General features: G+C 32.6%; 13 protein-coding genes across 22 annotated transcripts; 6 read left to right on the top strand and 7 right to left on the bottom strand.

Annotated features, from left to right (window-relative positions):
• The first annotated feature begins 5,963 nt into the window (after positions 1–5,963).
• Positions 5,964–8,149, top strand: LOC7472629 (1-aminocyclopropane-1-carboxylate synthase 9). The gene is made up of 4 exons (XM_024595132.2): positions 5,964–6,241; positions 6,527–6,658; positions 6,803–6,963; positions 7,074–8,149. Exons 1-4 carry the CDS (start codon positions 6,101–6,103, stop codon positions 8,014–8,016), a joined length of 1,377 nt encoding a protein of 458 aa, XP_024450900.1. The 5' UTR covers positions 5,964–6,100; the 3' UTR covers positions 8,017–8,149.
• A 2,001-nt stretch (positions 8,150–10,150) lies between these two features.
• On the top strand, positions 10,151–18,192 carry LOC7467243 (CSC1-like protein RXW8). Of its 2 annotated transcripts, none has more exons than XM_024595766.2 (12): positions 10,151–10,549; positions 10,818–11,121; positions 11,256–11,402; positions 11,898–11,961; positions 12,086–12,295; positions 13,506–13,679; positions 14,318–14,616; positions 15,320–15,596; positions 15,947–16,225; positions 17,178–17,411; positions 17,493–17,661; positions 17,743–18,192. In XM_024595766.2, exons 2-12 carry the CDS (start codon positions 10,838–10,840, stop codon positions 17,814–17,816), a joined length of 2,211 nt encoding a protein of 736 aa, XP_024451534.1. In that variant the 5' UTR covers positions 10,151–10,549; positions 10,818–10,837; the 3' UTR covers positions 17,817–18,192. The 2 variants fall into 2 exon arrangements, with proteins under 2 accessions (XP_024451534.1, XP_002302379.1); XM_002302343.4 differs by having other exon boundaries at positions 10,151–10,553.
• Positions 18,193–27,130: 8,938 nt separating this feature from the next.
• LOC7467242 (transcription factor RAX3) lies at positions 27,131–29,081 on the bottom strand. Of its 2 annotated transcripts, none has more exons than XM_024594995.2 (3): positions 28,587–29,081; positions 28,249–28,402; positions 27,131–28,061 (listed from the first exon to the last, which is right to left on the bottom strand). In XM_024594995.2, the coding sequence occupies exons 1-3, from the start codon at positions 28,720–28,722 to the stop codon at positions 27,290–27,292; spliced, it is 1,062 nt and encodes a 353-aa protein (XP_024450763.2). In that variant the 5' UTR covers positions 28,723–29,081; the 3' UTR covers positions 27,131–27,289. The 2 variants fall into 2 exon arrangements, with proteins under 2 accessions (XP_024450763.2, XP_002301137.3); XM_002301101.4 differs by having other exon boundaries at positions 28,249–28,378; positions 28,587–29,068.
• Positions 29,082–41,441: 12,360 nt separating this feature from the next.
• LOC7467241 (branched-chain-amino-acid aminotransferase 2, chloroplastic) lies at positions 41,442–45,646 on the bottom strand. 2 transcript variants are annotated; one of them, XM_002301100.4, is made up of 10 exons: positions 45,424–45,646; positions 44,915–44,988; positions 44,606–44,777; positions 44,246–44,422; positions 43,364–43,495; positions 43,182–43,280; positions 42,917–43,033; positions 42,721–42,816; positions 41,824–41,936; positions 41,442–41,669 (listed from the first exon to the last, which is right to left on the bottom strand). In XM_002301100.4, the coding sequence occupies exons 1-10, from the start codon at positions 45,493–45,495 to the stop codon at positions 41,555–41,557; spliced, it is 1,167 nt and encodes a 388-aa protein (XP_002301136.3). In that variant the 5' UTR covers positions 45,496–45,646; the 3' UTR covers positions 41,442–41,554. The 2 variants fall into 2 exon arrangements, with proteins under 2 accessions (XP_002301136.3, XP_024450432.1); XM_024594664.2 differs by having other exon boundaries at positions 44,606–44,817; positions 45,424–45,467.
• Positions 45,647–58,246: 12,600 nt separating this feature from the next.
• LOC7467240 (homeobox-leucine zipper protein HAT22) lies at positions 58,247–59,877 on the top strand. The gene is made up of 3 exons (XM_002302342.4): positions 58,247–59,003; positions 59,130–59,209; positions 59,342–59,877. Exons 1-3 carry the CDS (start codon positions 58,557–58,559, stop codon positions 59,622–59,624), a joined length of 810 nt encoding a protein of 269 aa, XP_002302378.1. The 5' UTR covers positions 58,247–58,556; the 3' UTR covers positions 59,625–59,877.
• An 8,366-nt stretch (positions 59,878–68,243) lies between these two features.
• On the bottom strand, positions 68,244–74,416 carry LOC7467239 (homeobox protein knotted-1-like 2). Its single transcript, XM_002301098.3, has 5 exons — positions 73,549–74,416; positions 73,308–73,430; positions 72,988–73,123; positions 69,061–69,314; positions 68,244–68,903 (listed from the first exon to the last, which is right to left on the bottom strand). Exons 1-5 carry the CDS (start codon positions 73,936–73,938, stop codon positions 68,700–68,702), a joined length of 1,107 nt encoding a protein of 368 aa, XP_002301134.1. The 5' UTR covers positions 73,939–74,416; the 3' UTR covers positions 68,244–68,699.
• Positions 74,417–94,201: 19,785 nt separating this feature from the next.
• On the bottom strand, positions 94,202–99,760 carry LOC7472627 (endo-1,4-beta-xylanase 1-like). Of its 2 annotated transcripts, none has more exons than XM_002301097.4 (8): positions 99,310–99,760; positions 99,153–99,209; positions 98,071–98,435; positions 97,825–97,984; positions 97,268–97,617; positions 96,848–97,025; positions 96,116–96,652; positions 94,202–95,545 (listed from the first exon to the last, which is right to left on the bottom strand). In XM_002301097.4, exons 2-8 carry the CDS (start codon positions 99,192–99,194, stop codon positions 94,430–94,432), a joined length of 2,748 nt encoding a protein of 915 aa, XP_002301133.3. In that variant the 5' UTR covers positions 99,195–99,209; positions 99,310–99,760; the 3' UTR covers positions 94,202–94,429. The 2 variants fall into 2 exon arrangements, with proteins under 2 accessions (XP_002301133.3, XP_024450739.1); XM_024594971.2 differs by having other exon boundaries at positions 99,353–99,760.
• A 151-nt stretch (positions 99,761–99,911) lies between these two features.
• On the bottom strand, positions 99,912–103,820 carry LOC18096263 (endo-1,4-beta-xylanase 1). The gene is made up of 5 exons (XM_024594972.2): positions 103,415–103,820; positions 102,762–103,114; positions 102,275–102,452; positions 101,576–102,112; positions 99,912–101,441 (listed from the first exon to the last, which is right to left on the bottom strand). Exons 1-5 carry the CDS (start codon positions 103,499–103,501, stop codon positions 100,326–100,328), a joined length of 2,271 nt encoding a protein of 756 aa, XP_024450740.1. The 5' UTR covers positions 103,502–103,820; the 3' UTR covers positions 99,912–100,325.
• A 6,334-nt stretch (positions 103,821–110,154) lies between these two features.
• LOC7472626 (putative lipase ROG1) lies at positions 110,155–115,189 on the top strand. 3 transcript variants are annotated; one of them, XR_008058610.1, is made up of 12 exons: positions 110,155–110,526; positions 110,729–110,796; positions 110,882–110,952; positions 111,075–111,350; positions 111,945–112,105; positions 112,206–112,261; positions 112,436–112,488; positions 112,572–112,698; positions 113,164–113,261; positions 113,447–113,521; positions 114,028–114,202; positions 114,651–115,189. XR_008058610.1 is itself a non-coding variant. In XM_024595918.2 (11 exons), exons 1-10 carry the CDS (start codon positions 110,213–110,215, stop codon positions 113,516–113,518), a joined length of 1,296 nt encoding a protein of 431 aa, XP_024451686.1. In that variant the 5' UTR covers positions 110,155–110,212; the 3' UTR covers positions 113,519–113,521; positions 114,028–114,373. The 3 variants fall into 3 exon arrangements, 2 of the variants coding, with proteins under 2 accessions (XP_024451686.1, XP_024451687.1); XM_024595918.2 differs by lacking the exon at positions 114,651–115,189 and having other exon boundaries at positions 114,028–114,373; XM_024595919.2 differs by lacking the exons at positions 114,028–114,202; positions 114,651–115,189 and having other exon boundaries at positions 110,156–110,526; positions 113,447–113,856.
• LOC7472625 (EPIDERMAL PATTERNING FACTOR-like protein 2) lies at positions 114,064–116,555 on the top strand. Of its 3 annotated transcripts, XM_024595920.2 has the most exons (5): positions 114,499–114,534; positions 114,651–114,755; positions 115,579–115,741; positions 115,868–115,905; positions 116,011–116,555. In XM_024595920.2, the coding sequence occupies exons 2-5, from the start codon at positions 114,696–114,698 to the stop codon at positions 116,266–116,268; spliced, it is 519 nt and encodes a 172-aa protein (XP_024451688.1). In that variant the 5' UTR covers positions 114,499–114,534; positions 114,651–114,695; the 3' UTR covers positions 116,269–116,555. The 3 variants fall into 3 exon arrangements, with proteins under 3 accessions (XP_024451690.1, XP_024451688.1, XP_024451691.1); XM_024595922.2 differs by lacking the exons at positions 114,499–114,534; positions 114,651–114,755 and adding an exon at positions 114,064–114,202; XM_024595923.2 differs by lacking the exons at positions 114,499–114,534; positions 114,651–114,755 and adding an exon at positions 115,339–115,496.
• Positions 116,556–123,641: 7,086 nt separating this feature from the next.
• On the top strand, positions 123,642–126,099 carry LOC7467238 (uncharacterized). 2 transcript variants are annotated; one of them, XM_024594731.2, is made up of 2 exons: positions 123,642–124,015; positions 124,790–126,099. In XM_024594731.2, exon 2 carries the CDS (start codon positions 124,850–124,852, stop codon positions 125,699–125,701), a length of 852 nt encoding a protein of 283 aa, XP_024450499.1. In that variant the 5' UTR covers positions 123,642–124,015; positions 124,790–124,849; the 3' UTR covers positions 125,702–126,099. The 2 variants fall into 2 exon arrangements, with proteins under 2 accessions (XP_024450499.1, XP_024450500.1); XM_024594732.2 differs by lacking the exon at positions 123,642–124,015 and adding an exon at positions 124,128–124,627.
• Positions 126,100–127,121: 1,022 nt separating this feature from the next.
• LOC7467237 (ergosterol biosynthetic protein 28) lies at positions 127,122–130,041 on the bottom strand. The gene is made up of 3 exons (XM_002301096.3): positions 129,826–130,041; positions 128,306–128,512; positions 127,122–127,469 (listed from the first exon to the last, which is right to left on the bottom strand). The coding sequence occupies exons 1-3, from the start codon at positions 129,938–129,940 to the stop codon at positions 127,402–127,404; spliced, it is 390 nt and encodes a 129-aa protein (XP_002301132.1). The 5' UTR covers positions 129,941–130,041; the 3' UTR covers positions 127,122–127,401.
• Positions 130,042–137,000: 6,959 nt separating this feature from the next.
• LOC7472624 (uncharacterized) lies at positions 137,001–139,356 on the bottom strand. Its single transcript, XM_002301095.4, has 2 exons — positions 138,321–139,356; positions 137,001–138,016 (listed from the first exon to the last, which is right to left on the bottom strand). The coding sequence occupies exons 1-2, from the start codon at positions 138,950–138,952 to the stop codon at positions 137,311–137,313; spliced, it is 1,338 nt and encodes a 445-aa protein (XP_002301131.1). The 5' UTR covers positions 138,953–139,356; the 3' UTR covers positions 137,001–137,310.
• Positions 139,357–142,759: the final 3,403 nt, after the last annotated feature.

The following is a 142,759-nucleotide window of genomic DNA, read 5'->3' as shown; positions in this document are numbered from 1 at the left end:
AAATCCACAAAAAGATTGATCAGTTTGTCTAGTAAATCAAAAACCAAATGATTTTATTTGTTTAAGATCCGTCAGGTTGATATGTGAACTTGCTTCCATGATGAACATTGTAAACAATATCTAGATGAGTAAATCCAAGGTAATGTAAAGCTCTAACAATGTTTTTATAGAGCCAAGGGCCTCAAATCAGAACCTTTGATTTTGGAAAGATGACAAGTGTTGGACATGGTTTCACTTTATCAAGGTATACCTTACGTAAAAAATATGCAATAAACTTTCTTTGAGTGATAAATAAATCATGGCCATTATGAAGAGTTTCTACACTAAGAGAAAAAAAAAAGGTCCTAAATCCTTCATTAGAAAAACTATATTAATAACTTTGATGTCTAAGCTAATAACAATTATATTTTCCACATAAACAAGGATGAATATATAGATCGTGTCTTGGTGAAAATTATAGAGAGATGTGTAAGCTTTAGAGCCCTTAAAACCAAGTTGGTGTAATTGATCTATAAGTCTAGAAAACAAAACCCTTTGGGCTTGTTAAAGATCCAAGAGGCTTATTTTCAATTTGCACACATGTTATGAATAATAAGAATGAATAAATCCATGTGGTTATTGCATATAAACATTTTCTTGAAAGGAACTATGAAGAAATATGTTTTGAATATCTAATTAATGGGGTGGCCAATAATTTAAGAATGCAAGAGAAATAACTAGGTGAATTATGCTCGGTTTAACCATCGAATTGAATGTCTCTATATAATCAATATCCTTTTATTGATGGAAGCCTTTTGCAACAAACCAATTCTTATAACATTCAATGCTCTTATCTTCATGCTTTTTTAACCCGATAGACCCATATGTTTCCAACAAACTTGTGATCTTGTTGTGGTGGAATTAAGTCCCAAGTATCATCTGAATAAGGGCATTGAACTCAATATGCATTGTATCATTCCCATAAGAATATTTAGAAGCTTTCGTGAAACAGCTAGGTTCAGTAAAAATAGGATTCACCTTAGTAAGAAGTACCCATGAAAAGTATATTTAACATGCCCAACATGCGGTGTCTTTGGCTTGAGGCTGTCAGTCTGAAACCTAGTGGTCATGTGCTGGAAAGGAGTTGTTATGTCAAGTAATCTAGGGACAACTATCAGCAATCACTAAATTTCGAGTAGCATGCAAGTCTAGAGTACTTGCATTATCTTATATTGTTGTGTTGCTGTTGAGTTAATTGGTAACTAATCAAATACAAGTGGTATAGGAAAAGATTGACATATTTCATTACTTGCAGAAAAGGTTAGTGAATGTGTATATAGAAGACTCAAGGCTAAGGCTAAGGAGTTTGTTTTAGACCGGGAAGAATATGAGGAAGATGTAGATGTTTTATATGAAAAGAAAGATTCATTAAAGATGTGTCGAGATACATATATTTTTTCTATAGATAAGTCAAGATATTTGTAACCCTGATGTGAGAGACTATAACCAATAAAAAAACAAGTTTTTAAGCTAAAATCTATTTTATGATGATTATATGGTTGTAGTTTAGGCCAATAAGCACAACAAAAAACATGCATGAAATCATAATTTTTTTTTTTTTGTTGGCCTTTTCAAATGGGGATTGATTGTTTAAATTTTTCAGGCAATCAATTAATTATATAGGTTGCTATTTGAAAGACATCTTTTCGATACTAGTATGTAAGATTTGAGTGAGCTAATAAGACAAGATCTATTTCAACAATTTAATGATGATGTCTTTTAATTAAACCTATTTGTTCATGAGTATAAGGGAATGCAACTCGATGTTTAATGCCATAAGATTTGAAATAATTATTAAGACATTAAAATTCACCATTCCAATCAGTTTGAATAATTTTAATTTTGGTATTAAAGTGCTTCTCAACATATATTTGAAATTAAAGAAAAATATTTTCAACTTATGATTTTTTTTAAGTGGAAAAAGTCAAATAAATCTTATGCAAACATCTAGAAAACACACATAATATCTTGAATTATAACTAGAAATAACATAACTGGGTCCCCATTCATCTAAAAAAATAAGCTCTAAAGGCTTGGTGGCATGATGAATAGATTTAAAAATAGGTAAATTGTGGCCCTTGTTCATTGACAATCAGGACAAACATGGTTCCTTATATTAAATTCAATAGGAATTTTATCTGAATTCAACTCTTGATGAGTAATGTGAGAGGATACATGTCCCAATCTACAATGCCAATTGAAAACAGAGATACAAACACCAATAAAAGCAAAAGAAGTAAGTTGCTGAAATGGCTGTAAAAAGCAATACAACCTATCTTTGTTATAACCTCAATATAGAACATTCCCCAAGTAATTATTAATAAAAAAGTATCATGAACTCAAAATAAACATTATTATCTCAACTAAATTTTTTAACAGAAATGAGATTTTTTATGATTTGTGGCATTACAAGTATGTTGTCAAGATCAAAATATTTTAAAGGTGTAGGTAAAGAAACAATATCGATATTAGTTATATACAAATATGAACCATCATCAACTTGAATTTGATTAGTGTCATCATACTCTTCACCGTAAATATTGAGATTATTAATGTTGTTTGTTAGATAAATTATTGCTCCAGAGTCAACATGCCACTCTTGGTTAGTTGACTATTGATTTTGGTACATGGAAAGGTTGGTTTGTGCATTACTGCGAGGAGGTGGTAGCAGAAAATAAGGGTAAAATGCTTATAATATGTATAAACAGTATGTCTAGTTTTTTTTTCATATAATTGACACTAAGTATCAAAGTTACAAGGTGAAAGGTTACCTCTACCAAAACTAGAAAATAGGCTTCAAAAGCCATGCTCCATGCCATGAGTATTTTCGAAGTTCCCACGACCATGATTTTTAGAGAAAGGTGGCTATCGTACACCAATATTAATCGACACATAAGAGATGGGAACAAACTAGGAATGATGATGGATTTAGGCCTCACAAGTAAGTAATATATAATAGACTTCCTCTAATATAAGTGAGTCATCACATGCGAAAATCATGGTTACAAGGGAATCATATTTAGGCTTTAAACCAACAAGAAGATAGGTGATGATATCATTATAATTTAAGGTTTGTCCAATAATAGCAAGATTGTCTACCAGATGTTTGATGTGCATGAAGTATTCACCAGTTGTCTAGTTGGTTTTGTGGGTTATAGAAAGCTGAGACCATACTTGAATTACTTGAGTGTTTGATTGAGAAGAAAAAACAATAATAAGAGCTAGTAGTACCTCATGAGAAGTGGTGTAGTGGACAATATATACAAGAACCTCATAAGTGAGAGACATTTAAGCAACTAAGAGTCAAATTTTCCTGAGTCTCCCAAGTGTTAAACAAGAGATTAAAAGACTTTATACAATTGTCATTAATGATTTTCTTTTATGGTTGTTTGAGAGTATCATCTAGATAACCAAAAACCTTTTGGCCTTTCAAATATAGAATCATAGTAGCCTTCCAGATAGAATAGTTGGCAACTTGGGACAATTAAGTTAGTAATTTTGAGAGATGAGGTGGGATTGAAAATAAAGAGTTGGTTGAGTTGAACATCAGAAGTGGAATAGTTATTTTTCATGTACTAATATGAATACAACAATTCCTATATATAGTACAATAAAAATCATTATCTACTGTAGATTTTAATGTATTCATTTGATTGGTGATAACTTGCAATATTGACTTGAGATATAGTTATCCCAGGATTTTCAGTTACTACATAATCTTTGGTTACAAATGCTCTAATAAAGATTTATATATAAATATTTTATAATCTCATTAATGTAATAATGTGTAAAGATTATAAATATTAGAGAAGACTTGCTGACCATTTAGATGCTTTCTCGATTATTAAGCTACATGTTCTTTCTTCTTTTCCTTTCAATAAGGAGAAATTATAACTAGAAATATAATTTCAAGTGGAGACAGGTAATAGCCTGGCAAATCAATAGAATACGAGTGTCTATTATTTTGATCCCTAAGATTATAATAAGATTATATTAAAAATATTAAATATTTTATAATTGTAATTTGATTTGTTACTATAAACTTTTAATGCTTCACTGTATAAGGAGTGTGAAGAGCTATATATAACCATTTCATAATCTCATTATTGTAATCTTATGTGAAGATCTTATATATCGAAAGAGAATTTTTGACCGATTAATATCAAATTGATCATTATGCTACATGTTTTTCATTTCGTCCTTCCAATAAAGAGAAACTAAAACTTGGAATTTAATTTTGAATAGAGACAAGCAGTAGCCTCACAAATTAAATAGAATATGAACGTCTAATATTCTGATCGCCGAGAAAGATTTATTATTTTGAAAGTTTGCTTAAGAAATAAAAGGTAAAAAGAAAGAAAGTAAATAAACTGGAGTTTATAAAAAGTTTGTAAATAAAATGATAAAGGAAAAAACAATTATAAATTGCATAAAAAAGTACTATATTTGAGATTGATCATCTTTTCCAATAACTAGATTGTTTATTTATATTGACATGTTTGGGAGTTTGACTCCTAACTCCTAGATCATTAGTATTATTTGAACCTAGTTGGTTCCACTATTTATGGTTGATTTCAACCTTACTTCTTCTATTTGGATAATGAACAATTAATCTTCTTACATAACATAGTGAGCTTAAACTCATGTGATTAAATGTTTTTTTTTTCTAATTGATCATTACTCCTAAATCCCTTAACCAATTAGTACTTTTTAAACTTGGTTGATTCCATTGTTCATGATCGAATTCTACCTCGCTTCTCTTGTTTTGGATAATGAACAATTAGCTAGTATTTTAATTACATAATTGACAAATAAATATTTATTTTTTATATAAGTAAAATTAATAGTATTAAATATTTTATGTTTGCAATTTGATAATCGTTTAATAGTTTAATAACATCCTTTATATTATATTCTCCAATAAGTTGGTTCACATGATAGATAAAAATAAAAAAATAATGAAAATCAATCAACAAACTAAACTAATCTTGACTATATAATTTGAAGATGCTCTTAAAAGTATAATAAAAAAAGAATTTAATTTATATTTATGTAGAAGATAGTTTGAAAATATCTTGAATATTAAAAAATAAAAGTTGGTGTCAATTGTTAAGAAAAAAAGAAGCAAAAATGTGGGTGCCTAAAGAGAGCTCCCTAGGTAAATTGCATATGCATTAGGGAAGCTAATTATGCAACGACTATAGGGATTACAACTCCAAAAACTGCTATAGAAATGTGGCAGTAATCAATTTTGCCCTTGATGTAAAAGAAGAAAACCGGAAGAACTTCTTTGAGATTGCTACCACTAATTTTTTATATTATTTGTGCGAATTAGAAAAATCAAATATGTGATTTTCATGCTTGCACTTAACAAACAAATTCCAACGACCAAAAGGAACATAACTTTGTCCAATATGAAACTTTAAGTCAATGGCTCAGAGTATTCTCTGCATGCATTTATAATACTGATTTACTATGCCTTTTTTCCAATCAGAAATCATTGCAGTGCTGTTTTTCTCAAGTAAGATTATTACCATGTTCATATATACTTCATACCATCGGCCACAAGAGTGTCCATACATTCTAAAGTCCAGCCTAGCTGCCAATTTAATTTACTGCAGACGATAGACGACCTCAAGAAGCCAAAAGCTAGCTAATCAAATACTAAAATCTGCGACAATATACGTCAACTATCATGACATTTATCAACAGAAAGTACTTAGAGTTGTTATCTTAAAATGACATTATTTAATTAGTTGAAGATTGAAGTTAATTAATAAGGAAATTATTTTCAGAGAGCTTCAACAGCGACAAGTCCCTGTCACTCTTTCGAAGAATCAGCACCATCAATTTACCAAATACGCGTTGTCGGGCTCTTGTTTGTGCCGATCCCTCACTTCTATATAAATGCTATACCAAACCCTTTCTTCCCTACAAAGCCTCTCATATAAATTTAGTTCTCTCTCTCTCTCTCTCAATTTCTGATCTCACCTATAACTCCCTTTTCACTTGATAAACCTTTAGGCTACACACAAGCTAGAGTGGCAGTATATCTGTGAAAATGTTGTCTGCGAAAGCTAGTCATGACTCCCATGGACAAGACTCTTCCTACTTTCTAGGGTGGCAAGAGTATGAGAAGAATCCATATCACGATGTGCATAATCCATCTGGGATTATTCAGATGGGACTTGCAGAGAATCAGGTAAAAAGGACAGGTTCCAGGGAAATTAAGTATTATGTTTATATATACTTAAAGAAACTTTACATGAGCCATATTTTTCGTGTATACAACATAAGTGCACTTTCCACCAATAAAAAAAAAACATTAGTGAAAAAGAACTATAGCTAATGTTTATGGCATATCCAAGTTTCTTTTTCTCTCCTTGATGCGAAATGGGTGTCCATGTCTTCTTGTATCTCAATTTTAATTACCGCTTAAAGTAAAAAAGAACCTCTATAATTTTTCAGTGAACTTTATTTTTTGCAGCTTTCTTTTGACCTTATTGAATCTTGGATAGCAAGAAATCCGGATGCGGTTGGGTTGAAGAAGAATGGTGCATCGATATTCAAAGAATTGGCTCTCTTTCAAGACTACCATGGCTTGCCTGCTTTCAAGAATGTAAATTTCGATTACTGCACTTTTTCTTTCTTTCTTTTTCCTTGTATATGTAGATCAACATGGGTTCATAAATCATATGCCAGGATATATATAAATATATGCACATACCTCTGATCTTGTCCCGAACTCATTCGTTTTATTTAGGCAATAGTGAAGTTTATGGCTGAAATAAGAGGAAACAAAGTAAAATTTGATCCCAACAAGCTTGTGCTCACAGCTGGTTCAACTTCTGCTAACGAGACTCTAATGTTTTGCCTTGCTGAGCGAGGCGATGCATTCCTTGTCCCTACGCCATACTATCCAGGGTAATAATTAAATTAGAAGTGAAAAAAACACGAACTATATATACATTTCTTTCTTTTTTTATAACATGATCATGATCATGTTCTGTTCTTATTGATTTTATATAAGGCAGATTTGATAGAGATCTTCGATGGCGGACTGAAGTTGAAATCGTTCCAATACATTGCTCAAGTTCAAACGACTTTCAGATTACCATGCCTGCATTAGAAAAATCTTATCAAGAAGCCCAGAGACTTGACTTGAAAGTTAAGGGGGTATTGATCACGAATCCTTCAAACCCCTTAGGGACAACAATGACCCGCGATGAGCTTAACCACCTCATTAGTTTTTGCACGGCCAAAAATATTCATATAGTAAGTGATGAAATTTATTCAGGCACAGTTTTTGACTGTCCTAAGTTTATAAGCATCACAGAGGCCTTGATGGACCGACACCTGGAAAATACAGATATATGGAGCCGCATTCACGTTGTTTACAGTCTCTCAAAGGATCTGGGCCTACCAGGTTTTCGAGTTGGCATGATTTACTCCAACAATGAAACATTAGTTTCTGCCGCGACCAAAATGTCAAGTTTTGGTTTGATTTCTTCCCAAACTCAGTATCTACTCTCGGGCATGCTTTCTGAAAGCAAATTCACTAACAACTACATGGAGAAAAATAGCAAGAGACTAAGAAAGAGGAAAGAAATGCTTGTTTCTGGCCTTCAATCCGCAGGAATCAAGTGTTTGAAAAGCAATGCCGGCTTGTTCTGCTGGGTGGACATGAGACATCTCTTAAGCTCTCAGACCTTTGAAGCGGAAAAGGAGCTTTGGAAGAAGATTTTATTTGACGTTGGGTTAAACATCCCTCCTGGGTCATCTTGCCATTGCTCGGAGCCTGGCTGGTTCAGAATTTGCTTTGCAAACCTCTCTGAAGGGACTCTCAAAGTTGCAATGAAACGTATCAAGAACTTCGTAGACAACAACTACCAGGAAATGGTCTGTGATCAAAGATCAATCATCTATAAGTGGCTCTCCAAAATATTATCATACAATCATGAAGCTGACCGTTATTAAGTTCACTGATGTGAAAACATAATTTTTCTATATTAATAGCTAGCAAGGATATGAACGAGCAGACATTTTAACGTGTTAAAGTTGATTACTTACAAAATCCGTTAATAAAACCAAGGTAATTACTTCTAGTGTATGGATGGATTGCTTGGTGTTGTTTAGTCCAATATCGCCATCCCTTGCCATGGTCCAATATATCTTGTGGAAAAACATTATCACTCATACATGCATCTTGTTTGTGATATAGAACATTAAATTTTTCTTTCTTACCCGAAAAGAAGAAGAAGAAGACAGGGAGGACTTAAATTTGGCTGGGTGAGGGGTTGTTGTTTAATTATATGTCTATTGTACCAAAAACAAAAGGTTGGGAGTGGTTGAATTGCACGTTTAATTCCTTGCTATATATATGTTATCAAATAATTTATTTTCTAGCTCTCTTAATAAGCAAACGTTGTTTAACAGTACCGACCAAAATCTTCTATACAAAATCAAATAAACCATGTCTTAAAAATTCATTAATATATATACATCTTTATATTGGGATATTTTATCCATCTATCCTTAAGTAGAATTTTTCCAAATGCTTTTTGAATAGTTTTTCACTCTCGTCTTTGATTTTTTTTATATTCCCTTCTCTCATTTTTGGATGAAAATACCCATGTAACTACCACAACAAAAATAATTTTCCAAACCTAAACAAATAAAAATTAATTTTTAATGATTTAAAAGAAACTTGAAAATGCTACAAGAAGCCCAGAGAAACATTAAAAAACCTGTTAAACTTGAACAAATAAATTGAAAAAAAAAATAAAACTAACTTGTAAATCTAAAAATATGAAAAAAAAACCATGTATATAAAGTTTCATGAATAAAAATATATTTATCGCAACAAAATAAATTCTACAAAGCATGAGTGTGATCATAACCCAATTTTAGGTTTCTCCCAAAATTAACTTTTTTTTTAAAATAAAAAAAATAAAAGTAATAATAACAAAAAGATTGATAACCTGGCAAGAGCAGACTGAGAAGAGTTTCAAATGTATGGAGAAACCAAGTTGAAATTTTAGACAAATTTGGGATTCTAATTGTATCCAAGATTGAAAGATAATGCAAATTCAAGGTTAAATCAAATAATTATCGGATAAATTTACATAATAATAAAGTTTAAAGATTTAATTATGCTTTTAATAAGCCAATTTGATTTAACCATGAGCCCAATTAAAGGTTTAATTAAATTTTAGAATTAATTTGGGTCAAATTAAAGAATTAATTAAGTACTGCAAAGACTTAATTAGGTTTTTAATGGGTCAAATTAATTTTATTAGGGATTTAATTGGTAAAAAAATTAAGTTTAGAAGCTTCATTCGGGCTTAATTGAGAAGATTGAAATTTTATAGGATAAAATTTAATTTTTTTCATACTTAATGAGGTTAAATCAAGATCGAAATTGCAAGAAAATCAATGTTTGAGGATCAATTAAGGTCCAAATTGAAATTCAAGACCAATAATCTTTTTCCCCAAAAGAGCGTGGATTTAGAGACCTAATTGAGTGAAGTCAGGGATGAAATTGAAGAAATTAAAAGTTTGATGGTCAATTAGGGATGAAATCGAAAATATTCAAGACTAAGGATCAAATTGAAAAAGACGCTAAACTTGTAGGGTCATTTTAAAATTTGATAGGGATGAAATTGAATTAATTATTAAAATATTGATCGCTGTATTTAAAATATTCATAAAATAATAGTATTTATATGAATTGATCGACCAGTTATATAACTGTATTTAATCGATTGATAGTTATCGCGTTTTAAAAGCACGACATATTTAAATATTGTAATTTTAAAGCGCGATAATTATTTTATTGTGTTTAAAAATAATAATATTTAATAAATATTATATTTTAAAAATATGACAAGATAAAAATATGTTATTTTTTTTTTTTTGAAATAATGTTATTTTACTAAAATTTAAAAAAAAATCCAAAGTACGAAGGGCCATGAAGCATTCGTTAATCGCGTAAGAATCGCGTGCAGCGTATTTAGAGGCACTTCAGAAACAATGACAGTTTGCTTCAAAAAAAGAAAAAAGACAAAGGCTGTTTGGTCGGTTACATATTATCACAATTTCTCTGTCAGCCACATGGCAGTTCCGTTGCTCTCTCCCGAAACTTTTGTTAAATGGAGAACGTGCCATTCCCTCCCCTCCCACATGCGTGTAGTAACTGACTTCACCCAAATTCCTTGTTATTTAATCAAAAACAAATTTAAGAGCTAAGACAGCTTCATTTTATCATGATTTTCGAATTTCAATTTCTTTCTCTGCAATTATTAATTTCTTTCTTATTCATGTGTGAGTTTATGTGAAGTGAAAGCGAAGAAAAAAAAACAAAAACAAAAAGCGAGACAAATGGCATCATCATCATCATCATTTAAGCCTTTGACAACACAAACAATCATCACATTATCGTTCTTGATTTCCCTTTTGATACGTCGTTTGGGAGCAATTTCATCCGCGTCTCCTTGATAATTCTAATAAGGCAGGTAGTGTTTCTGTTATCATTTTTCCCCTTACGTTCATGTTCCTGATTTTCAATTTTACATATTTCAATTTGATTAGCAATCATTTACTTTGTGTTTTCTTTTGCTAGTTTAAAATGATAATGTGGGTGGGGTGATTTTTGGTTAAAGTAGGCAATGTTATTGAAACACCAACGGATTTAAGAGAAAATCTGCTTTGGATTTCGTTGAAGATTCTTTGAATTCCCTTGCTCCTGAAAATATTATTGATGATTTTAATTTTGGCAGATAAAAACAGTGGAGATTAGATGGACATTGGTGCCCTTTTAACTTCGGCCGCTATCAATACAGGTTTATCTGTGTTGCTTTTTTCACTGTATTCAATATTGAGAAAACAACCAAGCAACACGATTGTGTATTTCGGGCGGAGGCTTGCTTCTTTAAACAACAGAAATAGCAGAAATCATTTCTCCTTCGAAAGGTTTGTGCCCTCTCCCAGTTGGATCGTCAAGGCATGGGAAACAACAGAAAATGAAATCTTGGCCATTGGTGGCCTTGATGCTGTGGTTTTCCAGAGGATACTTGTTTTCAGGTGAGGTCATATTCGAAATGGATGCTTCTGCTTCTGCTTTTCTTTTTCCTTCTATTATTATTTTGGCTTCTTAATTATTTTACTTTTGTGCATTTGTGCAACTACTTACGTTATTTCTTTGGAGTTGTATACAGTATCAGAGTCTTTTCTATTGCAGCTGTTACGTGTCTGTTCCTGGTGCTTCCAGTGAATTATTATGGGCAGGAGATGAAACACAAGCATATCCATGCCGAGTCCCTCAATGTATTTACAATTGCAAATGTGAAAGAAGGCTCCAGATGGTATTACTCGTGAGCTTTATTTTGTTAATGTCTCATTATAGTGAAAACTATAAAGTGGTTCGGTTTATACTAATGTGAAGCCATCTCTGTGTTGGTTCATACCGAGAAATTTGACTAGCTCTGATCTAGTTTTGATTTATGGCTTGCCCTGAAGGTCTACCTAACCACTCCTTTTCATTTGATTTTGAACTCTAGAACAATTATATGGAGATTCTCATTTGCTCTTGTCTTTATTTGCTCTCTTTGTATATTTATTGCTTTCCTTTTCCTTTTTTTGATTTGCAAAGCGAGCGACCGCGAAGTTCCCTTTTAATATTTAGTGAGAAAGTTTAAATCGTTTTTCCTATAAAATCTCAATTTGATGTTATCTTGCTGACTGTTGCTTCTCCTCGGTGGGATTTGTTATGCCTGTCTAACTAATTGACTTGACTGTTTTTTAAAACCACAAATTGCGATGGCTAATTCATTTCTCTATTTTGATTTATTCCATGTCAGGCTTTGGGCACACTGTCTCGCATTATATATCATATCCTGCTCAGCTTGTGTTCTTCTTTACTTTGTAAGGAAATGAATGATACATATTCTTTCCATTTCTCTCTTAATTGATTGCATATGCATCTATTTGTGACCTAGTTGTGTGTACCAATGTGTTAAGATTATTAACAACACCCCCTTCTCTCCAGGAATACAAAAGCATCACCAAGATGAGGCTAGCACACATAACAACATCTCCTCCAAATCCAAGTCATTTTACCATTCTTGTCCGTTCAATTCCATATTCAGTGGGAGAATCATACAGTAATTCTGTGAAGAAATTCTTTACAAATTATTATGCATCGAGCTACTTGTCTCATCAAATTGTGTATCGATGTGGTTTAGTTCAAAAATTGATGGTGCGTATATGATTCAAATGATCTCGTATGTTTACATAATTAGTTAAAGTTCAGTGTTTTGCTTTACCTGCATGCTTTATCAAATAGTTTACCTTTTCTAATGTATCAAGCATTTCTTTTTTCTTCTTGGAATTTGTGTTTCTATTATGTGCAATATTCTCTAAAATTTGCACATGGTGGTTGATGGCTTAGGATGGTTATTCACTTTTTCAAAAGTATTTATCCTATTATTCACAACTGTAATGCCACATCCTCGTGATACTTCATTGTTTTCCATACCTCTCAGAATGGTTAAGCACCCTAACTATGGTTGTGAGGATCCAACTAGACTTGTGCTTTAAAAAGGAAGAAAATTGTGTCATCTTATGTTCAACCAGCTAATTTGTGGATGTTTGTCTTGGCAAAAAATGATGGAAAAAACCTCCTTCCACAATTTGTGGCCAGCCTGCCCTTTTCAGCCATGTAGGCCTTAATTCTGCAAGCTGTAAGGCAAATCTTTTGTTGCTACTTTATAGATAATGTTCTTGTCATTGTTGTCATTGTTTCCATAGTCTTCTCTAAATGTCATTAACATAAATTGTCAGAGATGTTGGCTTTGTGCACACTGCACAGTAATACCTTCTTTACTAATGATGTCTCGCATTTACTCAATTGTTTCCAAGTTCATGAATGCATTGTGTAACGCTGCCATGCCTCAACTTCAATGATCTTTTCCTTAATAGCTATTCTCTTTTATAAAACCCAGTTTTTTTCTGTGTCTGATCAAGTTTGCCTCCATTTGTTGCTTTGTATTGTTGAGGCGTTTTTCTCTTGTATAAAATAGATGCTAGAATTAGTGTATATATATATATATATATATATCTCTTCTCTTAATCATAATGGTGTTTCATGGAGTTGGGTCGAGAATTACCAACCCAAAAATTATTTAGAAACAAATTAAAGTTCAATCTTACTATAGTAATATACTTAAATTAGACATCCTGATTTTAGTGGTGATATGTTGTCTGCTATATTATTTTATACAAACTAGATGGTTTTTAATTTTGGCCACGTCTTCAGATTTTCAGTGTGCTAATTGATATCAACACAATTTTGTGCTCGGCATTTGAGTGTCCCTTTTGTTCCTCTTGTATGAATAGCCTCATGCTATTTTGGTATGTTATAGTATTTCCGTTTATGTTTTTAATTTTTGGCTATGCTTTTGTTGCAGGTTGATGCAGAAAAGATATGCATGAGGATTAAGGCTGCTCCCAAGGGCCAATCAAGTTTAAAGCCATGTTGTCTGTGTGGAGGAAGTACTTCGTTTAAGGTCCTCACTGATGAACCAGAAAGTGTCAAGGACAGTTTCAGTTATTCTAATTTGAATCTTGCCACCAGAGATAATGTAAACATCTTGCACAAGCTGATTCTAGTAATACTGAACTCCAATATTTATGCATCGACACTTATTTTATGTCTGATTTTTGTCCCATGTTCCTTAGCTTGTGGTGTTGCATCCATCTCATTCTCAGCATGGAGTAGTTTTTCTGAAGTATTTGTTTGTGCACCCTTCACTAGCATTCCCGGGTGGCTCCTATTAGGAGTTTACAGATACTGAGTAATTGCTCAAATATGTGGTTTTTCTGCCCACCCTCATGTTTCTGTCTCTGCTTCGTACAACAGTTTTCAGAATGCCTACCGTAACTACTTGATATATTCTATTCATTGCACCTCAGCCCATAGATTAAGGTGTAATAGGGGTCACAAACCATATAAGCAATTTCATATGTTTTTTAGGAAACTATGTCACTCATTGTGAATGCATAAGCTGTGTTCCTTCTGCAACTCGAGTTGAGTAATTTTCTATTTTTAAGTATTGGAGGAACAGATGTTGTTGTTGATATTATTATTATTATTTAGTTGTTAGTCATAACTTTTTAACATTTATGTGTGTGTGGGGTTAGAAAACCAATAGTATTTGCCAGCAACTTTGGCGAAAATGGCTGCTTGTTAGCTAATTCTTTTTACCTGGCTGCAATACAGGAGCGTTCTGCTGCTTTTGTTATTTTCAAGACCCGCTATGCTGCTGTGGTTGCCACACAGATGCTTCAATCACCAAATCCCATGTCATGGGTGACAGAATTGGCCCCAGAACCACATGATGTTTTATGGTCAAATCTCTGTATACCATTTAGACAGCTTTGGCTCCGGAAGATAGCAACTCTTCTGGCATCTATAGTCTTCATGGTTCTGTTTCTTGCTCCAGTGACCTTTGTACAAGGCTTGACTCAACTAGAGAAGCTGTCACAAACATTTCCTTTTCTGAGAGGGTTTCTAAAACAGTAAGTACTCTATTGTTTCAATGATTGAGCTGGTGGTTTGTTTCTATTTTTAATCCTGTTACTATCTCCTCCTAGCATGTTTCATGTATTGGATTTTTTCCGGGTTAACATGGTTTTATGTGACCATAGTCGTGTTTAGCAATGCTTTTGATATGTGAAATTCAGTTGATTCTGCTCTTCTTTCCAACTAAAAGAATAAGACAATGAGTTTCTAACTGTCGTATGTTCAGTAATATATGCGTGTTGGGAATCTCGGTGCATATAAATTACGTGAATCTTACAACTAAGCACTGATAATTGAGCTACAGACCATTGTTTTCTTGTGCATAATTAGTTTCTGATAGCAGCTTTTATTGATCCATCAATTGTGCTCATTCTACATTTTCCTGCACATAGGTAACATAGCAAGAGTATTGTATTTAATTTTCCTGGTCTAGCTTACTTCACTAAGGTCCATGCATGCATAAAGGAAAAGGCCTCATCTTATGTTGTCTGGCCTAACTGTCATCAGCATGGCTCAGATAATATGATTATATTATATCTAGTTAATAGCTTAATTTTAACTATTCATTTGTAGCACTTCAAGTTTTTTGAGTTCTTTTGAACACATGATTGAGGACTGAGAAGGAGATAAAAGTATAGGACATTGCAGACTCTAAAATATGAAAGTTTGCTTGCAATCTTACCCTGTGCTGTTGTGCAGGGACCTTATAAACCATGTGCTGACTGGTTACCTGCCAAGCGTTATCTTAATATTGTTTCTGTATACTGTTCCACCGACAATGATGCTGTTTTCATCAGTGGAGGGGCCTGTTTCTCATAGTGGAAGGAAAAGGAGTGCATGCTTGAAAATCTTGTATTTCACAATTTGGAATGTTTTCTTTGTTAATCATGTATCAGGAGGTTTTCTCTTTGCGTTCAATATGTTATCTAGTGTAGGAGACATTCCTGTAGAACTTGCCAAAGCAATACCAAATCAGGTGAGTTTTCTGTAATTCTGGAAATGTTACACTCATACATTCCTTCCCCCAACATAGAAAATTTATTTACATTTGCACGCATTGGCTATGTGTTTTTGTTAGTTCTGATGCATTCAGTTTTGCATATAACTATTGCTTCTAGGAGTTCTAATCTTCCGCACAAGTTATGGGAGTGTAAATCTTGTATGTTGCATTACAGATGCAATCAGGGCTTTATTATATTACCATTTTCTCCCTCTTATTATTATTATTATTATTATTATTATTATTATATTGGATTCTCATAAATGAAAAGCTTTTAAGGTCTCATCAAATTAGTTGATTATAATTTGGTTTCTGAATACATGCAGGCTAGCTTCTTTGTGACTTATGTTTTAACATCAGGTTGGGCAAGTCTGTCATGTGAAGTGATGCAACCTTTTTCTCTCCTCTGCAATTTCCTTAAAAAACACCTTCTTAGAAACCATGAAGACTCATCTGATGGTCTTGTGTCCTTTCCATACCATACTGAAGTTCCAAGAGTCTTGCTGTTTGGTCTCATTGGCTTCACCTATTCGGTTATGGCACCTTTAATATTGCCCTTCTTGCTGATTTACTTTTTACTGGCATATCTGGTATATCGAAATCAGGTGACAACCTCTCCAATCTTTGTTTTCTGTCCTTGTTTACATTGTTCATATAAATTGGCTAGATTTTAATTTTACATGGTGTTCTTCTGTGCAGGGAAGCTGTTGTATTTCTATGTACCATTTTGATATTTTGATAGTGGTTTTGCCTGTGTTCAATACATTTATCCCTTTAACACATCTGTTTTCAATCACTTGATTCCAGTACCCTTTATGCCAGCATGAAATTTAATTGAGCATTAGTATTTTTACTGGTAGCTGGTTCAGTGATTTTTTGCATCTTCTGAATATTGTGAACCAAGTGGGAAACGAAGCTCTTTATAAATTTCTATGTGAACATCTGAGCTGTCACCTGAATTTTGAATTTGAAGTATTTTTGTTGCATCACCTGTTTCTGATTTCCAAAATCTGGCAGTTTGAGTGTGTACCTTACCTATCACTGGATGTTCTTCATCGTTCTCATTTCATCAAGAGTTAACCTTTAGTTCTAGTATTTAAGACAATGTTCTGGCTATTGAGGAAATAGTATGAAAATTTGCCAAGTAACTGCGCCAAAAAATGGACCCCTTGTTGTTCAAAATGTGGAGTTGAAAACAAAAAAAAATAAAATTCCCATCACTCTGTGTTTCTTCTTGTTTATAGAATATTCCTAAAACTTATCTAGAGTTGCATGTGTAAGTGGATGTTGTTTCTCTGTATGGATATATATTTGCTTTTCACCCATTTCTTTTGGGTCGGGAGGAAAGGAGAGGGAGCTACACTTAGGAATTAGGAATGTTATTTGATGAAACTATATTGTTAACATGGTAAATAGGAGGTGCAAAAACTGGATGCAGGAGAGAAAGCTGGACCTTAAATAGTTGTTCTTTTTGTTATTCTTTGATCGCTTATTCCATCAATGTTAGTCTCCATTTAAAGGTGTCTTTTATATCAGTTCTCAGTTTTCATCTTGCAGATTGTCAATGTATACATAACAAAGTATGAAGGCGGTGGACAGTTGTGGCCTATTGTTCACAACACCACAATCTTTTCATTGGTGCTGACACAAATGATATCTCTTGGTGTTTTTGGAATTAAAAAATCTCCAGTCGCATCGGGTTTCACCATTCCATTGATAATTTGCACACTTCTATTTAATGAGTATTGCAGGCAGCGATTTTTCCCAATTTTTAAGAAGAATGTTGCACAGGTGATCATGAGGAACTGGTTTGCTTTTGAATCTCTCTCTTCCTGTCTGTCCAAAGTTAATAAATTATTTTGTCCTGTTCAGGTTCTTTTAGAGATGGATAGACGAGATGAGCAGTCTGGGCGGATGGAAGAGATCCATCAACAGTTGCATTCAGCCTACTGTCAGTTACCGCTAACTTCCCATGAATTCTGTGAATCTGTACACAAGCTCTGTCAGGACAACATCCGAGGCCGAGAGGGCACCAAGTCAGGTTTGTTTCACCAAAACCTTGAAAGACTAACTCTTTCTGGAATCAAAGTGTAATTTGTCAGCTTTTACTCTTCCTTTTCAGGAAAAGAACCAAGTGAAGTAAGTGAACCCTGTGCTGTCTGCAATTTTGGAAAAGAAGGTTCTATTGGGGAGTGATCTAGCTTATCCCCTGTACATATAAACGCCATCTACACACTGATGGTACTTTCCAGTGCAAAGGTATTTTGAAGAGAAGTTTTGGCCATAGTAGGTGTCATTAAGAATCTGTACAGAAGATTTACAGGACTTTTGGCTGGAAAATTTAGTGCTCTATACTCTAGAGGTATAGCATTGAGGCGTTCCATAAGATCTTACTTTGCTCTCTTTTTTCCCTCTTGTGCACATAAGAAAGATGATGTACGATGTGATCTCATAGTATAAACAACAGAAATCTTACATGGCTGTAGCTGTTGAATCCTGTCATGTGTAACATGGAATTGACCGGCGATGTTTGGTGTGTGAGAATTTGAAACAACACTTCCCTTCATGTTCAGTAACGGTTTGAAAGCAAGATAAACAACAACAATAACATATTGAAAGCAACATCAGAAGATCTGTAAATGACAATCTCTCCCCATGTCATTTTAGGGGCTCCCCTATTTTCCTTTGGTCTTAAGCAGTAACACAATATTTTCTTTTGTAATAACGGGCAACATGCTGAGGATGGAACAAGGAAGGCTGCACATTGTAAAGCAATGCCACATGTAGAACAAGCTAACCATTTGCATGCGTAGCTCCGAGGAATGAATCAAATATTGGGTTTTGGTCATTAGTTAGAATTTTCATGGGTGCATCATGACGGGTGACTTTCTCATGCTTTCCTACAACATCAAGTCTCCTTGAGAAGCATGGCGGACAACCCGTTAGGGCTACGGCGTGGCTTGGCTTGGTGAGGGTGAGTTGGTGTTGGTGAGGTCATTGGAACTTAATCAGAATGATCATCTTTTCATAATCATGACCATCTCCTCGCACCCAATATGCTCTCTCTCTCTCTCACACACACACACCTTTTGCTCTCACATAGTATTTCTTTACTCTCACATAATATTTCTTTTCTACATTTACTAATTTAAACATTAAAGATGTAAATCTTCGACCCAAAATTTGTAAACTAGTGTAATCCTCAACCAAAAAATAATAATAAACTAAGAGGAAAAATGATTATGATTAGGGGTGAAAGCCATTACTAATTTAGCTTAAAAATATCGAACAAAACAAAATCAATAATCGGTGAGTGAAAAATACATTATTCTCTTTTCTTCAGTTTTTTATGTCTCTCTCAAAACATTTATGGAAAGAGTGATTTCAAATAATCCAACTAAGAGAACAAACTTAATTAGAAACTTTAAAGAGGTTGGGAACTTGTGATTTTAAAGAGAGAAATATTAAAATTAGGAAGAGAAGAAGGATATTCTTGAAGATTTTTGTCAAGAACTCATTAAATTAAGTTAACTACCAAAGGTAAGGAACTTACCTTCAATTTATTTCACTTCTTTAATTGTTTCGGGGGAGGTGAAGAAAATCTCCATATCTTAAATTCCAGGGTTTGTGCAAATTGGTAAAGAAATGGAAAATTATCAATTCCTTGATTGTGTTTGGTATGGAAAATGTTGTATTAGGAAGTAATTGGAAAAAAGTGAAATCTATTTTAAGAAATTAATCTCCATATGTGGTTGGCTATGTGTGTGATTTTGGAGTTATTGAGAAATTGATAAAATTATATGATAATTGATGTTGTAATGATTTTAGGATTGTTTGAGTTTGGTTTTGGATGTTTTAATGTGGTTCATTAAAAGTATACTTATGGTAATGATGAAAGTTAGGAAGTTGATTTAAACTTGTTGTTTTAATGTTAATTGGATTGATTCTATTGTTGTTGGGTTATAAGAATGCATAATAATGGTTTGATTTGGATCAATTATATTAAAAAATGAAAATGATCGTTGACTTAAAGGATATCAAAAGCATGATAAGTAATCTTCTCTCTTATTATTCACCACCCAAGATTGTGTACTAGAGCATATACACTGTGCTTTTATGTTTTTAATTCTATTTCTTACAATGGATAATGTATTATTTTGAAGATTATGCAATGAACTTCTTATTATTTCTGATTTTCATTGCCTCTTCATTAATTTTTTTTAATTGATGACAAAGTGGGCGAGAGATATGAAGTGTTGCATGTGTGCATTTCATTGCAAAATATAGAGATATGTGCTTCAAAATATATGCGTACATTTAGGGGAGAATCTTGATACATATGTTATTACATTGCTTAGATTGTGCAAAATTGTTAAAGTTTCATATATATTGAATTGTAAAAGATAGTCGGAGACACATTTTCATATTTAAGTTATCTATTTATTGTCATTGGACAAAAGAAAGGAGATTGTTGACATTTGGTGTCACACATTCATGTTTTTTATATGTGTTTTGATGATAAAAATAAAATAAAAAATGGAGAGATTGTTGATAATTGGTGTCATAAATTCATGTTTTTATATATATTTTTATAATAGCAATAAAATGAAAAATGGATTACTGACATACTTGGTTAAAAATAAGCTTTAAACAGGTTTTCTACGAAGACCATATTAACAAGCATGATGAATTTTGTGAAGAAATCAATCAAGAAGTCCATGAAGGAAGCAAAGTGAAGACTTAGATTAAGTATCCATTTTAGTGCTCATGTAAATCTTTACATCTTACTTGATAACACAATTAAAATGAACTCAAACACTTCACTCTACATATATTAAATGATTCGTAAATAATCTCAAATAATCTAAGGTAGTCGATTCTAAGAATTCACCATGGTTAATTTGTTAAAACTAGAGTTCTACATGAACTAGTGGAACGTTTGACTTTACCAAATGAATCGGTCAACAGCTTGTTCATCAGTGATGAACGCCTGAGAATTTTGTAGGAACTGATCAACCTGATCAGTATGAACTGGTTGGCTGTTTGAGCTGTCAGTGGGATTATAACAGCTATAAATAACTAGTTTTTTTAGAAACACACACACATTTTATTCAAGGAAGAGAAATTAGATTGGCACAACAGCCAACAAAGCTGGTCACTAGGGCACCACTCAAACGATCATCATTTCATTTTCTTTTTTTAAGATTCTACCCAATATATATATATATATATATATATATTCAAACTATTAGGTAAATTAGTTCCAATTTCATCACTCTATGAAAAATATAAAGAAAATTTCCTCTTGAATTTTCAACGACTATGCTTTCATAACTACTGTAACATTGCCTCTATTACACCATAAACAATTGTTTAACATAACTAAACCCTAAATTTAGTAACAAAACTATAATTACAAAGATCACTAATAACAAGTTCAGAACCATTAATTAATTTTTCTTTAATGGTTATGTCATACATGTACGATATCGTGACGATCATCCTTCCAGATCGGGATTATCAGGAATAATTGGGTGAAAAGACAAGAAATTATTGTTCTTTTATCATTAAAAGATGAAGAATGAGAGTCGTTACTTAGTATTTCAGTCACTAATAACCCTAACTGGTCTTAGAGTCTGGGTAAAGGGATTAATTGCGTAAAAGAAAGATATTAACACTTCTAGTACGCCTTACCTGAGGTAGATTGCATTATTTATTTATCTGAGTTAAATTAAGATAATGTTGTTTTTCCTAACCGTTGGTCTATTCAGGGTTTAAAAAAAGTCATTTTCAATAAAAAGGTTCTTATCTTACAAGTTAAAACCTCATCATTCTAATGCAAAAACATTAAAAAAAAATAACTATTTTTTTTTAATATCGGGAACACATCTTATGTATAAGTTCATAATATCATATATTAAAATAAATATTTTTTGGTGTTTATGAAATATAGACTAAGTTTTAACGGATAATCATAAACTAGTTATGATATCCTTTGACTGATTCTTGTATTTTTATATCTAAATTGATCTTTATTCTTTTGATTTCTATTTGTTTTGTATTTTTTTTCTTTGTATGATTAATTGGTTTTATCAATTTAATCCCTCATCATTTGGTTTCATTTAATTTTTATAATAAATTTGATTCTTATTCTTTTAATTGCTCTTTGTTTCTTTTTTATCCTTTTCCTAATTAAATTTTATTTTTAATTTCATCCCTTAACATTTGATTTCACTTTATTTTTAAGTCAAATTTGGTCCTCATTATTTTTATTACTATTTTTTTTATTTTAAATTCTTTTTTTATTGTTTTTTTCCCTGCTAATTTCATCCCTCAATATTTTTTGTTGAGAATTTTACTTTGTTATATTTTAGGGTTTGCCTTTTATGGCATTGGTATTTTTTTAGGTTCTTTTTAGATTTGGTTTTTCTCTGATCTTATTCTTCAACATTTGATTTATTGGTAATTTGTCTTTGAGCTTCTTGTTTTTTTTTTGCTTTTCTGTCTATGGTTATCTCAATCTTATGTCTATGGTTGTGAGGTTAACGGGTTAACCCGAGCTGACTCAATTTTTTTTTCATTGGCATTTTTTTTAATTAATTTTTTTTTCTAGTTCCGCCATTCAATGTTGGATTGTTTGATAATTGAGTTTGATTATTTTATTCAATTTTCTTTCAACGAAGTTACTCCTGGTATCACAATTAGGTTGCAGATTTGGCGTGCTAGCTCAGATGGGCTCGGATTGCCTTTTTTTTTAATCTTTTTTTCATTGTCAATTTTTTTATCAGTTTATCAATTGTCATTATATTTTGTTTATATGAACTTATTAAACTCAATTAAGTCAATGACTCAAATCTCTTTTATTCCTTTAAGAACACTTGAATGGCCTTAGCATTTTTTTTACAGTAGAAAAAATTTAGGCTGACCTGCGTCATAGCATGAGCCACCTATTTAGCATGTATACATATATAATTTATCAGAATATAAAATTGAGAGAACCCATAATTCTAGGAACTATAATCATCTCCTTTTAACAATATCATAGTGAAGTACAAATGAGGATGCCATATTTTTCATCAGAATTTAGGCATGTTTGTGAGTGTTTTTGTTGTTTGTTGCTTTTTAAAAGTATTTTTGGCTTGAAAAATTTCAAATTGATGTTTTTTTTTGTATTTTTTTGATGTGTTGATGTTAAAAATTAATAAAAAATCTGAAATTTTTTATTTTTATTTATTTTCAAGCAAAAAGCTATTTATAAAAAAAAAAACCATCCACCACCATTAATCCCAAACACACATTAATAATTAGCGTCCTTAATTATACCTCACGCTAAGATGCTTTTTAAACAATCACTTCCCTAATAAGAACAAGATGGTGAGGTCTGAAAGTCGGACAAATGAAAGAGAATTTATCATGTTAGTGAGTGTCACTTTCATTGTATAAACAAACATTAATTCAAAATAATGTGTCATAGGGAGGGGTTAGCATTTTATATAAAATGAAAAGGGGGTGACAGAAGTCGTCGGCTGGCTGTTGTCATGGTTTGTCTGCTGCTTGGCCATGGGCCTTAATCACGGACATTTTGGTGCTTATTATCGTCATCGAGTTGCCAACAGAATGTGCTGCAAATGCAATTCCTCTCATTTTTAAATCTTGGTTTTTTGTTTAGAGCCTTTTCTGTTATGTTTCCTTCCGAAGAGGGATATTCCTTTTAGCTTTATTGCAATAAATTAGTTTTTTTATATATATAAAGCTTAATTTTTACTAGTTTAAATTAATTAATATCCAAGTTTATTAATTCTGTAACAAAGTTGGGTTTACTTTATCCCGTCCCTCCTTTCCATGCTAGATCTGTATATGTTTGTTTTTGTCCAATTCAAGTTGCACTGTATATTCTTTAAATGTCTGCAATCTAGAAGATTATTGTAAAAATACCACGAATGATTGTGTTTGGGTTTGTCCACGAGTTTTAGGCCCAAATGTTATTTATTTAAAGGGTCATTCCTATTAATATATTATTTTTAAAATTTCATTTAATAGATTTTAAATTGAGATAATTTTTTTACCAATTTCGTTATGAATCTAAAAATTCTTTAATGTCAAATCGATTCTAAGCATGCACACGAAATTAATTAAAACTAGCTAGGGTTTTACGGATATTCTATGAGGAAATTTGTACTATAGCTCTCTTAAATCTAAACCCTGAATGAGAGCAGTTTTAGCTGAGTAGCGACACTTTCGAATGGCTTGCTTGGGTATGAATTGAAATCCTTCATTCAAATATGCACAGATAGAATGGATGACGACATATAATTTTTTATTTTTTTTTACAAATTATACAATTGGTATTTTCTCGTAAGTTGTGTATGCTAAATATCAATGGATTGATTCATGGGGCCAACATTTTGAACAGCCTTGACAAAACTAGATTGAAGCTTTTCAAAGTTTGTCAACTAATCCTAACAAATTATGACCATGGCTTACCAACCAAAGCTTTGTCAACTCGAATTAAGATATAGTTTAATTTGATCTAGAGTTTCACAACTGTGTACAACTATGGCATTTGTAGTCAGCTCACAGATGACCCCAAAAAGGTTAAGCAAATCACGGAGATTCAGTTTGATTCTGAAATATTGGGCTCCTTCGGGTTATAATCTTCTCGAAATTTGTTTCCCTTCGTGTGTTTCCTTGTAACCTGCAGGAAACCTGTAGCAAGCATGTGGCAAAAATAAGTAACCGGTAGGTCCATTGCCCAACTTTTGTTCAAAGACAGGATTATGATAAATTTGTGGATAAAATTTAACGTTAGCAGATTATGTCCTTACTTGACATCACCGAATAAAAACCTATATATGATTTGGTTTCTCGTTTGAGCAGCTGCTTATGATCAAGCACATGATTCAAACAAGAAAAACTCAATACAGCATGCATGGACGAACTTGAGTGACTTGACCCTGAGAAATTATTAAACTGGTGATCCATATAATTAAATGATCAATAGAAGATAAATAGGGATATATAGTCATTTTTGGACAAACATATATTATGCGCAGTGCGACCATATATATATATATATATGAATGGGAATATTATTTAAGTATATATAGTGTTTTCATTCAAGGTAAGTTTGGATGAAAGAAAAATCATGTCTCAAAAGGGATTTTATTGTTCATAATGATGAAAACGAAAAGCGATTAACTTATGAAGATTATTCATCATGAGCACAAGTATATATGTTGATTAGGGGTTTTGCTTGTTAAATGATTGCAGCTTGGTCGTTTGTTAGGTAACGATCGGTGTCTCATTTAATATTATAGCAATTCAAGTCATGCACTCAAAAGAATCTTATAAGAGAAACATGCATCTGTCCAAGCTTTATATATTTCTTTCAAATAATGCCATACTCCCTTATCTTCCTTATTAAATTTATAGTCACAACCATCAACAACATTGAGATCATGATGATCAGCTTTAATTATATTTGAAATTTAATTAAATTCATGTTTTTTTTTTGTTATTTTCAATAAATTTGAAGCTAGCTAGCACATGCATGCATATATCATTGAGTGTCTCCTTCTGAGAATTTAACTCACATACTATAATATTTGAATGTTGCTATTTTGTTAAATTAAAAACACAAAAACAAATATATCATCTTCCCGATTTAATAACTTAAATTGTAATCGTATAAAATTACAAGATATAATTTATATGATTTTTTATTATGAATTAATTTTGTGAGTTAACAATTTGTTTTTACCTGGAATTCAAAATAATCTAAATAATAAAACATGGGAATCTACCAAAGATATGCTGTAGTCACGATTATCAGGTTATTATCCAAGCATGAACGGCTAATATACAAGGTTCACAATGAGTGATGACTTGGAAGAATTATGTTCTGGAAACAAAGACTTTTCTACAATGTAATTCTGGAAAAGGAGAAGCGCTGCTGGAATAATGTTTTGTTCCTGGCCAGATTTTTATGATGCCGACTTTGTTCAACAATTGAGCATTGGTGGACATGATGAAATAATATTGACACAAATCAAATGTCATCATGGCAACTTTTTATTGATAATAATCAAGAGAATTTATTAATCACACAAGAATACCATTACGTACGCGTGTATGTCATTATGGCAATGTATATTTCTATAAACAAATTCGAAAAATATTGGAGCTTGACCTGAAGCTTGTCACTGATTGACTAATTACTGTGATAAAGTCAAGCACAAGGCCGCCCTCATTGAACGAAAAAACAAATGAAAAAAGAGGGAGAGAACCTCAAACGCTGCAATACATAGATAGATAACCCTTAACATGTTTAGCGACAGCTACACCGTCGCAACCAGAAGTCACCTTGCGTTTTTCAAAAATGCTGCTAGAACTTTTGTCTGTTGCCATATGTAGCAACGTTTATCCATTCTGATTGCCAGAATAGATCAACAACACTGAAATCCTCCATGACTGCCACTAATTATTAATGCTTAATTATGTTACAACAATTCGTTAAAACAGCTCCAAAAAATGCATTTAATGCCATTGCTGCTGAAATTAGCACTACTGAAATTCCATTAAAGGGCACTTATGTTGTAATAATATACATATAACATTTGAACTACTGATGAAATCTCACTCCAAGTATATATATATATATAAAAAGAAGCGGGTGGATGATGCATACAACCATGCATGGATTAGTATAACTACCTGACCAATTGAATATGAATTAGGAGGAGTAATTCTGCATGATATTCAATGCTTGACTATTAGCAGCAAGGATTAGCTGGTGCTTCCTAGCTAGTTCCTAGCTATTCTTCTTTAAATTAGGATTAGGATACTCGTAGGGCTGGAATAAATTAAGCCTAAAAAGGAAATTTTGAAAGATTCATTTACAGTGACGGTGACTCTTAACTTACCTTGAAGTTGGAAAAACAACTCTTTATCTATAAAATTAATTAATCAACAAAAAATGGCTAGTTAATATCTGCTAGATTAATTATGCATGTATTTAAAATCATATATAGGCGCACAAAGAACATTTTCCTAATCCATGTAGAGGCTTCCATCTCTATGAGGATTGGTGCGTTCAAATTCCGGATATACAAATTTGTGCTTTCAAACATTAATGGAGGCCTATGTTCATGTAATGCAAAAAATTCGAACATCCTAATTATTTAGAGCTTGATTAACGAATTGTGTTACAAGAAATAGTTTAAGAAATTGGATCAAAATAATCACAATATTAAGGAGACTCATTTCAATGGCAAAAGTTATTTGGTTTAAATGGACCTGATCATGTTAATTAACCCTAAAAATGCCTATAAGATGTCTAATTAGGCTCCTGCTATTGGAGATTTTTATGGAATGGAATTGCTGAAGTTCTGTGGTACATTCTATCATAAGATTATCATGCATTTAAGAACTATATGCCTTCGAAATCCTCTTAACAGCTAATATTTTTTGTCCTCGTGTTAATTGAAACATACCCCTTTAGAAGCTTTGAGTTTGATCAACAAATAGAATGCAGCATATATATATATATAAAACCTCTGTCAATATAAATCGAAGGCAAACCATGTCACAAAATAAGTTCAATAAGATAAGATCCAACACCACTTTCCTAATATTGCAACAAATCTAAGTATACCAAACATACATGTACATTATAGCGGCCCAGGGTACCTCGGCTCATCAAAGGCACATTCTTGCAGCAACCTTTGTTGTATGATCCCTTCACAATTTGATGCACCAGGAGGAAAAATCAGAGAGGTCATCTCACCGCAATCAATCATGCTTTCAGTGCCATAAGCAGTCCTAATTCTGTTATTGACCATATCATCACCTAACAGAAACTCCAGCCCGTCCAGTCTTGGCGGGTTGCTGCTAACCATTTGCTCAAGCCCCGCAGGAAAACTGCTTTGTCCTTGCAACATTTGCAAACCTGCAGCCCCATCTATGTCGTACTGTGTTTGTGCAAACTGAGCATCAGTATCATCCAAGGTCTCCTCCATCGGAGCAGAAGAGGAGACATTGATGGACTGATCATCATAGAGCTGTTGGGTATAGGATACATCAGCTGGGAATTGGGGATTCATCGCATTGTGATTCACTTGATCATCATCAGAAAATTTTCCTCCAAGCTTGATAAGTAATTTCCTGATAGAGGCATGGTCATTGAAATGCGGTTCATGGTTAGAGTATGGTATGGGAGCGAGTATGGGCAGCTCTGGCCAATAAGGGTTTTGGTTATTGTTATCAGCTGGAACCACGGGATTTCCATTTCCTCTCTTCATTTCTTGCTTTAGGCCACTACTTCTGCGAGCCTGTTGCTCTTTTCGCTGCTTGCCAAGAAGCTTCTTCTTCAGCCTTGTGTTCCAGTAGTTCTTTATATCATTATCGGTTCTTCCTGGCAATTGTGCTGCAATTATGGACCATCTGTTCATGCGCAAGCAAAGTCATTTAATTTTAGCATGCTAAACCTAGAATATTACTAGTATAATTAATCTAGCTAGTTCATGAGTTTAAACATGAAATACGAGTCCCGATTATATAGGTGGATCGATGGTTTCTTCAGAATCCTAATTAATAATTAATTAAGCGGCTATCAGTGATAGATACAAACCTGCTTCCGATACTAATGTAAAGGCTGCAAATTATGTTATCTTCTTCTTCAGAGAAGCCTCCGTGCTTAATATTCGGGCGAAGATAATTTAACCATCTAAGGCGGCAGCTCTTGCCGCATCTCTTAAGACCTGATTCAGAAACAACACCGATGTCTTGATTGCATAAGATATAATTGAACAACTTGACCCAACTTCAAATTCCTTTAAATTAAATATAGGACATGCATCAATCAAAAAGAAGTTAATCAAGAGAAGGAGATCGAAGGGAGAAAGCAAGGCAAGGCTAAAGATACAACTGAAAAAGAGCTGTGCATGCGGTTGTAAGTTGAAATATTACCAATTTTTTGAGGCAAAGCAATCCAGTTACCACCAGTGCCATGCTGCTCTATATATGACTTGAGCTTCGCATCTTCTTCAGGTGACCATGGGCCTTTCTTGACGTTGGCTTTGTCGCAGCAAGGAGCCCTCCCCATACTTCTTCTTTTGTGTTTCTTCGAGTATGATGTTAGCTAGCTTCTCTTTCTCCTTCTATTTATGTCAAAGCTAGCAATTATAGGGGAGAGAGAGAGAGAACGAAGGAGATGCATATAGGGGATAATTAAAAAGGAAATATAAAGGCTGGAAAGGGATAAACAGCTATATGATATTTAAAAGCGGGGTATGGCATAAAAGAGAGTGTCTGCTATAGAAAAGTCCAGAAATTGGAAAGGGAGTGCAGGAGGGTAGGGTTTTTCCTCTTGTCTTTCTTACTTAGTTCAGAATCAATTTTATTTAGCAAAAGGCCTTTTCATTTGTTATTTCTCATGGATCTCTGCAAGCCAATCTGGCATAATTCAGTGGGGGCATACATCAACCAAATGACACGATGTATAATGAGGTATATTTCATATTAATCACTACCATTTATTGCATTTAGCTGTATTAATTTATTTAATTTATACATAATTAGCTGCTACTGTTAGATTAAGACTACATGATGTTGAGATTTCAGAAATTAATCCACGGTTTTCACACCATCCTATATATATATATATATATATATATATATATATATATCAGAAAAATCTTTTATTTTATTTTTTGTTACAAGGGATATTAATTAAATCTACTTGAATATGTAATTGAAATACATTTGATCGAGCACCCTATTTTCTGGTGATAGATATATCTCCTTACACAAAAGCTATGAAGCTTGACTCCAGTCTTTTTTTTGTTTTGTTTTTTTTATATATATATAATAATCGTCCACAGTCATTGCATGTCAAGATTAACAAATATCAAGAACCAAACTTGCTTCAGGTTACAATGTCGAAGCTAATTTATATCGTAGGTCAATTCGTTGGACTGACGGGGAGATTTCAAAGCTCTATGGTTTCCACAAGGAAAAAAGGCAAGGACGCCACCAAATATTGAAATTCTGTAGAAATGAGAGCGATTCTTCTGTGCTGGTAGGTGCGATCAAATGACAAAAGAAAAGTAGAACACGATGGAACCTAAGGATATGATTTCTGTTATGGTTTGTCCTTTGAAACGGGCATGTCCATAATCATTAAACATGGAATGCTTCCCGGACGGCCGTCACCCACCAGTCCATATTAATGATCAAATGACCACGGCAGCACTGACCTGAGCAAATATTGTATGGGATTTTTTTTATTATTATTATTATTTGGAATTTACATACTCTCATCGTGTCTCTTAATTAATTCATGTTGCGTGTTTGATTATGTTGTTAAATTGAAATTAAATTGGCACGATTTTAGGATATATTAAAAATATTAACTTCTTACTATTCTTTTCTCTCATTTATTAATTTTGCCATTGAATTCAGCGTTAACTTGAGACAATCTGATTTCTTATCATTTATTTTATATCATTGGATTCAAGATTAACTTGAGACAATTTAATTTCTTAATGTAATTGTGATTTTTGCAAGCAAATACATAGGAAAAAGATTTCTTTCTTGTTTAATATATTTTTATAAATGACATTTTTTTCATTTCATCTATATAATGTAAGCAAACACCAATCCAACGAAAATAAAAGATAAATACAGTACCATAATTCATAATAATAACCAATTTTGCACTAATAATCATATATATAGCTCAATAATACTCTTATAAAGTGAAAAACATGAAGTCTCAAGCTGAGTACCACGATAGAATCTGTGTGCCCTTTCTGAAATAAACTTGTCTCTAGGCACTCTGAATTACAGAGGACTGTTATTTCCCAATCACAGATTGCATTGTATTCCAAAACTAATTACTACTCCAGTATTAATTAATCGTCCTTTGGGGGCCCTAATGGGCGTGGAGTTTAGGATGAAGGTGCAGCGTATTTGGTGGAGATCAAGAGAGCTAGCCCAAGTGTCACAGCTCCGCGTCGACGTTTTACACTTTTACTGTACCTCGTTGCTTACCTTCTACTTAATGCATGACAGTTATGGTTTTTTTGCACTTGTTGCGGGCTTGCAGCCAAAAACTAAAACGTCAAACCCTTTCTTATTAGATTTAATTTTATTGCTGTCTCTAATAATTGAATTTAACACCGTCCGTGCTTGGTGAAGTAGATGCAAAATTCATCCTTTATGTTTTTTCTTTTTTAAAAAAAATACGCTACTTTTATCTATTGAAATTTGAATAAAAGGTTCCAGATGAACAGTTTGGCTTCCAAATTTCACCATTAAGAGAATACACCAAGACTTAATTCGCGGCATCATATAAATAATATTGTATTATGTGTCAAGGGGTTTCATCATGAATTTTATTGTATAAAAGTTCTCTTTCAGCCTATTCCCTTCAGGTGAAATATTTTTTGCTCATTCGATGATGTTATAATGAATGATCTCACTCAATTCATAATCTGACTTGATAGCAAACACTCATGAAATGACCGATAGTTTACTGTGATTTGTGAACTCATTCCATAATGGTTAAATGAAATCTTTTAAAAGTTTAAAAAACCTAGTTGCATCTACATTTCTTTCTTCATCGATAAGTGAACATTTATCTAAATAATCATTATTTATTCTCATTGCATCTATCACAATATTCTTGGGATCTCACCTAACAGTTTAAACTTTTAGGTTAAATTGGTTTTTTAACACATCATAATACTCTTATAATGGCATCCATCACAATACTCATATAATGATTTCTATTATCATTTACAACTTTATTTATTTTGTTAGAAGAACTACATGAAGAGCCAACAATCCTTTTTAACATGGTCTCGTAAGGAACATAGATTTTTCATGTGCAAATCAACACAGGTATTTTTGCGAACCATTTTTTAAGAAGATGCATCATCACAAATGTTTGGAATCCAATTTTGACCCTTTATTTTTATATATTTAAAATCCAAAAATGTGTCATTTTGGTAAATTTGGTCAATTAATTTTAATCATTTTGTTATTTTTGTCATTTTTATTATTTTTTGTGGTTATAAATAATCATAAAAATGTAAAAACAAATACACATATTTGGGGTTAAGATTAGACCAATAATTGAGTCACAAGTTTGGAAATCTTTGACCATAATTGAGATTGAGTTGAAGAAAAGAGCTTAAATTGGTTTAATTTGGTTGAAATTAAAAAAAAATAGATTAGTTTGAAATAAATATTCAAGTTGGAAAATCAACTAGGAGTTTAATTGAAAAAACAATTAAAAGTTAAATTAAATGAAGAATTGAATAATCAAGGACAAGTATGAGAGCAATGGAGAAATCAAATGATATGTTGTAATTCGTTCAGGGATGAAATTAAAGAAATAAATAAAAGAAAAAGGTGAGAATCGACTGAAAATAAAGAAATTGAAAGTCGAAAGGATGTGACTGAATTAGTTTGGTGTACTTGAAGAAGATCTAAAAACAATGTCGTTTCACATTAAGTGAAACAATGTGTTCCACCTGGAAAAGGGAAGAACATGGATGGAGATTCGAAGGAATCAATGTCGTTTTGCTTAAGGAAATGCAGAAACTCTAGAAAATATACGGGGAACTGTTCTGCCCCTGTTTAACCCCGATTCAAGCCTCTAATTGATTCTCCCAGGTGGTAAACAACATATACTAATGATCTCTATCACGTGGTCTTTCATCTTGGGATAATAAACCATATTTTTTCCATGATCCTCTTCCTATAAATCAAGCAAAGAGGGCTATTTGCAATCCAGGTTCATCTACTCGTAAAAGGCGGGAAATCATGAAAGATTGGCGGCCATTATGGAGGAAGATTAGAGATGAAACCCTATCCCATAAAACGCCACCTTTAGACACACAATAAGAGAGGGGGGTTCAAAAAAGATTGGAAAAGAGGGAGAGAATTGTGAGAAAGTTTAGTGACAAAGAGAAGGTAGAAGTGATATTTGTTCATGGAAATAAACTGAAGGCCGAGATTTCTGAGAAAAAGAATCATAACAATTCGTGTTTAAGAAAATGCACAGTAGGCTTTCAACTTCAGGTACAAAACTAAAATTCCATTCAGAATCTGAATAAAAACCTACAGTGCAACTATCATGAATGTCTTTGGTTGTTGTCTTGGCTTCAATCTATATATGCAACTCATAACTTCTCTATGATCATTAGGAATAACAGTTTTTCCATTTTATTTTCTGATTCAATTTCTTTAAGAGAACTGTCATTCGTTGATTGAAATCCTAGGAATAAGTTTACGATATTCTCATTCCTAATTTCAAATCTGCCCAGCATTAGTCATTTTGTTTCCACTCCTTCGCATGTTTTTTTTTTTAACATATATTCTGATCATTACTCGTGTTAGTATGCCTTGTTATTTCACAATCATTGAGCCCAGGGACGGATCCAGCATGTGGGCACTTGCCCACACTGCTCAAAAAAAAAATCCCATTTTCCTCTCATTTGGTAATTGGTATCTCGTTGGATAATATGATATAGTCATGTAGAATTTTAAGATGGATAAAAATGTCAAGAGTTGATTCAATTTTTTATGATATTCTAATAATCCCTTATTTATTTTATCTAAGTAAATAAGGGATTGTTTATTTAGATTAATCTTGATTCCAAAGTTAATTTAACATGTGAATAAACATGAGATTAAAGTATTGTTTGGTTGAAAATGTGTTAACGGTTGTTTTTTATTAGGAAATATATTAAAATAATATTTTTTATTTTTAAAAAATTATTTTTGATATTAATATATTAAAAGGATTCAAAATTTAATTTTAAACAAAATAAATTTATTTTAAAAAAAAAAACATGATTTCAAACTAGTTTTAAAATGAAGTATCAATAGTTTTCGGGTAGTGACATACATATTTCCCTCTTCTTTATTTCCCTCTTTTTTATTCCTTGGTACAGTTGCATCTGTACATTCAAATCTTAATACAATCATCTTACGAGCTCTATATTCTATTTTCTCTCAAACTTTATGCTTTACTTTTTATAACAATTTACTTTCGCTGCTCTCTGTCTCTTTCTTTACAACACAACTGATTGCATTATTTAATGCTTGTTTACAGTTTCTTTTAGGTTTTAATTCTTCTTTGTTGGATTTAGATTTTCTCTGTTTGTAAAGCCTCACAATTTATTATATTTTTCTATTTGAAGCCTTTAATTTTTTTAAAAATATATATATTATCAGCCCACTCACAAAGTCAAATCCTAGTACTTCTACCTTGTCAAAAAATGTTTGTGTTGTGTACATGCACCAAGCATTCCAAAAAAGTGGACACAGAACAAGTAAATATATGCAATATGGAAAGGACAAATACAATTAATCAACGCGTGCAGTCAGTTTTACTAGGTCTCAACGAACATCAATCTCTCCAGATTTCTTAATTGTTTGTGATTTTCAAGTGGATGGACCTACATGTTTGAAAAAAAAAACATCTCTTTTGACAATCTAGATCCTCCAAGCAACTTTCTTCTCCAGCTTCTATTATCTTATCTGCTCTTTGACATGGAAAAAGCATTACCTATAATCTAAATGGTTTAGTGTTTTTACTGTGCATTCCTTTATTATTTATCTTTATATATTTTACTGTGGACGGACTCTGAAAAATTTTATATTTTTTCAGTTTAGTCCTCCAACTTTGTTTTTGGAAGATTTAGTTGTAATTAAAGAGCAATTGATTTTAAATTCTTATGAAATGGTGAGATCAGAAGAGGAGAGACCGAAATGAAAAACATAGCAAACATGAGTGGCGTGCTATAAGTTATGAAAAAGATGCATTTTGATTCTCCAACTTAACCAATCACGCAAATTATACAAGTTCGGTCCCTCAATATTTTTCTAATTTTATTTTGGTATAAAAGTATATTTTTGTTATTTTTTGGTCCCTGGTTGAGAGAAGAGAGAGAGAGATCGTCAGATTCTGATGATAGAGAGAGAAACATGTTATTGATATCGATTTAGACCACCGAAATGGATGATATTTGTGTCAAATTGCTTCATTTGATGAGGGGAGTTCATATTAGGTGTTTTTGTTCCTTAAACGTTTGCGAAAAAACAGATCTAGGCTCGGGTTGAGTTTGGTTTTTGGGGCGGTTTTTTGAGGTCATGGATAGGTTTATCATGGTTTCTAATTAGGTGTTTTGGGTACAAAACTGGTTTTTTGGTCAAAAAAACCTTGAACCTAACTTTTCGACCACCACAGTGGCTAGAATTTGGGCAAAACAAACAACATGTCATCTAAATTTTAAAAAAAATGAGGCGGACGACATGTCATCCACTCCAGGTGCAGTTAAAAAAAGGGGCTCAGCCACGCGGGACTGTCATGCGCGTGGACACTGATGAAATTGGCTAGGCTAGCTGGCCTGACTCTTTTTTTTTTTACTAAATTTTTTATTTCAATTAATGCTTCTTTTTTTTGTTTTTTAAAAAACTTAATGATATTTACATTAATATCTTCTTTCTCTTTTATTTTTGTTTAGAGAGCCTCTTTTAAATGATGGTAATTTTTTTGTCATGCGTTTAATTTTCAAAGAGGTTTTTCTGATTCATCTATGGTTTTTTTTTTTATCTTTTGTATAGATGAACTATATATTTGAAAATAAAAAATATTTATTTTCATATAATAATTTTAATATGTGTAGCCTTACATATATTTTTTTTCTTTTTCTTTTATTCAATCAATTTAATATGTTTATCTATTTCTACTATTGTTTGATTAAATATAAAAATGTTTTAATAAACAAAAATTAGCAAACATGATCGGGTAAATATTTTGTCTTATGAAATTAAATATCTTAATTTACATGTCTCCCGATTTTTAAAATTTTATTTTTAGGTGTCGTTAATTTTTTTTATTTATTTATTAGCGCACATAGTTCTAAGTTTATTTGATTACATGTGTGTATAAACTTTTTGATTTGTTAAATTTTTTAAATTATAAAAATGCATTGAAAAAATCTATATATACAATTATTTTATAAAAAATAAAAATATTTAACTCGTAGCGGAACTCAAGTCCCATAACTATGATATTTTAAACTTTGTGCACGCTAGGGAAATCACCAACCCCAAAAGTAAATTACCAAACACAACTGTGATCATTTTGTTTTTCTTATTAGAGACTAAGATTTGAAATGTAATTCCAATTTGCAGTTATATTCTATGGTCATGGTCCCATTTTGAGAAGAGTAGTTGACTTGTTCGTTATTTGGGCAGTACTTTTAAATGTCAATTTGAGCCAAATGATACACGAAATCTAGCTTTGACCTATGCTCACAAAATAACAAAGCAAAATATTAAAAAAAAAAAAACATATACCAAGAAAAAAGTGTAAAAATGCATATGAGTTGTTTGGATTATGATATTAGAATGAGACTTATATTCGTCTGTGTTTTTTAACTTTTTTCTTTATTCTCTTAATGTTTAGCATTACTCCTAATAAAATGAGGTGATAAAAAAAATCCAATTTTTTGTTAAATTATATATAAAATAAAATTAAAGGTCTTCTTTGTTAAATTTAATCAATTGAAATTATCATATAATTGATAATAAATTTACCTAAAGATCTATTCTTTTATTTTTTTTTATTGTCAATTTTCAGAGATTAAATATGCATTTATTTATATAATCCAATTTTTATTATATTCACATGTTGATCGCATCTAAATAATGTTTTATATGACTTTATATTTTTTTAATTGATTCAAATATAATATGCATAATTTTGTAGAAAAAAAAGTCTTTAGGTCAAACAAGTTACGAATGAAAAAAATCTGAAATTAAATATTGATCTAAGAAAATTTGTTATAATTTATTCCAAAGAATTGGGTAACATATTCATGTTTTAAGAAATTAAAAACTGCATAATAATTGAGACAAAAATATCAGATTCGAAGGAATGTGAGGGTTTGTAGATATTTGTTATATAAAGTAGGTATGTATAAATTGGAGCGATAAAATCTATTACTGCAGTAGATTCTACTATTATGATTGTTTGATCAGTGTAGTAAACCAGATAATTTAATTAATCTAGTTTACTCCAAGGATTAGAGAATGAGGGTAATTAAGGTGTAAAAAATTGACTTTTCGAATAAGGTAATTAATTACCTACCTTAATTACATTAATTTTTTTTATCCGACCTAAATTAAAATTTGCTCAATTTTACGCAATCCCGATTAGATGACCAAGTAATTCAGGTAATTGAAGAAAAAAATTACTTGTTACCAGTTTGTTTAACTAAAATATTTAAAAGAAAATATTATCAACTAGCCAAAATTAGGTACAAGTCAAGGCCCATTATAATTTCAAAAATTTATAAATCAAAAACAAAATATAATTCGGGCACCCAAATTTATTTTTAACCATTACTCAACTCTACCCAAAAAATTTCAAATGATTACCTCAATTATCTATTCTCTAATTTATTTATTTTTTATAAACCTCATGTATTTTGGATTTCTTGTATAGTACTGATCACTCTAATTTTACATGAGTTACCATTAACTAACAATATGGTAGGTTATAAATATCATCTCAATCCATTTAAAACGTATACTACGTCTTTCAATTCAGAAGGAGAGGGTGTCAATCCAAATGATCATTCACATAACACAATTTAATTATAAACACCAATAGATGTGATTGTCCGTCCATTAATAGACAGTCTAAGCAAAGCCGCCACGTCTTTTAGTGTCGGTATCATCTTCTCATGTCTAAAATGCAACGTGTTTGTGTCACGTTTCAATCACTCAATCAGTGCATAGACCAAACCGTGGTCAAGTTTGAGTTGGTCTAGACAACTAACATATAAAAACCTTGTTTGAAACACATATGGATGAACCCACAAATATAGTATCATCCGCCTATGTGTACGACAATCAACAACTATTCCAAGATTTGTTTCCTTTATTGCCAACAACAACCTAAGTAAATTTTCAAAACACTCCTCATGTGAACAAAAAAGATGTTCGAGCACCTTTTGTTTTACAACTCATGTTTTGTCATATGATATTTTATACTTGTAATGCGATTTAGTTTCATCCTATATGCTTGCAACTGTTATTGAAAGATTATTCATAATGAGGGTTGATATAGCATTAGCAATAAAAAAAAATTTCAAGTCGATGGTGGTCTTTTTAAACAAAGATTGAAACGCATGTGTATGGTTCTTTTAACTTTGTTATCTCAAATAAATCCGATATTTTATGATATTCTCTGTGCAAATATCACTTACATTTAGGTGTTTGCACACATTGTAATTGAATAAATGTAAAGTTTGGTTGTTGGACTCAGTATTCAATCAAATATGCAATGTGTCACCGTTTAACTGCATTAACCAATTTATTTTTACTAATAAATATTTGTTCAACCTCCAAATCATACCATTCTGACATACATTTATGACTAAATGCTCAATTATGAGACATAACAAAACTAGAGGTAGAAGCATCTCCAAATTTAGAAACAGAATGAATGATTTCATCATCAACAACATTTAATATCACATTAGGGTCTAACGTATCATCAGCTTCATTGTCATTAAGCTCAAGATAGTTAAATCCATGTTGATCATCATGCGTTGGTTAATTATATTATTAGTTGATTCCAACATTCCACATAAAATCTCTAATTCGACAACTTATCTAAATTAAACACAATACATAATTAATTGAAAAAATATTTCATAATTAATTTAACTTATTTTCATGTTCAACTATATTAATTCAATCCTAATTGATGGTATTCTAAACTAATTTATCATTAATTGAACAAACCCTAAAGTCATCATAAACCCTAAATCCTAAACAACTATTTCATTTCAACTAAGCCAAACAAATTCATAGCAATGTAGTATGTTGACCTTGCTTGTGGAACTAGAAAAAAATCGGGGTTTTGTTGACAGCGGTGGTGGCAAGGGCCGAAATGATAGATTTTTTTATAGAAAAACAATCAATGATGCTTAATTAAAGACTAAGATATGTTTGATTTTTTGGTGTTTTAATAGGAGAAAAAAACAGGTGTTTGGTGGGTTTTTTAGAGAGATATGAGTGGGGGTGTTGGTTTGTTGAGAGAGGGAGGAAGGGAGGGGGGCTGCTTCTAATTCTCTGTTTTTATATTTGTGTTCGCGACATGTTAAGTTGTTACGTTTTAGAAAAATAACATGTTTAAATAACATGTTAATTTCTAAGCACAATAATGTAAAATACATCATTTTACTAAAAAAAAAAACTCAAATAATATTTATTCTATCAAAAATTTTAATTTATGGTGCTAATTTTTTAAAAAAGAAATTCATGGAAAGGCAATTACTGCCTTTTTTACGAAGAAAACTAAAAGGCACACACACCCTATTTATCTAGATGTAGCCTCTTAGCAAGTCATGATCACGGAGAAAGAAAACGAGACAAAGTGCATATGCATGGTTACGTGCAATGAACAACGGTAGTTTTGACAGTAAAATTGGCTCATAGTGTGATATTACTACATGTTGCTTTTGTGGGTCAACATACTACACAGCTGTAATGGCTATCTTTTTGTCCCCAATTTCCTTGCCAATTCGGCTCTTCCATTAATTAGCTGTGCATGCACCCAGCGACCTGAAATGAATGGTCCAGACTAGGATTCGCCATGAATAAAATTGACTAAACAACTGGCTCATAAAAATGTAATTATATTAATGGTAGCCCGGCATCGGAGTCCTTCATTTTTCCTGATGGTGGGTGCATGGTTGTTTACTTGTTTGATAGAGAAACTGGATGTGGCAATTAAGCTTTAATGACCACTTGACATTGACCGAAAGTGAATCCAATGGAGACGTGCAAGACCTATCAAGCCATGTTAATTAATTAAATTTTAGCTTATTGCCGAAAGATTCGACGTTTATTTTTCATATTATTATTGAGTTTTCAAATTAATCTAAAATTAGATCAGACTGTAATAAAATTATATATGCTTTGTATATATACTAATTCATATGGATGGTTTGTTTTGAATTCGATTAAACAAAAATTGAAAATTTGGCTAAAAATACCGAAAATATAAAGCACCTTCGGTAAAAATAAAAAAAAATAATACAGATCGAGCTTCAGTAAAAAGTTGCACATTTTTGCATAGACTGCCTCATATGCCAACCCCCATAATTAATCAGCAAGACGCACAAGCACTTCAGGACTTATGCCGTCAGAATACAATTTGGTTCGCACATTAATCCATTAATAGAGGTAACTTACGATAAACAAATAATATTCATCCCAGAGCTTAGGTTAGATGGTGAAAAAAATTTTTAAAATTTTAATTTTAAATGTTATGTTCAATATCTTTAAAAAAAAATTATTTTTTTGAATACATTAAATCGATATGAGAATTGTGTTTTTATTTAAAACCGTTTGGAAAAGAAGACTAGTCTTAATTGCATGTAAATCATCAAATAAAATTAAAAAAATACAAATAAATATTGTTAATATTTGACTACAAATCTTTGGTAATTAATTCTTGCTTACAAAATAAAAGAAATTCTAAGACCGTGTGAGAGCCCGTGTGTTAAATCTCTTGGGCTTAAGAAATTCTAAGACCTCCGTAATGAGCTGGCAAATTATAATCCAATAGAATGGTTTGATAGTAGAGGCCCATAACGGGAGTAAACTCGCCACGTCCTTCTTCTAGATCGTCGAATTGAACCTTCCATTTTATTAGAGCTGGGCTATGGCATTACGGTAAAATTTTAAAACCCATAAACTAGAAAACTCTAAGCGATGGAATCTCTCTTGCTCTCTCTCTAGACACAAAAATCTTAGTTTTCATTTGCCTTGCTCTTATTTTGTCTTTCTTTTTTACATTTACTTACTTTTCTTTTTTTTATGATATTTACTTGTTTTAATAAGGTTATGTGCTTCTTTCCTAATTTATGGTAGTTTATCGTTACAACTTTACATGGTTGGCATATAACAAAAACCTAGATCATGTGAGAAAAGTCTTGTACATGTATTTTAATTTATTGCGGGTTGTAATAATGAATTGAAAATTATTTCCTTAAAAAAAAACCATACAATATTGTCTTTCAAGGGTAAAATGGTTTTCTTATTTGATCCTTTTATCATTCTAGAATTGTTTAAGGGTATATTTGTTATTTTCGCTATTTTTGGAGAAACGAAATTATTTTATTACCCTTAAAAAAAACAAGAAAAAATACATTTAGCTATGTTCTAGGGGCGTTTTTGATATTTTACATTTCTTACTATAATATAATGATTCTCTTGCCCTTGAAAATGATATTTCAATAGCTTTGCTGCAAGGCTTGTTTGTTATTTCACTTGGTGTTTTTTTGTAATAATTATTTGGATATAGGGGCAAAGCGGTATTTTCATAAATAAAAACAAAAAATATCTCAGTGGGTTATCATTTCTAGATTAGTCTCAAATTTACTTGGTTGTGGGGTTTAATATTTCTTAATAAATAAATAAAAACAAAAAACTCAAATCTTATTGCATGTTTCTTTACAGCTCTATATTTTAATCTTAGTAATTTATTAGTTTTTCTACTTGAAAAGCTAAATTATTTTTGCTCTTGAATCCAAATCACTAGTCCTTACTCCGTTTTATACGTGGAGGCCCTTGATCTTATCGCCTACAACTGTTCTAGGAATAAAGATTTTATTAACAACAATATGCATCCAGCATAAAAGCAATCGTGTGATTCATTAATCACTATATATATATATATATATATATATATATATATATATATATATATATATGCACACACAATAAAGATATGGAGTACAAGTTGAGGCTCAAGAAGAAGATTCTGTACAATCATACCAGTAATTCTTATTTCAATGCATACACGAAGGCATCTAGTGCACGTTTCTGATGAGTGATCACTGGATCTCAATAGTCCAGCCTTTCTTATCCTCGATGACTCCCGTTTTAATTCCTTCAAGAATCGAGTAAAGCTTCTGAGACACGGACTCTTCTCCGACGTTGTACTCAACTCTGCATTTGCACAGGTTTTTATATGCTAATTGAAGTAATTGATTGGTAACATTATTTAGTTGATGCCACAAAAAAAGAGAGGAATTAACAATTCTTTTTCAATTCTGACAGTAGTTATCAGAGGTATATATGCTCTGTAGAAGTAGTTGTTTACCTCCTATCCTGATATGTAATCGTGCCCACAGGGGCAACACCTACTGCAGTTCCCGTGCAAAAAACTTCATCGGCATCCATCAATTCGTCCAATGGAATTGCACGTTCCTCGACCTGGTTCAATTTCACATTGTATATTTCAGAGCGAGTCCTCAGAGCAATGGACTGAAATCTTACAATCCATGTTCCAGGCTTACAGTATGCAAGGAAAAAAAAAACAGAGAGAGAGGGGGGCAAATAACAAATTAATCTCCAGACAATTAATCATCTCTGAATAAAGTCTTCCAAATTTTCACATTTGGACCTATCCAGGTTTCTCAATTATATCCCTTCATTCATATCTCGTTAACGAATCCTGTCGAATTATATGTTTTAAGCGATAAAAAAAAAAAAGAGGCTTCACTTTGACATTTTTTTCTTGAAGCTTTGTACCAGTTTTAGATATAAGGCTATAGTTGAGAACAGTGCGTACTTTAAGAACTCAATTGATGAAAGTTACTACTTGAGGACTCGATGATATGGGATTGTAATTGGAGGATTTAATAGTCGTTTTCGCAAGATTTTATTTGATTTCTAACAAAAAGAAAGCTGAAACAGGTTTTTGCATTTTGTCAAAAATAACTTTTTTACGCGTTCAAAACGCATAGAAATCCTGTAAATATGATATATCAGATTTTTACCGAGTAATCCTCTAAACGCATAGAAGTCCAGGGTTACTTGTGTTTGAAGTTTGTAAGAGGGCAACTCCCTTTAGGAATGTTTTCTAGCTGACTAGTTTTTTGATCCGTTCGGTTTGCAGGGAGCCTTTTCCCTGTTGTTTTGTTTTTGTGTGCTGTATTGGGCTCTGCCATTTTAGTTTTCTTTGATACATGCAGCCTTCTTTCAAAAAAATAAAAACCTGATAGCCATGATCGAGAGCAATTTCAATGATGCTTCTTCGAGTGACCCCTGGAAGAATAGTCCCACTTGTAGCAGGACTAGAAATTATATTGCCCTGCATAGATTGATAAAAGATATAGTTCAGGATAAACACACCCAGATTGAAAAAAAAATAAAAATAAAAAGCCACCAATAAGGATGAATTTGAACGGTACCTTCACAAGGAAAATGTTGCAAGAAGAGACTTCTTCCAGATTTTTCTTATTGGCCGAGTCGAGGTACAAAACATCAGAAAATCCTCTGCTTTTTGCTCTGGCCATTGCTTTTAAAACCTAAAAGTAGAAAAAAGAAACCTTAATTATTTCCATAAAAATTGCAAACGTTGCCACGGTATTATAAGACTGCAAACAAATCCAAATTCAAGAGTGATCATTAGTTTTTTTTTTTTGAATTAATCATTTTAGAGAAGCATTCACTTACTGGTGCATAATTTGTGATGGATTTAACGCCTCCAGCTCCTCCTCGAGTAGCCCGATGAAACTCATCCTCAACATATAGGTTCAAGGGTTTCAAACCCTCCTATATGAAAAACAAGAAGAAGAAGAAGATTTATATAGATACGAAAGTCATCAAGGAATTTCAGCTCAGAAAGGAAACCGCACCTTGAAATAATTGCCGACAGGAGAAGCATATATGAGGAATGTGTATTCAGGTGCTGGTGCTAATCCCAGAATAGGACCACTTCCCATTAGCAAAGGCCTGATATACAAAGTCCCTTTCCCTCGAGGTGGAGTCTGTAAAATTTTGCATAGAATTACATAGAAAGATGAAAAGACTATATTTTATGAAAATATATTTTTTATTTTTTATTTTTTATTATAATGCTTTTCTAGTTTTTTTTTTAATTTGAAGGGAATATTTTTTTCTACTTCATTTTTTCTTATTCAATATTATTAGAATTTTCCGGTATTTTCTATACAAATAATTGTCATAGTCTTTTGAAAAGTGAAAATGTCAATGAATAATTAAGCATTTTGAAAATATCTAAGGCGGCCTATGTAAATATATTGTGTTTTCAGGATCAATGACGTGGAAACTCGTATAAAATATTAGAAATCTAAAAATAACCCACGCACAAAAAAATATCTTTTGATAAAAAAAAAAAATTGAACTTAAAACTAAAGTCCATGATGTGTTTTTGACTTCTTTTAATACGGGGATACTGGTACAAGTTTTTATTTTAAGGAAAATAGAATTTAGTTTTTTTTTACGAAACATGATGTTTTTTTTTTTGGAATGAGTAGTTTTCTTAGTTTGTTTTTTTCTACTTAATATCATTAGAATTTTTTATTTTTTTATATAAATAATCGTAAACTTGTAATTAAATATTTTACAAAGTCTTTTTAATCGATTTGATATGTAACAAACTTGTATCATCCTTCGTTTCCGTCACTGCCACTGTCACCATTAATATGTTGTTTTGCTTCCAGAAAACTGGTGAAATTTCATCAACAACATAGCAATAAAAGCGGAAGGACCATTACCCAGCGCTTGTTAGCGAGAGCAGTTTGTTTGACCGCGTCAATAATTTGATAAATGGAGGGGCAAGCCATGCACAATCTGTCAGCGCCCATCTTCATCCGCGTGGCATTTTGATCCAGACGAAAGAGAAGCAGGCGCCCATCTTCTGTTCTATATGCTTTTGTGCCTTCATAAAGTCCCTGAATACATTTTTTTACTCCATAAGGCATAAAGTTATTCCATAAGCCTCAAATTAATGGTGCCATGATGTGGGATTCTAAATCCAGTAGCTTTACGAAGTAGCGTACACAATCTGGAATAATTTCAATTCTTTAATTAAAAAAAAATTCAATTATTGAGAAGGGGTTAAAATTGCAGCTTGCCTGCCCGTAATTCAAGACTGCTGCTGAAGGGCTCAATTCAACATTTCCGTATGGAGCAAGCTGCCCTTGTTCAAACTTCCCATCACTGGAACATTTCATTGTGTACATGTAATCAGCTGGTGTGATGCCAAATCTGAGATTATCCCAGTCCACTTTAGCATACTCATCCTCGCTAGAATCACCACCAACGAACAGCAAAAATCCGAAAGCTTCTATTAGAGTCATAGAGTTATAACTGCCATGTCAACTTGAAAGAAAGGCATGAACATGAAGCACATAATTTGAATGCAATATCGTTGTGCTAATTACCTGTATGAATCTGGTCTGCTAACTTGTTGAAGAGCAGATGCTGCTTGTGATGTGTAGCAACTATAAGCTGCAATCTGCAAGGATCCACAAACAGGTAAAATTCTTGCTCAAAGCATCCAAATCAATAGGAAGTCAAATGAGATATCATAAGATAAACGAGAACAAATGAATGACCAAGGCATGACTCTGTTTCTTACACGCATAAGCAAACAAGAAGACAAAGTATATCCTCTGAAACCAATCAAATTGAACATGATTTAATTGTAATTAAAAAGAAGAAGAAGAAGACTAAGTACATCCTCTGAAACCAATCAAAATGAACATGATTTAATTGTAATTAAAAAGAAGAAGAAGAAGAAGATACAAATCCAACGAGGAAATTAATACAGGTTTGCAAGCCATGTAATACACAAATACTCAAGGGATCATCAGTATATTGTGATCAATTTTACAGTGGCAATTTAATAAGGCTGGTCAAATTAAAAGATAAAAGATTTAAAAAGAGAAACCTCGGATAAAGAGGAAGTGATGGGTCGTAAAGATTGAACCAAACTGCGTAAGCCAGAATTCGTTTGAATCATGCCTGCCGTTCTCTCGGAATTACAGAGATGACTCAGAGTTGGGCAACAAAGTAACAGAGGTTTTTTGTAAACGGAAAGCAGGGAGAGGGAGAGGGAGAGGGAGAGAGATATTCAAGTTAATGGAGAGGAATGTTAAGGGCGAGAAAAAGCGAAGAGAAGCGCCAAATTTGTAGAGACAATTTTTCACCACCCAAGTATATTCTATCGGGTAAAAAAAACAGAGATGATAAAGATAAGAAGAAACAAGATAGGAAAAAAAGAAGATAGAATTACCTTTGGCAATGATTAATAAAATATATTAATAGTGTTTATATCATGTCTGGTTATAATAAGTAAGATATAATAAAATATAAATAATATTTTTTTTTATTTTTAATATATATTGTTGTTAAATTTTTTTTTTTTAACTTTAGTTTATAGTGAGTATTGAAATTAATAATATTATAATAACTCTAGTTATAAAACTAAGATTGAATTGACGGATTAACCCTCCCGATCCGTGACTTGAAACTTGTCTTGGATCGACTTACTAGTAGGATTTTAAAACTATAATAATAATTATTTTTATTTATATGTTGACTCGAGTCACTTTGTGTTGACCCTTTCAAATTGTGACTTGAGCCTTGTTCTGATTGACCCCCGGGTTGGGTTTTAAAATTATGGTAATAATAATTTTTATCTTTACACTAATTCAAGTAAACCCGAATTAACCCTCTTGATCCATGACCTGGCCTTGACCCGATTGATCTCAAATCAAGTTGTAAAACTATGATAATAACCTTTTTAATTTTATGTTAACTCGAGTTGACCCTCCTAGCACGTGACATGGGCTTTTTCTCGGGTCGACTCTCGAGTCGGGTTTTAAAACTATGATAATAAATATTTTTATCCTTACATTGATTCGGGTCAACGATCAACCTCACTCATTACCCTTTCACGGGGTCAACTCTCGAATCGAGTTTTAAAATTATGATAATAATCATTTTTATTCTTATGCTGGCTCGAGTTAACCCGAATCAACCCGACTCGTAATTCGAGCTTTGCCTCAAATCGATCCCGAGTTGAGTTTTAAAATTATGATAATAATCATTTTATAGTGATATTTTAAGAATAAAAAAATATATTATTTTTTAAAGACATGGCATCTTTGTACATCTTATTTTAGAAGTATAAAATTTTTAAAAATATAAAAATTCACTTTTAAATTATCTAAAAAATAAATTTATCTTTATCTTTATTTCTTTAATTAAACACGTTTTGTTTTCATGAGCATGCTCATTATCTATTGTTTTCGGATGACAGCATATACCCAAAATAACCTTTTACTTTTCCCATTTTTTTAATTGGCTCAAAATAGATCCAGAAGGCGAAAAAATATAAAAATCGGATATGGATAAACCATGTGGATCAATATGCCTTGTCAGACAACCGTTGCCCATACAGTCTTTTTTTAATGAAAACCTTTGCCCATCTTCAATGCCAACAAAGACAAAAAAAAATAAAAAATATATAAAATAAAAAATAAAAAATAAAAGACTAAAAAAATTGGAGATTTGCACAAATTTCTTTTAGTATTCAAAATCTCAAGTCAAACAAAAAAAACAGACACGCTTCATTATTATCCATATGTTTATGTAATAGTCTTAATTTTATGTTTAATAGTCTTAATTTTATACTGTAATTTTCTTAATTTGAAATTTATGTTTATGTAATCGGGGAATTAATTATTTTAATTTATAGGTTAAGTTTTCTATTTATCTTTATAAATTTAATTGCTTTTGATTTGTTTTCATATAAATTAATGAAAATACCCTCATTTTAGAAACTCAACCCCGCCTAATTTATTAAAAGAAAAATCTGAGTAGTCACATTGTGTAAGGTTATTTTTTCTCATTGTTATTTGAGTAATAAACATGTGGATTTCATCAATCTCCCTACAGCGACAACTTTCAAGTACCGGAAAAGCCGTCTACACCTGCTCTTATTATGTATTACGAGGATAATGGTCAGCTTTAATTCAAAATTGGATTGAAAATTTAGTTGACATAAAAAAAGATCAACAAATATTTCTATATTGCACCAGAAATTAAATACACCTAGCTATTCCATACCTAATAATGCATCCAACTCGTTTCACCAAAATCAGAAATTGTGAAAAGATGTCTTGATAGTGGATGATTCTGTATTTTCAACTCAATATTTTTTATATTTTGAAAGGAAAGAGCCTGAATCCATAAGGATATTAACTTAATCGAACATGAGTTTGGCAGAATATCAAACCTAATATATTTGAGTCTAGTTATGAGTTGAATCTAAATCTACGTGGGTCTAACACCCAACATACTTAGATCCAGTCATGAGCTAAGCTCATATCATTGTGAATCTAGTAAAATATCAAACCAAACACACTTGGGTCCAGCCATGAGATGAGCTTAAATTGTTGTGGGTTTGGCAAGATACTAAACACAATATACCTAGGTTTAACCACGAGCCGAGTCCAACTCACTGTAAATCTAACAAGATATCAAACCCAATATACTTAGATTTACCTACGAGCCAAGCTTAAGTCACTATTATTCTAGCAAGATATCAGACCCAATGTATTTGGGTTCAACCATGAGTTAAGTTTAAGGTATCATAAATCTATCTTAAAATTATTGACATGATATTTTTATGTAAAAAATAATCATATCTCCCTACATTTGTAAATATATAAAAGGTCTTCCATGATATTTTTTGTCCTTCTACTCCCTAAATATGACAAGGTTTTGAGGTTTTAAATACCTCTGAATCTCTTAGGTAAAATGTTCGCTTTTTTTACTTTTCAAACTTATATATTTTAGTCTTTAGAGCATTAATTACACAAAAACAAGAACAAACATTCTTATTCTTGGAATTTAAGGCTCTTTCTTTTAGTTATTACTGTTTTTGCTTAAAATTATTGACTTTATCATCGAATAGTTTTAAAGTTTTACTATAAAATCTGTTTTATAAACATCAAGATTTCTACCATCAATTAATATTGACATAAGTATTTAATTAACCACGATTATATTAAGTTTTAGAACATATCAACATGTATCAACTGAACTTTGAATGAGAAAAAGATATTTGTAAAATCTGAGTTTGTGGAGAAAAAGAAAGGTAGTTGGATAATTGTACTCGTGAGAGGAATGGTGTTCAATAAACTCTCCTTTTATTGGCAAACGGGCTCAAAGAAAATCAAAGCGAGTTGATGGGTCAATAAAATCTTCGAATAAGATGGCCTACCATGCTTCGAAATTTTCTTTCAGTGCAAGCAAGCAAGCCCCGAGTGAAAAATTGATGTGCCTTTCCATTGCATGTAAATGGCCCGTCATGTTCTGCCTAAGTGAAAATGTCGTCTTCGATGCCCACTTATGTAGTGTTCACTAAAGTGTCCTGAAAGCGATCTTTATCTGAAGCATCCTTCTCTTTTCATTTGATTGACTCGGGCTGCTAAACGATGCTAGTAGGACTAGATTTTTGCTCAATTATTGCCTTCCACTCGTTAAGTGATCTTTATGGTACCGTGGGAGACGAGAGATTTCGTTACGCCATTTAACATAAATATCTTTTCTGCCAAATGGCAACTGAAGAACGCTGGATTTTTTTAAAAAGAAATGGAGAACAAGTGGCATAAAAACGGATTTAAAAAAAAAATAGCATGGTTTTCTAAAAGTTTTTGGAAAATAATATATGTTGAAAAGATATTAAAAATTTACATAGTTTTAACACATTTACATTTTAAAATATCATTTTTATACACAAGTATCTTTTAGAATAGACATCACGACCACTATATGACATAAAGGTTGGTTAGTAAATGTTTTAAAATATCTTTATTTTGTAAATAATTAACCTCAACAAAGGCAACTAGATATTTTATAAAGATTTAATGGCTAAAAAATAAAATTGAAGATTCAATAGCCAAATAAAAAGAAAATAAGATGACAACGCATGAGAGAGAAATGAGATGAGAAAAAAAATGAAAGAAAGAATGAGTTATCGAGAACACACCGGGATTTTGTTTTTGACATACATGGTACTGTTAAAAAGATTTCAGCAAAACGATTCTAACTACACCACCAAAAAAAGTTGTAATTAACCCTAAATTAACTCCAAGCAAAACCCCTAATAAATTATAATCACGTTTGATGGTATTTTAAGGTGTGATTAGAATCATCTCATCAAAGTTTTTTTAAAGATATTGAGTGTGTTGCAAATAGAGCTCTGGTTTGTCCCCGATAAGTCCTTTTTTTTATATATTAAATCTTGAATATCATTTTTTAATCATTGAATTTTCACAAAATTTTAAGTTTACTTTTCAAACAAGTGTTATTTTTCCTAAACTTTTATGAAAGTGTCTTAGAATTCTAAAATACCCCATAAAAACAAGTGCAATTAGTCGCCTTTTATCCTGATATGTGATACTGCCGACAGGTTCAACGACTACAGCAGTTCCAGTGCAGAAAACCTCATCAGCATTGATCAATTCATCCACCGGAATGCAACGTTCCTCGACCTGACATATATTTCAAAAAGTGTGGTGAGGGATGACAGGATATTCTAGTATAATTTCAGTGATGTCAGTAGGAAAATGTCGGGATGCCCTTGAACACAAAGAAGCAGAGCAATCAGGTTTTCTTGTTAAAAGCATTCTATTACTACAAAGCCAAAAGCTTGGCAGTTGCAAACTAACAAGTACGCAAGAAATACCAAGAGTTTCGTGGAAAGAAACAAGAAAATACTCTGTCCAGAAGAGAACGAGAAAATTTATTTATTGAACTGAAGGTTTGAAGTCTAGAACTATAAGCTATATGTTTGCCTTGTAACCATAATCACGAGCAATGTCAATGATGCATTTTCGTGTGATCCCAGGAATATTCGACCCATTTGTAGCAGGAGTTGAAATCATATTGCCTTGAGATGACAATCTATAAATTTTGATTTAAATAAAAAAAACTAGCAATCTAAGTGCACCTTTTTCTTTATCTCAGAAAATCACAAGCAACCTTAAAGTCTGTTTTTTGTTTTTATTTATTTATTTAAAACCAGGATTTTTAGATGGAGAATTAAATTTATGATATTAAATTTATCTTCAATATTTAAAATTAGTTGATATGAATTGAGCTTTAGAGAAAGTAATAGAAGGACTTGATTTCAAATATAACAAAATATAGCCGCGACAAGGCTCAAATGACTTTAAATTTAAGGGACGATAGTCCAATTTAGCTCAGATGTGGACCAATGGAGCCACGATTAAAACCCAATACTCTATCTAGGCCCACCAAGATAGATGATCTAGATTTAGTGGGCTGGGCTCTATTTTCAACCCTTAAAACATTTTTCAACAAAATGAGGAATGAGAGCTTATGTAAAATTTTCAGCCCACTTAGGTACAGAAGGAAGGTCGCTGTTTCGGGCCCATTTACTAAACCCAATCACTTTAGGTTTGCTAGAGGCTGGTCATATCCAAGAATGAAAAGATGCCTTTGGAGGGCTATGTGAAGCTTCTTTTATTATTATCACAAAAGGAAAAAGAAATCTAATCATCTCATGCTTCTCCCTATGGAAACACGAGTCCATATTTTTAAAAAATAATTTTAAAATTTAAATTAATTTTTTTATATTTTTAGATTGTTTAATTTGATGTGCTGATATAAAAAAAATTAATATATTTTTTAAACAAGAAATACTTTAAAAAATATGTTATCACATTCTAAAACACTCTTTCTTTAAATTTATACTTTGGCAAACATTAGCATTTAAACTGACGAAATATTTTATAACTATAAATTAAAAAATAATCAGATTTTTTTTATAAAAAAAAAACACGACTCGATCTAAAATATAATTATAGACGTTATCTACATTACTTTACGCATGTGTATGACTTAATATCGTATGGGCTATGACTCCCAGGAAGGATAAGAAGAAATCGATCGCCACCTCGGAGAGAGAAGTGGAGGCTAATTAATAATATGGGTACTGTCTCTGTTTCTATATTCTTTGCATATAGAGGGCAAGCATGAACACATGATGATTGCTCCCCTTAATTTGAAAGTTTAGTCCCACACGAAAGGCAGACATCGAAGACAATCTTGAGTGGGGTAAGCTAAGGCTTGCTTTCGGAGAAGTCGGTGCCATGACAAAGCTCATCTCCTTGAAATCAAGGATGATTATGCTACTCTGACTAGACTTATGTTGTCCTGCTCCCGAAATTACTTTTATTAATTCTCATGGAAAACCCTAACCAGAAATAAGCATGCAGTAATGACATGGTTATAGAATAACAAGTTTATAAATTCTCATATTCAAGGAAACCAAATTGGGTCTGTATCCGATCTATCCCTTGTTCGGTAACATCTGTGACAGGAATATCATTCTCTTCGTATAAACTGCTGTGAAAGACTGTACGGAAATGATGATGCCTGAAGAATAAGTAGTGATAACGTAGATTACAATCAATAAGCAAGTTGAGGTAGAAAAAAAGGGTGGCTTATGACCTGAGATGGACGGTCGGAACAAGAGTAGTAGTTCACTAAAAGGAATGTGCAAAACGCCAAACAAGGAGCACAATCCCCCGCTCCCACTGGTAGACGGAGCCTTAAAGTCCGGGAACATATCTGAAACCTTATCTCCAACACCACCAGTCATCCTTCATCATTGCCCAAAAATCATCATCATTTATCCTTTAGAATCGAATGTCCCATCGTGCCAAATCATTTGTGGGGCCCCTGTGTCCATCGTCGTGCCAAATTTTTAGCCTGCTTACGATATTGTTGCTTTTTAAAAATATATATATATTAAAATAAATTTTTTTATTTTTGATATATTAAAATAATACTAAAAAGATGTTAATTTAAATTTTTGAAAAAGAAATAAAAAAAATATGATCGAAACAATATTTTCTAGCACTTTGAAAAGTCAAGAAGACATTGGTAATGGTGTGCCACCAGTCATGTAAGTCTTTCTTTTTTAATCAACTACGTATAAAATGGGAAATGAGATGATGACAGGAGAACCAGCATAAGGAATCCTTCGTTAATAAGCTTCCGCTTGTGCTTTATTTTGTCGTTTGGACTCATGTTTGATTTAAGAGAATAATTGTTTATTGCTAACGTAATTATATATTCACGTCATCTTTTTCGACTTGCTAATAATTATTATATATCCTATATTCTTTATACTATAGGTATATCAAAGTCAATTTCTACGTACTCGTGTTGGCTAAAAAACTAACTTACGATTGAAGGCTTGTATAATGAGGGTTTTTTTTCCCAGTTAAATACATTTAGAGAAATAAAACAGCTTGATGATTTTCAAGTCTATTATTCGACTTGATTAATGATTGTTAGGATTTTGATCATAAATTATATACCTTGATCAATCCCGTGATATTGATAAATTAGACTTGAGTTTTGTTGTGTCGTTTGACGGAATGTCTCGTAGTATTGGAATATTATGTTTTTATAATGGTATCATTATCAATACTGACAATGATATTGTTTATAATAGAGAAATTAACAAGTTTCTGACTACTACACTAGATATGTTTATTAACAAGTTGTCTAGAATGCTATGTGATTGACTTGGCTGGAATATATATATATATATATATATATATATATATATATATTTGAAATTTAATTTATTTGGAGGATAATGCAAACTAAGGTTAGTCCTACTCGTTAAATCGTGAAGTGTAAACTCAATGTTTAGGTTTGTCAACATTAATGAGATGAATATTTTAAAGCTCTACTTGAATAATAGATCTATATGAGAAAACTCCTTTAGTATGGAGAGTTCACTCGAGTGCCAAGTAACATTGTTGATGTTGTTATAGATGATGAGTGCTACTTATTTTTTATTGTATTCATTAAATTCATTTTTTTTATTACGAGAGGCTCGGAGAGTAGCATTTATTATACGTGAAGGCGTCGATGAGATGGTATATGCCCTGGCCAACAATACACTTAATTTGTGTCATGCCATACTTCAGGAGGTTAGAGGAGGTTGAGCATCACGAAGTGATTTTAGCGGAAGATAAGAGTGTTTATAATGAACGGGGATATGCAATAAGGGAGGCAGGTCCTTCCATGAGAGTTTTAGACATGTTTACAACCTGTGATGATTTTTGTGCTAACACTTACACAAGTGCTACAAGCCCGTCATCAAGTTGAGGTAGTGGAGGCCCGTCCACGAGAGATAAAATGAATTTTTTTACTTATATTCAAGGAAACCAATATACTAACCCGCATCTTTTTTTAGTGTAGTCTTGTTTTTTGCTTGAAAGTTAGGTGTAGTTAGATGTAGTTAGATGTATGCTTTAATGTTATGAATCATGAATTTCATTTAAATTTAATAAAATGTTATCTTAATTTTCATTGTGTTTAATTATGAATTGTGATGTGTTTTTGTTTTTGAATTGTGTTAGGGAGATTAGTTGTGAATTGTGTTTCTAAATTGTTATGCATCCGTTGTATTGGTTTTTTTATGACAAGAAGTTAAGAGTTTGGAAGAAAAAAAATAACACTGGTTATTTTTTTTTTGTGAATCACAAGCCTCGTGAGTCACTAATAAGGCTTGAAAATCATCAAGATTTGTTATTTTTCTATATATTTTATGAACTGATATTTTACTGATTTTTTTATTATGCTGATATCAAAAAAATTACTTGAATAATTCTATCATTTTTGTTTTATCATTTGGATAATTCTATCTAATTAATACATGCTAAACAACTTTTTCAAGAATTAATCATTTGTAAATTACTTTTCATTATGCCCGTGCCTTCATGAAGTATTTTTTTAACGAAACAAAGCAAGAAAAATAGCCGTTGGTTGATATATGGTTATCAAATGGTTTAAATGTCTAATCAATATACAATTCTTGACCTACAGAAATGATGCATTGAACTTCGGAGATTAGTCGGTGGATTGCTCGTACGATTTCGGGTATCATCTCCCATCATTGGATTTGACATGAAAGAGATTCTGTAATTTCTCAAGTTTTAAGCTTGTGTATCCATACATATTGTATCCGCATTAATAAAAATAAGAAAAATATATTTTTTTTTAAAGCACGGCAGTGCTGCCAAACATACTGCATTCCATGGGCACATTATACCTCTCTTGAAATTCAAATGATGGCTTGTGGTGGTCCCTTCCAAACAAGTCTGCAATAATTGGATGTTGAGGTCAACAATCATCCAAATGAAGGTCATACGCCCAATTGCCAAAAAATATATTCCGAACGCAACTAGCATTCCGAGAGCAAAACGCAGGTGATAATGGCGATGGAATTGCTCCCATCACATCAATTAGCATGTTTGTTTTTTTAATCAACACGAATATCGGAGTCAACTTGTATGTATTTCAACTAATTTTATAAATATTTAAATTAACGATCTTACAAGCTCTCCAATAACTATCATATTAATAACTATATAAAAAAAACATTTTTAATCTCAAGCTTTTACCATTATTCATCTACTATATAGTTAAAGAAAATGGCACATTAGAGCATATGGAAAGCACCTTGCTAGCTCTTGTACTTCTTGGCTGTTTCCTTCGTGAGGGCAACCTAACTCATCTCACTAATCCACTCCATGCATTTAGTCCATCCACTTGCAATATGGATACAAAATAATGCTGCTTGAGTGGATTTCACACCCACAAAATAAAGTGAAAATATCTTCCGAATCGTTTCTGTGAACTGAGCGAGTATAATTCAACTTCAACTAAATATTAGTTAATTTGGTTATATATATGTTAAATACCACCTTTTTTTTTCCATTTCGGATGGCTTGAGAACATTGAATTCATAAACTAAAGTAATTGAAATATGGTATGTTATTTAAAATATTTTTTTTATTATTATAATTAAAGACGTATATATGATCAGGCAAAATGAGTGAAAGAATCCTTGTAGCAGGCCCGGCTAGTTTGAGATTGAGGCTTGATTATTGTTGTTGTTATATATTATATTTATTGGATTATTTTAATAAAAAAATCATTTTAAGTTAGAAACAACAATTTTGATAAATAAATAAAAACATTACACACTATTGATATAATTTCAATTGATAAAATTATGAGTTAAGGTTTTTATTATCAATTACTCTTCTCTACTAAAAACAATTAGCATTTTTTCATGGAGCTTCATTGTTCATCTAATCATTAAAGTTACGTCATCTTCTTAATTAAATCCCCTCTCTTTTTTTCCATTCCCTCCCCCCTTCTTATTTTAATTTCATCTCTCTTTTTTTTCAATTTTATTTTATTTTATTTTCTCAATTTTATCATTAGATTTTTTGATAACAATTATTCGGGTTATTTTTTAATCTGTCAAGTTGACTTGATTACGTTAGGACAACTCCAACATGATTTAATTTTAAACTCGGTTAAGCAAAAAGTTAGATACGAAGGTTTTTTCTATCAATTTTATCATCATATATTTTTACCAGTCAACCGGGTTGTCTTTGGATTGACCAGGTCGATGGGTCACATCAAAACAACTCCCACACGATTTAATTTTAAACCCGGGATAGAAAAAAAGTAGGGTCGAGAGGTTTTTTTCCTATCAATTTCTATTTTTTTCTCAACTTCATCCTCAAAAAATTTTTACCAGATGATCGAGTTGTTTTTAAACCGGCCAAGTCAACTGAGTCACGTCAAGAAAATTCCAACATAACTTAATGTTAAACCTATGCTAGGCAAAGAGGAGGATTGAATGATTTTGAGGTTCACTCGCTCGATCGAGTTTAATAACAATGTCAAATAATCTTTATGACCTTGATACTTTTTGGTTACATTCAAAAACATTTATTTGATCCGTGGTGTACATAATAGATATGTAAACTAGTTACCTAGTATACTAAAAGAACTAAAAGAACTAGGGTTTTTTTTAATTATATCTTCTAATTTTTTTCTTTTAATTGAATCATTTTTAGTTTTTTTTTTCAATTTTATCTTTCAATATATCATTAATTCTGGATTATTCTTTATAATTTATCTCGGTTTGCTTTTTTTGATATTATTGTTGTCTCAAACAAATGTCCTTACATTTAGTATTGATGCTCAATTTTTTGAGTGCCTATTTTAATTGAATTCTTTTTTTGTTTTTTTTTTAATTTTATCATTCAATATTTCATTGATTTTGAATTCATCTTCATAATTTATTTCGATTTGATTTATAAGAGGTTATTGCAGTCTCAAACAAATGCCTCGACATTTGCTTAGTGCTTAATTTTTATGAGTTTTTTTTATCATATCATTAAGTAAAAAAATAATTTAAAAAACAAATTTGTTAAACAATGTGGAATCCATGATCCAGATTGCAGGTTTGACAGGTTAAGTTGTGAAACTCGGATTGGTATAATAAATTACCCGTTGGGTTTCCTAAAACACATACATATAGCGTAAACAATAAATTTAATATTTTTTTTTTTGTAGTTTCAATGATCTTGTTAGATAGATTAAGAGTTGTTTTGAGTTTATGTGAAAATTACCTAAAGATCAAATGTTCTTTGTTGCTTTGAATATATGCTTTAAGGTTATGTTGTCGCAAACCACAAGACGTCCAAATATGTAGCCTCTAACGACAATCAACAAGAATTACTAGTGAGAAATCTCATAAACCCTTTTAGAAGAGAGGGATTACTATGCCTTAGAGTGCTAGCTTTTTTCTTTAATTTTAATTTAAGTTATTTAAAATAAATTAGTTAAAGAAATTTTGTGAATTTTTTTTAATAATATAGTGTTTAGTTTTTACTTGGTTTTTTTACTAAGATTATAACATTTTTTCTAATATTAGCAAGCGTTTTTGCAATCCTACATAATATATTTTGTAAAAAAAATTATTCAATAATTCTCTCATGCATGTTTATTTTTATTGGAATTTAATTAAATGAAGAATTAACACATGAAATAAAATTATTAAATCCAACAAGGTCAATAGTTTATGTTACGAGATCAAATATTTTACAGGTCATTTATTTTTGCGTTTGGAACTGTGTTTGAAAAGTACGTTTTACTTCCAAAAAATATTAAATTAATATTTTTAGTGCTTTAGGATGGATTTGATCCTTTTTATATTAAAAACCCTTCGAAAATGTTTGTACACTTCTATTTTTGGTGTTAAAAATAAAAAACAATTTGTATGGTTTGCTTTAAAAATAAAAATTACCGCGTAAACAAACGAGCTCTTAATCCCTATACCCATGAGAAAGCACATGTGATTTTAAAATTAGTTCTTAAAAATTTATTTGGAAATAGAAAAAAATAATAAAGCGCAGTCAATAACCTAGTCGATGCCCTAAAGAATTCAGACCAATAGTAAAATTAATAGTACTTAACTAAGAAGCCAAATCTAGGTAAAAGATCCTTATCTTACGAGGGAAGCCATTTAGTAGTGGACATTTGGGGGGTCTGCATTTAGTTGTTCATAGAACTAGAAGAACATAAATGATGGGTCTCCATCCGAATTTTAAAATGTTGTCTCCTTCTCGACCACTATTCACTAAATTTGTTGTCAATCATAATCAACAAGTAGTCTCGTAACTGAGGGCTTAAACAGCACTCGTGATCCACAGTTTTATATATATATATATAAAACATCGAATTACGATATCATGAAATGAGTAAGTGAGATTCTGATATGAAAATTGTTCAGCGACTGGGCACAGATGTGCATACATACATACATATTTAATACAGTCCTAATGATGGAATGGAAGGAAGAAATGTGAAACTTTTCCATGGTCAACGTAGCTATGAGGACAAAGGGACATGTGAACTTTTCCATAATCCCACAAACCAGATTCGCTGCTAGAATATTACTGCTGATTTCCTTTTATTCCTTCAATAATAATCAGCCCCACATCTTCTTCCTCGACAAAAAAGAGCACATTCATACTTTCCCCAACCCCTTAATTAATCACATTACATTTATATATCAAGTATACTTTATTACACCTTCATATATTTTCAATATTTAATGCTAGCTCAAGCTACTACGGCAGCATCAATAGCTTTTACATGATGGGTTTTGGAACTACTGATGATCTTTGCAACACAGGCCTTGGTCTAGGGCTTGGCAGCTTCCATGCCGAGCAAGAGAATTGTTCTCAATCAGACCATCTTTTTCAACCAATTAAGAAGGATAAACTAACCTTGAAATATGATCTCTTGCTCCCATCTCTGACATTAGGTCCTTCAGAAGAGGTGTACCGATCGATTACAAAAAAAACCGATGCAGATTTGCAGCCACAGGCGTCATCTCTTAGTGCAGTATCATCATTTTCTAACTCGAGTATTAAGAAGGAGAGAGAATTTGGTATTGGTGAAGAAGTAGATGTAGAGAGAATCTCTTCAAGGCTTAGTGATGAAGATGAAGAAGGTAGTCCCAGGAAGAAACTTAGACTTACCAAAGAGCAATCAGTCATTTTGGAAGACAACTTCAAAGATCACAGCACTCTGAATCCTGTATGTCTGCAATCTTCGACTATCTTTAATATTTATCTCTTGTGCGTTTATATATGACGGTAAGATTTTTATTCTAACTTACCTGTTTTTTTATGGTTAATTTGTTGATTTCTTGAATTTAATCAGAAGCAAAAGCAAGTCTTAGCAGAACAGCTCAATCTAAGGCCACGTCAAGTAGAAGTATGGTTCCAGAACAGAAGAGCCAGGTTCCATGTCTAATCAAACAAGTCTCTTAATTTATTTCCCTTTCTTTTTTCTGTTCTTTGTCCTCGAAAAGTAATTTTGTATCAAGTGCTTGGCCGATGCTTGTTATATATTAATGCCTTTAATTTTGGCAGGAGTAAGCTGAAACAAACTGAGGTAGATTGTGAATTACTGAAGAAATGTTGTGAAACACTAACATTAGAGAACAAGAGGCTGCAAAAAGAGCTGCAGGAGCTTAAATCATTGAAGCTTGCTTCACCTGTATACATGCAGCTGCCTGCAGCGACGCTCAGTATGTGCCCTTCTTGTGAGAGGATTTGCAGCGGAAGTGATCAAGGCTCTTCTACTAGCACTTTCACAGTTGGGCCGAAGCCTAATTTCTACAATCCCGATACCCACTCATCCGCAGCTTGCTAGGCAACCTGTAAGGTCAGAACACCAGCATTTTTGTTGATACCTGGCTTCTGTGTCCAGTGTAAAGACTAGTCTGATTGAACTTATAATTTTGTAGGGTTTCTCGTTGCCCTTTTTTTTTTTTAATGTATATCATGCTTGTAAATTCTTAACAAAATTCTATGATGTAACTTCATTTCTTCTTTGGGGTTATTTGTATTAATATAATTGTACTTCAAATAATCAGATCAATAGATGGAGGTACATTTGAACATTATTATTCCTAGAAGGTAGTGTATGCAAGGATTGTTTACCTTGCTAATAAAGGGTGCATTTCACGATCCTCAGTATTAAATTCTATTTTGTAACAATATTGTTCCCTTTGCACCTCCATTAGACATTTTTTTTTATTAACATAGATGTCAGAGTCAGCTTGTGCGTATCTCGACTAATCTTACGATTTCTGAAGTTAATGATCGTATAAGCCTCCAGTGACCCTAAAATTTGTAAAACTCAAACTGATAACCTCTATAAAGTAAATCTAGAATCTTTTTAGGAAGCTACACCCATCATGTTTCCATGCAATATTTTTAATTTTGCGTGCTGTTTTTGTCAGTTAAAAGGATTCATATAATTATTTGTGCTTCGGAAATATGGATTCCTGAGAAAATGAATCACCCAAATACACATGGCTACTGCAGATTTTCTTTAATTTTTGTTTGGTGACATATACTGACCAGGTTCAAATTCCAAAGAAGGGAAACTGTCGCTGGTTGAGCTGCTCGTTAATCATATTTTGTTTGGATTTAGCGTGTGGGATGGGGGGGAAAGCAGACCGTATAAGGTCATTCCCAACTCTATACGTTATGAGATAGAAAAGGCATGTCGTAAGTTTATATGGGGGAGAAAGAAGGCAAAGATAAAATTAATCCATCTTATCAAATGGAAATTTATTGGGCTGTATTATGATTTTATAGGGTCTAATTTTCCATGTTTAATATAATTCTTTTAGGCTGTTACCTCTATTTCAACCAAAAAAATAATTCCAAGCAAATATTCAGTCGGTTTATTTTAAAAATTATATTTCATCTTAAAAATATTAAATTAATATAGTTTTTATATACCTTTTGATAGATTTTATATTTGATGTAAAAAAAACATTTAATAAATTTTCAATTAAATTTTATATTTGATGTGTTAAAGGTGTTTATTAGATATTTGTAGATAAAAATAGATTATTAAGCCATAAAACAGCACCTTGATTTTTTTATTACCATTATAGTGGCAGGATTTTGAACAGACAAATAACGCGTCATTCACTTTTATTATTTAAAGAAACGCGGCAGAGGACATGACATTTGTTACTTTGCTTGGATTAAAACATAAAAAAACAAAACAAAAATCTACATGCATGAGCCTGGCTTTATAGGCTCATTTGTGTGGGTTTTCTGTTATTGGCTAGGCGCACTGGCTACTCAATCCCAAATGTCAGATTTTTTTTTTACTTTATTTTTTAAAAAATTAATTAAATATTAATTAAATAAAAGTATAGGATGACTTACCTGGTAGGCATTTAATTTTAATTGAAGTTACTTAAAATAAATTAATTAAAGAAATTTTGTTATATTTTTTTTAATAGTATAACGTTTTGTTTTTACTTGGTTTTTGAATAAGATTATAACATTTTTTTCTAATATTAGTAAGTGTTTTATTTTTTTAGCAATCCTACATAATATTTTTTAAAGAACTTTTATTCAATAATTTTCTCATGCATGTTTATTTTTTTTGGCATTTAATTCAATGAAAAATTAATTACAAAAAATAAAATTATTAAATCCAATCAGGTCCATAATCCATATTATGAGCTCAAGTATTTTACAAGTCGTTTGGAACTATGTTTGGGCATGTTTGACTTTAGAAAACATCAAATTAATGTGTTTTTAGTGTTTTTCGATGGTTTTGATATGAAAATGTCAAAACTAAAAAAATAAATTTGAAAAATTATTTTGATGCATTTTCAATTGAAAAGCACATTGCTTCATAGCACCAAACATACACTAATTTGCATCTATCTCACAACTTTATGGTATAGTTTTTAGTTAGTGTAAACAATTTTTTAAAAATTTTTAGCAAATACAATTCTCAAATTATTTAATTAAATATATGAATCATTTTTTTTATTTTCAATAAAGATCCTTTTATGTTAAAAACACATTGAAAATGTTTGTACATTTCTTTTTGGTGTTAAAAAAAAAATTTAAAAACTTTTAATCTTATAATTTGTAATTATTTATGGTTGTTGGGTCTCGCACTAGCCTAGACCCGATTGTTATTAGATCTAGCACTTGTTAGACCCAGACGACACATGGGTCTAACGCTTATAGACTCGTGTTAGAGACTGGCGTTTGTGAGTCCCGTGTTGGGGACTAAGGCTACCAATCTCATTTTAGGGATTGCGCTACCAGACCCCGTGTTTGGGTATGACAGCATCTGTTAGACCCAGCATGTGGGTTTGGCAGATGGCGGCAAACCCAACGTTTAGGGTTGGCAGTATGCTAGGCCCAAGTGCAACCTGGGTCTAGCGCTTGCCAAACACAAATCTTAGGTCCAGCAGGTGCTGCCAAAACTAGTAGCTTAACCTAATGCACTGTCAGGACAACAAGGTGGGCATGACGCGTGTTTCTTAAAAGTGTAGAGCTCAGTGATTTTTGTCACCAGGCATGACCGAATTCACTATACCCACAAATTCAAGAATAATACTTGAATCTAACGCCATCAATTCTATAGATTTTTATTGAAAATCTTAGAGAATTTATTTCTCAATAAATAGACTTAATTAAATAAATCTACACTCTGCCAACACCATTAGGTGTATTAAAGTCCTTCATGGCTCGCCATGTTTCCATCTTTTTGCTAGATAAAATGAGTGGAATATAACTCATAATACAACTTAAAATATCATAAAGATGAAATTACACTGTAGTTCCTCCTCTCCACACAAAAACAAGACTTATAGGCTATAAATACACTTTGAGAACCTTTAAAACAAAAGTTCACAATCTTCGTTCTCTACTGGATATATATTTTTGGAGCATCTCTCTCTAGAATATTATTGTATTTTTTTTTCTAAAAAGATACTTATTTAAATATCGAAAAGTCTTTGCCTCCACCAAATAGGATCTTTTGCAGGTATTGGTCATAAACCATCTTGGTCTACCAAGCACCAAGTATAAAACTATCAATTACCTTAGATAGAGAGAATTGATGAGATTGCCAGGACCAAATGATTAATCAATTATTCAACCCGGGAGCGATGTTCCTAGGCAATTTGGATTTTTGGGACTTCATCGGTAACCTTCTTTATTGATAAGCCTCTCTCCCATATGTATATTTACATGGGCAAAAAAAGAAGCAGCATAAGGAATGTCGGCTGAAGCATAGATCCAAGGAGTATAGTCGTAGAGCCCATTCGATATTATAATAGCGGTTATTTTTCAAAGTGTTTTTTATTTGAAAATCAATCGAAATAGTTTTTTTATTTTTTAAAACTTATTTTTTATATCAACACATCAAAAAAATTTAAAAACAGCAAAAAAAATTAATTTAAAGAAAAGAAAAAAACTTAAAAATTATTTAAAAAAAAACATTTTTGGAATAAAAAAATAAATGAGCTTGCGGTTTCATTGTTTGCATTTTGGTGGTCTAAATGCCCGGGGCATGCTAGGCATCCCAGGTCTCTGCTCCTATGTCCGACCACCTTCTTTTTATGATTAGTATTAAAATTTAAAATATTTTTTTTTTATCTATCGTAGTGATGATTGCTAAAATGTAAAATAAAAAAATGGTTATGTTTGCTTTCACATGTTTTTTTTTTTTTCCTCTGTTTTCTACTCCTCTTCTAATGAATTACCATCTCACTCTTGCGCTGGACATGACGGGATGGGCTTATGGGACAATAAAATGTCAAATTGTCATTTTAGCAAGGAAACATTCATGTCTTTGTCAACATCTGCAAATACTAACTTCATCGATTGTCATCATCAATGTCCACAATTGTCTCTAATGATCCATTTTTGCATGCTTAGCTGATAATATTCCATTATTTAAATTTTGATATTTACTAGAAAAACAGAGGAATTTTCTTCTTCTTCTTTTTTTGGGCTAAGAAGTACTTACTGGGAATCCACCACCACATGTCTGGAAACAGTGGTGCCGTGTTCTTGGCTGGTCACCATTGATAAAGATATCTGTAGAGCCAATGAAATGCTTCACGCACTCAAATAAACGGCCACTGGACTGGCTTGTCTCACTGCTTAATAAGCGTTTTATAATTTATAATTATTAGCTCTAATAATGTAGGTTGTGACTCCAGCAAAACTGGTTTTTTTGCGTCAGGCATACTTGTTTATGGATTTATCTGTCAAGAGAATTACTGCGGGTATTTTTTTGAAAAATAGTTTTTTTAGATATAGTAAGGCTTTGAAAGGGGAGGATAATGGTTTTGCAGCAGCCACACTCCTCAATAGTTTTAAATGTTTGTTTGTTTTTTTTTTTAAAAAAAAATTAAAAAATTATGTGTTTTAGGTCGCTACGTTAAAAGAATTAAAGTAGGTATTTTTTTTATTCGGGGTTATTTTATTGAAGTATTGACAGCCAGTATATGCCCAGGTTGGCATTTTACTAAATCCATTTTCTGTATCGTTCATAAATCATTTGATATTGGCCCGACAAGTGATGCCGGGCCCCAGAAACCCATTTCGGAAAAGCAGATAGGCACAGCACAAAATGCTTCCACCAGCCTTGCCCATGCTTATATATTCTGAAGCCCCGCATCTTCGGCATGCCATGGGCTTAGATATGGGTTGTCACTAATTCTCAAAATAAGGGCTGCTACAAAAACCTTGCTAAAGGGGCGCTGCCTCTGCCCATGACAGCTCTTATAGGGGTAGTTTTTGTTTACTGTTCTGGAATAGAAAAGTAAAAATAAAAATATATTTAGTTGAAGCGAAAAAAAAATAAAAATAAACTTTTTTCTAAGATAATTTTAGAATGAATTTCTGTATTTGTAAAACAGTAGATACAGAGAGAGTATATGTCTTTATAGATAATATTTATTAGTTTTTATTCCCAAAATATCCCTGTAAAAAACTCTCAATTTCAAAATTATCTAGCTAAGACATATAAGGATAAAAATAATTACTATTATAATTTTAAAACACAACTCGATGGTCAATTTTCGGGGCAAAGCCCAGGTCAAGGGTCGGTCTGACCCGAGTCAGTGTAAGAATAAAAAAGGTTATTATCATAGTTTTAAAACTCAATTCAAGGCAAGGCCCGGGTCACGAGTGGAGTTGACTGCTGACCAGAGTCAATATAAGAACAAAAACAGTTATTATCATAATTTTAAAACTTTACTCGAGAGTCAACCTGGAGAAGGCCTGAGTCACGTGTTCGGATGATCAACCTGGGTTAACCCAGGTCGACATAAAATAAAAATAGTTATTATCACAGTTTTTAAACTTGATTCGAGGATCAACCCAAGACAAGACCTAAATCACAAATCAAGAGGGTCAACCCAGGTCAACATAAAAATAAAAATTGTTATTATCATAGTTCTCAAACTCAAATTGAGGGTTGAATAGGGCAAGGTCCGGGTCACAGGTCGGGAGGGTCAACATATGGATAAAAGTAGTTATTATCATATTTTTTAAACCTGAATCGGGAATTAACCCGAGGCAAGGTTCAGATCATGAATAGAGTCACGGGTCAGGAAGATCAACTCGACTAACCAAAAAAAATAAATCAAATAAACCTTGTTTTGACTAAATGTTTTCTTCGAAAAGTCCATATGTCTTTTACCTATGTTTTAGCTTGGGTTATGACCAAGGTTTTTGATTAGATCAGGACAAATCAATCATTCTTTTATTTGTTTCTTAAACTCAGAATAATTCAAGTCTCAGATTAATTGTCAAGTCAATCTTGGTTTTATAACTAAGATAATTATAATATTATCAATTTCAACACTCAATATAAATTAAAGTAAAAAAATATCTAATTTTTTAAAAATATATATAAGTTTGTTAACAAAACATATTAAGGGTAGAATAAAATTTTTTATATTTTATCAAGTCTTGTTCACTGTAACCAGATAAAATACAAAATCAATCATTTTATCTTATAAATCATTATCAAACACAATTTTATACATCATTATCAAACACAATTTTATCTCTATTTTATTTTTTGTCTTGTCTCTTCTATTTCTTCTATCTCTATCTCTTATATCCAAGAATAATAACGAAACGCTATCATATAGCCTACTTAGTCACCATATTCCACCGAAGTTTCTCCTCGCAAGCTCTCCTTTGATTAGTTTCTCTGAATGTTGTTAAATCTACATGGTTATGGTTCTGCTAGTCAGCGGTCTTCACAGCTAACTCATAGACATATCCTTGATTTTAGAGTTCATCATAAGTCACAGCAATGCAAAACTTGTGTCTTGTATTTCTACCATGCATTGTTCGAGTTCTAATTCCTGAATGATCAAATACATCAACGACATGTATTTTGTCGAGGTCCATTGATAAACTTCTTGTTTTGAGAGTGTTTGAACATTGAACGATATAAATTCTTGTACTTAATCCTTGATTGTAAGCTTTTCAACTATTTAATCAACCATGATATTTATAGTATGGTCCAAAATCTCAACAGAATCGGTAAATATAAATTTTTTTAAAAATAAACTGAACTGAACTGAAAACCAGTTAAAATTGAACTAATTCAGTTTGGTTAAGGTCGGTTTTTTAAGTTAAAACCAGGAAATCTAATCTCTTAAATGAGCTGTGCTTGTTTTTTTATTTTTAAAACGGACATATATTAGATTGAGCTTCATCCATTTCTTCTTGAGTTTATTTTTTTATATCTTTTTTAAGCTAAAATTGCAAGTTTATTTGCTCAAATTATAACAGACTTGTCATTACTTAAATTGAAGGTAGATGCAAATTCATTCAGCATATATATTTCGTTGATCGTCTTGTTGTTTGTCTAAACTCTTTAGTGTGAGCTGGTGTTGAATATTCACACTAGAAATTTATAAATAACAAATTACTTATATAGGATGTGCAAATTCCAGGAACATCAGCATCCACAAAATCCAGCAACAGCAGTACTACTCCTGCTCATGACCAAATAAGCTTATATAAAGTAAAGTATAAGCTTAATTATAAACATGAAAATCACATTAAAGTCCCTGACTGATATACTTTCCTTCATGATCAAGTTGAATCGATCATTAGAAAGTAATGCTCGTCGGAGATCAGGAGTATAGCACATATATTAAGAATTTTATTATCTCCAAAATATTTCAGCAACATACCAAATATTTACATAAAGTTCGCCTACGATTTCATAAAAGCCTCGAAAAAAATACAAGCTTTGCCAACACGAAAAATACATGAACCCGTCAAAAGAAGAAAAATTTAAACATGGGTTACACCTCAAGTGATAGGATAAAAGGTTGGAAGTAGAAACAAAAACTTAAAAATTCAGTTGAATACCTAAATGCATAACAAAATAACTAAAACAAAGAGAAAAAAGGCATTGTTTTCCAAACCTGTTTGATGATTGTAGCAGGAGATGTTGTGGTGGAGTCAATCACATGCAATGGCGCCAATGGATTAGAATAGGTCTTCGATGAAAAGAAGATAACGAGAGAGAGAAGGCAGTGGAAGACGGGGAGATGACAGAGGAGGTAATCTGTAAAGGACAGAGAGAGGTGGAACGAGAGAGAAGGAACGGCTGGCGGCTGTTTTCAATGGGAAAGGGAGAAAAATTTTAAGGTTCAGGTTATGTTAGTTTTGTCTTTATACCCCTGGTTTTTTTAAAGTGGGTTTAAGTTACACCGGTCCGATCTAGTTATCTGGTTTCAATTTCTAATACCCCAACTCAACCAGATCTAAGTTTTATGATTTGTAAATTGATTTTATCAGTTTTTCTTCTGCGGTTAGAAAATATTTTTAAAAAAAATTTAAATTTTTTTAATTTTTTATTACTATAAATTAATATGTTTTTGATGTCTTCGAATTATTTTAATGTCTGATATTAAAAATAACTTTTTAAAAATAAAAAAATATTATTTTAATACATTTTAAAATAAAAAACAACTATTACCACTCCAAACACTAGAATGATAAAATCGATACACCACCTTTCATGGTTTTTACAATTTAGTCGATCAGTTTTCATGCGCATCACTACCGATCGGTTTTCTTAAACACCGCTACGATGAACAGCACAGGGATAAACGTAGACATTGCTGCCTTAATCATTGACCTAATTATGAGATGCTGGGTAATTATATTGTAAATTAAGTAGAAAGAGAATGATAAATATAATGATCAAATCGATACACCACCTTTCCACGACAACCACCACGAGTATCATACCCATTAAGAATAGCTGGACAACAGACAGAAACACGAACTATCACTTGCCAAACAAAATAACAACATATATTAATTTATAGGATATTCAAGTTGATGGATCAATTTAAACTATAACAGTCCGTAAAAATTGCGCCATTTGGATGCTTCACGCAGGCTAAGCAACCTACTAAGAAAACAGGAAAGCTAAGAGATGGCACCCTCATCACATCCACCGCTTCTGACTATATTATACACTTGACAGCTGTAAATAGTCCTTACAGAACGCTATTATGGGAAACATTCTGAAAGTCACAACCTATCTCCTACTTATTTTACTCATTACATACTCTTGGACTGACGCATTGTCAGCCAAGTTACACGCAAGAACTCAACGTCTTCTAAAGATTTCAGAATTTAAGAACACCAATGAGGATGCTCCACAGCAATGTAATCGACACAATAACAACGGCCATCGATCTCAATGATCACAGCTACATCCAGGCAAGCTACACAAGATCATAGATATGATATTTCTCGTGAGGAAACGAGCAGTATAGTTTTAGTTTCCAAGGACATAACCTAAGTTTCGCTATTAATACCACAAGGCATGAATAACTGGTTCCACGCTAGGCCTTAAATGAAACTAACATTAAGAAAAAAGCATGAAGCTTGACACTCATGGACCGAGCCGATAATGACCATCACCCATGTAGTGGCCATCCATATAGAGAGCTGCGTTCTGAGGATGAAGGCCATCCATCACCATGAATTGCATATCTTCAGATGGTTTCCAATGTCGCTTCCTTTGATTAATGAACCAATTATTAATTTGTTTCTGATCCAAACCAGTTGTTTCAGCTAATGCCACCTTCTCCGTCTCCTGTCAGCCATCACAAATATGCATTAATATATCTCATGAAAAAACCACGTGCTTGTATAGTTATGTGAAGTTTATCATAGCACTAATCTACATGTCAAGGTATAGATCTTTCAAGAGAGTGGTCGAGGAAAACGAGTTTTGACAAGTATCCACTCACTGAAGGATATGGCCATTTGTAGTGTAGCTCCCACCAACTGAGTAGCTTCTGCCTGGCTTCTTTTGGCAGTTTCCCCTTCTTCTTCTTCTTAGATAGTTCTTGCTTGAGACTGCCTAAATAACCACTATACTTCCTCAATAGGTGGTTCTTTAGCTCTCGGTCTTCAGCACGGGGATCAATCTCAGGTAGTTCAGTCTCCCCTCCACTGTTGTCTTGATCATCTTCTGATGAGCCGACACCCTCAGACTTGTCATCTGTGCATTTGATAAACAAAAAGCCCATATAAAATGACACTTCGTTGGACTAGAACAAAAATAGGACAGAAAGTATCCGCATAAAATGAAAATGCAGACAGATAATAAAGTCATGCACAATCCTACTGTGAAGTTCCTGGGATTTATGAAAAGACACAATGAATTCTTGATAATTTACACCACTAATTACCCCCATATTGACTTCGATTTTTTCCTCTCATATATGCGAGAGATTCTAAATGAGTTTTCTTCAACACTTAGAAATGTCTCCCACTAAAATAAGGAGAGAGAAGCCTGGCCACAAATAATACAACCTGCATTGATCCTTCACAGCTTGTAGTTTGAAAATTGGAAATGCATTTCTTTCTTGACTGACTATTGTTTAAATAGAATACACTATCCTTTCCGGATGCAATCATGTGAAATTCAACATTCCTCTCAACAACATGCTTCATTTCCAATTCACCAGTCTAGGATGACTTGGGGGAAGATGTAAAAATGGAATCAATAATCTTGTATCAGAGGAACTTGAACACTAGAATCATGTTTAATTAATACCAAAATGATTCAAATGCACCGAATAATAAATATCTATCTGCTTCAAATAGCAATCCACACTTAACACATGATGGGAGTAGTGATAAATAAAAAGACAAGCATTTTGCTAGTTGCCTATGGAGAGGTTCTAGGCCAGTAATCTGAAGCATCGCACACCCACACACAACACTAGCAATACAAAATTAACGAACGCAGGTTTTTTCAAGGAAAACACGCCATTAAGCAGAAAAAAGATCTAGATCTGAGTATTGACTTGCAACAAAAATCACAAGAAGGAAATTTGAAGATAGTGAGCACAATGAACCATACAATTAAACAGAATTAGTTGAGCTTTTGATGAAGTCGATTCTAATCACTAGCAGTGCTGAGCTCTTGCGCTCACTCTTCTTTCACTTTTTTAATAGATCTCGTGGTTCACATACGTTAAAAGTCGATGCAAAGACAACGAACATGATCATGACACATGTTATCTAATTGCAACTAGACTCACAGTAGAGAAGAGCCACCAGTATATGAATAGCTAGATAACCAAAGAGCCAAGGGTAAAAGAGCATAAAAAATGGAGAAACTATCAAGTACATTGGACAATTATTCGCTATAACAGAAAGCAACATGAAGTATATATAGTTGAAAGCTATATATCAGATCAAATGAGGTGGACAGATTCAATAGTTCAATACCCTTCCTACGCTGTTTTTGCAAGGGAATGTTCTTTCCCTGCTGTAAGAGAGGATTCTAAAAATCCTGCTAAGAAAAGAAGAAATGAAGGGATCGCACCACCCGGAACAAAAAAGAATAGAATACAAAGTTCCACAAACAGCACCTGTTAGAACTCAGGCTGCCAATAAGGATAGTTAAGCAGAAAAACTCGAGATAGACAAAAATGAATAACGCGCTCTCCTTTGCTTTAGTGTAAAACAATTATATAAGCAATTAATGGAAGCCTACTTCTTCCACCCAAAAAACAAGAGGATCTTCTCTTAATTTTTTCTAGTTTGTCAATCTCTAGCTCTTTAATATATCATCTCGATTGTTATCAAAAAAAGAAAATATAAATGTCATCAAGAGAAAAATATGCAACGAAAGAACGCTAAATTCTATAACATTACTCACGAACTAAGCTAATGAAATGCAGTACCATTTGAAGTTGCTTTACCTTGTATCTAGCAATAATTATGATTAGATTTCTCTCAATTATGGTTAGTTTGCTCATTTCCATGAGAAGCTGATCATACCAATGAAAAGAATTCGCGAGTCACTACGAGTTTTATACAGAAAATGAGGTAGAAGAACAAGAAACAGTTAATCGCTTTTAGTTCCAGCAATGTACGCTGTGACTTCTCGTAATGAATTGAAACCAAAAGCAAATGGCTATCAATTCCCATGGCAAACATGAATACACAGAACCAAACATCTTGCCTCCTTTTCTAGTCAAGAGTCGAGAGAAATATTGTGGCACCGAGTTAAAATTTGATTAGCTTCGATATTGTTCAATCCACATTCAATAACACCAGCTTGAAATTTGTAAAAACAAGATGTTTGAGCAACCAGGGAGTAGTAGATTGCAAAACTACAAAATAAATCCATCAGTTCAAAGCAATCAGACTCACAATACCCATCAGATTAAAACAGGAGCACAAGGAATTACAATGTGGTATTAAATTAAGTCATCAAAGCAACACTTATAGTTGTCTATTTCCTACCGTACAGTAAGTCCAAAAAAAGAGAATATATAAATAGGATTTTAGACCATCAAGAAATGTGTACAAAAATGTTTACTCCCTGACAACACAGGAACCATTCCTGAACTAATTAGAAGAGATTGGGGGGGGGGGGGGGGTGCTTAGGGTCTGTTCATAATTAGAAGGGATGGGTCATTTAAAAAGTGATCAGGAAGAAGACGAAAAAGGATTGATATGTTCATAATGGACAGACCATAAACCACAAGTGAGAAATGATAGAAATGACTATTTCTTTCCTTCATCGTCTCTATTCATCTTTCCGAACAAGAAAGTTATCTGAAGCATTAGTGAAAAATGATAAAATCATTGGATCCATTCATTAGTGAAAAAACCAATAATATTATACTTCTTCTTTTTTACAAGGACATCATACTTTTGATAGAAAGTAAGAGTTCAAGATGTATTTGGAACGATTATTAATTAAATCATCTGTTTAAAAAACTAAAGAAAGGCGTTAGAAAAATAATTAAAAAGAAAAAAAAAAACAAGAAAAGACGAGACATGTAGAAGTATTATATATGAAAAATTGAATAAAATAAGTAAAAACTTATTCCGACATGGCCGTACAGGCTACATGGGGTAGCACTGATTGGAACAGCATCCTAGGTTCTTCAATTTACAATACAAAATCAAATACTATTCTTTTACAGAAAAGCAAAGAACAACTTGGAAATGACAGAAACAATTCTGCAAATCTATCTCGAGGTCTTGTTATAGTATATCCCAAAACAAAAATTGACTCCTGTAGAAACAGACTTATTAGAAGTAATCAGGTCTAGATTTTGGTAAGAAAACCCTAAATTTTAAAGGATGACTTTGTCAGACATCACAGACCCCTAAAAAGCCAGCCTATAAGAGAAGCAAACGTGTAATATATCATTGTTCAGAACCATGTAGTGCGTTTTGCCTTAGTAGCTTTCTTGGAGATTTAGGAAGATACTAGTACTATTATATGTAAGATACAAAGAAAATCCAAATCCAATTACTATAGACTCGTGATTAGGGTTTGCTAATCTAGTACTAGTGGCTGTTAGGTTACTCGTACACAGTGACCATAATATCATTATTGGAAGGCGCAATCCTGGTCAGGGTACGCTTCATTAGGGATAGGAAATGTTGCCTCATGAATGGAGGAGATCCTGACATATAGGTTGGTCTAGGAATTTTACTTTATTTTCCCCTATCAAGTAATGAGCAGTAAGACTATCGGTTTCTGTAGTGTAGCAAGCAAAACCAAATCAAACCCATCTCTGCAACAATGAAACCTAGTGGATTCGTCCGTTCCTTTCCATGATAGGATATAATATTTTGTTTGAAAGGGATACTTCTCACTTGAGATCATTACAGGCGTGCATAGTAGAGAGAGGAAGTACCAGAATTGAAGATTCTCAAGGGACCATGGCAGATCATATTAAGCTGAGTTTCGATTCTTCGCATGAAATCCATGGCTTCTTGTATAGGTCTTGTAAGCTCCTCACGGTACTTCACTAGCATGTCGTAATAAGCTTCCTGTTTTTCAATTCAAACAATACAGACAAGTATTTAACTCAAAAACCAAATAAAATAACACCGTAGTGTGTGTGTGCGTGTGTGTGTGTGTGTGTGTGGAGAGAGAGAGAGAGAGCCTATAATTAGCTAGATAAAGAGACTTCCAGCAAAGATTAGAGGTAGAATAACAAAATCAATCAATCACCATGAACTGATCTAGTTCTGGGTCTTTCGAATTGTCCCTTGAAGTGATAAAAGATCGTTGTCTTGATTCAAACTCTTGACGAGCAGCTGCAAGCCGAGCTACTACTTCAGGCGGAGCTCCTACCTAAATGCATATACAGTGTAGCAGCAAGAGAGATGAGAGGAGAGAAACCATTGCTACTACTGAAATGAATTTAATTTGATGAAATGACTTTCGTTTCTTCTTCTATACATGTACTTACCTTTTGGCAGTCCATGTAAGCTTCCATGAGGTTAGAGTACTGAGGATGGGCTATGATCTTGGCTTTGATGGCTTCAACTTCACTAGAGCTTTCACTTCCTTGTTGCTGCTGGTTAATTGTTTGGTACCCTCTCAATAGAGGGTAGTGAAATTTTTGAGCATGTGAAGTGCTGGCTTCAGTTTTCACTATAGGATGTGTATCAGATTGGAAGCACTGATCATTTGATTGAAGATGGAAAGGATTTAAAGGCATCTGGGTCTGCTGATTGCTCACTGTAGAGCCACTACTGGTCCTCCCATAAGGCGAGGAATTAGGTGCAAGAAGTTGTGAAGCATACAAGAAATTTCCCCTCGGAGTCGTGTTTTCACTCATTTGATTGTAGTCCTCCATCTCTCTCGACAAACCCAGTTGTGGAAACGGATATGAAAATGACCACTCCAGAAATCAAGTAAAGCCTAAAACCCTAAAGCAACAGCTATAAACACGAATAAACACTAGAAGGTGGAGACACCCAATCATCTAGAGCCAAAGAAAAACTACAAGTTTTTGATGTTTTGTCTAATTACATGGGTTGAGAGTCATGTCCTGGGCAAGGAAATTGTATTCTGGTGTGTTAGAGAGGGTCTTGAAGTGAATTTGCACCTAGACCTTGACATGTCGAGATGAGAAGAAAAACAAATGGCAAATCAGAGGAGCAAAAATAGAAAGAAGTGGTCTCGCATGGAGTAGAGGAGAAGGTTGAGGTCAGGATATAGCTTTTAAACCGGAATCGGCTAAGGGCTGCGTTTCTTGGGTGGGTGACAAGACTTTTTTGGTGATAGAAAAAAGAAATATTGAAAAATATAAAGGCAAGAAAGGCCAGGTGATTTGGCAAGGAGATTGTATAGATTGTTATTCACGGACGTTATATTTATTATTATTGTTATTCACGGACGTTGTAGTTTTCACCCTATTTTGTGTAACTTTTTGGATTTTGCCCTTCCCATACTATTCTTTTTCCTTTTTACTCTCTACAAATGGAGAGGGCAGGGATAAAAATGCATGCAATTAATAAGCATCAACCCGAACTATATTAATTGCTCGCGTTAGGTTTTGAATTTCTATTTCAGTTAATAGATAATATTATTTAATTTAAAATTTTTGTATTTAAAAAAATATTTAGGCTTCTAAGCAGATTTATTTAATTTATAAAAAAAATTCATCATCATATATGATATATACACTATTTTCATTAAAAATTGGGAACGAAATGTCTATGCCATGAAAAATGTTTTTAAGAAACTATCAAGATACAATTGTGTAAACCAAATTATTTTTTGTAATGAATGGATATAAAACATTCTCTACTGAAATTATATATATATATATGGTATTTTTAATAAAAATTATCATGATTCGAAATGCAAGTTCAAATAAAAAAAATTCATGCTTTGATAATTTTTATTCTATTAAGTGTGAAATAAAGGAATAATTATTATGACAGTATTCAGTATTGTATAAAAACTTCACAAAAACATTTATGCACTTTATTCTCAATGAATATTCATGATAAATTTTGTACTTGCAAACATATATATATATTGGTTTCATACATAATATTTAATAAAATAATTGCTAACATTGTCATTTTTAAATTATAGGCTCTCACGCCTGAGATTAAAAAGGGAAAAGGTAACCATCTAGGTAGTGGCCTAATGGTAAGAGTTTGGGACCAAGAAGTTTGCTCTCTCTGTGGTCTCAGGTTCGAGCCATGTGATTGCTCATATGATGGCCACTGGAGGCTAACATGGTCGTTAACTTCAGGGCCCGTGGAATTAGTCGAGGTGCGCACAAGCTAGATCGGACACCTACGTTAAACTAAAAAAAAAGGGAAAAGGCTAGATTTGTGTGTCCTATTTCATTTTTTTAATTTAAACAAATGAAATGTCATCTTAATTTTTAAAAAACATATATAAACGGTCCATTATAACAAATTTCAGCCATCAAAGATAGTTGAAAAGGAGAGGTTTCGGTAATTTGGATCCCAGACCTAAAATCCCAACTGAATTGTCACAAGAAAAATCTAGAAAACATCATAAAAATCTAATAAACTCATTTTAAATCTAAAATATTATTTAATCAATTTAAAAATAAAAACTTAAGCCGACGTGATATTTTTATTTGACAATGTTAAAGAGTAAAATCATTTATATTAAACTTTTCTCGGTAAGATAAAATTATCAATATCAAAATCAATTTTTTTATACTCGAAAAGTGGCTAGATGAAATCTGTTATCTCCCTTTTCCAACTACCTTATTTCTCCTCTCTCAATATTTAAAAACTAATCTATAATAAAAATGAAATTTAAAATCGAAACATAAATATCTAGAACTGTAAGAACAAAATAATGTAAAAAAAAATTCAAAAGCTAAATTGTAATTTTATATGATTTAAAAATAGTTAATTTTGAAAGGTGGATGCATTATAATTCCGTCTGAGGTTGTGGGGCAACTTGTTTTTATTAAATTTTAAAAAAAATTGTTTTAAATTATTTTTTAAATATTTTTGAATCGTTTTACTATGCTGATGTTAAAAATAAATTTTAAAATATAATAATTATTTTAATTTATTTTTAAATAAATAATATTTACTACGTTATCAAATATCTCGTAGCAATCACGGTGCATCGGTAGAGACACCACTTTGGTAGCTAGCACAGTGGATGTGCTGGCTATTTTATTTTAAAAAAAATATCTCGTTTTTTTTTAATGAAAAAGCCAGAATTTCTAGTCGCTAACTGTTATTGATCATGGGAATCGGGATGTGTCACTTGCCTATTCGATGGCAATTCATGGCCCTGAACAAATGCCTTCGGGATGATCTTTTTTCTATCCTAACACCAGTAATAATTTCACGGATGCGTTGGAAAATATAATATATAGTGGAATGATATATATTTCTTTTTAAGTTTAACGTGGGTGTCCGGGTCAGCTTGTGTGTACCTCGACTAATCCCACGAGCCCTGAAGTTAACGACCATGTAAGCCTCCAGTGGTCATCATATGAGCAACTCCAGGGCTCGAACCTGAGACCACAAAAGGAACAAACCTCTTGGTTCCAAGCTCTTACCACTGGGTCACCACCTAGATGGTTGGAATGATATTTTTTGATATTTATTGATGTTGGTATTTTAATTAACAACTTGCAAATAAATAAATAAAAATAGAGAGAAAGAATATTCAACATTCTTATTTTGAATTTTAACAGTTAATTATGATATTTTTATATTAGTTTTCATAAATTTATATTAAATATCTTTTTAATCAAATTTTAAACATGTTGCCGTCCGCATTTATGTAAAGATAAGTAATTAATCCACTCTTGCAATAAATCCTTGACAATGGAATGATGGCATGGGGGAGTGAGTGTGAGCCAAACTAGATGAATAAAGAATACAGGCAATTGTCCCCCCTGAATTATTTGTACTTTCTTTGATCTTCATGCTTCATATATACCTTTTCAACTAGCTTCAAACTAGTTATAATGATCGTACAGGGTTACGGGGCAGTTTTTTTAAATCTATTTTTTATTTAATTTTACAACCATTAAATATATATTCTTAAAAAAACAAAATTATTAATATATATATTTTTTAAAATAAAACCTTTCTTATATGAGCAGTTCTCTTTGTTTTGATAAAAAAGGGTTACCAGTAGCATGATTTATTAATGAATGAAAAGTAATGATAATTTAAAAAGAAATTGTAAAGATTCTAATGGTTTCAAATGAAAAGGAAAAATTGTATTTCTAATTAAAAATTCATTCTTATTGATCATGTATTTTTTTTTATCTTGGTGAAATATATTTTTTATCAAAAGCATTGTTTTTTAAATAAAAACTTACTATAGTTGTAAGAGTAAGTTTCAATAAAAATTAAAATATAAATCATAAATTGATCATTCTATACACGTGTATGGGAAATATTAATAAAATAGATAACTTGTTGTTCACTTAGGTAAACGATGGATTAAGTTCTGGTTCAAATTCTAGCCAAATCCTTGATAAACAAAATAATTTGTGTTTAAAATTATTATTTAATTAACTAGTTAATTAAGAATTTTAAAAGTGTTAGAATATCAACCAATAAGACACTAAGAGGTCACTACATGAAAATGAGAGAATGCCAACAGAATATTCTTTCGCGCGTAATTTTTTTCTTTGCCTATAAATATAATGCATTAAAAAACAACAATAAATATCTTACACATGCATTTCTATTCTTTTTACACAGTAAAAGATGTTTAAATCATTTCGCTCGTATTTCTTGAGAGCATAATTAATAAACTGGTGGTATTTTTAAGCTGATTTTTTCTTAATCGAATGCATCTCCATCTCACATTTCACAGGTCTTTGGGCGTCCTCTCATACAACTCTGCAAGATTAATTGAAACCAGAAGCCTTTAAAAACAAGGATGCATTTCTTGGTAGAGACAGCTTGAAGTCACGAAGAAACAGGCACATCTTTCAAACAAGAGGGATGTACATAATCCATCCAAAACCTTTCCAGGCACCAAGGAATTAAGTATTCATAAAAGTAATGACCTCATGTGTACACGGTGCTTGCTACATATGGTATGGCACTGCTGTGCAAGAGAGCGGTGCTGGGAGGGAGAGAACATGTTAGAAGTAGACTGTTAGTGAAGAGTACGAAATTTCAACGGTAAACAGTGAAAAGAGTCTCTGATCCAATCTGACCAAACTTGTACTGTTTGTGATGACCTATTGCAGGACAACCACGTGTGGAGTACACATAGACCACCCAGAGAAGAGACTGGAGATAAATTTACAGATACAAGAAATAAATGGTCTCTGTGTCTTGCCTCCGAAACGAGGTATAGCTGGCGGCTATGACCACCACCACCACTTCCTCTGCGCCCCCCACTTAAAAAAACACACATACACGAGATAAACAGGGTAAGCAGACCCACAGGGGCTTAACAGTTAATACCCCCCCGAATCTCGCGCGCTGCAGAGAGGAGGGAGGGGAGGGGGCAAAAGTAGGGAGGAGAGCTCTCCCGTCATCAGCTTTCTATCTTTCTTTTCAAAAACAAAAATAAAAACAAAGGGCAAATTCGGCATTAAGCATCCAAATTAAAAGGAGATTCTGAATTAACAAAGCCTCTTCAAAGTGTTTTTGTGAAATATAATATTCTGCTGTTTAAAATCCTCATATTAACTGATATTGCATTTTTTTAACAGTGTTGTTAATTAAATATTACAGTTTTTAAACCTTGCTATGAATTAAATTCCAGTAATCATTCTATAAAAATTCTCGCAATAAAGTTCTTGACATCTTAATCTAGCAATGAAATTTATTATTTAGTTTGTTAATATGATATTTGATTTAGTTAATCATTTTAGAGAGTAAAAGATTTTCTAATTTTTACAAGATTTTGAGAGAGTTTTTCCTGTATAGTAATTAAATATTATAGTTTTTAAACCTCGATATAAATTAAAGTTTTGTCTCGTTTAAAAAAACATGCAAATAATCACTAATCAAATATAACAAATTCTTACATTTCATAATCACATGTAACTCCAAGAACGCAAGTAAAAAAAACATATATACAACTAAAATAATCTCAAATACTTAAATAATACAACATTCTAATAATTAAAATCCCAAAATATATCAACATAATTCATTTATTTATCTACATCTACGTCATCTATTAAATGATTCAGGCTCATCAATAGCACTAATGGATCTTGCTTCTGCCTCGACCCGAGTGGCCTCGTCCTTTACCACAACATCATCAAGAGTTAAACTATCTTTAAAGTATCAATCCACCGCGTCAAACATTAAATCACCGAGACACATAAGTGTATCTTTTACTTTCTTCTTCAATATTGTAAAACATATATGCGGTCTCTCGACCCTCCAGTAGCAACAAGTCAACCTCATATTAATAAAATATTAATGTTAAATTAAAAGGTCAAACTAAATTAATATATACTGATTATATAAAAAAATTAATTACTTATGGTATTTTGAATCTGTTGGACATGTTATTCATATTTTATGAATGCAAGTGGAGGAACCTGCTCAGGATCTAGAGTAATGACTCGATGTGTGACACTTATATATTAAATCAAATACTCCTCATTTGTAATCACGTGATACATCTTTGTAAATATCTCATTATTCAATACATCCCAATGTGATATACAAGCTTCATGACAGCTTAACCATAATCCCTTGTCGCTTAGTCTAATCCAATCAAAAAATTTGATTATGGTTAATTAGATATAATTTTAGCTAAACTGCATTACCCCAACCCAGTAGTTAAAATTCCTAGCAAATTCCCAAAACTTTAATGTAAAAAAATATTTGAAAAAAATCAAACATGATTCATGATATCAAATTTAATTAATATCTTCATGCTCAATTGCATTAAATTAAACCTAAATTCATAGCAAATTAAAAATAATTTAAGTAAAATATCAAATTCGACAACTTGTCAACAATTTAATGCAACGTGTAATTTGTTATAATTTCACCACATTCATGCTCTGTTGTAGGAAATCATCAAGCATTGTTAAATACATTATTAGCCGATTCCAACAATCCACCCAATATCTCTAACTCGGCAACTTATCCAAAAATATGCAACGTATAGTTAATTGAAATAATTAATTCATGATTAATTTAACTTATTTTCATGTTCAACCGTATCAAATCAATCATAATTGATAATATTCATAACTAATTTATTATTAATTTAATAAATTTTAAATTTAACTTTAGCAGTGTTTTATTTAAACAAACCAAACATAAATTTATAACAATGCAATATGTTTATCTTGCTTAGAGGACTTAAAAAAAAAAAGTTGGGATGATACGGGCAAAAGCCACTACGTTTATTGTGTTCTTTAATCTGAAAATAATTTTAATTTTGTGATATTATGTACTTCAAAAACACATATTAGGTTATTGCATAATATATTTAATTTTTATTTTTCTAAAATACAATAAATATCTCAATATACTTAAAAATAATAATATTAAATAAATATCACGTTTTGAATCACAACAATATAAAAATATGTTATGTCATCGATTTTAAAAAATATAACTATACTACAAAAACTTTTAAATTATTGTGTTAGTATTTTTTTTCAAAAAAATTCCAAAACAAAACCCTTTTCTTCTTTCTTTTCTTTATCTGCGTAGGATTGGACATTTCCAACTCACAGACAGACACACCAGGAGTACTAGTCAGGTACCCCATAATCACTTGTCACTCAGTCCAGTCAAGCACCCTGCTCACTGCAATTCTTCGCCATTTCCCTATGCAATTTTTTAGAATAGTATATTCACTGCACAGTTTCACTCATACTGCCTCTAGTCTACAACTCTACTCCCATGTAACTGTTTTACCTACATTCTTATTTTTCTTTTCTTTTTAGAAACCGATCGGTTCATGCTATGTTAGGATTCTGCTCCTTCTTTACTCCCTTCTTTACTTCACTCGATTGAAGTCTCAGATTCAATAAGAAATTTGGCATTTTTTAGCTTCGCTAACCAAGAACTCTTTGCGCTAGGCTATACTGATACTGAGTGTGAGTGCAGTAAATACACTCAACTTACCTGAAATCCTTGATATATCTTAAAGGCTACGTGCATTATTAATGTGTTTGTTCCCTAATTGGGTTGTTGGTGTCCAATCGAAATCCGTGCAACTGGCAGAGTAGTTTTTAGACACCGTTTATTTCTTAAACTACATTTTAATTCGTTTTAAAAATGCTTTCAGTTTTAAAAAATATTAAATCAGTATTTTTTAAATAATTTTAATGTACTAATAAAAATTTTAAAAAATATTTTAATATATTTTTAAATAAAAATCACTTTTAATAATATTTTATATCAAATTTCAAACGCATATCTAACTGAAACTACAGCCTGAGATTGAGACTCATGGAGACGAGTTGATTTTCTGATCCACAGTTTACATGTCTATTATTGGTGCTCGCCTTTTTCCAGTCAAATCATCATCTTCAATCATCATTTAAATGAGCTGTTTCTGTCATGTCACTCGGAAGCAAGTAATTAAAAAGGAAGGAAACTGAAAAGAAAAAAAAGAAAGAAAGAAACTGGGATGGTTTCCCTTATACAATACCATGTTTGAACTTCACATAACACTGTTAACAGTAACTTCGTTTGAACAGGAGTGGCAGGACTCAAGGCATTATAATTGAGGACCCTTACAAACCATGAGTTGGAAATCAATGTTTTTCGTTTGTTTATTGGAAGAACCGACGAATTTTGAGGAGTAACCTCCCTTGTTACAATGCAATTATTGCATTGCAACGAGGGAGTTTACTTTCTCATTTTTTCTGTACTGATGTGTGGAAATTATGGATGAAGTTAACAAAATGGTTAGATTGCAGCTGTAGCATGCCTCAGACTATTGATTTGTTACTAGAAAGCTGGAATGCATTGGTGACGGGGAAATTCCAACGAAAAACAATTATTTTGCTTTCACATAATATTTTATGGGTCATCATGATCTTGACATTAGGGAATAAATTGATCTTTGAAAACAAAAATCCAGATTGGAGTACAATGTTTTTTTTTCTGTGATCATTCACCACCGATGAACAATAATTTCTCATATACAAGCATATGAATCTTTATAGAAATTTGGATGGAATCTTACGCTTTACAAACAATTGTTGAATCTCTGTTGGTTTAATTATTTTGTATGTGAGTTCTTGCGCCACTCAATATATAAAGATTATTTTTTAACTTGATTACCGTTGTCTTAAGGGTAATGCTGTTTCATTTATTAAATTTTAATTATTATAAAAAAAACAAAAAACGAGCATTTAATTTAACTCTACTGAAAAGAGCTATTGAGTGCCAAGGATGTACGTGAGCAGTAGTTCATTGCTATAGCCTGTTTAGTTAAATAAAATTAAACAGTACTGCCATTGAATACTCTTTGAAAAACCGGTGAAAAGCAATCGTTAATCAGGCAAAACCTACAAGTAGCTCATCTACTCCTATCACATGAAGCTAGTAGATAAACAACAAGAACACTATCCTCTTCAAGTGGCTTTTTTAATAGATATATACCAGATCAATGATGGATATACACTTGGATTGCTTGTTTTTTTTTTAGATGCAAGATCTCTAATGATACCAGAAGACATGCTATATAAATATAGTGGATCGAGATGAACTAAGCCGTAAATCAAAATCCTAGAAAATCATGCTCAACTTCCTGAAACAGTTTCACCGGGAGAAAAAGGGATTTTTTTATTTATTAAAATAGAACATGGCAAGCGTCTCTAAGTGTGAATTCAATAATATAAGTCAAAAGGGTACCAATAACAATAATAAAGAGGCTTCAAAAAGAGATTAGCATGGGCGATCTACTAATTAATCACCTTAAAATAATATTAATAATTATAGCATAAACCTCCACAGTACAACTTTGGCATGTGGAACTAAAACAAAGTAGATAACAGTTAAGTATCTTCATAATATCTTTTTAACAATTGTATAATCAATCAATCAAGACTTGATTACAAGAATCCAATGGGATGATGCTGGCGTGTGGTATACATGTTAACAGGGTACTTACAATCACGTGGAATCGTATAATCCAAGAGTTTGTAAGCTTGCAAAGCCATAAGATCGATTAACTAGGATAATGATAGATCTATATTATCCTCCCTCCAGCTGCTTAGCACAGGTATTTAATGCAACGCAAAAGCAAAGCTAAAACAACTGTCTTTTGCTTTATTACTAAGATATTCCCCCTTTTGTGACTCCTAATAATGATCAAGAAAAGAGGTTAAGGTGTCATTGAGCATTTCAGTCAATACAGGGTCCTTTTAAAACGAAAAGATGGATGGCTAAATCACTTAAAGCGGGCAAAAAACAGTTGACAGCACTAAGTCTTGACTATAGATTGGCGAGAATATTATTGTTCTTGTTAATCAAAGATTAAATAATAATTCTTTTCCTCTCCCTATGTTTCGTTCCTTTATTTTTTTATTTTTTCAAAAAGAAAGGATTGAACAGTCTGATTTGATGGAAATGAGGAAATTCATAAAGATTGAAATTCATAAAGGGAATGTGTTTCCACACCGTCTCTGTGTCCAAGTGCAGTCACACTTACAGTTTTATTTTCAAGCACCAAAAAAAATAAAATTCATGTAGCAAACCCTACCAAGGCACTGTGTTTTCAAGATTTTGGCGCAGGTGCGGTGGCCTAATTGCTTCCCAGGGACAGAACGAGTCCCTTGTACTACCGCGCTTGAAGATAGCTCCGTGTCCTGGGAGGGCAGACCACTGCTACATGCATCTCCCTCGTTGTACAATCCGATTTCAATCTTACAAAACCCCAGAGAGGGGGGGAAAAGACGGAGAAAAGGATATGCTTCATTTCTTGCTCTATCGGTTCATGTTCTATTTCCTTTCATATACTTTAGGATTTCTCAATGCTATCTTTTTAATTCAAAAGAATTCCAATACTATTCTAGCTATTAAATAATCCTTTTTTGCTACATGATCTTGAATGTTTTTAGGTTCTTGAGTGTATCTGAGATACTCTGAAATGTTTGAAGATTTGAGACGAAGAAATTACAGAAAAGTAAGGACAAATAAACATCGAATATAAAGGTTGGTTTTTTGTCGCTATTTAGTAGACCATGTAGTGGAAGGAAATTGGGATTTTGAAAGCTATAGGGGTAACATCGAAAAGATTTAAATTATGGAGGTAAAAAAAGAATATATATTGATGGATATGTGAGGGTCAAACTAAATTAGCTTCACCGTCAAAAGAAAACAGCAAATTAGATGATTAACTGATTAGAAATGTGATTGTCACTGGGTGATTTAATTTCTTGTTGAGACTCTCTCGTGATTTTTTTTTATAAAAGAACTTCTCTCGTGTATCTCAAGAAGATGATACAAAATGTTGATATATACGAGAATGAACTTAAATAATTTAAAAATAAATTAACACTGAGTTCCATGATACTTCGTAGAGATTAACAAGTTCACTTTTATATTTTATTTTACAAGAAAAACCATATTTTGTTTTGGTTTCTATATTACATATTACTCTCTTCGTGTGTTTAAATAAGTAACATTCAAGTGATTTATTTTTCTTTTTTAGTTTGCTCGAAGTATTTCATAATAATTTCACGAATCTCTAATTTTCTAATTTGTAATTATTTTATGATTGGAATTTATTTTTTCTTGTACAAAAATATCATTATAAATTAAAAAAAAAAACTCAAATGAATGTATGACTTTATAGATGAAAAATATAGTTCTAATTCTTACTTGTAAATTTTACTCTCGATAGGCTATCTCAGTTTTTTTTTAAGGAACTGTTTCCCTTAATAAAAATAAAAGTATAAAAATATCAGTCTTTAATTTCTTAAAGAAATCTGAAAAAAAAATTACAAGAAAACAATTTAAATACCAGAACAATTTATAATGTTATTAAAATTGTAACCAGTATAAATCTGACATGTGTTCCTCTTTTTAAAAAGATGTTAAAATTGTGAGAAATTAGCTTAGTCATAAACAAAAAAATCTCTTTTATTTAAACGGAGAAAAAATAAAGACCTGATTGTTCAATTTAAAATCACAATGGTGTGTTATAAAAATAAAAATAAAAAGTCAATACAGCAAGTGTCTATAGTGTCATCAAATCCAAGATAGCTCAAAGATATTAAAAAATAGTTGATTCTGACTTCAGAGCAGCCTGTGACAAGCTTACGGGCCATCTCCTTGATCCTTGATCTTAGACTGAATTTATCTTGAACTGTGAATATAATTAGACCAAATTTTACCGTATACGTATAGACTCAATTTAACTATATGAGAAAATGAAATATGAACTACATAAAAAAGTTGCAAATCTCACGAGGATTGCAAAGTCAATTCTTCTTTATATATTGATAATGACTCAAAATCCAAGATAGTTATTTAGTATTTAAAATAATAGTTAATTAATATATTTAAGTATTTGAATTTTTTTCTTTTTAATTTAAGGAACTCCAGGTTGCTTTAATACCAATAAAATCAGTCTGAGACTTAAAGATTGTCCGATGATAAAATCAATATATCTATAGAAAATATATAAAATAACTTAAAGACAATAAATAATTTAAAAGAGCATTAAATTTAAGAAATAAAGATATTTGTTTTTAAGTTTTAAGTTAATTAATGTTCTGAATCTATGTATTTTTATCTTAAGATATAAAAAAATTATGAATTTTTTATCTGGATGGTTCAAAGGGTATTCACATCCCCTGAATCTTGTTGTTTTTAGAGAAGAAAAATATTAAAAAATGTCATGTTTTCTGCAACATTAATGAAAGATAAATATCTTTTACATGTCATTAATGAGATATCAAGTATAGAGATCCCTTAGGAGACCTTGTACACACCTATAAATATAAAAAAATTATTAACTCAATATAAATAATTATTTTAGAAGGAGAGGCATGATGATTTATCATGTTTGTAATACTTGTATTGTAGATGATCATTTAGGTTTAGACATATAACCTTAGAACTTGGTACTGCCCAAGTTTTTTGGATTTGTTATATTTATCATATCCATGTTTTTTTGGATTTGACTGACTATCAAGTCTAAGTTTTTTGGGTCTAGCATGTTTATCAAATCCATGTTACCTCAGGATTGGTTGGCTATCAAGTTCAAGTTTTTTAGGTTTTGCATGTTCGTCAGACCTGTATTTTTCTTTTTGAGTCTGACATATCACCAGATTCATATTTATTTGAGTTTGATTGATTGCTAATTTTAAATATTTTGGATTCAACATATTTGCTAAATCTATTTTATTTTAAAAAAATATAAATAAAAATCTTAATGAAAAGTTAAGTGATAATATGTATCCTTTGTGAGTGTGTGTTGGCAATCATGTTATCTGCTTTTTTTAAAAGAAATTAAAAGCATTGAAGTTCAACTTCATTGGTCGAAGGATCCAGATTTTATCCCGACCAATATAGACTACGGCTTAACGAGTGGACTTGTGTTATCATATCTCTATATGTTTTTACCATCACGTCAACGTATTTGTTAATGCAATAATCCAACTCATATTCAATTGAGTCTTTTCAAGAAATTATGATCATCTTATTTTTATTTTCTTTATTTGAATTAGTTAAAAGAATGAAAGTGATAGATCTTGAGTTCCTACACATTTACAATTTATTAGTTAAAGAAGCTTTAATATTAAATTAAATAATCATCTTAGTTTAATAATTTAAATTGTTGGGTAAGATTTTAAAAATAAATTTATATATATTACTTTTAGGTTAAACTTATTTTAAGTTAAAGAAGCTTTTAAACTTTAATATTAATTAAACTTGTACTTTGGAGTTAGGAGTAATTATACAGCTCAAAATTTATTTAGAAAAATAGTATAGTTTAGTTTAATCTAAAAAAAATAGCAAAAACAATTTTAAAAGCTATTTTAAACTTTGAATTTAAAACATAAATCAAACTCTATTTTTATACAAGAATAAGTAATATATTCGTATACAAACTCTACAACTAAAAAGAGCTATGCATGTGATTTTAAATTTAGAGTTTGTATAAGAATAATTTGTACAATAATAGAGCACTTATTATTTTACTGTAGAGTACAAGAAAATAACATTTATTGTTGTGTAAAAATAGAGTTTGGTTTATGTTTTAAATTCAAAATTCAAAATAGCTTTTAAAATTGTCTATGCTATTTTTTTTTTATTTAACTGTGTTATTTTTTAAATAGTTTTTGAACTATGTTATTTCTCTAAATTTTTATTTCTATCGTGCTCCTTTTTTATTTATAAAAAAACTATGTAATTTGGTCTATTTGTAGTCTACGATTCACAAATAAAAAAGTAGACAAGTGAGAAAAACATGTTTAGTTTATAAACATGCAATATAATAACTTAAAATTATAACAAAAAGAGTAGCATGCTTACTAAACAAATATATAAACTTGCATAGATAATTGAATAACAATCATAACGTGCATACTAATATATAAGATTAAACAAAACCGAAAAAAGTATTTACTTGTTGAAACACTTTAAAATTAATCAAGTTTTGTTGTTGTTAATGATTAGTCTTTTATCCTTAGAGCTTTATTATTTATCACTTTGTGCAAAAAAGATTTTATTTGATAAGTCTTTCAGGATTTCATCAACACCATATTATTTAGATGCACTCCTAAACAGATTCAACAAGCTAAAAAAATAGTACTCAATTATCCCTTTATAATGATTGAATTAAGCTCTAGATATGAAGGAGATTTAGAGAGGAAACAAAATCTTAAAACCGGAAGAGCAATGTTGAAAATTTAGACGAAGAAAAGTGTTAAACTCTATTAAAATAATGTAGAATTGACCGACCTCAAACACTCTTATTCACCCTATTTTTATAGAGAATTTTAGAAATCAAAATATGATGAAATTGTCCTATTAACAGCTTTGATTTAAATGAAGTGACATTTGAGTTGAAAATTTTATTTAGGTAAGTCTATGCCCAACATGAGCACGAGCCACGTCGAGTCGAGTCGGCGCGCTCGTGTTTGTGGGTTTAAATCTAAAATTCACTTTGCTTACGTTATCTCTCTTCTAAAAACTTGGATACTTCTCGGGTCCAATATTAACTCTTCACCTTCCCACTAAAATAAGCCACAAGAAAAACTTTTTTTTAAAAAAAGTGGGATAGAGTTTTTAGAAAGTTTTGGGTTTCACCAAAACATGCTAACTAAAAATTATTTGAAATCAAGTTTTTTTTCACCCATAATTTATTTAAATCATATTAATATTTAATATTAGAAATCGTATATTGAAAATTAAATTCCAAAAAAATTTAAATCTACAAAACAAGTACTGGACACCACTTTTAATTTGGTCTCAAATATACCCATTAACCATATTTTATAAACAAAATTTCCAACACTATTTGCTTTCTTTCTCACTCCAACCACCTCTAAGAATCAATTATTCTATCAAGTGATTAAATCTTCAATCCCTATTTGCATATGAGGCAATAAATGATTGAATTAATTTCTCATCTTTATTACGATGATGATGATGAGATTAATCTTCTAAAACGACACAGTATTATATTAAACTTCACTTCCAATATTTTAATCACCATATCATTGATTTGCATGCATTTGATTACCGTTCCCTTGTCGAACACTCCAGTACTTAACATTTTGGCCTTTTTGTGAAGCGTTTTATTATTTCTTAATCCACATACGGCTGCTTTTGTTAAAGTAAAAGCTGTTTATATGATTTTTTCTAAAGACTTTCTAAAATAAGCTTTTGGTAAAGTTCGTATAGAACATTACATTTAGAATATTAAATCTGCATGGTCTGTATGATACCATCAGTGGAATTCATGCACAGCTATAGATAATTAGACAATTTAATAATTTATACAGAAGATTACAGGAGCCAGACATATACCGATGGTATACTTTATGATATATGAAAAAATTATACAAATATTTTATACAACGCATGAGATATTTTTTTAAAAAATCTATATATATATATATACACACACAAAGTGTTATTTTTCTAGATGAAATGTTTTCAGAACTTATCTCTCTAAATTTTATTTTTTAAGATAACATGTACCTAAAAAGATATCATGAGTTGATAGAAGATTTAAACAAGGTTTAAAAAATATTTAAATCTAAAAATACCTATCAAATCGTCTTAGTATAATTTTATAAGCCCTTAAAAAGCGCTTTTAATTTTTCTACCTGTGATTTTTCCAGACTCATCAATACTAAAAGATAAGCAGTAGAGAATCTAAACCTGCTTTTCGCCACTTTGTTTTTAATTAACATCATCGATCATTCATCAATTAGTCACCAACCAAACTTCAACTTTTTCCCACAATTCATGCGTCCACTGCTTGTTTATTTTATAATTTTATATTACATGATTGATTGACCCCAACTCAATCTTCGTTCTTCCTGATTAATTCCCTTGGCATGTTCATGACATGCATTGCAAAAATTCTAGTGGTGCGTTACTCGCAGAGTGCAATCATAGGATGGGGAAATTTTAATTTATTCCGTTATTTTATATGTTTTTACCGTATTTGCCACTTAAATTCAATTGATATTATCATTTCGATAAAAAGAAAATCAAGGGAGCATTTGACACGTAGACATTGAAGATTTTTCAAGAAAATCAATTTAAGAGGCCAAACATTATTGCATTTCATGTCAAAAGATTTCAAATATCCGAAAATCTAACTTTTTTTGTTTGTAAAGATCGCAATGTTAAACCATCTTGCCAACGTGATCCGAGCTCACTTAAGAAAATAAGATTATAGAACGTTTAATGAAAAGTTATTTTTTAAAAATTATTTTAAATTATTTTATTGTTTATTTATTATTTAAAAAATTAATAAATGAAACACACTTCTATTAAAAAAAAAATTAGTTTGGTTTTCAGAATTTTTTTTTATTTTAGATGGAATGCACTCTCTAAAAGTTATGAAAAATGAAAAAAAAAATATCATGTTATTTATTGATTATATCAAATTCAGTCCTTGATATTTTGTCTGAATTCTTTATTTATTTATTTTTATTTTTTTTCTTATAATTTAATTTTTATATCAACTCTAATTCTTATTTTTTATTCTTATTTGTTTTGCTCTTAATTGAGATTTTTTTATCATTTGATTCTCTTTTTATTTGTTGTTATCTATTTTATTTGAAATAATTTATTTATATATATATATATATATATATTTTTTTTTTAATTATATCATCTTTCAACCTTTTTACTTATCAGATTTATTCTTTATTATTTTAATTTTTTTTATTTGAAATAATTTATAAAATTAGATTATTTTTTAATTTCATTATCCTTTAACTTTTTTTATCTGTTAGATTTGATACTTATTTTTTTTAATAAACTTAAAAAAATATCAATAAAATATTTTTCAGCTTATTTTTCATGGTATAGTCAAATATTGAAAAATATTTTCCAACTTATTTTTATAATATAACTATATATAAAAAAAATAGTTTATTTTTTAGAAATCTACTTTTAATGTAAATTATCTTTTTTAAAAAATAATTTTCATTAAACAAACAAAGATTCATTCATAATCATTATCACTGGTTTGAAATCCAAATGACTATTACCCAAAGCCATCTAAAGTTTAGTATAAAATTACAATGTAACTCATTTTATATTTAAGTAATGTAATTCAATCACATTCAATTTCTAGAATTCAAAACAAATTGGTAGGGATATTGTAAATGTAATATAATAATTTAAAAAATTATTTGTGGTTGTTTTCACTTTTCATGTTGTTTAATACCGCAAGTTTTATATTTTTTAAAGTTTTTTTTAGATTTTTTTGTATTTATAAAAATATTAAGTTGATAGCTTATTAGATTTTTTTTTAATTATTTTGATATTTCAAAGTTAAAAATAAAAAAAAAATCTCTTAATATATATCCTCAGTAAAAAAACACATGGCACCATATTAGTAAACAGTCACTATCATGTTATAGTACTTGCTTGGATGTTTTTGGTTAATTTTTTTTGTTTAAAAAATACCATTCTAGTAATTGATTAATTTATTGACGATTGGTGGGTTGCATTTAAAGTCCAAGCATAGAGATAAGACACGAAGACAAGACAGAAAAGCCACCATTGAACTGAAGTTACCATACAAAAATAGCAGACAACTATGCATAGGAAAAATTGACGATACAGATTTACAGTGGTTTGGTGTGCGATGGTAATCATCGCCTTTCATCTTTTTTCTTTCTTCTTTTATTTTTAAATTTTATCCCAACAGTCATGTAGACGGCCATATAAGTCTCTTCGTGGTCCTATGGGTGCAGCCATCCATCTGAGTGGTATACGGTGATTGCAGAATTCAGATGCTTCAACAAACTAAGACTAATGAAAGATAACTACGTCGTCTGCCACTTGATTTCCAGAGTGATCGAAGGTGACCACTCCGGCGATATATGTAAAATACTTTCCTCTGCAAGTCTCCCTCATGAACTTGAAACTATAAAACGTAAGAAGCGAACTCAGTTGTGATACCCGGAGGGATGGCATGACGATATCACTGGGTTATCCATGGAGAATAAGACAGAAAACAAATAACAAAGCACTAGTGGGGGTTCAGTGGGTCAATGGAGCGGGTGTTTTGGAGGTGTGGAAGTGGGTCCTAGACGGGGTGTCGTTTGTTCTGGGTGAGAAGCGCGCGAAAACAGCGCGAGAGCTGTTTCCCGATGCACTAGACATCAAAGCTCCATTGCCAGCCCCCACGATTCTCCATGCTTGCTGTTTTTCTTTTATTTCAGGTGGGTCTCACTAAAACCCCGCATCACATCAAAGGTTAACTCCTTTGATGTTGACTCTCTCTCTCACTCACTATGCACCCATGTGGTGTCTGGGGTCCATGAGAACCAAGAATTTGAGACAGAGAGGGGACTGTTTTGGGGTCCTCTCGGTGCCATAATATACTCAAGACTACTAGCCAAGTAGCCGAGAAGAAGAGATTTGTGTAGTTGGAGTAATTAGATGGTGGGAGTCTATCAAATTGATGTGATGTTTATGTGGGGCATTCTATTTATTTTGTATGGCCATGGTTTAATTGGATCCGGGGTGTTACTGGGAAAAAAAAAAAAAAAAAAAACTCAGACATCTTGTTCATCACAATTTATATTATGCTTAAAAGGTCCGTGTGGGGAACTCGAACTACTTTAAGGATAGAACAAATAGAGTAAAATATCTGACAAATTATTCCCAGCTTAAAAAACAAGGGATCTTAATTGATGTTGATCTTGCAAACTCCATTTCTGTATTCTGGAGACTGTTTATTAATCTAAATAACTATTACCGCTGTCTGCGGGCAGACCACATTTTATTCTCCTAATAATTAGCAAACTGAGAAATAATCTGTTTAGGTGTTATTCAGTTCATTGTATTGTGTGACAGTGGAACAACGGCGCCAATAATGCCCCTTGAATTATTGGCTATCAAAAACAAAAAAACCCTAGAAACTGTGAAGCCACCCTCGGCTCTCCATCCATTATAGTAAATATCTAAATAAAGAAAATGACTCCTCGGTATAGGGTTTGAGGGCGACTGAAAATGGGTTTCTCAACTTTCAAGTTTCAATCGATAAGATAGTAGAATCCCGAAACATATCACAACGGACCCAGTTGGCCAAGAACTTCCATGCCACCCCCTCACCTTACTCTTTTAACCTCAACATAACTCGGTGCTCCTCTATCTTAATGGCCGTCGTTAGGAGACGTTTGTAATTTATAGTCGTGATAATAGATGTTTTCAAATAAAATTATATTAAAATAATATTTTATTAGCTTTTATAATTTATTTTCACACCAGCGTATAAAAGAAGACATGAAAACACAAAAGAAATTCAATTTTTTAAAAATATTTTTACGTCGCGAAAACAAAAGGTGACCTAGGACGCACTTTTACACCTCGGCAACATTTGTCCCGTCAAAATAATTGCGAGAGACCACCTGGGCTAGTCTAGTCTTACTCACTGGGCCTGTTATTATCTCGGCGGTGCTATTGTAGTCTAATAACTAATGTTTGGGCTGTTACGGTTCATGAATTATATATAACACTCCTTTGATATTTCGAAGGCCGAGGGCTACAGTTGTGAGCATATCTATCTGTGAATTTGATAGGTTATGAATTGTGAATTTATTTTTATTTTGTTTAGAATTATTTCAGCTTCAAAGTTCTTATTAATAGATTTTCTATTCGATTTATTTAACCTAACAAAAAAAACTTTTTTTTTTGCTGGAGGGGAAATGAAAAGTAATTAAAATTTAATGGTAGTTAAAGGTGCCTAACACCGGGTTGCAAGGGCACTAAAATATAATCCATGCATTAGGTTCTTCTCTAAATGTAATTCCTATTAATTACTGCATAATAGTATCCGTTTCAGAGAAGAATAGAACGACGATAATAATAGCATCTCAGTGATAAAAGTGCGCAGAATTACCCAGTAATGGCAGATTCCTTAATCAACTTGTGACAGCTATGCTATTCTTCGTGAAATAGATATACCAAGTAGTTTTTTGAACATCAACCGAATGGCGGAAACTGGAACCTATCAAAGGATTTTACAAAAGACTAGCCATCTAATGGCTAAGATCTCTTGAAAAACTAAACTGTTGTTCTTTGAGCAAATGTTTTTGTTCTCATCTCTCGGCCCATGAACGAGTTAAAGCATTAAGGATGCTGCCTTAGCTTCAGGCTTTAACCTAGCAGAGTAGCCAGTTTTTACCCACCTGCTAGCAACGCCCACCTTTGTCTGTGTATTATGTAAGCTGGCTCATGTATCAGAAATATGGCTTGCCATCAAATGGGGTGGGCTTGGACATGGTGAAGCTTTTTTAATTTTTCAATCTTCGAACAACAATAAGCTTTGCCGCTTCGGCATTTCAGCACTCATCCGCATATCCTTTACATATCATTCGTGTCTGCTTGCACTCGAGATTACACAGAACAAACAATTAAAAACCAGTAAAAGATGATACAAGACCAAACGATAGTTCAAACGCATGCTCAAATAGTACAACGAACAACAGTAACACGACCAGCATGGAATCTTTACTTCTTATTCTGAATGTTACATTAGATACAATAACAATTGTTTCTTTGTAGTATTTGTATTGATATACTGCAAACAATCATGACAAGCTCCCAAATTCAGCAAGCGAATGTTGTTGTTCCTTTCTCTTCCACAGAAGTTTTTTACAAGTACACACACGAATGACACCGGTCATAGCTTTTTATTGAGTGAAGAGACAATCAGAGGTCTATGGATACCACCAGAGGAGAATCACCCTTATCGACAACAAATGTTTTCATGATCTTCTTGGAAACGGTTTCAATTTCCAAAACGTAGGTTCCATGAAAGCCTCTAAATGCAAATTGTCCTTGCTCGTCAATACACCCGTGAGTACGAGACAGCCACTCTTTTTTAAGAGCAAGGTATCTTTTACCAGCTTCATTGAGCTCACCTTCTGCATTAACCAGATGTGCATTGTCTCGGCTCATGAACAACTCCCAAAATCCCCAAAGCATAATGCCATCCACTGCAGGATGAGCATATGCTTCTCGAAGCATAACTTCCAAATCATCACCCCTAACATGTTCATTAACAGAAGACACATCAAGCTCTGTAAACCATATTGGAAGACCAAGAATACCCAATTTATCAAGAGCAGAACAAACAACAGGACCGACTGGACTATCTATATGTCCTTGAATTCCAATGCCGCCAACAGGCGCACCTTGTTCTTGCAAATCAAGAATCTGTTCAATGTACTTTTCTGGAGATGATCTCGTGTCACATCCATCCTCAACATGATAATCATTCACAAATAGCATAGCAGATGGATCTAGTTGATTTGCAGTCTTGAACATGTTTGCTCGGATATCTTTACCTAAATGATCTTGGTAGAATGATCCATGGAGCATCTCATTGTTCACATCATAATGCCTGAACTTCCCCGTGTAGCGTGTTAGAAGGCCTGTTAGACGATTTTGAACGGCTGTCATCATGTCATTTTTGTTCAGTGCTTTGATCCATTGCTGGACTGTACCGTCCACTTCCCAGAAGATACAATGACCCCGGGCTTCTATGTTGTTCTTCTTACACAAGTCCAACATCTCATCAGCATCGCTGTAGTTGAAATTTCCCTGTTGTGGCTCTGTCCAATACCACTTCAACTCATTTCCAAACACAGCCCAATTGAAATTTTTCACAAAGAAATTAACAAAATCCTCGTTGTCCAAGTTCGTCCTGCTCATGCATGACCCAAAAGGAAAGCTGTTCTGCATTTGCCTGACTTTGATGAAAGTTCCAAGCACACTGCTTGAACCCCCTCCAGAAAATTTTAGGGTGACATCACGCTTTCGGATCTGCATCAATACTCCATATCAGAAACAAAAACAAGACAGTGAATCAAGGAATATATACATTCATGTAACTAAAGAAAGGGGGGAAATGTTCTTGGTTCAAATAGGTTAACGAATTATGTACATTTAGTTGCCAATTGCAACAACAGTATCCAATGAGGCAAGGATAACAATGCCCGTTATTCTGTTACTGTGAAAGCAATGCTAAGTACAGAAACATATGAAGAGAGCGAGAGCTGTGTATTTTGTCGGGCAACCCTCTGGATATTTTACTAAAATGCTGCATTTTAATCATTAAAAAAAAAGGCTCAGCATGCACTATTTGAATATTTAACAGGGGTACAGCAGTGTAACGTTTTCAATTGCAAGGAAAACCTGATCTGTTTATGGATCAAATCAATGTAGGGACTTCACAGAGAGTAGCTTTCCCAATGTTACCTATTAAGGTTGCACAAAAGCTGCAATATACTATCAACACAGTTTGACTCGTGGATAACCTTGTGACATGCTTTTGTTTTATTCGTTTCATTTAACTTTGATCAAACACCAAAAAATATATAGCTTGCAAATTACCTTGTCAGTCTGCCTCCTCAAGTGTTTGAACCTTGACTCTCTGTCCACTGGGAAAATCTGAAGTCCGGCAAGCATTAAGTCTACACCTGCAGCTGGACCTTGGACATAAACCATGACCTTTGATGGTTGCTTCTCAATTCTAAAGGACCCGCCGATTTCATGCCATCTGTCATCATTAATCTCAACTTGTCCTCCATTGACCCATTGACTGTCAACACCGAGTGCAACATTCACATTTTGAGGGCCAGTTGCCCCGGAACCAATCTTAACCCAAGCAGATACCTGGTATGTCAAAAGGAGTTTTAATTTATCAGTGATCATCTGTGCAGGTCCCATCCAAGTCTGAGTGCGTTTGGTTACAAGGATGCAGCGGCCACTTAACGGTTCATGAGGTCCAAGGGAATCTCTTGCCATTGGGGGAAGTATGTGTGGTGACCCAGTTGCAACAGTAAGGGTGCAATTGCCAAGAGGAAACCAACTGTTGGTTCCGTCACTCAGATTGCTATTTTGAATAATATTAACTCCAAAGGCAGGGTTCTGCAAAATGAAAGCTCACTACTTCAAACCATTTGCATGCATCTTAATAATTCACACATCAGAAATATAGGAACACATTATTCATCCATGCCTAATGCTTTAAACCCTAGTGATTCAACTTCAAATATCCATTTAGCAAAAGTTCTGATGCAAAACTAACAGAAGAAAGTTCAAATGTTTCCTTAAACAACCAACCTCAATAACTGGAGGAGGAGAGGGTGCGATTTTCTCTGCATGCTTCACAACAAAACTATTGACAAGAATATCAGTGCCTGCAGGTGGACCTTCTATGTAAATGACAACTCTTTTAGGCGAACCATTTAGAAGGAACTTTCCCTGCAACTGCACCCAGTCCTTATCTGTTGCCTGCAGACTAAAAATCAAACCAGAAAATGCAAAGATGATGGTCATTATCAACCACTAAATATGGAGAAAATACTCGCTTGTTCTAAAGGAAGAAAAAAGGTAAAATTTAACTATTGAATAAAATTTAAAACCATCCGTGGATATGTGGGAGATCAAAACTAAAATAATGCTACAGGCAGAGATTCCATAGTTGACAAAGAAAACGACAGCTATCATCTACTGGAGATCAAAAGCAGAGAAGAGACTAACTTGGCAATGCCTATATATTGCTCTCGGAGATTTGGTGTTTGGACCCATAGAGTAGCCCGTATATCAGCACTAGTGACATTGTTACCAAATATACGAACTACAGCAGTAACCTCATAAGCAAGCTTTCTCTGCACTCTTTCAGTTATTTCCTGCTGAATTCCATTCCAGCTCTGTGTGCGCTCTGTTGCCGAAGCAAAAAGTTTTCCAGACAAAGGGACAATTTTACCATCTGCCATTGAGTCATGTATGACAATCTTGCAGCCTCTTCCAGACCAATTATTCAGACCATCGTCGAACTGAGGGTTCAGAATAATGTTCCCGTCTCCATCTCCAGAACAGGGTCTTGCATTCTTCCAAAATAAAGAGGAAGGCAAACATTCCAATACTTGTCATTAAGGAATTATAATAAAAATGTTAAAAGTGGATGAGGGATGTTGCTTATAAAACAGAATTGGATAGAGAATAACTTGTGGACGTCTTTAAGCAACCACACTTGTATGTATTTAGGGAACTGAAGTTAAATTGAGAAGTAAAAAAAGATTAAGATGAATAATTACATTGCACTCGCTTGGACAGGAACAAGTGATAATTACTGATTCTATAAGCAGGTCCACCCCTGGAGCAGGCCCTTCCAAGTAGAAAACAACACGGTCAGGCATGGTTGCTAATGAGAATGTGCCTTCCAATTTTTCCCACCCTTCCTTTGACACTGAAGTTCTGCAATGGCAACAACTATTGTTAACATACTTTAATTCTTTTATTAAAATAAGAAACACAATAAATGGAGTTCCAAAATCCATTACTTTCCAACAGGCAAATAGCTCGTTGCTGAATTTTGGTATTCCAGTTTCAAGGTTGCCAGCACATCAGTAGGGTACTGGACAAGCCCAGATACTCCAACACGTGCGGAAATGGAATAAGTGGAACATGGAGAAATTCGGCTAGTAATATCTTGCTCCAGGCCCTGCCAGCATTCCTTGCGATTCGACACAACAGCATAATTACCACCAGGCTTTGTTGAAAATCCTGAGTGACCTGAGTCAGCTGAAAGCACAAAGCCGTCGCAGCAATTTGGATGCCAGGAATATAGTCCTCTGGAAAAATCATGGTTCAATATGATATTGGGAGCATTGCTATTGCTTGAATCAATCATGTTTTGGCTTACAGTCTGTCCAGAAGAGCTTAAGTTGATGAGCATATGTTGGAAACTTCAAATTCATTAAACTATTTTACAAGTTGAAAACTATAAGAGAATATTTACATGCTATGTAAGCTCAGGTTAAAAGACCAAAATTCCTTTTACTTCCGAGCAGTACTCAAACAGAAGTAAAATCAGAAAGCTGAGATTCTAAATTAGCCAATACAAATGAAATCAGGCATGAGCTTTCAATGAGGCTTCATATAATTGTAAGTTTGAAAAAACAGCTTTAGTTTTTGCTCTTTTCGAATTCAAAATCAGAGTTTAAAGCCAGCATTTAAGAAAAGAAGAAGAATATTTGAAGGACACATGACATTTGAACAAACAAAGAACAAAATTTCAGTCTAATGAAGCAAAAACTTTTGTACAAAATCCAACATTAAGCTCAAAAAACAAACTTCCCACTTAAATAAATCTATAACTAATCGTTTTCCTCTATGGAAAACAAAAATCCATTTTCAGCATTTCATCGAATAGGCACACACACTGAATTTTCCAATAAAAGGACATCGCCAAAATGGCATTTCTATAAAAAGCACCCCCGCCCCCCCCAAATGGCCGACGACTAGCAAGATATAACATTCAACTACAAGAAAAAGAAGATCATAATAACAAGATCGGAACCAAGCAAACCCAATCTAATGAACTTTAAACTATCCCAAAAAACGGTAACGATCAAAGTCATACCTCGGAATGGTCATTGCCGTTATTATTCTGTTGGGTCTCCATGTTTGCCCTAGATTCCTAATAACACAAATACAACAGTGGGTTTTTTATTTGAAATTAATTAAACATCATTAGTTTCCCATTTATTGCACAAAGAGAGCAGAAATGCGGTGGTTACCTGTTGATTTATTGCACAAAGAGAGCAGAAACGGGGTGGGTACCTGTTGATATTCTTGCTTGAGATTTGTCTTGGTGGCTTGGCTGTTGAAGCAGCAAGTCAAAAACCTCCTCATTTTATACACACCGTTTGGAGATTTACAAGTGAAGTCTACGAAACGCGCGGCACCAACTACAGCAAACAACCAATCAAATTTCTTCTGGCAAAACCCTTTAGCTTTTTGCCTCAGTTGTCTTTTGTCGGGGTTTTTCCATCCCCAGGAAACACGATCTATAAAATTGTTTTAGTCTGTTTCAGATGTTATCTTCTCTGTAAGGCTACTTCTCTTGTGCTAGAATTGCTTTGACTTGCAGATTGGGGTAACCACACCCCCATTGCTCTGGTTTTAAGTTTGGACATGTTAAGTCCCTCCTTTTATTTTAAACAAATTTGATGATATCTTTGATTAAGTCTTTGATTACAAGGCAATTGTTTTTTAGATTTTTGTTAAGTTAGGTGAAGATGGGTTTTCAGTACTGACTCTAATGGGGAAAACTGATTTTGAAGTTAGAGGTCTTGTTGCTATATCATGGAGGTCACTGTGCTGCTCAAGGAGACGGAGCCAATTCCAACTTCATTTTGCTGTACATAAACAAGTTTTTCCCAGTTGCAATTTTGACTCCCTTGTGGCTTGGTCGGGTAGAGAAATCCAACAAATCTCAAGGCACAATTCTCTTTTTGACATAAATCTTATACAAGGCCCTACAGTGTATCCTGCCACATAAGTTTTGAGTTGCAATTAATTATCTGACAAAGCAAGATCCATAGAAAAAACATGTTTGATAAGATCACGCAATTTATTGTTTGCCCGAGATATTGTAATGGTGAACCGCTCAACGTAGCCAAAAAGTCGGTGCAGGTTGTTGATACTTAGCAGTCTGCAAATGAGAAAACCTTCAATTCTAATTCTAACCTTCAATGAGTGCTTCTCTGTTTAGAAAATATCCCTTGTGGTTGTGGACAGCGATGCTTAATGTCTACAAGTCAATGGACACAACTAGTGGGGACTCACCCTGATCAACAACGAATGTCATGTTAACTTTCTCTGTGGTGGAAACAAATTCCACATTGTATGTCCCATGGAATCCTCTAAATCTGAATTCTCCTAGCTCATCAATATGTCCAGAAGCATGAGATAGCCACTCTTTCTTGAGGGAAAGGAATCTCTTACCAGCTGCATTGATTTTACCGTCTGCATTCACGAGGTGTGCATTTTTCCTGGACATGTACAACTCCCAAAATCCCCAAAGAATCACACCTTCAACTGCAGGATGTGCAAATGCTTCACGAAGCACTACTTCCAAATCATCTGCTCTGACAAACTCGTTAGGACAAGACACATCAAGTTCAGTAAACCAGATTGGAATGCCTAGAGTGCCCAATTTATCCAGAGCAGAACAGATAATTGGTCCAACTGGAACATCAATATGACCTTGGATACCAATTCCTCCCACTGGTGCACCTTGTTTTTGGAGGTCAAGAATTTGTTGTATGTATTTCTCCGGTGTTGATCTGATGTCACTTCCATCCTCAATGTGATAATCATTCACAAAGAGGGTGGCGTATGGGTCTAGTTCATGGGAAGTTTTGAACATGTTTGCTCGGATATCTTTTCCCAGTCGATCCAGATAGAAAGACCCGTGCAGCATTTCATTGTTCACATCATAGTGCCTGAACTGTCCCTTGTAGCGTGTGAGAAGGCCTGTTAGGCGATTCTGAACGGCAGTCATCAAGCCACTTGCGTTCAGGGATCTAACCCATGATTGAATTGTGTACTCCATTTCCCAGAAGATGCAGTGACCTCGGACTTCTATGTTATAGCTCTTGCACAAGTCCAACAACTCATCAGCATCCCTGTAGTTGAACTTACCTTCTTGTGGTTCTGTCCAGGACCATTTTAGTTCATTTTCAAACACAGCCCAGTTAAAACTTTTAACCAGGAATTTAACAAACTTTTCATTGTCCATGCTCGTTCTGGTTACACATGATCCCAAAGGAAAACTATTTTTTATCTGTCTGACTTTAACAGAGTTGCCAACTGTATTGCTACTTTCTGATCTTGAGAATTTTAGAATGATATCACGCTTACGTATCTGCATGATCACAATGATTGGTTTATTAGAGAGCTTTATATTACTATAAGAATGCATTTTGATTATGAATTCAGTTATTTCCAAACACAAGTAATCAATTGAGAGCACATCACTAAGTTTATATTAGCAGTTACCTTATCTGTTTGCTTCTTCAGGTACTTAAACCTGACTTGCCGGTTTACGGGGAAAATTTGAAGACCAGAAACCATTAAGTCAACACCAGAAGCAGGACCTTGGACATAAACCATAACATTAGACGGTTGCTTCTCAATTCTAAAGGACCCACCAATTTCATGCCAATTGTCATCATTAAACTCAACTTCACCCCCGTTGATCCACTGGCCATCCACACCAAGGGCAACATTCACAATTTGAGGACTAGTTGCTCCAGGACCAATTCGAACCCAGGCAGACACTTGATATGTCAAGTAGAGTTTTAGTTTATCAGTGATCATTTGCGCAGGACCCATCCAAGAATCTGACCGATTAGTTACCATGATGTAACGGCCACTTAAAGACTCATAAGTTCCAAGAGAATCTCTTGCCATTGGAGGAAGCACATGCGGTGAACCAGTTCCAACACTCAAGGCACAGTTACCGAGAGGAAACCAACCTGTGGTGCCATCATCAAGATAGCTGTTCTCGATTATATTCCCTCCAAAAGTAGCATTCTACAAAACAAAAACACATACAAATTTTAATCCTGAAAACATAGAATTCAACACTTGAGAATGCATGCATGTTGCTCCACATATGAATAGGTTGGTGATAGATAGTTATTGTCGCATGTCATGCATGTTTGATCAATCGTGTGTGAACAAAATCTGATCAACCTTGGAAAATGGTCGTGCTGAAGCAGGAATTTTCTCAGCGCGCTTCACTACTAAACTGTTAACAAGAATATCAGTGCCTGGAGATGGGCCTTCTAGATATATCACCAATCTTGAAGGGGTTTCGTTAAGAAGGAACTCTCCCTGCAACTGTACCCAATCTTTATTTGTTACCTGTGAACTGCAGAACAAGCCAATTTCCTCAAACCCCGAGACGAGCTCCTTATTTCAGATATGGTGCAAGTAAAACATAGCAATATAGACAAGCAGATCTTGCATTTTTCCTAACTACAGAATATTCAAACTCGTGCAAATACCACTAAAATACATCATAAATTTGAACTGAATCTATTTAACATCAGGATTTATAGCACTGTTGATATATAGCAAATGGTAACCAAAATTGAAAACCAATTAGTGGGAGAAGTAAAAATATCTATACAAAAAGTAATGCAGTGTCATCCTCTGAGAGTAGGTGAAAGAGACTAACCTGGCAATGGAAATATACTGTTCACGAAAATCAGGTTCTTGAAGCCACAATGTGATTTGTACACCAGCACTGGTGTCATTGTCAACATATATTCGAACCACCGCAGTAACTTGATATGCAACTTTTCGTTGCACTCTTCCAGTGATATCCTGCTCGATTCCATTCCAATTTTCTGTCCGATTTGTTGCAGAAGCAAAGAACATCCCTGATTGCGGAAAGACTTTTCCATCTTCCATGGATTTGTGAAGTTCAATCTTGCATCCTTTCCCAGACCAATTGTTAAGGCCATCCTCGAATCTAGGATTCAATATGACGTTGTCATCTCCAGCACCCACAGGGCCTGTGGTTGTGGCCTTTTTACGAAAGACAAAGGAGCGCAAATGTCAGAAATTAACGAACATGTCAATGAGGGGAAGGTGGTCTATATCCTCCAAATACAGAGGAATGCTCCCTTCCATAGACCATGCATGCATGCATTGCATTCAAGCACAATACAAAGGAGTGCAGGCTTAATTAACTAGTGAATGACATGTAGTCCGTTGATCCGGAAAACGAAATGTTATTCATGGGTTGTTTCACACCAGGTCATGACATGTAGCTTCTCTAAAAACAAACAGAATCAACAACGAAATGGGAATTAGGGATTTAGTTACCTGGTAGACAGGAATTGATTCCGCAGAAAGACCCAAATGCAAAACCACAACGGAAACAAGAGCGAGAGATGAAAAGTGTATTTCCATGAGAGAAACTGAACCCGTGGCCTTCCTTCGAGCGATTCCATTTGATGAGAATTTATCGTTTAATGGATGGAAGAGAGCAAGCGATGGGCAAAACGTGAATAATATTAAAAAAATTGAAGAAATGGATGATTATGATGATGGATTAAAAGATTTGTTTGGGAAGCATGTTCAATGTTTGTTTTGTTCCGAGTGACTGTCAGATTGTTCGCTTTCCAGCTCTCGATTCTCCACTATTAATAAGTGACAAGAGGGTGAGTGCCTGCTTGCCAACAGAGTGCTCTCTCTCCTCCCCCCTGTACTGCCTACTGCCTGCTTGCCAACAGAGTGCTCTCTCTCCTCCCCCCTCCTCCCCCCTGTACTGCCTACTGCCTGCCTGCCTGCGTTGCTTCTTGGCACCGCGCTGCTTTCTAGCATGGAAAAATTTATAAACTTAAAATTTGATGGCTATTAAACAATAACTTTTTTTTACTAATAAATTTATATGTATTTTAATTAATTTTATAAATTTAAAATTAATAATTATATAAATTTTTAATAATTTTTAATTTTATAAAAATTGAATAGATGATCTTTAAAAAAACAAAACTCTTACTAGCTTAGGTATACCTTTTAGAATTTATTAAATAATAACTTTAATATATTATGGTGATTTTTTTAATATTAAAATTTATTGTGTCAACCTGAAGTGATGATTAACTCCCACAACACATTGCTTGTGGAATGACAATGTTATATTTTTGTAAATAGTAAATTAAAATAAGTTATAAAATTAATTTTTAATAAATAAATAAATAAAATAAATTAACTTAAAAAAAAAAAGTAACCCAATGGAACTCGTAAAATTCATGGTTAAGGTCATAAAAATAAGATTATTGAATAGAAAGTAATTTGAAAAGACTTTAAATTTTTAATAAAGTCAAATGTTAAAGGATGAAATTAAAATAAAATTAACAAAAAAATCCACCTGGGTCAATTTAGAAAAACCCACTAAACTCGTATTTTAGGTTATGAAATCAGAATAACTTTATACAAAACAAATAAAAAAAATTGAAAAGTTCAAACCAACTAAATCTTAAATGATAAATTTTTTTTAAAAAAAAACTTGATTAAACATGGATTAACTTTCCAAACTCGTGGTACAAGTCATGAAACTAAGATTACTCTATAAAAAAATACAAAAATTGATCTTTAATTAATTAAATGTTAAATTATTAAAAAAATAAAAACTAAATATAACATGAGAAATAAAATTGATATTCCACCTTGATATTCTTTACCAAACAAGGCAAGATAATAGTAGAGAGGAAAGAGAAAAGTGCGAGGAGAATAAAGAAAAGAATAGTGGTTGGCTAGAGAGACAAAAGTTGCTCCTGAACCAACTTATGCCATTAGAAAATGAAGGCCTCGTTGTGGCGATTTCAACGCCATCAGGAAAAGCAGCATTTGGAGATCGATGGGCATGAGTGTGGGCAACTTGTGTTTTTAAAAATTAATATTTTTTTATTAAAAATTAATATATTTTTTTATGTTTTGAATCATTTTGATGGATTAATCTTAAAAATAATTTTAAAAAAATTAAAAAAATATTATTTTGATACATTTCAACATGAAAAGCACTTTTAAAAACAATCACACTTCTAAATAGGCCCGCCACAATTTAAATTTTGAGAAGTGTAGATTAACTGGTCAGACCTTAAGTTTTTTTTCTAAATATTATCAGTTCGAGTTCCACAAATCTCAGGGCTAATAGAGGCTTATATGGTCGTTAGCTTCAGGACCCGTGAGATTAGTCGAGATATACATAAACTGACTCGAACACCCACATTAATTAACAAAAAATTACTTTTACATATTGGCACGAACTAGCTGCTTTCATGTTTTTCACACAGTTTAGTCATTAACCTTGCAAAAAATGGGGGTCAACATTTGTTTTAATTTCAATTTTAATCATTGAAGTTTTAATTATTTTAAATTAATAAAACTAAATTTTATTTTATCAAACCAGCTATTAATCAAGCATCAAAAAATTTTCTCCACATCATAAAATCCCTATATTCAGCCAATTTAAAACAAAACATCAAATCCAAATTTTTTTAAAAAAACTCAATATGAAATGATTAATTGGAACAAATTTTGAGCAATAGAAAAATTGAAATGAAAAAAAAAAAAAAAAGGGAGGCTAAACATTGCCCACTGCCCGCTCAAATTAGTTTATAGTCAAGCAAGAAAATGGGGTTGAATACATGTCTCAAAATTAAATTTGATTCTCGAAAACTCAATTATATATGAGCCAGAGAGAATTGAAAACATATTATATACAAGAGTAATTTAATTTAAAGATTTTTATTGATTGATAATGTAAAATGTACTTTTTAAATAATAAATGTAAGATAAAAAAAATAATTAAACTATAAAAACTCGATATGATATAATTTATGATGATTTTTTTTTTAAATGTACATAAACACGTAGTTTTCAGATCCGGCCAGGTTTAAGGTCCGGGTTTCGGGTTTTGACCGGGTCATCAGGTCAATTCTTTTTTTAAATTAAAACGATGTCGTTTTAGTAAAAAAAAAAATCAACGGGTTTTTGACTGGGTCACACCTGATTTTTTCTTACCCTATTTTTTTCAATCCAGCTAGATTCCAGCCCCCGATTAACTAGATTTTGGGTTGATCCGATGGGCCGGGCAGATTTCAAAATTATGCATAAACAGAAAAGTTGTGATGTTTGTACATTATTGTGATATAAGCGGCCAATCCACGAACAACGCGTGTGGTCGCATCATAGGAGCCATGCCCTTTTTCAAACTTTTGTATAAAAATAAAAAAGCATCCCTTATATCAATGTCATTTCAATTAGAAATTCGTACAAAGCCCAAAAAATGTAGTTGTTATTCTATATTGATCCCCTTTTCTTTGCATTAAATTTATTAAAATCCTTGGGAATTTGTTTCGCCTTCCATGGAAGGTAGTTATTTTATTATGACCATATTATTTTTTATTTTTTATCTCTAATCTGCTTCCATCCTTGCAATTTTTTCACACTAGCCTTCTAGCTCATTTTGCTTTAATTTCAGTCCCAGGTAAGCTTATTTGTACACCCAATTTTACAAACCAAGTATATATATATATATATATATATAGCAGTTATGGTTTAAAATATTTTTTACTTGGAAATGTATTAAAATAAATTTTTTTTATTTTTAAAAAATTATTTTTAAATTAACACATCAAAATAATGTAAAAACATAAAAAATAATTAATTTTAAACAAAAATAAATAAATAAATTTAAATTTTTAAAAAATACGGTTTCAACCGTGTTCTCAAACATATCTTAAATATCATGCCATGGTGTTGGATTTTGGCCCAAAGGCTTCGAAGCAAAAACCCAACTAGTGGGCAAAAAAAGCTTATATGTTTGCAATTAAAATTATATTTTATATTTTTTTTAAATCATTTCAATGTACTACCATCCACGATGGAAACATTCATCTCCAAGTAACTTAGCGTAGTTGAGTATCCAACTCCAGCACGTGATGGGGTATTATACACAACATTAATGTAATTGCAAAATAATATTTGACCGGAGGTCAGCATGTAAGGGAGAGAAACATCTAATCAATTTCTTTTTTGGACAAGATATGTTCTAGAGAGTAAAAAGCCTAAAGAATCAAAGTATCAAACCCTACATACAGGGACGGAGCTAGAATTATTTGTTAGAGAGGACCATAATTAATATAATAAAATATAATATTTATTTTATTTTATTGTACATGAGTTGTAAAAAAGCCCTGCATAATTTAGTTTTATTCAAATAACTTACTATAAATATATAATAATCTTTGTATAAGGTAAAATGTTCAAAGAAATACCAAATTGAGTCAAAGCAATGAAGTTAATTTCATCTTCATAACATATTCATCACTTTAATGTTGTTGGTCTTTATATCTATCAAATATAAACATACAAAGTATATAAGAAACATTAGCTAAAACGAAGCATTATTTATGTTCGCTAAACTTTGAAATAAAGCAAAAAATAATAAAGAACTATTCTCACTAATTAACGCGGGTTCTTTGTAAACTGAGGCGCATTGGAGTTGCTCAACCATAACTTTAACATTACACATTGGAGTTGGTTCACTAGGCTGCGAGTTATCAATATTTTTTTTGAAAAAAAAATCAAATTCTTCTTATTTTGTTCATGGTTCAATCTAAAATCAAAACATATATCGTGAGAAAAAATTGATAATTTTGGTGATTCTGCTAAAAATAAAACATAAAAAAAATCAAAGTATAATCAAAACAAACCAATAAAATATATCTAATTAATTAAAAAAAACACTATAACAAGAATTCAAAAAACAATTGGTAAAATTAGCAGATCTGAGAAAAAAATAAAGCAAAAATGATAGAATTATATATAAAAAAAACCTCATCAAATTATTAACAAACATCTCAAAACAAAATAAAAATAGATTTTAAATTTAAGTTACCTTGTTTTGTTTGATGAAAAATAAATTAATTGATGGCTCTGCTTCAATCTTTCCGTTGAAAAATTTTACTTATGATTTATATTTATATTTTTGTTTTTGACCGGCTGCAGAATTTATTGAGCAAAGTAATAATTTTATCTTTATAGGATTTATATTAGGGCTACGTAAATTAATTTTAAAAAAATCAAATTAAAAAATCACACTTAATTACAGTAAAAAAACTCACCTTTGTAAAATAAAAAACCTTCTCCACACTTAATTACCTAATAATATATATATATATATATATATATATATATATATATATATATATATATATATATTAATGCTGCTTTAAGAGAATCATATGAATTGCCAGAAAGATACGGGCATACATTATTTAATAATCTAGTGAAAATGGAGGGAATCTGAAGTGAACACTCCACTACTTTCCATATATATTACAGGGACAGAATATTTCAGGGGGGGCCCGGGCCCCTGCTTGCCCCCCTTCCTTCCGCCCCTGCTTACATAAAAGCTCTACATTAAATGACAGATTGATAATTTATCTACGAGTCTACAAAATCACAAAAGGAGGTTGATGTCAGAAATTTGTTTTAAAAATATGATTAATGGATATTTCTAAGAACAAATTAAGAGAAAAATCCATTTATTTTTAAAATTAAATTATTCTTCAATAAAAATATTTCAACTTCTTGTTTAAAAATAAATTGTGGGTGTATCACAAATCGATCTTAAAACACGTCACATTTCTCAAAGTTTTATTACTTCTTTTCCCTTTCTATTATAAAATAATTAAAAATCTATTTTCTGAATGGAGGGAAAAGACCGTAGGCTAGGAAACAAACAAATGTAACACAAATGTTTGGATTTAGCGATTTAATCTGTGTTTGAGATATACGATATTTTTTTTAAAAGAAAATTAGATTTTTTTTTTAATTTTTGGTAACAATATATCAAAATAATCAGAAAATATTAAAAAAATATTAATATAATGCTTTTTAATGCTAAACTCACTTTTTAAAAACACCAGAATTTTTTTTATTAATGTGGATGTCCGAGCTAGCTTGCGTTAATCTTGATTAATTTCACGGATTTTATAATTAACAATTATATAAGCTTTTAGTAGCGGGAAGGTTTCTAAAACACAAATTGATAACTTTATAAACCAAATCTAAAACCGGCTACCCCCTCCAATAATTTTAAATGCATTTGTAGGCATCATTTGGCTACATAGTGCAACATATTGTGCCGCAGTTGAAGCATCATTTCTCATGATTTTGATGGCAAAATGCAGGTGCAACCTGTTGCGCACACGCAACCTGTTGTGCACACGAGCACTTGGCCTAAAACATTTTGTGCCGTGCTGCGGCTTGCTTTTTGTGAAAAATTAAATTTTTATATTTATTTTAAATCATTATTTTTTAATATTTTTAAATTATTTTAATATGTTAATGTCTAAAATAAATTTTTAAAAATAAAAAATAAATTTTATTTTAATTTAATATATTTTTGAGAAAAAACATCTTAAAAAAATAACAACTATTACATTTTAAAACATAGCAGGCGATGCTGAAAGCCCACCTCGACCAAGCGTGTCTCGTTAGAGTTCACCCACCGCTGCATGGGTTCCCAGCACGAGCACGCTGTTAGATTTGTATGCGGGTAAAATGAAAATAAAAGAAGACGAATATGGGAGCCGATTTGGACATGTTATTGGAGCAGCTAGACCTTGGAAGAACATGAACATCTTAAGAAAGAGGAGCTCGGAAGCCTTCTTATTTACCATCATAAGAAAAAACAGTAGCAAATAACTTGCCCATTTATAATTTCTTTATTATTTTAATCTTATCTGCGGAGCGATGAAGAAGTTTCTTACAGTGGTCACAAAACCAAGCTCAAAGTCCAATCCATCTAGAAAGGCCCATTAGCAGTATTAAAAACGCGGGTCAATTGTGTCGTCTCTTTCTAGAAGCCGCGGAACATAAAAAAAGTGTGAACCTTCGCCAAACCTTTTCAAGCCAGCGCCAGATTCCATTTTTCTCCCTCCCCTACCCTTTGTCTATCACAGCAATAAACTCGTAATTACAACAAAATCCAGGTGCCTTTTATCAATAAGTCAAGCCACCCTTAAAGCACGCAGGGTAGCCGGTAGCTTAGTGTGGACCCGACCCGGACCCAACCGCAACGGTTTAACTACTCACCTTCCGAACATGAACTTGACGCGCTATTACAAAACAGAAAATCCTTCCTCTCATTACATATTTCTTGTTTCTCTAATCATGGGTTCCGTTGAGCTGCAAGGTACTAGTGGAAGAAGATCATCACTAGAGATTGTTAATAAGAGTGGTGGAGAGTTAAAAGAGATGAATAGTGAAAAGAAGAGTAATAAGAAATCTTCATATTTTAGAAAATTTGGATGCTTGAAAATTGAAGAGGATAATGAAAAAGGGAGTGTTGTGGAGACAACAGGAGAGCCTGTAAATCCTACTCACCTAATTATTATGGTTAACGGTATCGTTGGCAGGTCTATTCTCTCTTCTTCTTCTTCTTTTTTCCTGTAGGAATTTATTTTTGGTGATAAGAGGAGCTCGTAATGAAACGATGATTTTTGTAGTTTAATTAAGAATCAGCTGGTTTACTTCCAGTCACGCACGGTATAGCATTCATTATTGATGTAGCTGTAGCTGTAGTGTTTTGCATTTATTTATTGGTGTATGAATGTGCAGTGCTCAAGATTGGAAATTTGCGGCTAAGCAGTTTTTGAAGAAGTATCCCAGAGACGTTGTTGTTCACCGTGAGTTTTTTTTTTTCCTTTTTTCGTTTTTTTGTGGGATCATCAATAGGTTTTGATTATGGAAATTAATGGCGCTTTGATGCAGGCAGCAAAGTTAATTCATCAATGTTGACATTTGATGGTGTAGATGTAATGGGAGACAGACTAGCAGAAGAGGTGAGCTAGGAAGATGTTCATATGATGCCTTCTGTTACATTTTTTTTTTTTTTTGGGGGGGGGGGATTAAGATTATTTGGCATTCAAGTATTTGCTTAAAAAATGTAAAAGTAATTCTTCAGGTGATATCAGTGAAGAAAAGACACCCATCTGTTCAGAAGATCTCATTCGTTGGCCATTCATTAGGTGGGTTGATTGCAAGATATGCTATTGCTAGGCTATATGAACGAGATATCACCAAGGAAATTTCTCATGAAACCGGCAATTGTAAAAGTGATGAATCTGAAGATAAAGATAACTGCGTGCAAGAGAAATCCAGAGGCACAATTGCTGGATTGGAGCCCATGAATTTCATAACCTCTGCCACTCCACATCTTGGTTCGAGGTTTCATAAGCAGGTGATTCGTTTATTCTTTATAGATGCTTTTACGGTAAAGAGTTTAGTTTAAATATTATTTAGGTATAGATTTCTTTTTTTCTCTGTTGTTATTCGAGGATGGAGCCAATATGTTGTCTTTGATGACACAAAATGTGTTTTGACATATTACATTATTTTGCGGTACAGATAAATTAACAATTTGTCTAGTCTACAATAATTTTCCTGAAGAGCCAAAGAGGTCTACTGATTACAAATATGTTGTTTGCTCCTTCGTTTCTCCTCTTTTATCAAACCTCTAAATTTGATTTTATGACTGACTGGGTTAATACTGCCATGTAGATTTTTTTTTATTAACATGGGTGTCTGGGTCAGCTTGCACGCACCTTGACTAATCCCACGGGCCACTGAGGTTTGTGGGACTCGAACTGGTGACCTCTAAGGAGCAAACCCAGGACCTGATCAGTTGAGCTACACCCCTCAGGGTTTGCTAGGATGTTTCACTCTTAGTGATGGTAGCTAGGATGTCAGTTGAGCAGCATGAATTAAAGAACATACATGTGTATACTGAACTGGCATAGTTTTGACATCAGTCCCATGATTTTGTTATTTTTAGGTCCCAATGTTTTGTGGCTTTTACACTCTGGAAAAAGCAGCTGCTCGAATTGCTGGGTTTCTTGGTAGGACTGGAAAACATCTGTTTTTGACTGATGTTGATGGTGGAAAACCTCCGCTTCTTTTTCAGATGACTAGTGACTCTGAAAATCTTAATTTTATGTGAGTTTGATAAACTTATGATTTATCCTGGAAATATAAACACCCTTGTGATTGTGAATGATTAGGAAAGCTGCCTTCATACCTTTTCTTGTCTCTGCAGATCTGCTTTGGAATCCTTTAAGCGTCGTGTGGCATATGCAAATGCAAGTTTTGACCGTATCCTCATTGATTTTGTTTTTTTTAAGTTATGAACGAACAAGTTTCCGTACCAAATGGTGAAATGCAAAAATAACAAATTTTTGGACAAATCATGCATAATTTAAACCATCCGAGCACAAAATTTCTCAGGATCATACTTACTGCCAAACTGGGGAACTTGACATGCTCTAGACATTGTGGGATGGTGCACATCATCTTTACGGCGAAGAGATGAACTCCCTAAGGTACATTTTCAGCTTCACTAGACTGTTTTGTGGTATGAGATGAAAAATTTGTTATAACATGATTAATGCTTTTCCCCTTTCAGAGACAACATCTCTCAAGACATGAGAAATATCCACATATTGTTAATGTGAAGACAACAGAAAATGCAAGCCCTCAGCATGAAATATCAGAGGTCAAAGCTTATGATTGCAAGACTATTGACATGGAAGGTTTGCCACTTATTGCTTCTTCTAACTGTTTGGTTAAGTCAATATGCTCTAAAGCTTATGAGGCCTTGTTGAGTTTATTTGTCGTGTTACTTGTAACTTCTAGGCTCATGTAAGTTAATTTCCGTGTCAGAAAAAACCAAAGAAAATATAATCAGTTAAAGGTAAATTCTACCATCATAATGAATAATTGGTGGACTAGAGGCAGGGGAAGCTTTTTAAGAGATGGCCTCATGGAATTGAGCAGAGTTGAAACTTTTTGGGCAAGCGTGTTTTTGGTTGGACTCCTGTGGTGAAAAAACCAGTATTTTTCTGTGCTGGGCTGTTTCATATGGCCTTCTGAGAAGTCGAAGAAAAAAGACTGGGAATGTAGTTACAGATTCTTCGTTTACCATGGAGAACCAAACATGATCATTGATTAAATACTGTTATTTCCATGGGTTATAACTTATTTTAAAACACTTGCAGAGGAAATGATCAGAAGCTTGACACAGTTGAGCTGGGAACGAGTTGATGTTAACTTAAGTGGAAGTATGCAAAGGTTCTTGGCGCACAGCACCATTCAGGTAAAGTTGTCTTTTTCTTAGAGGTGGAGTTCTCTCTATTTCATTAGGAATAATATTTGAGGCCTTTACCATTTACTGTCTAATTTGATTCTCTTTTCTACCACACAAACCAGTAGAGTATTCCAGAGTCGCATGTTTTCACGTGCTTCCGTGAGATTCATATTCATTTTCTCTCTTATTTTCAGGTGAAAATCTCCTGCATCAATTCTGATGGGGCTGACGTTGTCCAACACATGGTTGACAATTTTCTTTTGTGAAAGGTGCAAATTCTATATGATTTATCTTGTCAGTGATTTTTTCAATGATATATTTCTGCATCCTCGGGGGAAATTCCAGCTAACCTCACTGTGAGTAGCCGATACAAGGAGGGAAAACAAACTATGCTGGAAGCTCTGTGTTAAATAATATAGGAATAGGGTAAGGGAGAGAGTTGGGGAGAGAGATTAGTGAAACTTTTACATAGAAAGCAATTGCACATATTCATGTAATCTTTTATCCTGGTAGTATGTGTAAGTTAACAACCTGCCGTGCGTCATTTCTCTGTGCCATCATGAGAATGGGCGATGTTAATGATGATCAAGATGAGTTCATAATCCGTTTCCCTGTCACATTTATTCATATGGCTTTTACTTTCCTGTTGACGTGAAAATAGTTGCTCTGAGTTACCTCTGTTAATCAATGACAATGATCCATTAACATTTTGCCTTGTCAAAGCATTTTAAACCGCCGCCCCACCTCCACCAATTTACATTTTCACGTTTTGCAGGGTTGAAGGTGTGTGATGAGATAATTTTTTCAGCCCAGAAGAACTTTCCCTGGGTGTAAAATATTTTCTTTTGTAGCCCAGTTAGGAACAGCGCAGCCCCTTGTTATTGAAGCCTCAGCTAGCTCGTTCTTGACTTCCTTCCGAGGATCAAAAACCAAGGTTGGGCGATATGAAGGTACACGAATCTTTCGTGCTGCTATAGGTTATCTAGTCTGCAGAAGCTCTTACTCATTGAAAACTGATTAGGAGCCGGAAAATCGGAATTTATAATGATTGTATTCGTGAACTTCAACGACACGGGGACTATTGTCCTTAATTAGAATGAAAGATCTATAGTCTTGGGAAATTTTCGAGTGAAATTTGCCACGCTTTGTAGAAATCAATAACATTACACTTAAAAGACAACACTCACTGTGTTCGCAAACCATTTGTATTTGCACATGTTAAGCAAAAGCTACTGTGGAACGAGGGAGGATAAGACCTGATCTTGTGGTAAATACATTTTTGGTACGTGTAAAACTCACGATTTCCATCTCAAATGGTAACCTGTTCAATAACAGCATGCTGTTAGGACTTGGGAGATCTAACGTGTTGGTGTTATTTTTTTTATTTTCCCTTTAAAGCTCGAGGAGGAGCTGTCGTAGTTCGATGCAACAAGTCACAAGCACATGGTACGAATCAAACGGATTTTCGCTCTTTTCCCCGAGACTCAGCGTGATAGCTTGCAGGCAAAAACCATACCTTCCATACTCAGATAATTGCAGTTCCCCAAATATGGGCTTCTCAAGCAAACTCGATAGATCATGCTCCTACTCCCTAGAAGCATACCCTCAAACAGTATCCGCCTTGGGAAATATATTCTCATACTCTTTCCAAGACAAGAAAGAAAATGACTTGGCGTGTCAAGTTGAGACTGCCAACACTGTTCAAATCCCAACCCTACTTAAGCAAGCAATACGAACGTGAAGGAAGACAAATGAAAGCAGAGAAACGAAAGGAACCCGTTATGTCATTCTATCAATACCACCTGTGATAAATCATAGACACATGTCCTTTCAGTAGATTAAGAAATCTCACATCTATCATTTGGTGTAAGTGAGGGGTTTATATTTTTGTCTTTCTACTTGGATTGATTCACCAATTCATTTCTCTTCCTCCGCCTTGTCTTTCCTTGCTCTGCCTCTGGCTCTGAGTATAGTACCCCTGGAGTTTCTTTTTTGCACAGATGTGGGGATACCTTTGGTTTTCTGGTGGCTCATGAAACGAGGTCGAGGTCCTTCCCTTTTCGTTTTGAGGTCCTCACCCATTTTTCTTTAAGGCTGGCTGGAATATCCTCTTTTTGGCTTAGACATTCAATCTTATTTAGATAAAAACAGACTCGTCTTTTTGGTTTGTTGAGGTGGCAATGAAGCACTGAACCTCTCTTCGTACACTTTTCAGGATTCAGATTCATATTCAGTTACCTTCCTGTACTGCCACTGTCATTCACTTTCATCCTCCTTTCTATTAATTTACTCTGCTCTCACACTCTTATACCTTCCATTTCTCAAGGTTCTACTTTCAACCACACCCTTCCTCTCTATCTCTCTGCATCTCTCTGAGGAAATGGGCAGTGCTAAAATTGGCTTCAGTTGTCACAGAAACAGACAACTAATCATTTCCTTGCTATTTATCTTGGTTTCAAGCTCGACCCTTGTGAGATTCACGGCTGAAGGTAAGTCGATCCAAGTTCATTGCAAGAAACTAGCTCATAAGAGATCCAAATTCTTATTTTGCAAAAATGAAAAAAAAAATTAACGCGTTCTGGAATTTAACAATGGTCAGTTTCATTTCTCTGCAGGTAGGGTAACTACCAAGCTGCTGGAGGCGGCTCCAGAGGTAAGAGATATTCTGGCTCTTGCCAAACTTATTGGTTTCTCGTGTTTGATTTTACATTTTAAGCTTTAGCAATAGAAGTTCAACAATTATCTTTGACATAAACAGAAGGGTGTAGAAGAGGAGAAAATAGCGGTGAGAGCTCGGACAATAGGGTCAAGGCCACCAAGATGCGACAAAAGGTGCAACTCTTGTGAGCACTGTGAAGCAGTTCAAGTACCAATAACAACACAGGCCCATAGCCGTAAGAGAAGTCGATTCTCTGCTGCAATTTCCAACATCGCGTACTCTAGAGGTGATGGCATCTCCAATTACAAGCCAATGAGTTGGAAATGCAAGTGTGGGAACTTAATTTTCAATCCATGATTGAAAGAGATGGGATATGTTTTGGTGAAGAAGATCGCTTTTGTCAAATGTGGATATCCGACTTCAACCCCCGTGTATCTCGTCTAACTTCTGCCAGTTGACTCCCCCTTCATATGTAGAGTGCTAAAAAAATCTTTCTTCTTTTGCTACTCTTGTAATTACCCTTCTCATCCTACAAATCCTTCTTATTCTGCAAGTGTTATCCTTTAAATTGTTGATCTTACAAGGCATTTCTTTCATTGTCAAGAACATAGTATTGACTATCCAAGATAACTAAATTTTGCCTATCCGTCTCTCACTTCTCAATGATCAGTTGGTTTTTGTTTTTTTAATTTTTCTGAAATCTAGACCGAAAAAATATATTTATATATATATATAGAATGTAACCTAGGATTTAGTGCCTTAATTTTTCTTGATTATTTTTTTGAAATGTTAATATTGATGGAGTCGGGGAATGACGACATGGGATGTGTTGTTCAAATATGATAAAGATGGGAGCATATCAAGTATGTCAGAAAGCTCTGCTTTCGTATCTTACAAGATTTGTGCACCAAAAAGCCTGCCCACCTCGAAGGCGTAAACAACATCACACTACATATAACCAAATCGTGCCCATGTCATCCTCATATTTCCCTTTCACCTGTTGGTTTGTTAACTTATGCGTTGGTGTTTGATTCATGTCATTCATTATAGCAAGATTTTGGATGAATTTGCTGCAAACCCCCTGCATGCTCTTTGCTTAGCTGTCAGAAAAAACCTAAACTTGTTAGCAGCCTCATCATTAAAGCAACATGGATTAAAGTCCAAGACCTTTTATGTTAACTCGTACTTAAGCTATGGAAGCTATTATTGTGAGGTCTAGTCTTTAGGCATGTTGGATGAAAACGTTTCAACTCTCTGTCCTCTGCTCTGCTTCCATCGTCAATAACACGCTTGTTGATTGAGCATGGTAGACATCGGCCCTTGTAAAGTTTAGGGCTTTCATACACTTGTTCAATTCCATAATATTTATCTCTTAGTAAACCAGAAAAAGAAGTTGTGGGTCTATTTAACAGTTGCACCAGGCAGTACCCTTATACGGAAGGGTCCAAATTAGAAATTTCATTGTTTCAGGCTTCTGGGAGATAACAGGCTACATAGTGTATATGATGGCTCTTTGTTTCCTCTCACATAAAGTAAGGAACCTGGATTGGTTTGATGCAGGTATTTATTATGGCTCTGAAAAGATACGGGACCGGGGCTCACACTCGTCATCGTAATTAATGTGGTTGTTTGGAGCTGCTCGCTCCCCTGTGTCCCTTCTCCTTCTACCTCTTCCTCTTGATGCTGAAATGATGGGGCCGTTTATGGTGGTAGGTAGAAGCAACTACGGCTGAAATTATTTTTGAAGGTTTGTAATACTAGATTTTCAGATTTTGAGTGGCAACTGAAAAGCATTACATCGAGAGTGGCTACTCTAGCCTAAGATATGTTTGTATTTTACGAAAAAAAAAACGTAGTTCTTTGCCTTATATGAGGTTTGCCTAAGAAAAAAAAAAGATTAAATTATAAACTAGTCCCTTTGGCCTCTTAAAATAAACTAAATAGTCCTTTTTGTTTTATAATGACTAATTAATCCCTTGACTATTATCATGCTTCATTTAGTATTTGTTTTTCAAAGAATATCTTATTTCCTCATCAATCTTTACATATGTATTTTTTTGTTTTCTATTTCTTAAAAAAAAAAAATTGGGTGAAAAAGATCAAATTATAAATAGATAAAAAAATAGAGACTAATTATTTTTTTACCTATAAACTATTAACAAGAACTAAAGAGTGTGAGAAAATCATTGTTCACCCACACCTATTATATCGTTTTCTTCTTTTTTCTCCTTTTATTTTTTTTATTGAATTTTTTATAATTTATTTTTATTGAGTAATTTGTTTCTTTATGTTTTTTTTTCTTTCTATAGTTAAAAAAATAAGTTTTAAAGAAAAGTCATATCATTAAATTTTATAAAGTAACAAAAACTAAAGAGTGTGGAGAAATTATCGTTCAATCACATCTTTTGCAGTGTGGATCACAATGTTTTACTTCTTCTTCTTTTTTTCCTTTTAGATATTGAATTTTATTATGATATTTTTTTAATTTTTTTTATATTTTAATATTGGGATGATCGAGAATTTAGCTTTATAATTTTTTTTCTTTTTATTTTGCATTTCTATAGGGTTGGCATGGTTTGCCCTATGTTAATATAGATTTTCTTAAGATATGTAAGTTTTAATATATTTTATATAAATATCTTTAAAATATTCAAGATATTTATAGAGATATTTATGGCGACGTGTATATTCTATAATATATATATAAAACCTAACAAAGAATGATAAACAAAAAACCTGAGATAACCGAGTCATTTTCTAGATCAAAAAAAATATGGGTGAAATTAAGGAAAGAATGACGAAATAAAAAAAATCAAATTGATTTAAAAAACTTATTAACTTGACTTTTTACTTGGTTCGAATTTAAAATTAAACTGTGTGAAAATTATCATGTCGTGATCCAGTTAACTTGACCGGTTTGAAAATAACCTGAATAATTATTTAAAAACAAATCCGAGTGTAAAAGACTTTGAATTTTTTAAAAAAAAAAAACTTTACTGTTTTAGTATTAAGTAAATTATACGTGTCGGAAGAAAGCAGATTCGCTATTTTAGCAAGTAACAATATCAGAGGATCTGTTGCCCCAGCCACTGAAGAGATCGGTGTGATATTTTCGATTTTTAACTTACCACTCGTATCGCATTGGGTCAACCATAAAATTCTAGCTTTTAGCTTTTCAATGGAATCAACTTTCCCATTCTGGCTGAACTGTCTCACGGGGAGGAAAGGGACCCGAAATTGCATGCCTCCCCTCATTCTGTCGAGCTACATGGAGACGTCGACCACATCATGAGTCATGACAGATACGCCCCTTACAACTTTGTTAATTACTCATTTACTTTTCGAATACTAGAATTTGATTGTTTGAATACGTGTTGATTATTAACCTTTTTTAAAAAAAAAAAAAAAAATTTATGGTTTCATATTATTTTAATGTGCTGATCTCAAAAATAATTTTAAAAAAATAAAAAAAAATTATTTTAATGTATTTCTAAGCGAAAGCACTTTGAACCGCAACCGCTACCACAATCTCAAATAAGCCTGTAGCACCGCGATACGTAGCTAGGTGCTATTATTTTTTGTTTTTGTAAAACATAAACACGCAAATATGTTTTAAAGAAAACAAATTATGATTCAGGTTATAACCATGACTTGTCAAATAAATATGTCAAAGTATGAAATTAAAAAAAAAATTAATTACCAAAAAAAGATTCAAAATAAGAGATAACAATTAAAATAATAGGGATCAGATTTGCAAAAAAAAAAGAAATTAGAGGATGAATAATTTTGGATTCAATTACTAAATTGAAAAGAAATATCAATTTCACAAAAAGAATTAAAGAGGAAACCATCAAGAGAAAGAAGATCAAATTTTAAAAAATTAAAATTTTTTATTAAATGATGAAATTAAAAACAATTGAGCCAAATTTGAAATATCAAAAAATAAAAAATTTAGATTGAAGGATGCAATAAAAAAAATAAAAAAACTTACAAAAAGGTTAAAGATAAAATTAAAAAATAAAAAAAATAAAAATTGATACTCAAATATGCTGAACTAAAAAGGATTATCATGAAATTTTAAATGTCACACACAAGTTTCAGGGGAGGAGAGAGAAAAAAATCGTTCCAATAACAATTTGTCTAACAATACTCAATATGCACCACATGTGAGAAAAGAAAATTAACCATCAGAGGATGGCGCATGCGCAGCCAAAGCGCCGCGACGTCCTCCCACGTGCCTGATAGGGTTTTATATATATATATATATATATATATATATATATATATATATATATATATATATATATATATATATATAGATATATATTGTAAAAGACTAATTAATTTACCCCTTTAACAACCTTATTATAATAAAGAAAACCCACATGAAAATATAAAAATACCCCAAAGAAAGCTTAAACTAATTTTGAAACAAGGGTTATTTTAGTAAATTTATGGTGTTTAAAAATATGAAATCTCAAAAAAGCCTATAGAAGTCAATTATCTGATTTTTTAGCTTTGAAGAACAATGAAGATATTTTACTATTCTAAAAAGGGAAAAAAAAACCTTTGTATATCCAAGCAAAATGAAAATAATAAATGGATCACACGAAAAAAAAACTATTTCACTCAGGAGGATAGTCTTGCCAGCCGATTCGATGAAGTGAAAAAACATCCATCCATTATTACAATCCATGGTAGATTCTCTAATTGAGTTCTCCACTGGCTATATATTTTATTTCTCTGTTTTCCTCTTCCCTTTTACACTTTCTCGAACCATTTTCGTTGGAGACAAATAATTCGAGATTATATCCTCATCTAAGATTTAATTACTCCCTTCTGCTTCTTTTCACAAACAATTCCAGCCACTCCTTTCTCTAGCTGCTACGCTACACCCACAAAGACGACCAGGTAGGTGATTGTAGAAAGTCACGGGAGTTCACACGTACGACTTCATGGGACATGCCGACCACCTCGAGATCAAGGCATGTCGTTATTATAGGTTTGTTTCAACATTGGCTCTTGTATGAATTATTTTGGTCATAATTTCTTAATTTTCTGTTCTTGAGATTTGTTATCTGAATCTAATTAACATACAATCATAACATTTAAATTGTCTTTAGATATACTTATAATGATCATTTCGGCCATACTATTATAACGAACATAAATATATCATGAATTATCTATTATGATACTTTCTTAACATACAAGTTTGATATTTAAGTATCTATCAAAACATTTATAAGTGCTATTTCAACTATATCTTATTGTGATGTTTATAGAAATGTCATTATAATTATTATCATAAATACAAGATCATACTTGTCACTTACGTTAAGAGTAAATCTTGTGATGCTGCTTATTATAATGTTTGAGAGTGTGGTTGCGGTTGTTTTTTAAAGTGTTTTTCACTCAAAAATATATTAAGATAATGTTTTTTTATTTTTTAAAAATTATTTTTGATATCAGCGTCTCAAAATAATTTAAAAACATCAAAAAATATATTATTTTAAAAAAAATTAAAAATATTTTAAATTTTTTAAAAATATTTTTAAAACACAAAAATAAATAGGATTTGAAATGACATTTATTAGAAACGTGAATTTAAGCCTAATTTGGTTTTTTCTTTTCTATTTATTATCATATTTGAAAAATCGTACATTTACATTAACATATTTTTCCGTGATTGCAAAAAAATCGTACATTTACATTAAATATAATGGTGATAGGGTGATGGCGATGCTTACCGGTGGAGATGATGATAGTTTTTGGAATAATAATAGAGAGATGAAGGTTTTTAATTATGATGGTTATAAAATATTAATAAAATGATAATTAAACATAGGTGACGTACGGGATGGTAGAAAAGGACTCGTCGTTTGCAAGCAGCCAAAAATATATTGGATTTCTTGTTTCTCTTTTTTATGAAGGGATTTTCTTTTTAACAGAGGGGTCTCTTCCTGTGGAAATTAAATCTTATTCTACACAATTTCAAGCAGGGGGAGAGCTTTGATTGTGGTTTGTATTACATGGAAACTAAATATTACGCGGAAAAAAAAGAGAAAACTACTTCTAAAGCAAGAAGGAATCGTGGTTATTTGGCTAGATTTGGTATGCTAAGCTAAAAGGAAAGGAAAGGAAAGCAAGGGGAAAGGAAAAAAAGAGTGACCCACCTTAAACCAAGAGTTATTAATTTCGTTTTATTTTTAAAGAAAAAATAGAATAAATCAAAACAAATTTTATCTTTTTTTAAATCTCCATTCATTCCTAATTTTTAGGCTAAATTTCAACCAAGATGTTTCAATTTCATCCCGTCTATTTCGTTCCATGCAATAATACGTATTTTTTGCCTTTTATTTTTTTAAAAAAAATCTATGTTTTTTTTTAAATTTCATCTTTCAATACTTGATTTATTGGATATTAGACTTTATAATTTGTTGCGGTTTGTTTCCTTGTAGTTATCTCAGTATCATGATCCATGTCATAAGTTTGACGGGTTAACTCAATTTTTTTTTATTGATTTTTTTTGCGGTTTCATCATTTATCATCTCCAACATTTGGTTAATTATAAATTAGATTTTGTCATTTGTTTCGGTTTGTTTTCTATAAAGTTATCATGGTCTCATAACTTGGGTTATGAGTTTTGCGAGTTAACCCGGATAGACTTAGGTTGATTTTTTTTGTCCTTTTTAGATTTAATTTTTTTAAAAAAAATTTATCATTCGATAATGGGTTTATTGAGAATCGAACTTTATAATTTGTTCGATCTGCTTTCCATAAAGTTATTCAATCTCATGACACATGTCACAAGCTTGACAGGCTAACTTAGGTTTTTTTTCGATTTATTTTTTATAAGGTTATTCCGGTCTCATGACTCGGATCATGGATTTAGAAGGTTAAGCCAAGTTGATTCAGGTTTTTTTTCGAGTTCTTTTTTTAAATTAATATTTTTTTTTCAACCTCATCCTTCAATATTGGGTTGATTGGAAATTAGAATTCATAATTTATTTCAATTTACTTTTTTATGGGATTCTTGGGTCATTTTTTGTTCCTTTTTTAATTATTATTTTTTTAATTTCATCTTTTAATATTGGATTGATTTGGAATTGAGTTTCACAATTTATTTTAGATTTGCTTTATATGAGGTTATCAAGGTCTCATGACCTGGTTTGCGGTTTTGAAAGGTTAACTCGAATTGATCCAGGTCGATCCAATATGTTATTGTTTCAATAATTTTTTTAAAAAGTATGTTGTCTTGAATTTTTTTTTAGTTAAACTAAGTTTTTACTAGTTATCAAATCAATTGGATAATATCGGATCAACTCTCACATGATTAAAAAAAAAATTCCTACTAGAAAAATATTAGTTATGCCTGAATATTTTCTTTTATTTTAAAGAAAAAATAAATATGACCAGTAGCCTAACGCGAGCTAACAATTTAGTAATTATTAAATATAAATATTTAAATTTTAAAATTATTTTCTAGATACCTGACATCTCAAGTTAAATTTTTTTTATATTTAAGTTAAAATTATGTGTATTAAATTAATACTCTGAATGATATTATATTAACAGTGTATAACCTCAAAACTGCACACCAAAATACCAAGGAAGTGAAATGTATAGTTTACAAGTAAAAAAAAACAGAACCGGAAGAGATTTGAAAACCGTGAAACCTAGTCGGTTTAAAAAGTAGACAAACAAAATGGCCAGTGAATTGATGCCAATTTAGCAAACAGAAAGAATTGCCGACATTTCTGGGTCACACGTATACAGTGCCACACCCCTTGTGGTGGTGGACGTTTTTGGAGCCTGTACTCTCTTGTTCATACTCTGTTGAGTTAAAAGAGAGAGAGAAACAATGTTCGCCCTCTTTAACCATTAACTGTCCCCTCCCTTCTATTCTTTTATCAGCCAGGTGCTTTGGTTTTTCTATTCCCGCTTATAACTCATTTCTCTTGAGAACAAGTGAACAACATAAACCTTTTTACTGTGAAAAAAACTGCCTTTACTGGTCTCCTATACATACAAATACACTTCACTGCCAATCGCAAAGCTTCCACTTTTTTCTTCTGGGATCTCCTGCTCAGTGTTCTTGCAGGTACCCTTTTGTGTCTTTAGCTTCTCTTTTTTTCCACTTCCGTTAAGTTATGTCAGGTTCTTATATCATATATTATACACACATGCTTTGTTTGAATGGTGTCTTGGACTTTATGTGCTTGGAGTTCTTGTTTTTCTACTAAATTTTTTTATGAAGTTCTTAATTTTTAGTTGGGTGTGTTGTAGACAGCTATGGATATCTTTGTCTGATTGCATTTCGTCTGTTTTCATCTGTCCATATTCGATATTGTTTGGGAAGAATATTCTGTTCTGCTAGAAATTGCTTTTATTTTTGTGCTTAAAAAAGATTGTAGCTCTGTCATTCCTTGTCAGTGTCAGCTCAATTTCTTCATTCATATATCGATTCTATTGTTCATTCAGCTTTCAAATGTCTTTAATATGATTATATGTCTATGAGCAACACAGTAGAGATGAAGTTTAGTTTTCAGTTCTTGTTCATTTTTGTTTCATAGCCGAAGAAAAAAATTTCTATCCCGGATTATTATCTGGCAGTTTGTCTTACTCAAGCGTATACATTTTGTTCAATTAGGACTGATACAATTACTTTGGCATTTTTGGGGTACAATTTTTTATTGTCATAGAATGTTTCAGGGTACGTTGTCCTTGTGCAATGTCCATCCATTGTGTTTATCATCTTGGCCTGAACATATTGTAACTTAGGATTTTCGAAAAATAAATTAGAAGGTTTAGGGTTGTTTGTTATGGAGACTTTAAATACTGATTGTTCTGTTTTGATCATTGTTTCCACTCACAGATTGGAATTGCCAGTTCCTGCTGACAATTGAAGGATACACACTCGTTTCAGGACTTGAACATGTTGAAGCAGTCATCCAGTAGAAACCTGAGGTCCAAAGGCTTTAAGGTAAAGCATTTCATTCAGGTATTTCTGTTGCTTGCCATTGGCGTCTGGTTGGTCAACCAGCTCAAGCACTCTTACCATAAGAAGGCAGCATACGAGGACAGTACTGGAAAGATCTCAGAAGAGGTTCGAGGCGATTATGAAGTCGTAAAACTTGGCAGGAAAGGCCTCCATCCTCGGGTAAGGGAAACAGGTTTAGAGATTGAAAATCATGAGGGTAAAGCAGAATTGGAAGAAGAAATCGAAGAAATTAAACCTGGAGAAATTGAGGATGAAGGAAGTGGTGGGGATGAAGAAATAGATGGACATGATCAAGTAAGAACAGAAGAGGAAGAAACTGAGGAAGTAGAGGATCTCATTGATGTAGACGATAAGGAAAGGGAAGAAACAAATGAAGATCAAGAAATTGAAGAGAAGGGCGATCAACTTGAGGATGTAAGTTCACTAGATGATCAAACCCAAAATGAAGGCGAAAGGAATTTACAACAGTTAAGAGAAGAACATTACAGGGGAGATGATGCATCTAGCTCTGTGATGCAGAACTCCCAATCAATAATCACACAACTTGGGATTGGAGGTCTGAGAAAGATTAAGGAAAACGAGATAGATAATGCAGAACACATAAAATTAGAGCAAGGGTATAAAAGCCATGGCGATGAGGAGGTTGTTTTTTACCCAATCAGGTCAGGTCCATACGGAAATGATGCAAAAGATATCGGCTTGGATTCCCGTTCATTGATTGATGATCATATTGATGGAGGAGGAGTTTTAGGGAAAGCCACGGCCTCTCTTTCTATTAAATACTAGAACGGGTCATGAAGCTTGATGCAAATGCTGCAGGGAAGGTCGGAGTCTGATCTTACAAGCCATGAGCTAGAATAATGATAAATAAGCAGGAGCATTTAGGATATATACTTGTATGAACCATCAGAGAGAGAATGCAGAGAAAAAGCTCTGCATTAGTTAGTGACTGCTAGTGAGGATGTAGGTGTTCTTTCCTTCTGATTCCGCCTAAGTTGCTGAGGATCAGCCTGTCGTCGCTACATAGCGGGACAGGAAGCAAGTTATTTGGTGTGGTTAAAATATCCACCCTATGGAAGTGGGTGATTTGAAGTCCTAGACATTCCGTGTTCCTGTAAACTGTAGCCTAGGGTGAGCAATTGTACATACATGTTTCTGTTTATTTATGTCTCTAAATTCCCTTATATGCCTCGATGAACTTACTGAAATTGAACATGATAAGTGCAGTTGGATGATCAAACAATCTGCATGAGTGATTAGAACAGAAAAAAATGAGTCTATCTACTTCAATCTCTGTGTAAAGAGAGGGCGAGGGGCACACCCCAAGTAGGCTAAGTATAGGAAGAAAAGGTATTTGTCCTCTGGAAATAGAAGGGACCAGTAGAGAGGGAAGTCTCTCCTTGTGTAGCCAGACAGTGTTTAGTGCAAAACTTGATTCACTTACAGAAAAGAAGAGCATTCAATAATCCTAGATTGCCAATGCAATGCCCAGTCGTGGGCTTGAAGTCCACCTTGTAGGCAAGTATTTGAAGTTTTGAACTCAAACTCGTGTTTGTTTTTTAGTATTATATTTTTTTTTCAGTTTATTTTAATATGTTAATATTAAAAATAATTTTTAAAAATAATAAAAAATATATTTTCAAAAACAACCGGACTTATATTGCTACCGGTGAGATTCTCAACCATGATAGTTGCTTGCATTAAACCAACATCAAGAAATTTTTACAATATTAGGACATGTGAGTTTTAAATTTTCCCAATAGAGTATATAATTTATTTATTTATTTCCTTTCAACTAATTGACTTTCTCAAAACTGCCAAATAACCTCATCCATCCATCAAGTTTCCGAAGGCGATTTGACTTTTACCAATTAACTTACTTCAACTTCGGGGTTTTTTTGAGGAAAAGTTTCCTGCAATATTTATTGTATTTTTAAATAAATATAAACGTCTTTATTTGGTTAAAAATAATTCAATTATGAACCTTATAAGCAAGTTCATTCTTTATGAATACGTTATATCAGTTTAATTTGTTAGAGTAAAAAAAAAAGTATTCTAACTCTATTAATAATTTATTTATTAGTTTTAATAATTGATCATAAAATGGTTTATCTTTGACTGTAACAGCAAAGATAAACTTAATCATTTGAAAAATAATCCAAAAATATAATGTGACTGCAGGTATAACAATAGCCTTGAACAGAGATTAATTGAAGTTTTGACGCTCAATAAATTCAGACAATTACAGCATGCACGAAGCCAGTAAACTTTCGCGTGCTTTCCAAAAATTTTAATATAGTTGAAGCATTCAAAGCTGAAATTAAGAACATTATTAAAACAGCGGTCCAGTTAACAAGCAATGCGAGCTATAAGCCTCGGCATGCGGTGTCAGAAATCCAAATTAGAAGCTGGAAACGAGTAGCAAAACCTCCCTCAAGATCAGCAAGAAAGACCTGCGCGTCAAAGGCAAAATAACATCCCCAGTTTCATGGATGCTTTGGATGGCTCTTTTGGTGCGCATTCCACTGAATAAGCATCCACACTATTGATGTACCTGATTGAAAGGAACAGATGAACTAAATGGAGACCAAAGAAAGAGATTTTTCTAAAGTTGCATGATGATCTTCTGTCAAGAGAACAAATAAAATTGTGAAAATGCGCAATTTGGCTGGAAATATAAACCGTAAGCTCACGCCGATCTACCTTTACCTTAGGATTTAGTGGAAAACCAAAAAACTTGTATCCCAGTATTCCACAGTATGCACAACAAACCAGACTTGCAACTTGCAAGCAGGCTATGCAAAACTAAACCTAGAACCAAAATGGGTTGGGCAAAGGGGCAGACCTACGGCAAGCTTTGGGGGTGCTTGGCACCCCCAAGCTTGCTGTGGGTATCATCTATGCATAATAAACTAGGCCTGCAATTTTTTACTATGAAACATTAACCCTCATTAGTTAACTTCCATTGCATTAAAAGAAGAGGATGTTTTATTTACTCCCTTGAAACATTCTCTAACTCTAAGCATGGAAACTAGCTAGGTGCATTATAGGTGGTCCAAGTTCATGAAGATGCATAGAATTTCCTAACGCATGGGCCATCATCAACTGTTTGCCGCTGTTTACCAAATTTATAGCACTATATATATAAATTGTCTTCAAAGTTTTTAAAAATTTAATTTTAGTCCTTAAATTTTCATTTTTTTATAAAAATTATTCATTTAGCCCCTCTAAGAATAAAATATTTGCTCCCCAACCTTATAGTTTTTATGATGGCACCCCCAGTTAAAATTTTCTAGTTCCGCCCCTGGTTGGGCATGAAAAATATTGGTAGATAAGTGATACAAGGACAGAAAAATCAAACATTTCAGGTCTGCTAAGAAACAAGCATACCTGCAAAGATGCTCACGGTAGTCAAGTTTGCAATGGCCATCGTCTGATATATGAGGTATTCAGTCAAGAAATGCCCGAAGGCATAGATGAACGATAAAAAGGTGGCCAAATAAAGTGGCTTGTTGTCAAGATTGAATGCACAAAGAAAGCAAAGAGTGCAAGTCAATAGTGTCCAAACTCCAAATGTTCTTCCATGAACTTCAGTCACTGCATAACAGTTAATAAAAGAGGGTGGGAAAAATCAGACCATGATCAATTAACACGAACGAGAGAGAACTCTCTACCACTGAAACCAGTCAAAAAGATGTTACAAACAAAACTTCAGCCATAAAGAAATAGATGCATCTTCTGGGTTTGGAATTGTTGCACGCCTTTGTTTTATGAGAGTGTTTTGCTTTGTCTTTGAGATTGTGATGTTATTTTTCTGGATTCAAAATCAAAGGAACAAAATACACTTACATGAAACATAACCGTTGATCTTGGTATTCAAACCTAAGGAATGAAGAAGTTTCTATTATTGTCATTGCTGGCTAAAGTTTTTCTGCCAGCAAATGCATGTTAACTAGGAGAGTTTAATCACCAATCAATAAAGTATCAGAAAAGACAGGCCTAACGGGTTCAATTTGGTATCCAACTAATACTTAAAGAGCAACTACCAGTTTAGCGTCGGACATTTAATCACCAATCATCGAAGTATCAGAAAACACACTTCTAGTGGTCATGTCAGATCAAAAGGTATGCTCTCTCATCTTAACCATCCATCCAGAACTACTGTGAACTTATGTGAAGCTACAAAAAAAATTCCTCGTAGTATAGTAAAGAACAATGGTGGGAAATGAGAGAACAGAAAAGGGATCAGTGGAAGTAGATCAGGTAAGATTTACTTGATTTACAATGCATGAATGTTTGGGTTTTCTGTCGTTCAGATTGGTGAAACCTGTGATGTAGTTCTTTTCTTCTAAACAAATAGTTTATTACCGCTAGTGGTTTCATGTAATAAAAATTTTACCAACACATTCTTCAATCGGACTCTTAAAGTCCCTCTAAGTTAAAAGTACGCAGGAAGCAACTATTTGAGTACATTGATAAAACTTCAAACTCTAGGAACCATCCTGCCTTGCTCCCTTAATATAATCCTCCATTTCAGGTACACAATTGCCCATGCTCATATATGCAGCATCAAAGAACCACATCCCAGATCTTGGGGACAAATCCCCATAGAACTAATCAAAATCATTTTAACATTCTATGCTTTGCTTAACAATGAACTGAAATTATCTTTCTTGGACACCAGATTTAAATTTACCCCACTCGCTGCTGCTCTATAACAAATAAAACATTGGATCAAATCTTAATTGGGTTTTGATCCCCTTAAATAATCAGGATCCAAATTTTGCATGATGCAATTCGACATTAGGCATTAAAACACACAAACCGTTAGAACCCAGGATTTTAAGCAAAAAACGGGGGGGTTTGACTTTTGGAGGAGATGTTGAGTGAGTGAAAAGAAAGAAGCTTACTGGTTGTATTGGACAAAACAGCCAGCCTAAGAGCCCAAATGTCGAAGAAACCGAACCAAACAGATGCTAATCGAAGCGAGCCCACCAGCATCAGCCACCATCCTAATGCTTTCATCTTTTGCCACCAGCGATTTTGATTTGGTGTTTGTTTTGTTGTTTGTCGAATTGCCGGAGGAGGTTTTCTACGATGACTACTTTGCTAACAAGGAGCTTTTTTAGTAGCAGTTTAGTACGAGTTGATTTTTAAAATATTTTTTATTTAAAAATATATTAAAAATTATTTTTAGAAAAACATGATTTCAAATTCTTGACTTTGTTTATTTTTGTATTTCAAAAAAAATTTAAAAAAAAATTTATTTTATTTTATTTTTTTCTTTACTTTAAATTAATATTTTTTTAGTGTTTTTAAATTATTTTGATGTGCTAGTATCAAAAATAATTTTTAAAAAATAAAAAATATATATTTTGATACATTTCTAAATAAAAAGCAATCCAACTTAAGTATCTTGATTTTTATTTCAAAACTAAAAAAAATACTAATTTTTATGTAAAAACCTTACTTATAGCTATAACAATAACTAGATATACTAAAATACAAGGCGATGAAAGTAGTTGTTTTATTGTGAATTATAATAATAAAATAATTATTTTTTCCCTCAATCTAATTAAATGTAGCATTGCTTAGGAGGGTATTGGGATTTTTTTATCTTTTTATGAACATTAAAAATATTTAAATGATCTTGGAACCAAAAATTATAAGCTTTTGGTTTAGGGTTGGTATCGGTTTTTTTAATTTTGGTATATGAATGGATTACTAAAATGCCTCTTGAGTCAAAAGACTGAAGCTTTTGGTCAAGGGTTATGAATGTATTTTCAAGTTGGTTTTTTTGTTATTTTCTTTTTTTGTCAAAAGTATTGTTGTATCTAACCATAATAAAATAATAATTAATTTTAAAAAATTGTTGATGCATGATTTACACATGTCACCGCATGGGCGGCACTCCTGCACTTTAGACGGCATGTGTGAAGCCTCTCAGCGGTTCAAGCTACCCGACCGCCATATAGTTAGACACGTTAATATATCATCTTTCATCTGGTGCAGCATGTGTCTTCAACGGTTGATGGTTTGTCATTGGCAAGCCTTCCCCCCTCCCTAAAAAAAAATGTAGATGAGTCTTTTTTGTTTTTGGTACTTGTGCTTTGGTTCTTTTTTATTTTTTATTTTTGTCCTTAACTTTTTAATATGAGTTTAATTTCCTTTCAATTTAGTTATTAATCTCAGTTTGTGATATATTATATTTTCTAATTTAGTTTTTATTCTTTTGATGTCTAATTTTTTTTTTACTTGGTTGTTTTATGGAAAATGATTTTTATAATTTCACCCTTCAGTCTAAATTTATTTTGTGTTATTGTTTTTAATTTGATTTTTTAATGATTTCACCCTTCGGTCTTTTTAATGATTTTTTTTTTGTTGGGGTTATTTTTCTTTTCAATCTAATTTTTCTAATGAAATTTTTTGTCCTTTCTTATTATATTTTTTTTTTACTTTGTCCCCTTGAGTAAGTGTAATTTTATTTTATTTTAGTACTTGAATTTTAATTTTTCATGTATTTTTTAAATTTGGTAGTTGTCTTTGAATTTTTTTATTTTTTTTGCTTAACTGTTTATAAAAAGTTTATTATTATTATTTTTTATTTTTTTGATGAACCGCATTTTAATTTTGATTGGACTTCACTCTTCACCTTTTAACTTTCGTTGTCCCTTTCTCAAAACAATTACGAGATCATCAGATTGAGATCACCGCATATCCTCCTCTCGCCAAAACAATCCATACTCTCTACTGTCTCCACCTTGTATGGATAACTGCACTTTGAAGACCGTTTGTTGGTGGTGGTGTTGTTGTTTTTTCCATCAATGGGATGGATTTGATTGATGGCATCTTGTATGAGTGAATACATCTTGTGGTGTGGTGGTTACCAATTTTAGAAGTACAGCAAGTCAGTAATTATTTTTTTATTATGTTTTAAAAGTGTTTTTAAAATTTTAATTTTTTTATTTTTAAATTAATAATTTTTTGATATTTTCATATTATTTTAATGTGCTGATGTCAAAAATAATTTTAAAAAAATAAAAAAATATTATTTTGATATGTTTTAGAATAAAAAGTATTTTGAAAAGCAATCGATACCACACTCTCAAACACATATGTATAGAATGTTACTTAGAGAATTCCAGAGTATTTAAAAACATAGTAATGTTTATTTTTTAAATGATTGTAATTTGAAAATGTATTATAATAATATTTTTTAATTTTTTACAATTTATTTTCAATGTCATCACATTTAAAAAGGTTAAAAACATTAAAAAAAAAATTAAAAAATAAAATCAAAGTATGGGTCCTCTTTCCTTCTCTTGACCTTTCTCTTGCCCATACTGCCAAAGAACCTAAAGTAGTCTGGTGCTACATTTCTTGGATGGTGTGGCTTAACTGTTGCGAGCGAGATGGAAACCAATTTCTAGGTTTTGCGTGGTGTTTCAATCCTGCAAGTCCACGAACTTGAGTCATGTACTTGAATAAACAATTTAAAGTGACTAAAATAAGAATTTATAAAATAAATAAAAAATGATTTAAATTTGAAAAAAAAATTTATTTCTTAGAAGACAACTATTTTTGTCATTCATATCCTCTCTTTTTTTATCTTGACAAAAAAAATATTTTCTTTTATTAAAGGAGAGGTTTTTAGATGAGAACTTAAGCAAAACAAATTTTCAATGAAAAATAATAAAAATGATTGTTTATTATTTTTTTTATTTTTTTTAAGGCCCATAGGTCATTCTGGGCTTGGCTAGGGCATAGCTTCTAGTCGAGTAGCCAGCCTATATGGGCCCGGACTTGAAAAAAAAAGAATCAAGCCTGATCCAAGACCAGCCCATTAACACCTGTAATCTCATTCAATTTCTTTCATTGGCGGCGGCTGCCTTAATGATACGGAATATTTTTTCAATAAAATTCATATTTTTTTCAGTATAAATTTAAATTCATACTATTAACAATACTCTTTTAGATATATAGAAAATATTGTGGATTCACTATGCCCATAAGTTTTCTTTTCATCCTTTTTTTTTAATTTTGCCCTTTAAGGACCTAATTAAAGACCAGGTAAGCTAGCATTGTTAAAAAATTAAAAATTAAAAAATAGAAGATCAAGATGAAAAATGTAAAGAATATGGTGGTGTTTTCAAAATCTATGACATAATATTCAAGTAAAATTATGTGGCCGGGATTTGAAGAGGGATGGTTTACAGGTAGCTGGTTTATTTTATTTTATTTTTAATGACAACCAACTTGTCATCTACCCTTTAAAAGGAGAAAAAATCAAGCCACCTCAGGCGTGATGGGCAACCGAGACCTTTTTTTTTTTTTTACCATTGAATTATTATTTTTTTATCATTTTAGTTTTCTTCCTTCTACAATTTTGGTTTTTTATATAAAAAATTGCTGGCATTCTTAAAAAAATCAACAATTTTTTATGATTTTTTTTATATAATATTATTTGATTAAATGTGGCCTATTTGTTTTTTTTTATTTTTTATTTTGATGTGTTTTTAACTCCTTAATGTTTTTTTAAATGTTTCATGCACCTTGTTGGTGTATAATTAAATAAAAAATAATTTTAAAAATAAAAGTTATTAAATTCAATAAGGTTTGTGACCTGGTTCGAGGATTTGACATATTAATTTTAATTATTTCAGATTTTTTTTATTTTATTTAATATTTTTATTTTTATTTTTATTTTGTATTTGCTATCAAAGAACGTGGAGGACAAGTCTATATATATATTTTTTTTTACTAAAAAAATATTCAATTCGGTAGAATAACTAGAAGATATGTTTGGATATACATGCTATAAAGAGCATGATCGGTAGCTAAATTGTAGTTTTAGAATTTAAATTAGTGGAGTTTTCTAAAAGCAAAGTTTGAATGGAGATGTTTAAAAGCGTACTTGTCCCTTTCACTCTCTTAAACTACTAGATTAAAGTATTATCAACAAGAATATCTAAAACATGAAAAGCAGATCTAACTTTTCCCTCCAAGTATATATTTTTTAACAAAAACACGATATAAATTTAAAAAATAAAAAATAAATCACAATCTATTTTTTACACCATTTATTTAAATGTAGCTCCCACCAAAACTTCATGGAAGTGGTGGTATCTTTAATTAATGTCATTCTAGTCCCTGATAAGAAATTTATTCTCATTAAAGGATTTAAATATCTTTCTTGCAAATAGATTTCATCGAAACAAGGATACCTTTAAATATAGGCGTGACCTAATGATAAGAGTTTGAGACTAAAAAATTTGCTCCTCCTGTGATTTTAGGTTCGAGCCATGTGGTTGCTAATAAAATAGGCACTAGAGACTTACATGGTCGTTAACTTCAGGGTTCGTGGGATTAGTCGAGGTGCGCACAAACAATAACACCTTTAAATAAAAAATTTTATTTATTTTCTAATGCTAGTAGTAATTTTAGAAGGAAAATACATTGCGATTTTGTATTGTTAAGATATAAATATCGGTGGGTGACATTTGATGATTTACTGAGAATTATTTATTAAGAAAAAAATGTTTTTTATAATTTACTGATATATATTTATTAATTATTTTACTAAATACAAATATCATCCTTTTAATCTGTAATTAAAAAAAAGGTAATATATTAGAAAACGTATCCACGATGCCAATGTTTATTTTCTTTTGAGTTGCAAATTAACTTAAAATTATACTCGCGGTATAATAAAGTGCGCTGACTAGTCTCATATAAAATGAAGAACTGGCCAGTAAGAAGTTCACCGGTCAAAAGCTTGGATTTCCACAAGCACTGGAAGCCACCAGCAAAATGAAAGGTTATGCATTTCTCTCATGCCCTTGACCTGGTGCGTTATCCCACCGGTCATGGCCGCCAGGCTATTAAATTTGTGAGAAAAATAAAAACAATTTTTTTATGAACTTGAATAAATAATTTTTAAAAAATATTTTTTACTTGAAAATATATTAAAATAATATTTTTATTATTTTTTAAATTTTATTTTTATCATCAAAATATAAAAACAATTTAAAAACATAAAAAAATTCAAAACGAACAATACCAAATAAGGTTTAACCCAAGACTTCAAAATATTATTCAATACTCTATACATATTAATGGATGCCAATTGCAAGTTGACGAAGTTATTCATCTCTAAAATCACATATTATCCTCTGTAAATAATTTAATATCTTACATCAATCGAACTCTTGATCTTAAAAAAAAAAAAAAACAACATCAAGTACTCTAGACTGCAAGCTACTTGTTCATTTTTGTAATTTATTTATTTAATATAATATTTATAACTCATACTTCATTTATCTATTTAAATAACATATCTGTTAAATAATCATCTCAACCCAATAGCTTAAGCTTATTAAGTGAGATTTATTATTCTCTAACACCCCTTCAAATAAAAGCTTTTTGAGCTTGAAACTTGCACGGGTCCATATTACCTCGTGCGTGATTTTTATCAAATAAATAGAAATGATGAGATTCGAACTCGTGACCGCTTGGTCATCAAGACTCTAATACCATGTCAAAAAAGCATCTCAACCCAACAACTTAAGCTTGTTAGGTGAGGTTTCAGGATATAATTTATATCATTCTCTAACAATACCAAGGTCTATTGTACTATAAATTAAATACTTCAGATTTGACAAAAATATGTGCAGCAAAATACAATAACCCTTGACTGTCATAAATTAAGAAAAAGTTTAATTACATTCTTAGTATAATTATCACCCCCATTTTTCTGTATGAAGGTGTACAAATAAAGCATTGCAATATTGTCAGTGCAAGATATTTATATTTATTTTTTAATTGGAGTGTAAACACAACATGAATAATTTAGTTTTCACGGTGCTTCATCTACAAACATGGAGTGGATGTTGAGAGAAATTATTTTTTTTAATCATTGGATGGAATGCACTTTTTAATGTATAGTATTTTTTGTAATCATGCATTTCACCCTGTTTGGGGAATGTATATCTTGTTGAAAAAGAGAGGACATTTGTTGTAAAATACACCATGGGTATTGCATGAAATAAATAAATAAATGGAGCATTGAGATCAACAAATGGCCGTTGATCTAGTGGTGGAATATTTGATGTTGTTATTCTCGGTATTAAATAACGAGCTAGCAAATTAACGAGTGTTCCATTAGCAACTAGAGGAGTGCCAATAGCAATATACTGATGGGCACGAACTCCAAGTCTTTGATTTCTTACACTAGCAAATAGCAATATTTAATTTCGGTCCCCCTCTACATCCTCTTAGCAAGTCATGTGTCACAGTTAGACACCTCAGGCCAGCCTAACAATGTTTTCCCTTCCCTCCACATTCTCGCACTTGAATTCCCTACAAAGGTACGACAGTTTCTACTTATTAAAAAACCCCAAAGACGTGAACGTGACGCCTAATTTTCGAGTCCCACACCCAAAAAAGAGAGGTCCTGCCACGGGCCTAGTCCAAAAAATGAGCTCTGCAATTCTATCTCCTGGCTTGATCCTAGCCTGTTCGGCACTACCGCTGCCTGCCCACTTGCCACGGGAACATTTTTTTACCACATTGTTTTTTGTTTTTCCTGCCTGCTAGTGTCGGAAAGGCTATGAATGGTCCCCTGGAAACAATACTTGCCACGACCGAAGTTCAACTGGGGCAAAGCATGCACGCGCCATGAAGTCTTGTCCTCTCACCGCCCCTACCACACACACTTTCCAAGTTTATTTATTGTATAGTAATGTTGAGACGGCTCGTGCCACCATAGGATTCTGTTTTTTCACACAGGAAACTTGGGCATGAGAAAACATGCCTCCTCGCACAAGCCAGATAATTACCCTAATAATTAAGAGCGAGCAGGCAGCAGCCACATATAAGTCAAATACCAAACATGATTCTCAATGATGCCTCGCCAAATATTAAAATTCAGAAGCGCATTACAGCTATCATCCACGATTTTTCTTTTTTAATCCTTTCTTTCGTACTGAATTAAATAACAGTAATCTGCCATTACGTGCACGCATAGCACTTCCCTTTGCCCAAACCCCAACAACCTCCCACTTTTCAATCTTAACTTACACTCAGCTGGTTGCCAACAAAGCAATTGACATTTCGATAAATTGTTACAATCTAATTTAAAAAATTGAAAGAAGAAAAAAAAAAAAAGGAGGAAAATAACCGGAAAAAGCCACACGAATAAAAAAAACAAAGCGTGCCTGTCTAATCTCTCCCCTGTACAACGTCTGTTCATTGGTTGTTAGTAGCGGTAAGTAAAAACCTCCCCTCAGCGCGATGGAAAATATTAAAATATCCATCTGCCCAGAAAGAAAAAATCACAAAACGACGACGTAAAAGGCCCCCAAAAAGCTCAAAGAAGCCCAGAATCAGCGTCGATGTCAGCCAAGCAAATCCTGATCTTGACAGAGCTCCTTTCTTAGCCGTTGTGAGAAAAGCTGACAAGCATCCATACTCAGATCAACGGCTGCTGCTAATGCCACGAAAGCAGCTGCATCTTCAGTACAATTCACGTGCTGCACACTCACTTCCACGCCAGGTTTGCTGCACTTTCCTTCTCCGTCCACGCTAGCTGACATAACAAACCCTCTGTACATGCAATAAGGCCACAATCCATGACCGTAATCGCCACTACCCCTTGGGCTGCCCACGGGGGACGTGGCTCGGCCGTTTGAGCCAGCTCCTAAATCAATTACAAACTTGCCTCCTTTGTGCGAACTTAGTGTGCTCTCTGCTAATACAATACTGGCTGCGCTCATACTACCCTTTGTATCAGGGATTAGTTCAAAACGGTAGCCAAGCCCATCAGATGACCCTCGCTCGCGCCAAGCCTCGAGCCGACCCCAGGGTTTCCAGGTACCGTCTCCGGGGCGGAGGATGAGCCACGAGCCAGGGTTAGAGCGGCTTACCCTGTCCGAACCGGGTGAGGGGACAAATGGAGTTACCATTGAAGCTGCGGCTACTGGTGAGCCAGATAAGTCGTGGATTGTTATTGACCAGCCTTTTCGTTCTTTTAGAGGTCTCTCTCTTTCGCTCCCAAAAGAGCTTAGCCAGCTCCTTGAGCTGTTGGGCTCCCCTTGCAATGATCTGAGAGAGACATGAATTTAATCAACAAAACAAGCAAAGGACAATCTACAAAAAGATGATAAAATGAAGATATGTTATCAAATTAAAAAAAAAAAAAAGATCTCGCGCGCTTTTACTTTGAGCAGCTTCTGTTTGTTTTACAACTTGGATTAAAAGATTAACAAATCACTTTACTCTTCTCGAAAGTTATCACATTACTGCATTGATTGGTTTTACTAGAAGCTTCCGTTAAGATTCCGAGGGCGAGAATAAAACATGAAGAACCACTAAAAATAACTTTTTTTAACTTTTGAAACTGACTAACCTGGATCTCTGACTGCGGTCACCGGTGGTGGTTCTAAGGCTGAATTTACAAGTAAAAACTGGCTGCCTAATATTGCCTTGGATCTGAAACACCTGGGGACTGCACTCAGGTTCTCCATCAAATTGAAACACGAACCTTGGATCAGGCTCAGCTTTGACATTCAAATGAAATTGAGCGGAGGAACCTTTAACACACTCTTTTCCAACAGAAATCCATCCATTATGAAACACAACCCCTCTAGATTCCGTTCCCGCAAGATCCAGAGGTACTGAAACTTTCCCTAACAACCTCCCTGAGTTCACTCCACAAGTGTTGCCGCGGCGGCCAGTGTAGATAGAGATTTTGACGTGGAGCTTGTTAGTGAAAATAGATTTGGTAACGAGCCGGTCGAGATCGGACTTGCATAGGTGGAAAGTGGCAGCTAGAGTTTGGTGCTGGCCTTCAGGAAATTGGGTGTTGTCTGGTGGAGTGTAGGGAATGACGGCCGTTTGAAGGGGGAAGTTCTTGAGTTTGATTTTGCAAAAGCAGGGCGAGGATGAAGGGTGAACGACAGAGCGTGCAGGTTTCGAAGCGACAGGGATTTTTAGAGCGAGATTTCCTACAGTTATGCGCACGAAAGGGCAGGGATCCATTATTTTTACGGTTCTTCAGCCCTTTCAGCTCTGTAAAGAAATAGAAACTTTTGTGCCTTTGGGCGTTCTAGTGAGAGGCTAAGGTTTTAGGCTTTTGAAGCCTGTGGAGGAGAACTTGAGAGGAATGATGAAGAGGAGATTAGTTGCTAACAGAAACAGGCTGGAATAAATGGGGATATGAGCAGACTGAAGAGTGAGGGTGCGCTATGCGCATACATCACTGGTTGCACTGTCGATAATTCCTTCTGTTAATGGTTCTAGCGGGGAGAACTAAGCAGCTCTCTTTCTATCGCTAGTAGTTTCTCTTTCTAGGGGCAGTAGTAGATAGAGAAGAAAAATATTTAGAGAGAGACTAGTAGGATGAAGATATTGGTTGAGAAGTGTGCTGTGGAGGAAGACAGCTGTGTACAGGCTGGCGATTATTGCCAGTCAGATCGAAGCTGACGCTATCTATCTATCAATTGGAGTGACTCTCTCTCTCTCTCTCCCTCTCCCCTCTAACCTGACATGACCAACTACGATGTAGGCTCCATTCTTTTTTTAATTTAAAGTTTCTGTTTAATGACGGAAATGCCACTCGTTATTGCCCGGGGGTTAGAATTCAAAGTATTTTTTAATTATAAGTTTATTAAAATAATATTTTTTATTTTTAAAAAATTATTTTAAATATCACCCTATAAAAAAAATTAAAAAATTAAAAAAAAAAAGAAGCTAAAAAAAACATAGAATTATCTATATGAAAATTGCTAATTTAAAGATAGTATTAGTACAAAGAAAGAAAAAACGTACGGGGATGGTATTGTAGGAATAATCAACGCCAGGGGACCAGATGCCGCCTCTCTCGATGAGGAGAGTTTGAAGGCCTGATACTATACTCCAGCGGGATACTATGTGGGTCTCGCTTCCACACGTGGGGCCTGTTCAGTGAGGGATGAGGTAATTTATTAACCTGAGGAGAGAGTCGAGTGGGTCCTACTTCTATCTGAGACCGTTGGATGTGTCATGTTAGGTGGATGGGAGTGGTGGTGATGGTGACGAGACATGGAAGGAGGACACGTGGCAGGAGGGGGGTGGATATGCCACCTGTGACTTTGAGAGGGGTTGGGCCACGGAGTCACGGTGACAGGCATGATCCGGCCATGAGAGGTGTTGTTGGGCGACCCGTATCATGTCATAGTTGTGTCATTAGTGATGAATTGTTAAAGCAGGAAATAGTTGACACGAGGAAGAAAAGGGGGCAGCAGCATGTCTAAGATGCTCAATTTGGTGGTTGCTTGAAAAATTAGGGAGGGGTAAAGTTGGCCAAATAATTGTTATGAATCTAGAACAGTACAACGACATAACATCGATGTCAATTCATTTATTTATCTTTTTTTATTTTTTCTGTTTGTCTGTGCCTGTGGTGCTGGGATGTTACAATGTCATCGACACCTCATAAATCTATCATTGCTTCGATTTTAAGTTTTTTTATATATATATATATATATATATATATATATATATATATATATATATGTATGTATATGTATATGTATATGTATATGTATATGTATATGTATGTATGTATATGTATATGTATATGTATGTATATGTATGTATGTATGTATGTATGTATAATGGCTTTGCAACATGAGTCAAATTGTAGAGTTGAATTTAATTCCAAACTTGTCATGATTATTATATTTGAAATAAACTATTAAAATACATGGTTAAATTTATTTGTATGTGAGAATATACTTCAATTGAAGTTTGATTTAATTAAAGTGGTTATTTTTTTTATCTATGTAATTAAGATAATTACACTTTCTTTTATTTTTATTTTTTAGTTATAAACTAGATAGGTGGTTCGTGTTTCGTTGCAGGCCGGATGGAATTTTAATGTATTTTAAAGAAGAGAAAAAATCCATGACTTGACACTATAAAAAAAAAAAAATTCCAATCCCCAATAATTCAAACATATAAGAATAAAATCATGAAAGAAAATTAGTTGACAAAAGGAAGTGCAGGAACACGTAGCATTAGCAAATCCATATAAGGTCGTCAAAACTTACGAGAAAAATCATATGAACATGATAATTTAATAGAAAACAAAACAATGGGTGGACCCGGGGCTTAGGGCAGCTCAAGTTTTCAGAATAAATTTGAAGAGAATTGACTCGTTGTGAAATGATCAAGTTGTGAAATGATCAAAAACATGGGTTAACTTGTGACCTAATCAGCCCGTGGCAAACCTGGTCAAGACCAGATAAAAAATCGTTGACTATTTTCCATTATTTTTTTCAAAATGAAGCCATCCTTGCTTTTTTGATGAGATAAAAAAAGACTTATTTGACATGGGTTAACTTGGGTCAATTCACCTGGCACGTAACTAGTATTTACCTAATATCCACTCCAAGAAAATAAGAGGACAACCTAAGATTTTCAATTAAATTAACAAAAGAATCCAAAGTAAAAATAAAAATTATGAGAATAAGGACCAAACTCGAATAAATGAAAAACCAAGATTATGGATCAAATGATGAAATTAAAAACAAATTAAATTTTGATACAAAGGTTAATAGTCAAAAAATAAAATCAAAACATTGAGAGCAAACCTTAAACATCATCAAATTTGAATTGAATGGTGAAATTGAAAAAGAAAAATGAAATTAACAAGAGAATCCAAGACAAAAAAAAAATAAAGAGAATGAGGACCAAGTTTGAAGAAATTAAAAAACAAAATTATGGATCCAAGAATGAAATTGAAAATAAATTAAAACTTGATAAAAAGGTTAAGAATTAAAATTTTAAATCAAAACACCGAGGCCCTAACCTTAAATATCACCAAACTTTGAATTGAATGGTAAAATTGAAAAGAACAATGAAATTAACAAAAGAATCTAAAATAAAAAATAAAAAGAACGAGGATCAAACTTGAAACAATTATAAACAAAAATTATGGATTCAAGGGTGAAATTGTAAAATCTGTTTTGATAAAACGGTAGATAATCAAAATTTAAAATCAAAATATTGAGGATCTAACTTTAAATATCATCAAAATCAGAATTTAGAGGTACAATTGTAAAGAAAGATTAAACACATAAAAGAATCAAAAACAAAAATAAAAATCAAGAGAACGAGGACCAAACTTGAATAAATTAAAAACTAAGATTACGTATCAAAGGATAAAATTGAAAACAAATTAAATTTTGATAAAATAGTTAACAATCAAACTTATAAATCAAAACACTGAAGGTCAAATATGAAATATCATAAAATAAAAGAACAAGGTTGATTTTTTAATGGCCAACACGTAATTTAATGCGGAGGAGAAAGATAAGAGGAAACAAAAAAAAAAGGGTTGTAGGAGGCCAGTCGTCCTTCAAAACACCACACGCTTCGTCCCCCATGGTAAAAGGCGTCGTATAGCTTCAAACATCGTGGTTGGAACTGATGTTCTTCCACCAGAAGGTAGCTCGCGCGTTGCTTAAAGAGCATAGAGCTGGCCCACACGTAGGCGCGTGCATAGTAGACGCCGACAACTTTTTTTTCATAATATTTTTTTAAATTACAAAAAACTAAGTTACCCCTAATCCAACTTAACAATAACATAAAACCATACATGAAACAACAAAAGCACCCCTTATTGCAAAGCTTGAAAAAAATTGATTTTATGGTTAATTTAGCAATTTTAGTATCTAAAAAGTATAAAAAACCGAGAATACCTCTTAAAAAAATTAAATGACAATAACTCTCAATGACAATTAAGTTATTTAACTGTACCATTAAATTACAAGATTATCATGATGACCCTTGTGAACTTGACAA

This window comes from Populus trichocarpa, chromosome 2 (genome assembly GCF_000002775.5).
Source record: "Populus trichocarpa isolate Nisqually-1 chromosome 2, P.trichocarpa_v4.1, whole genome shotgun sequence".
Classification (NCBI taxonomy): domain Eukaryota; kingdom Viridiplantae; phylum Streptophyta; class Magnoliopsida; order Malpighiales; family Salicaceae; genus Populus; species Populus trichocarpa.
This window is presented reverse-complemented; position numbering and strand designations above follow the sequence as displayed.

Bases quoted from the DNA above. Each gene is read 5' to 3' on its own strand.
- LOC7472629 (XM_024595132.2), top strand. From the start codon at position 6,101: ATGTTGTCTGCGAAAGCTAGTCATGACTCCCATGGACAAGACTCTTCC. The intron at 6,659-6,802 runs GTAAATTTCGAT...CGTTTTATTTAG, and splicing joins GCTTGCCTGCTTTCAAGAAT to GCAATAGTGAAGTTTATGGC. The intron at 6,964-7,073 runs GTAATAATTAAA...TATATAAGGCAG, and splicing joins CCTACGCCATACTATCCAGG to ATTTGATAGAGATCTTCGAT.
- LOC7467243 (XM_024595766.2), top strand. From the start codon at position 10,838: ATGGACATTGGTGCCCTTTTAACTTCGGCCGCTATCAATACAGGTTTA. The intron at 13,680-14,317 runs GTAAACATCTTG...GCTGCAATACAG, and splicing joins ATCTTGCCACCAGAGATAAT to GAGCGTTCTGCTGCTTTTGT. The intron at 14,617-15,319 runs GTAAGTACTCTA...GCTGTTGTGCAG, and splicing joins CTGAGAGGGTTTCTAAAACA to GGACCTTATAAACCATGTGC.
- LOC7467242 (XM_024594995.2), bottom strand. From the start codon at position 28,722: ATGGGGAGGGCTCCTTGCTGCGACAAAGCCAACGTCAAGAAAGGCCCA. The intron at 28,403-28,586 runs GTAATATTTCAA...TATGCAATCAAG, and splicing joins TGCTTTGCCTCAAAAAATTG to ACATCGGTGTTGTTTCTGAA. The intron at 28,062-28,248 runs GTTTGTATCTAT...GCGCATGAACAG, and splicing joins TACATTAGTATCGGAAGCAG to ATGGTCCATAATTGCAGCAC.
- LOC7467241 (XM_002301100.4), bottom strand. From the start codon at position 45,495: ATGATTCAAACGAATTCTGGCTTACGCAGTTTGGTTCAATCTTTACGA. The intron at 44,989-45,423 runs GTTTCTCTTTTT...GGATCCTTGCAG, and splicing joins TCACTTCCTCTTTATCCGAG to ATTGCAGCTTATAGTTGCTA. The intron at 42,817-42,916 runs GTACCGTTCAAA...CAATCTATGCAG, and splicing joins GCAACATTTTCCTTGTGAAG to GGCAATATAATTTCTAGTCC.
- LOC7467240 (XM_002302342.4), top strand. From the start codon at position 58,557: ATGATGGGTTTTGGAACTACTGATGATCTTTGCAACACAGGCCTTGGT. The intron at 59,004-59,129 runs GTATGTCTGCAA...GAATTTAATCAG, and splicing joins ATCACAGCACTCTGAATCCT to AAGCAAAAGCAAGTCTTAGC. The intron at 59,210-59,341 runs GTTCCATGTCTA...TAATTTTGGCAG, and splicing joins TTCCAGAACAGAAGAGCCAG to GAGTAAGCTGAAACAAACTG.
- LOC7467239 (XM_002301098.3), bottom strand. From the start codon at position 73,938: ATGGAGGACTACAATCAAATGAGTGAAAACACGACTCCGAGGGGAAAT. The intron at 73,124-73,307 runs GTGATTGATTGA...ATTGAAAAACAG, and splicing joins CAGAACTAGATCAGTTCATG to GAAGCTTATTACGACATGCT. The intron at 68,904-69,060 runs GTGAGTGGATAC...GATGGCTGACAG, and splicing joins ACAAATGGCCATATCCTTCA to GAGACGGAGAAGGTGGCATT.
- LOC7472627 (XM_024594971.2), bottom strand. From the start codon at position 99,424: ATGAGGAGGTTTTTGACTTGCTGCTTCAACAGCCAAGCCACCAAGACA. The intron at 98,436-99,152 runs GTATGACTTTGA...TCTTCTGGACAG, and splicing joins ACGGCAATGACCATTCCGAG to ACTGTAAGCCAAAACATGAT. The intron at 97,618-97,824 runs GTAATTATTCAT...TTATTTTGGAAG, and splicing joins CCTGTCCAAGCGAGTGCAAT to AATGCAAGACCCTGTTCTGG.
- LOC18096263 (XM_024594972.2), bottom strand. From the start codon at position 103,501: ATGGAAATACACTTTTCATCTCTCGCTCTTGTTTCCGTTGTGGTTTTG. The intron at 102,453-102,761 runs GTTAGTCTCTTT...CTTGTTCTGCAG, and splicing joins CAGTATATTTCCATTGCCAG to TTCACAGGTAACAAATAAAG. The intron at 101,442-101,575 runs GTAACTGCTAAT...GTGATCATGCAG, and splicing joins TGAAGAAGCAAACAGATAAG to ATACGTAAGCGTGATATCAT.
- LOC7472626 (XM_024595918.2), top strand. From the start codon at position 110,213: ATGAACTTGACGCGCTATTACAAAACAGAAAATCCTTCCTCTCATTAC. The intron at 110,797-110,881 runs GTGAGTTTTTTT...GCTTTGATGCAG, and splicing joins CAGAGACGTTGTTGTTCACC to GCAGCAAAGTTAATTCATCA. The intron at 112,106-112,205 runs GTGAGTTTGATA...TTGTCTCTGCAG, and splicing joins TCTGAAAATCTTAATTTTAT to ATCTGCTTTGGAATCCTTTA.
- LOC7472625 (XM_024595920.2), top strand. From the start codon at position 114,696: ATGGTACGAATCAAACGGATTTTCGCTCTTTTCCCCGAGACTCAGCGT. The intron at 114,756-115,578 runs GCAAAAACCATA...CCATTTCTCAAG, and splicing joins CTCAGCGTGATAGCTTGCAG to GTTCTACTTTCAACCACACC. The intron at 115,742-115,867 runs GTAAGTCGATCC...ATTTCTCTGCAG, and splicing joins TGTGAGATTCACGGCTGAAG to GTAGGGTAACTACCAAGCTG.
- LOC7467238 (XM_024594731.2), top strand. From the start codon at position 124,850: ATGTTGAAGCAGTCATCCAGTAGAAACCTGAGGTCCAAAGGCTTTAAG.
- LOC7467237 (XM_002301096.3), bottom strand. From the start codon at position 129,940: ATGAAAGCATTAGGATGGTGGCTGATGCTGGTGGGCTCGCTTCGATTA. The intron at 128,513-129,825 runs GTAAGCTTCTTT...ACTGTTATGCAG, and splicing joins TGTTTTGTCCAATACAACCA to TGACTGAAGTTCATGGAAGA. The intron at 127,470-128,305 runs GTATGCTTGTTT...CCTTTCAATCAG, and splicing joins TACCGTGAGCATCTTTGCAG to GTACATCAATAGTGTGGATG.
- LOC7472624 (XM_002301095.4), bottom strand. From the start codon at position 138,952: ATGGATCCCTGCCCTTTCGTGCGCATAACTGTAGGAAATCTCGCTCTA. The intron at 138,017-138,320 runs GTTAGTCAGTTT...TGTCTCTCTCAG, and splicing joins GACCGCAGTCAGAGATCCAG to ATCATTGCAAGGGGAGCCCA.